The sequence below is a fragment of the Anabrus simplex genome, chromosome 11 (genome assembly GCF_040414725.1).
Source record: "Anabrus simplex isolate iqAnaSimp1 chromosome 11, ASM4041472v1, whole genome shotgun sequence".
NCBI lineage: Eukaryota > Metazoa > Arthropoda > Insecta > Orthoptera > Tettigoniidae > Anabrus > Anabrus simplex.
In genome coordinates this window covers 94,933,671-95,077,849 of record NC_090275.1, presented here as the reverse complement: position 1 = coordinate 95,077,849, position 144,179 = coordinate 94,933,671, and the positions used below count along the sequence as shown (strand labels likewise).

The 144,179-nt window shown below is 40.5% G+C and overlaps 2 protein-coding genes and 1 pseudogene across 10 annotated transcripts; 1 reads left to right on the top strand and 2 right to left on the bottom strand.

Annotated features, from left to right (window-relative positions):
* Positions 1-31,804: 31,804 nt before the first annotated feature.
* On the bottom strand, positions 31,805-108,637 carry LOC136883440 (uncharacterized). 9 transcript variants are annotated; one of them, XM_068229698.1, is made up of 5 exons: positions 93,693-94,645; positions 92,784-93,176; positions 92,559-92,613; positions 89,110-89,265; positions 85,492-86,364 (listed from the first exon to the last, which is right to left on the bottom strand). In XM_068229698.1, exons 3-5 carry the CDS (start codon positions 92,574-92,576, stop codon positions 86,134-86,136), a joined length of 405 nt encoding a protein of 134 aa, XP_068085799.1. In that variant the 5' UTR covers positions 92,577-92,613; positions 92,784-93,176; positions 93,693-94,645; the 3' UTR covers positions 85,492-86,133. The 9 variants fall into 9 exon arrangements, with proteins under 9 accessions (XP_068085797.1, XP_068085796.1, XP_068085798.1 ...); XM_068229696.1 differs by lacking the exons at positions 85,492-86,364; positions 89,110-89,265; positions 92,559-92,613; positions 92,784-93,176; positions 93,693-94,645 and adding exons at positions 31,805-32,587; positions 44,977-45,132; positions 55,336-55,398; positions 108,505-108,610; XM_068229695.1 differs by lacking the exons at positions 85,492-86,364; positions 89,110-89,265; positions 92,559-92,613; positions 92,784-93,176; positions 93,693-94,645 and adding exons at positions 31,805-32,587; positions 44,977-45,132; positions 55,336-55,398; positions 59,283-59,402.
* Positions 103,259-103,377, bottom strand: LOC136883617 (5S ribosomal RNA; annotated as a pseudogene).
* A 17,616-nt stretch (positions 108,638-126,253) lies between the features above and the next one.
* On the top strand, positions 126,254-143,387 carry mRpL14 (mitochondrial ribosomal protein L14). Its single transcript, XM_067155187.2, has 2 exons — positions 126,254-126,634; positions 143,068-143,387. The coding sequence occupies exons 1-2, from the start codon at positions 126,418-126,420 to the stop codon at positions 143,319-143,321; spliced, it is 471 nt and encodes a 156-aa protein (XP_067011288.2). The 5' UTR covers positions 126,254-126,417; the 3' UTR covers positions 143,322-143,387.
* The last annotated feature ends 792 nt before the right edge of the window (positions 143,388-144,179 follow it).

Here is a 144,179-nt window from a genome sequence, read left to right as displayed (position 1 = left end):
ATCTTGTACTCCTTACCCAAGACTTCATCCATAGCATTCAGCAACTTCTTGAGATTTTCTGCAGTCTCAGATAAAATAACAATATCATCGGTAAATCTCTAGGTTTTGATTTCCTCTCCTTGGACTGTGATTCCCTTTCCAAATTTCTCTTTGATTTCCTTTACTGCCTGTTCTATGTAAACATTGAAAAGGAGAGGGGACAAACTGCAGCCTTGCCTCACTCCTTTCTGGATTGCTGCTTCTTTTTCAAAGCCCTCGATTCTTATCACTGCAGACTGATTTTTATACAGATTGTAGATAATTCTTCGTTCTCGGTATCTAATCCCTATCATCTTCAGAATCATAAATAGCTTGGTCCAATCAACATTATCGAATGCCTTTTCTAGATCTACGAATGCCATGTACGTGGGCTTGTCTTTCTTGATTCGATCCTCTAAGATCAGACGTAAAGTCAGGATTGCTTCACGTGTTCCTACATTTCTTCTGAAGCCAAACTGATCTTCTCCCAACTCGGCTTCAACTTGTTTTTCCAATCTTCTGTAAATAATACGTGTTAAAATTTTGCAGGCATGGGATACTAAACTAACGGTGCGGTAGTTTTCACACCTGTCAGCGCCGGCTTTCTTGGGAATAGGTATAACAACATTCTTCCGAAAATCGGATGGGACTTCTCCTGTCTCATACATCTTGCACACTAAATGAAATAACCTTGCCATGCTGGTTTCTCCTAAGGCAGTCAGTAATTCAGAGGGAATGTCATCAATTCCAGGTGCCTTGTTCCTATTGAGGTCTGTCAAACTCTGACCTCAAAATTGGGTCTCCCATTTCATCAGCATTAACAGCCTCTTCATGTTCCAGAACCAAATTATCTACATCTTTACCTTCATACAACTGTTGTATATGCTCCTGCCATCTTTCTGGTTTGTCTTCTTTCCCTAGAAGTGGCTTTCCATCTGAGCTCTTAATATTCATACACCTAGATTTCCTTTCTCCAAAGGTTTCCTTGATTTTCCTGTATGCAGCATCTACCTTTCCCAGGACCATACAGCCTTCGACATCCTTGCACTTCTCCTTCAGCCATTCTTCCTTAGCTACCTTGCACTTTCTGTCCACTTCATTCTTTAATCGCCTGTATTCCTTTCTGCCCTCTTCATTTCTAGCATTCTTGTATTTTCGTCGTTCATCAATCAGGTCTAGTATCTCCTGAGTTATCCACTGATTCTTAGTTGTTCTTTTCTTCCTTCCTAACATTTCTTCAGCAGCCCTACTGACTTCATTTTTCATGACTCTCCACTCTTCCACTATAGTGTTTCCTTCAGCCTTTTCATTTAGTCCTTGTGCATCATGTTCCTTGAAACAATCCCTCACACTCTTTTCTTTCAACTTGTCTAGATCCCATCTTTTTGCATTCTTTCCTTTCTTCAATTTCTTCAACTTCAGATGGCTTTTCATGACCAACAAGTTGTGGTCAGAGTCCACGTCTGCTCCTGGGAAAGTTTTGCAATCCAACACCTGGTTTCTGATTCTCTGCCTAATCATCATGAAGTCTATTGATACCTTCCAGTGTCTCCAGGTCTCGTCCACGTATACAGCCGTCGTTTGTGGTGTTTGAACCAAGTATTGGCAAGGACTAAACTATGATCAGTGCAGAATTCAACCAGCCGACTTCCTCTTTCGTTCCTTTGTCGCAATCCAAATTCTCCTACTGTACTACCTTCTCTTCCTTGGCCTACCACTGCATTCCAGTCTCCCATCACAATTAGATTCTCGTCACCTTTTACATATTGTATTAAATCTTCTATCTCCTCATATATTCTTTCGATTTCTTCATCATCCGCTGAACTAGTAGGCATATAGACCTGCACTATTGTGGTGGGCATTGGTTTGGTGACTATCTTGACGACAATAATTCTTTCACTATGCTGGTCGTAGTAGCTTACCCGCTGCCCTATTTTCTTATTCATTATTAAACCAACTCCTGCACTTCCCCTGTTTGATTTTGTGTTGATAATTCGGTAGTCGCCTGACCAAAAATCTTGTTCTTCCTGCCAACGCAACGTACTTCACTTATACCAACTACATCTAACTTTAGCCTATCCATCTCCCTTTTCAGATTTTCTAACCTACCACAACGATTCAAACTTCTAACATTCCACGCTCCGACTCGCAGAATGTCAGTATCCATCTTCCTGATGATCGCCCCCTCTCGTGTAGTCCCCACCCGGAGATCCGAATGGGGGACTAGTTTACCTCCGGAATATTTTACCCGGAAGGAAGGCATCATCAGTACATCATTCATACAGAGAGAGCTGCATGTCCTCAGGAGTTAGTTACGGCTGTAGTTTCCCGTTGCTTTCAGCCGTATAGCAGTATCAACACAGCTAAGCCATGTTCAGTATTATTACAAGGCCGTATCAGTCAATCATCTAGACCGCCGCCCTTGCAACTACCGAAAGGCTGCTACCCCCCTTTCGATGAACCATTCGTTAGTCTGGACTCTCAACAGATACCCATCCGATATGGTTGCACCTGCGGCTCGGCTATCTGCATCATTGGGACACGCAAGCCTCCCCACCGCGGCAAGGTCATGTGGTTCGCAGAGGAGTGTGGGACTATGTGTAATTAAGGCCAGTATCGTCCTTCACAGAAATTTATCGAGCACGCTCAGAATGTTTTAAATAAGCCACTGACGTATAAGCATAAACGAGTCTCACTTCCATTCGACAGGTCGGGGACTCCTTGGAAACAATTTGGCGTTCGAAATGGAATTCGTTAGGAATGCTATCAATATTTATTGGGCTTGTGGAAGAAGGAAAGCAAGTAGAACTGGCAGATTTTCCGATGATATTGTTATTCTGTCTGCCAGTTCTATTTTCTTTCATCCATAAGCTCAATTAATATTGACTTGCTGATGATATTATTATTATATCTGCCAGTTCTACATTCTTTTTTTTGCGTGGGGCTGTCATCAGGAAAATCATAGCACGGGACGTCTGATGGGAAGTCGCGTGTATGCGGGGTAAGAGGTGCGACGGGTAAACATGGCTTCCACGCATTCGCTTATCTCAAGTCTCAAGACTTGATAATAAACGCCTGTTCCGTCCGCGGTGACTCTTGCGAATAGAGGTGCTTTCGTGAAGTTTCAGAGTGGTTATGCAATTGCGCCTCAGTTGCACATTTACTGTATGTACTGCGTAATGAACAGTTTGATAATGAATATGCATTGATTCAGAGAGCTCGCATTGTCTGTCAAGACCGATGTTTGTAGCTAAGAGTGTAGTATCTGTTATTCGTGTCGTACCTACAAGCTGTCGCTACTTGTCAGGCACAGATAGGCACGTTAATGAGCGAATGATGAGGGATTAGGACGAGAATTGTCTCAGTATATTCCAGCGGCAGTAATTCTGTATACTGTAGGATGTATGATCCTACACTTCGTAATTTATCGACATAAATGTTTATTGGCATTCATTGTCACAATAGAAAAGGAAATGACAAACCAGCGTTACTGAAAAGAGCGGTAATATTTTCAGCAGGTTTGTAACTGAAGGATGAGATCGCTTGGTTCTCAGCGTTGGCATGTAAAAAGGAGGAAAGATGGGTGGGGGAGAAATGGGAACTGAGGATGTGATCGCATGTCCAACAGCCTAGTTTTCTCTCCCAATTTGTAAAAGAGAATAGTTATTTGCACAGTTACACTCGCACACATTGTCCACGCTACGCTTTCATTGTCACCTCTCACCAACATTCTACACTTCCACCAATCCCTAAGACTATCGACTTCATTGACACAGTAGTTTTCATGGATCGTTTACTAAATGCTTTAAAATGGCAGGTGGGTGCTCTAAGTTGCAGAAATATCTTGCAGCTTGAAAAGAGACGTAGCAAGTAGGCTGGCGGAAAATGAAACCCGAACATCGCGAAAACATTAGTTTAGAGGAATGCAATTGTCTAGGTAACATATTTATTCGATTAAAGTTTTTAGGTCATAGTTTCAAGTAGGCGCGAGAAGACATGTGACATGGTTGTACATTAATAATCCATGTAGTCGCCACGATTTTGAATGCAAGAGCAAACGTGCATGCACTGTGCCGTATGTCACTTTGTGGAATGGAGTTCCACGTCTGTTGCACTTCGTCAGTCAAATCAGCAACGTTTAATGCTGGTATTGAATGATATGTCGCCCCATAATGTGCTCAATGGGTGAAAGGTCCGGTGATCTCGCAGGCCAAGGCAACTGGTCGACACACTATAGAGCACATTGTGTGATAGCAACGGTATGAGGACGAGCATTACCCTGCTGGAAAACAACCCTTGAATACTGTGAATGAATGGCAGCACCAGGTTGACTTACAGGCCTGCTGTCAAGGTTCTTGGGATAACGAGTGTGTTCCTGCTGTCAAGGGAAATCGCTCTGCAGACCATAACTCCTGATGTAGGTCCAGTGTGTCGACGCCGCAGACAGATTGGTTCCACGTGCTCACCTGGCCTCCTCCTTACCAACCTACGGCCATCACTGGCATCAAGACAGAAACAGCTCTCATCTAAGAACACAACAGATTTCCATTCCGCCCTCCAGTGAGCTGTAGCTTGACACCATTGAAGTCGCAGATGACAGTGATTCGGAGTTAGTGCAATGAACGTCACAGAATGTCTGGCTTGGAGATGTTTCCAAGTTGTCGATTTTTTACAGTTCCTTAAGGCACTCTGGAGCCAACTGAAGCTCAAATGGCTGCAGGAGGTGCAATGTGATCCAGCACAGATATGCGGCGAATACAGAGGTCTTCTCCGTAGTGGCCCAAGTGCGGCGGGACCCCTGTCTTTTTGAGACAGTGCTTTCCTATGACCATTGTTGCCAACTCCTATCAAGTATTTCTGCAATATCGCGGAAAGAAGATCCACCTGTTCGTGGCCCTATTACACAGCCTCGTTCAAACTAAGTAAACTGTTGATACTGCCTTCGTCTCCTTAAAGGCATGTTTGACTCATACCTATCTCACGTCAACACTGGACGATGACTAACGCTCATTAAGTATCAGTGGCGGCTCGTGGTGATAGAAATGGGTGGGGCACATTCAACAAATTAGGAACACTAGGAATCAATTAAATCAATTAAATTAATCTTAAAATAATCCGCCATTGAATATATTATTCATTGTACAATTCCTCTGTATGAGCCTTTGGCTCGTTGTAATTAATTATTGAAATAAATATCTATCTATCATCTACCTTCTTATTTCTTGTATATGAAACTGCGATTGTAGGTTCTATTTTTATCTTTGAACGATGTATGCTAAGCTCTGGTCTTGGTCGGCCCATTTCTTTAGCTAATAATCTGTTTTCGTAATTAAGAGATTTTGTTTGTAAGTAGCTCACTTGATTCAATTTAAAAACACTTATGCTCGTAGAGGAATACACTCAAATACATCACACTAATCTTCACACACTTTTCAGACTTACAATGAACATCGACACCGATGGACACGATTAATCTAACAGACGTACAAGGTAAGCACAGGTTTGCTACAAACACTACCTTTGCGCGCGTTAATAATAAATATGCCGACAAGAAAGTGTAGCTGGGTGCTATCTAGCAGGCTGTAGGAGAAGTAAGTTCAAAATACGAACTAGCGCTGAAGTGTCACGTCGTAGAAATACTGTGACCGGGTCAATGGAATTTGCCATTACCCCCTTCACCCCTCACAGCTCGCAGAATGAGGGGATAATGTTCAGGTATAAGAACGAGTCGGTCCAAGACCAACTACAATATATCAGACCTTAATGCAGCTATCGATAATAGCAAAAATGGCGGCCCGATCGGTTTGTTTAAATGTAAACATGAGCATGTGGGAAGCATTTGTTTAGTTCTTTCTGTTGGTTTTGTTTGATTAGGAAACGTTAGTTTAGAGATGTTTTTATTGAAATTTGGTTTTAAAACTATTTTGATATATTAGGACGTGTCGATCGTATTGCATGCCTGGATGTAATTCATATTACAGCAGATGCACTCACATTCAGATCAAGTGTTCTTAATGCATCGTGACGATTTCGTAGTTACAAGTATTTTATTAGTGCATTAAAACATTCGAGGATAAATTTGTCAATAGAGTGGATGCGTTCCGCGTGCTTGATGAGCTGTTTCTTCCGGATAAGTCCAAAACTCTGTGTTGGTGCCAATCCATTTTCAAAGTGAGGTTATCAAAAGGGATAAAGCTGTTTATTTTATCTGTGAATGAAGATTATATTCGCCTTGTTAAATTAGAGGACAAGGTATCAACTGATATACTGTCACTTACAGTACGTTATTACGTTGCCAACGATTTGGGTGTTAAAGTGCTTTATACGAAAATGCACATGCTACCAGAGAACTTCAAATAGATTCTCCTATTGATTATCTTAAGTGAAATTGATATAGCAGTTTCGTGGATCATTGTCAGAATCATTGTTATGAGATAATTGAAATTCGCCAAAGGTTATGTTTCTAACAAATTTCTTGAACGAGGTAGGCTATTATACTTAAAAGTATATGGTAACAGAAAGGTCATTCAAATAAATGTATTTCTAAAACAAGTATTGATTTATAGGAAGAATTTACCAAGGGTGCTCCCTACTGTATCTACACCAGTTCGATAAATTTCCAATTTCTTTGAAATCACTTAAGAAAATACTAAGTAGACAATTGATACGTAATCTGCCACTTGGATGACAGTTCTAAATTCAGATCATCGGTGAGTGATTAATTAATTGACTGAATTGAAACGCGTCAAATATTCCCCCAGGACTGTTATTTTAGAATGCAATCCTGCATTACATATTTTCTTTACCATAGTAGCTCGTAGAAAATATATATTTTTTAAATTATCCACATACTGCTTACCTAAATATAGGCCATTTCTAGTTAGTGTTGGTCTATTACCCAAAGTAAATTTTCTGTTCGTTATTATTGACAGCTTAGCAATTCAGTGCGATAATCCAAAGGTTATGTTTATGTATCACATGCGTGTTTTCATGGAACCGATGCGTCGGCCATGTTGTTTTTGTATTAAGGTCTGATATTATTGTAGATGGTCTTGGTCGGTCCCTTCCGGGATTAGACCTTTACTATGTTGCCTAGTTTAGTCCAGGACTGCTAGAACAAGAACAACCATGGTGAATCATAGCCTCTTGAACTCACTGAAGGTGGTCGTGACAGTAATTGTGCATAATGTTTTTCTGATTTTTATAATAGTTTTAATCGGTGGAGGGGCACGTGACCATGTGACCTAAAGGCAGAACCGCGCCTGTTAAGTATACAGCGCGTATTTAAATTATACTTGCTTTGCAAGGTCATAGTGGCGCTACTAGCACCACTCTTCGTCGACTAGCGCGCAAATTTGAATAGGCATAATCTTTCAGATGTGCAAACACGCTTCCCGAATTTAGTTTACCTAGCACAACTCTTCTTTATGTTGGGGCTTCATTTTCCGTCAGTGTAGTCTATATTAGGGGCAGCCTAATTTGCTGCGAAGGAAAACTCTACAAACGTAGACGCTGTATCAGCAAACGTCTGATGTATGGTCTGCTAAGTGGAAGAACGTTATAAACAGAGTTGCGCAAATGAAATTGAGACATGTGGTATTTTGTGATGGTCTGTACGTGAACATACAGGAAGTAGAGTGATCTATCTGTCTACCTACCAGGTGGTTCACCAGCCCCTTGCGATTTAGTCGTTGTTGGGAATGCACTTCGAAAACGATAAAACACGGGTACAATTCCACAATAATCGAACACATTTATTTTAATACACATATATACATGGAAGCCATCTTGCGAACTACAAAAATGATACCAAACTAAAACTTGAAGTGTGTTTCTTTGCTTATTTCAAAGCTCTCGTAAACAAATCTCAGGAGTAACAAGAATCAAAGAGGTTACACTAACTGATCTCACACAACATCCTCCCACCTAAATCAAATGAATGTTAACATGAATTGACTTACACCCTTTATGCACAAATTGCCACTTTCATAAAATAGTCCTGAAACAATTACAAAATGATAAAATTCAATAACATAAACACAAATAAATATGTTAATTGACACATATCACAAATTTAACTTTTCTGGCTTGTGAATCAATCGTCCTAGACGAGTTATTTTCACTGTCTGCTTTGAAACTTGAGGACCATCTTCAGCAGGAGTAGAAGAGTCACATGTTCCGGCCTCGTGATTATCCTTTATATTTTCCTCACTTGGAACAAAGTCTTTCCTTAGGTGGTTTCGGATTTCCTGGGTATCCTCATGTGGTTGAAACTCGAGTTCTAGTGGGTATATTCTTTGAACTGGCCTTATAAGCTCGCCTGAAGCAGTGATGACACGAACTACTCTAACATTGCCATCCTTTCCCTTAACAAGCTCGACAACTCGTCCCAATGGCCAATCCATTCTTCTAGTGTCATCATTGCCAACCAAAACAATTTCTCCCAGTTTGAGATCATGTGGCTTATCCTTGCTGGCGAATAACTTCAACTGACCTAAATACTCAGTACGAAATCTTTCTCTAAGATTCTTTTTCAACTGAAGGCGATACTGCAGTCTTTTCCGAAGATCAGTTGCTTCGAACAGGTCATACTCAGGTACTCCTACTTCTTCTATGTCGTGTAGAAACATGTTTGGAGTTAGAGCAGCCAGATCTGATGGGTTGTCAGACAAATAGGTTAATGGCCGAGAATTTATAACGGTTTCGCAGTCACAGAGGATTGTCTGCATCTCTTCATAGTTGACAGATGATCGACCAAGCACTCGACGGAGAAGAGTTTTGAGCATTCCTACTAGTCGTTCCCACCAACCTCCCCACCATGGTGAAGCTGGAGGATTAAAACGCCAATCTATCTTCCGCGCTGAACTGTATTGTGAGATTGCATTCCAGTCCAGTTGGTGACAGGAGTTCTTAAACCCAACAAAATTTGTTCCCTGGTCACTGTAGACAATGACAGGTCTTCCTTGTTTGCTGCAGAAACGTCTGAAAGCTTGTAGAAAGCTATCTGTTGATAACGAAGATACCAGTTCCAATCGAACTGCACGGTAAACTCCACAAGTGAATAAGCAAACCCATGCCTTCTTCGAGGTTCCATCATCGGCTTTGATGTAGAGAGGACCAGCAAAATCAACTCCAGTAACTTCAAAAATTCTTGCGTCACGCACTCTACTCTCAGGTAAAGGTGAAGGATGAGCTGCCAACTTCTTTGAACTATGACGTTTACAAATCATGCAGGAGTTAATGACAGCTCTAATTGTTTGTCTACCTCCTAGAATCCAATACTGTTGCCTCAGAATTGACAAAAGCATCTGCGTACCAGCATGACAGTTGCTAAGATGGGCATCCATAATCAGTCGCTGAACGACTGGGTGATCAGCCTTTGGGAGCACAATGGGATGACAAAAATCCCTGACATCATCCCGGTTTGATATCTTGGTCATCAAACGAATCAATCCCTGTTCGTCAACAAACGGAAGTAAGCTCTTTAGTTTGGAATTGAAAACATCTATGAACACTTCCTCCTGCACCCACCGTAAAATCTTCCTTTCTGCCGTGACAAATTCCTCACTTGTCAGGTCACAATGTATGCGTTGAGCTTTGCTGATGCGACAGTTGGTCAGAAAGCGGAACATCCAGCCTACCACCCTTACAATTTTCTTGTACTGAAAAAAGTGTTGGTAATACCAATCTTTACCGATGTCTTCTGAATTACTTGATATCAATGAAACGACATTCTTCCTTCTCTCCGAATTTATCTCTTCCTCATTATAAGAAAAGTCAGTTTGTGGCTAGCAGTCTGGATTTTCTCTCAACCAACCAGGGCCTTCCCACCAACGGCATTGTATCAACTTCTTCACAGAACATCCGCGTGATGGAAGATCTGATGGGTTTTCTTTTCCAGGAACATGTCGCCATTCGCAACCAACTGACAGTTCTCGTATCTCTTTAATCCGGTTCATGACAAAAGCATCCCATGCTTCACTTCGCTGAATCCAAGCGAGAACAGTTGAAGCATCTGTCCAAAAAATTGCCTTAATATCGGGAATACAATAATCCTTTACAATCGATGCATATAATCTCGTTGCTATTGAAGCTGCTAAAAGTTCTAACCTGGGAATGGTCAATCCCTTGCCTGATTTTCCAGTTGGTGCAACTCTTGACTTGGCAGCCACCAAGTGAACACTCACTTCACCCCCTTGCTCAACACGCAGGAATACAGCTGCTGCATATGATGTCTGACAGGCATCTGAAAAAATGTGAAGTGTCCAGGAGTCGTCTGGGCTGTTGCAGTTAGACAACCAACGAGGAATCTTGACTTGAGCTAAAAGAGGAACTTCTTCAAGCCAACTCAAGAATTTCATTTTGATCTCTTCATTGACTTCTTCATCCCATGTCAAACCTTCTCTCCAAGTCTGTTGAAGCAACAATTTTGGTATTAATGCTACACTACATGTGACACCCACCGGATCAAAAATTCTATGGGCAGCACTCAAAATAACTTTCTTTGTTATTTTCTCGAAGCTAATCGAAAGAAGGTTATCTATGTTGATTGCTAGGGAATCGTCGGACTTGTTCCATAGGAGTCCTAACACATTGGTAGGTCCGGAAACATCATTACTTCCGGTCAACTCCCACCCTCGAAGACAAAATTGCCGTTCCCTCATGACACCTGAAGCTACATCAATAAACTGTTTAGCTTGTTCTTCATCGTCCAAACTGGCAAGGCAATTATCAACATAGAAGCTATGGGTAAGAAGTTCCACAAATGACTTGGGTCATGGTGACTTCCCTTCCTCACACAGTACTAATGTATTTTCAAGGTGAAGTTTGATGCATGATTCTAATAGAAAAGGACTTGGAGAGACTCCAAATACAACACGACAATGTCTGTATGTCTTGAGACTTCCATTTCTGTCTAACCACAAGAATCTCAAAAAATTTCTGTCTCTCTCGCGAATGCTGATCTGGAGAAAAGCTCTTCTTATGTCTCCAACAACTCCCACCTTCTTCAATCGGAAACGAGCCAACACGGAAGGTATTTTCTCAATTAAATTAGGGCCTTTCTCAAGACATTGATTGAGGCTGGGCTGTTTATCTTCTTTAGACGAGGCATCGAACACGGGGCGCACTGGTGTTGTTGATCCAGGTTTCACAACGTGACAATGAGGCAAATAGTGGCAATGAACATCCATTTCCTGAGGAGGCACTTCTTCTATCACCCCTTCCCTCAGCCAATCATCTAGTACTTCCTGATAAGCATCATAGTAACCTTCAGTCTTCAATCTCTTAACAGTAGACATCAGTCTCTTCAATGATAATTGGTAATTATCAGGCAGTGGAGGATGGTTCTCAACCCATGGGAGGTGAACTTCAAACCGCTCTTCTTCATTGACTGATACTGTATCAAGGAAATGTTGCTGTGTAGTAGACTCAATCTCAGATCTGCTGCGTTTCTCAGATGGATCGCTAATCCCTAAAGTATCTAGAGTCCACAAATCTGTGATAGTGGCTTCTCTTGTTAGCATAGCAGTCACCACCATAGCCATACTTTCCTCATTCCTTTGTTCTGAAGGTACTTTGCCCATTAAAATCCATCCCAAACGAGTTTCCATGGCCACTAGTCCAGTACTTAGTATCTTGTGGCCTCCTGTTAACAATTTGCCTGCAACATCAGCTCAAATTAATATTTCTATTGGTCCATAAGATTTGATGTCACTCAAAACAATGTTCTGACTACTTAGTTCTTCAATCCAAGGACCTTGCTGTACTGAAGGTATGGCACCACAAATTCTTGTTTGGTCTAATGCTTCAAAGTGACAGTTGTAGCTACCATCCAGACTAGAGAGATAAATAGTGTACACACAATGATGGTATACTCCAGTGGTTGTACCTCCAAATAGCGAGTGTTGGATATTTTCCTGTCTGCCAGTTTGATATCCCATTTCCGTGGCTGTACTCTTCAAAATGTAGGAACGTTGTGATGCTGAATCAATTAATGCTCTTACAGTCCGCTCAACTCCTTGGCCCCGAACCATGACAACTAGTGTTTGCATCAGCACCCCACAATGGTTCGACAAACTAGCTAAAGCTTCATCTTTCTGGACTTGCGCACTAGAAGCCATCTTGTCTCCTGTTGAGTTCGGTCTCTCTACGGCTGAGTCTACCTGGGTTTGTGGCAACTTATCACACATAACCACAAAGTGTCCTCGACTACAAATGATGCACCTAGGCCTATTTCTACATTTCTTCGCTGGATGTCCGACCTTGAGACAAGAAAAACAGCATCTTTTAGTCTCAAGTGCAAGACGACGTTCTTGCAAAGTCATCTTCTGGGCCTTAATACAGTCTTGAGACTTGTGGTTAGACGAACAAAAGACACACCCTGCTGTTTCTCTACCAGATGCAGTAAGGAGACCTGCTGCTGTGGGAATGTTCTCATTCGGATTAGTGGTGTAATTCAAGCTCTTTTCCTTCTTCTTTGGACCTCCGTTGAGAGCTACCGAAGACAAAACACCAAACCCTGACATAGCCAAAGTAATCTTCTGTTCCTGTTCTACTTCACATCTAAGAAATTGCATCAAACTGTCTAAACGATTCTTGGAATTCACACTCTGGTCACCGACACTAGCCCCCCCCCCCTGGTTCAACAGCTGAATTTGAAGAAGACTGGCCAATGAGCGTGATTGAAGAAGTTCTCTCCCAAGTTCTTAGAATGTCCTCAGGCAAACATGACTCTACTAGTGGTAAAAGCATGGAATTACACTTGTCCGTTGTGACACCTAAGGTTCCTAGGGCTCCTATATGGCTCTGAAGCTTATCATAGAGGGATGATAAACACACCTTATTAGGGCTCACAGCATTCTGTAAGATTAAGCTTAACAACTCCCTAATGTACACTTCTACCAGCAAATCATCCTTCCCATAGCGTGCTTTGAGACTTGATATTGCTTTACAGTAATTTTCTCCGGTAGCAGGAAAGCTCTCAACTAAATCTCTTGCTCTGGATCCAGAAGTGGTGGCCTGTATGAGGTATTGGAATTTATCACTAGGGTCTAAAAGAGGGTCCTCATCAATTTTCTTAAATTGTGACCAGAAAGGAAGCCAATCTTTTAGTTCACCTCCGAACTTTTTCAATTCCAACAAAGGCAGTTTGTATGAACGCTTAACTTGGAGTGACGAGTTAGAATTAACTGATACTGCAGTAGCTTCTGAGTTCCGGTCTTCATTTAATAATTTCGTAACAACAGTCTTAACCTTATAAAATCTGAACTTATACTCGTCAGCCATACTGATTTCTTTGTCTAACTCGTCATCCCTAACCTCCACGTTCTCAATCATATTAGTGAAGATAAGAGTATCCATACCTGTTAATTCATGAAAGTTTGTTTCTAATAGATCCATATTGCACTAATACTTTCCGTATCTTTCTCCGGCATCTGTAGTAACGCGTCGAGCTCATTGTAGATCTTGGTTATTGATCGCCGTAATACCGCTCTTGATTTCTTTGTCACAGCTATATTCACTTCCATGCTTGAAATACTACGTATGAAACTGTTTATATGATTATATAACTGTCTAATGTCCTGTCACGGTCGCCAAATGTTGGGAATGCACTTCGAAAACGATAAAACACGGGTACAATTCCACAATAATCGAACACATTTATTTTAATACACATATATAGCCTACATGGAAGCCATCTTGCGAACTACAAAAATGATACCAAACTAAAACTTGAAGTGTGTTTCTTTGCTTATTTCAAAGCTCTCGTAAACAAATCTCATGAGTAACAAGAATCAAAGAGGTTACACTAACTGATCTCACACAACAGTCGTCGTGCTTACTACAGTTCTGAAATATATCTGTCCCTCTGCCTAAACCTTGATAATATAACGAGATGCGTGCTTACGGGCTAAAAACCAGCAGGAATCGTGAGCGTCTCTATTAATTCATTGCGAGTACTCCGAATGAGCCCGCGATTTTATCAAAGCGAGCACAGATAAGAAGAAAGTGCACCTTACAACATGAGATGTACACACAGACCAGGAACAGGTATCGTATACGCTGAAAACTGCGCGTTGCATGTCACGCCTTGCAATAGCTCCCTTGACAGAGACACAGTGGGAGTTGTGATAGTAGACAGTGCTTGAAGGTTCGATTCCCACGCAAGCATTCTTTTATTTGCCGACAATTGCCTGGTATGTGGTAAGGTTGCATATTTGATAGCTTCCACAGACTGATTTATTTATTTATTTATTTATTTATTTATTTATTTATTTATTTAATCCATTTACCCTACGGGGTTGGTTTTCCCCTCGAACTCTGTGAGGGATCCCACTCTACCGCCTGAAGGGCAGTGTCCTGGAGCGTGAGACATTTGGTCGAGAATACGACTGGAGAGGAAGACCAGTACCTCGCCCAGACGGCCTCACCTGCTATGGTAAGCAGGGCCCTTGTGGAGAATGAGAAGATTGGAAAGGATAGGCACGAAAGTGTTAAGGAAGCGGCCGTGGCCGTAAGTTGGTATCATCCTGGCGTTTGCCTGTAGAAGTAGAGAAACCAAAGAAAACCACATCGAGGATGGCTGAGATGGGATTCGAACTCCCTCTACTCACTTGACCCCTCAAGGCTGAGTGGACCCTGTTCCAGTCCTCGTACCACTCTTCAAATTTTCGTGCCGGGCTGACTGGCTCAGGCGGTTGAGGCGCTGATCTTCTGACCCGAACATGGCAGGTTCGATCCTTACTCAGTCCGGTGGTATTTAGAGGTGCTTAAATCCGTCAGCCTCGTGTCGGTAGATTTACTGGCACGTAAAAGAACTCCTGCGGGACTAAATTCCGGCACCTCGGCGTCTCCGTAAGCCGTAAAAGTAGTTAGTGAGATGGAAAGCCAATAACATTATTATTATTAAAATGTTCGTGGCAGAGCCGGGAATCGAACCCAAGCTTTCGGGAATGACAGTTAATCATACTAACCACTACATCACAGAGGAGGATCTGATTTGTTTCTTTGACCCTGTAAAGGGCCATACCAACATCCATACTCCGGGTTTAATTGTATGTAGGACATGACTTTGTTCAAGACATGGGAAGACCTAACAATCATTTTAGTAATTGCAAAACAAAGTCAGTTGGAAACAATACAAAATTCAAGGCTAAATTGCAACTACGCGAAGCAGATCCCGCGCATCGCTCCGAAGACCTCACTAAACGATTCAATCGGTAACAGCGACGGGCGGTGTGTGCAAAGGGCAGGGACGTAATCAACGCGAGCTTATGACTCGCGCTTACTGGGAATTCCTCGTTCATGGGGAACAATTGCAAGCCCCAATCCCTAGCACGAAGGAGGTTCAACGGGTTGCCCGGTCCTTTCGGACTAGGAGGACACGCTGATTCCCTCAGTGTAGCGCGCGTCCGGCCCAGAACATCTAAGGGCATCACAGACCTGTTATTGCTCAATCTCGTGCGGCTAGAAGCCGCCTGTCCCTCTAAGAAGATGTGTTGTCGCCGGCAGCACGAACGGATACCGGATGCGACTATTTAGCAGGCTAGAGTCTCGTTCGTTATCGGAATTAACCAGACAAATCGCTCCACCACTAAGAACGGCCATGCACCACCACCCACCGAATCAAGAAAGAAGTCTCAATCTGTCAATCCTTCCCGTGTTCGGGCCTTTTAATGAGTCAAATTAAGCCGCAGGCTCCACTCCTGGAGGTGCCGTTCCGTCAATTCCTTTAAGTTTCAGCTTTGCAACCATACTTCCCCCGGAACCCAAAAGCTTTGGTTTCCCGGGAGCTGCCCGCCGTCATCGGAGGAATTTCGGCTGGCGGTATCCGACCGCCTTCGAACCTCTAACTTTTGTTCTTGATTAATGAAAACATACACTGACTGACAGAGCAAATGCAACACCAAGAAGGAGTGGTCAGAACTTTATGCCAATTGCAGGGTAGACTGACGTCACTGAGGTATGCTCATGATGTAAAATGCGCCGCTGTGCTGCGCACATAGCGAACGATAAATGGGACACGGCGTTGGCGAATGGCCCACTTCGTACCGTGATTTCTCAGCCGACAGTCATTGTAGAACGTGTTGTCGTGTGCCACAGGACACGTGTATAGCTAAGAATGCCAGGCCGCCGTCAACGGAGGCATTTCCAGCAGACAGACGACTTTACGAGGGGTATGGTGATCGGGCTGAGAAGGGCAGGTTGGTCGCTTCGTCAAATCGCAGCCGATACCCATAGGGATGTGTCCACGGTGCAGCGCCTGTGGCGAAGATGGTTGGCGCAGGGACATGTGGCACGTGCGAGGGGTCCAGGCGCAGCCCGAGTGACGTCAGCACGCGAGGATCGGCGCATCCGCCGCCAAGCGGTGGCAGCCCCGCACGCCACGTCAACCGCCATTCTTCAGCATGTGCAAGACACCCTGGCTGTTCCGATATCGACCAGAACAATTTCCCGTCGATTGGTTGAAGGAGGCCTGCACTCCCGGCGTCCGCTCAGAAGACTACCATTGACTCCACAGCATAGACGTGCACGCCTGGCATGGTGCCGGGCTAGAGCCACTTGGATGAGGGAATGGCGGAACGTCGTGTTCTCCGATGAGTCACGCTTCTGTTCTGTCAGTGATAGTCACCGCAGACGAGTGTGGCGTCGGCGTGGAGAAAGGTCAAATCCGGCAATAACTGTGGAGCGCCCTACCGCTAGACAACGCGGCATCATGGTTTGGGGCACTATTGCGTATGATTCCACGTCACCTCTAGTGCGTATTCAAGGCACGTTAAATGCCCACCGCTACGTGCAGCATGTGCTGCGGCCGGTGGCACTCCCGTACCTTCAGGGGCTGCCCAATGCTCTGTTTCAGCAGGATAATGCCCGCCCACACACTGCTCGCATCTCCCAACAGGCTCTACGAGGTATACAGATGCTTCCGTGGCCAGCGTACTCTCCGGATCTCTCACCAATCGAACACGTGTGGGATCTCATTGGACGCCGTTTGCAAACTCTGCCCCAATTTCGTACGGACGACCAACTGTGGCAAATGGTTGACAGAGAATGGAGAACCATCCCTCAGGACACCATCCGCACTCTTATTGACTCTGTACCTCGACGTGTTTCTGCGTGCATCGCCGCTCGCGGTGGTCCTACATCCTACTGAGTCGATGCCGTGCGCATTGTGTAACCTGTATATCGGTTTGAAATAAACATCAATTATTCATCCGTGCGGTCTCTGTTTTTTCCCCAAATTTCATCCCTTTCGAACCACTCCTTCTTGGTGTTGCATTTGCTCTGTCAGTCAGTGTACTTGGCAAATGCTTTCGCTTCGGTCCGTCTTGCGACAATCCAAGAATTTCACCTCTAACGTCGCCATATGAATGCCCCCGACTGTCCCTATAAATCACTACCTCGAGTTCCGAAAACCAACAAAATAGAATCGAGGTCCTATTCCATTATTCCATGCACACAGTATTCAGGCGCAGCCGACCAGCTTTTAGCACTCTAATTTGTTAAAGTAAACGTGCCGGCCCACCTCGACACTCGATGAAGAGCACCGCGATAGGATTTCATCAGGGTCCGCCTACGGCGCGCAGGAACCGCACGCGGATTAACCACGGCGGCCGCGCGTTTTCGACTCGCCACCACCGGCAGGACGTTCCACGAACCATGCCAGTTAAACACCGACGAGGGATGAACCGACAGCGTGGGACACAAATCCAACTACGAGCTTTTAAACCGCAACAACTTTAATATACCCTATTGGAGCTGGAATACCGCGGCTGCTGGCGCCAGACTTACCCTCCAATGCATACTTATTAAAGGATTTAAAATGAACTCATTTCGATTATGGGGCTTCGGATGAGTCTCGTATCATTATTTTTCGTCACTACCTCCCCGTGTCGGGAGTGGGTAATTTGCGCGCCTGCTGCCTTGCTTGGATGTGGTAGCCGTTTCTCAGGCTCCCTCTCCAGAATTGAAAGATGCGTCGCCGGTACGAGCACCGTGCGATCAGCCCAAAGTTATTCAGAGTCACCAAGGACGAGCCGACTGATTGATTTTGATCTAATAAAAGCGTCCCTTCCACTTCTGGTCGGGACTCTATTTGCATGTATTAGCTCTAGAATTACCGGTACCACAGTTATCCAAGTAAAGTGGCACGATTTACGGATCGATAACTGATTTAATAAGTCATTCGCGGTTTCACCTTGATTTGGTATTTACAAATTCTTTCTTGATATGTTATCAGTCACTAGTAAAAGTTTGGTTGCAATATTTGTGAAACTTGGCTCGCAATAGAAAATATCAGTCGACATGTAAAGCGGGAAGTTAGGTTAGGTTACTCGAGTTTTCTGAGTGGATGTCTTTTCATTCTTCCTCTTCTTCCTTGATATGTTATCAGTCACTAGTAAAAGTTTGGTTGCAATATTTGTGAAACTTGGCTCGCAATAGAAAATATCAGTCGACATGTAAAGCGGGAAGTTAGGTTAGGTTACTCGAGTTTTCTGAGTGGATGTCTTTTTATTCTTCCTCTTCTTCCTTAGCAGGTTTCTTCCTCTTCAGTTCTCTAGGGCTTTAATAGTGTTCTAGTTGTCTCCAGTGTTGTAGGCCTGCCTCTTACATGCATTAGCAGCATTGAAGACGTACATTATCGTCGGAATCATGTACGAGATGACCATTTTCCGGCATTTGAGTCTGCTCTGGCTCAGTATCACTGTCATTACTGTCGGGCTGAGTGGCTCAGACAGTTGAGGCGCCCGCCTTCTGACCACAACTTGGTAGGTCCGATTCTGGCTCAGTCCGGTGTTATTGGAAGGTGCTCAAATATGCCCGCCTCGTGTCGGTAGATTTACTGGCATATAGAAGAACTCCTGTGGCATTAAATTCCGGTACCTCAGAAATGCTGTACCTTAATGAAGGCCACAGCCACTTCCTTCCCACTCCTAGGCCTTTCCTACCCCAGCGTCGCCATAAGACCTATCTGTGTCGGTGCGACATAAAGCAAATAGCAACAACAACAACGAGCGTTAGTAAGCGTATTTATACACCTGGAAGATGACGTTGATTCAAATTTCCTGCAAATCGCTTTAGCGTGGCGCTAGTAGCAGCCCTATGACGTTGCACATCAGGTTTGCTTTAAATATGGGCTGTACTGTGCAAGAACGTTAGTTACCTGTGTAACGGACTCTTCACTTCACCGGCAACTACTGTTATCAACCTCGCCACGCACATAACCTTTTTCTACAATTAATATGGACTTACCTTCATCTGGATACACACCGCATTTTCTCTTCAACTGGAACTTGCATACTTAGGTGGATTTGCACACATCATACCTTGCACGAACTTTGCTCTATCCACCTTTACGACCGACGATAAACTAACCTCCTTTTCGCTTCCTGACGTCATGTGACATCGCCCGCTTTGTCACGCATGCTCCACTAACTTCTGGAATATTCCAGACATATCTCTCATTATTCCACACTATAAATTCCCGGCCTTCCTCTGAATGTGTTGAGATGGACTTTGGCCTGTGTGGAGGGAAGAACCTTTAACGTCATCTCCGTCTTTAGCGACATGTGCCCTGGACTCTCCATTTTTTGGGCAGAACTACTTGGTTCAAGATGAGGTATGACAAACTAAAAATGTCCTTATTGTAAATAATGCTGTGTTGCATTTGGAGCTATTTTCTTTGCAAATTCTAACTGGGAGCAGTGCATTTCCAGCCCGAGATTTTGCTTGGATTTTCAATTTCTATGCCTCATTTGACTATCCAGTGACTATTTGCTTTCCAAATGTGCGTGTGGTATATCCGCAACTCTGCGACTCCTATACACACTTGTGGTTAATTAGTGCTTCTCCATTTATGTTTTGGTATACTTTGAGACTGTTTCATTATAGTATACAGTGACTTACGCCAGTATGACAACGTTTGTTTGTGTCGATTCGGGTGATAATTGTAGAGGTGGCAACTTTCATATGACATTAGACTTTGCTTAGTGACTTCATGTTGGTATACTTCAATCTGGTAACTGCGAACATTCTTTTCTTATTCTCGTTGTTCAACATTTTTCTTTAAACTGTATTCATCCCTTTCTTGTCCATCCCTTTCCTCTCCTGGCCCATTCTCTTATTTGCTTTCATTTTCTTCGATATTTTACTCTTGATGTAACTATTTGTATTACTTGTGGTTGGGAAAATTCCGTATTTGTACAGACTTCTATTCTTCTAATTTTGTAAGACCTTGATTAATTCTTCTAATATATGTATATTTCCAAATTTTATCTTGGTTTCTCATATTTTCACCTGTCATGTCCCTTATTTCTCCTGCCATTTTCTTTTAGTTTTTTTTTTAATATTATCTAGCATAGTTTCCACTGCGCTATCTGTGTTTATTCTGCAATGTTTATTTGGAGAACCCTGTTTACCACGGCCTCAACTTGGCATTTTTCTCATTGCGTAACTTTATTCCCTACCGTTTGAAAGCACTCGGTGTCATCGATACTTTGGATTTCCCTTGGCTGGATTTATGAATAAACATATATATATATATATATATGCATATACCCCCATAAAGGGGTTACACATGGTAGCAGAGTACAAAGTCGCAGTTTACTACTACTCTAAATCTTCACCCTGTTACGGCCTTAGTTCTTTTGTTTCTTTCTTCTGAGGTTTAGTGTTTTTCCTCGCTAGACTCTGCTTTTCTTTTTGTCATCTCTTTCAACATGGCTTATTTTTCTGATAATTTTTCTCCTTATACTTCAGACACTTCGGACATTTCGTTTGATCCCCATTTCAATTTTTCTGATCCAAATCCTTTTACTAATATGTCTTACAATCCTTTTCTCCCTTGTAATTCTGATCTTACTTCCACGTCTAGTACTCTTACTACTACTGTTTCTTCTAGTTCATCCTCTGAACCTTTACCAACCCTGCCTCAACCTAACACTCCTCTCTATCCTGATATTTCTCTTTTTACTGCTGAATCCAAACTTCCACTTAATCAAGCACCTCCGCCTTCTCCTAATAAAACTCAATCTGCACAGCATTACTCTCCCAATTTGCGCACTCCACCACCATCCCCTTCTCAGCAATATTTTTATGAATCTCCATATCATCACACCCCTTCTTCACATCAACCACTTAATTTCCATATTTTGACTAAATGTCTTGATCAGGTACCCCTCATTCAGTCTACTGATCCTGATACTTTGACACGGTGGCTTTTTTTAGTTCGCAAATTTCTACAGACTGACTTGGCTCCGTTTTCCCAATTGCTTTCGTTGCTTTATCCAAAAACCTCTGGTCATCTTAGTAATTTTTGGCTCCAGTATATGAAGTCTTCTCATGATTGGGCTCATTTTCGCTCGGTTTTACATACTTATTTTCTGCCTTATGAAATTAGACAACAGCTGAGTAACAAATATATCAGACGTCATCAACGTCCAGAGGAATCAGCTTACGATTATCTTGACTCCATTATCGGCTATTCTGATGTGTTAGCTATTGCTCAACATCCCCAGGAAATTATTTCTCTTATTCGATTTTATGCCTCTCCAGCTTTCCGCCAAATCATCAATCCCTTTACGCCACCCACTACTATTCCTCAGCTTTACCACATTGCTCAACTAGATATTCTAAATACCCGTAGTAATTTTTCCTATTATTCGTCTACCCCACCTCCCCAGTTTAACACATCAACACCTCGCATGCCCTCTACCACTCGTCCACCTTCTCAGAGTGATATTTCTCGCCTTCGCTGTTATCGGTGTCAGGCTATGGGGCACCTCGCACGAAATTGTACCAATTCTACCTTGGGAAACTTCAATTCCCGTCGTCAGTAGGCAGCTCACGACCTCTTGGGCAAAATCTGCCTTATGTTTCCTCAACTTTCTCGCCTGTTACTAAATCACAGTCGTATACTCTTGTACAGTTACTTAACATTCCCTCCTTAGCCTTCTTAGACTCAGGTTCTGCAATTTCCCTCATCAGTTTCTCCTTTTTTCAGCAACTTTTACAAACGCATCCGCATCTTCAATTGCGCCCTTCTACCCTCAGATGTCTTTCCATATCTCAGCACACTCTTGAAATCATGGGTTACCTAAAACTTAATGTTAAAATTTCTCAATTTTTTTGGCCGTTTGAATTTCAAGTGATTAATAATTGTTCACTTCCTGTTATTCTGGGATATGATTTTTTTGCTCATACTGGCCTTATTTATAATACTGCTATGGCCTCTATCTCTTTCTTTTTCAATCCGCACGTTAAAATTCCTTTGGTAGACCCCCTCGATTTCCCTATGAACCATGTATTCAGTCATCAGCATATTTATGCCACTGCTCCCCAACTAGATGCAATTGAGGCCTTGAAATCTGAATTTGCCGATGTTATTACAGATACTTTAGGCTCCGTTGTTAATTATCAGGCTCACATTGATTTACTTGATAAAACACCTGTTCGTTCGTCTCCTTACCATCTTAGCCCTCCTCGGATGGCCAAAATGGATGACATTATTGACAAAATGCTTCTGGATGGTACCATTGTCCCATCTTCTTCCAATTATGCCTCTCCGGCCTTTCTTGTCGACAAGCCTGATGGTTCTTCGCGCCTGGTAGTTGATTACCGTAAATTAAACTCCAAAATCCTCTATGACTCCTATCCTATTCCTAAAATGCAAAACGCTTTCCACTTTTTTTCTAAAGCTAAATATTTTTCTCTTTTAGATCTCAATTCTGCTTACTACCAAATCCCCTTGGACTCTCGGAGCAGTCGGCTTACCGCTTTCATCACCCCAAATGGCCTTTTTCAGTTCACAAAAGTTCCTTTTGGATTGAACTTGGGGTCACAAATCATGCAGAGATTAGTGGATTCCTTATTTTCTGATTGCAAGTACAAATTTCTCTATCCTTATATTGATGACCTTTTAATTTTTAGCCCTGATTTTGAGTCCCACATGTCGCATTTACACCATGTTCTTTCTAGATTACGTTCTATTGGTCTGACAGTTAACCCTTCTAAAATTTCTCTAGCTCAAACTTCTATAAAGTTCTTAGGTCACATTGTGTCATCTCAGGGAGTAGCTGTCGATCCCGAACGTACTTCGGCTATCTCTAATATTCCACCTCCCAAAAATCTCAAACAAACACGCACCTTTTTAGGCATGGTTTCTTTCTACCACCGGTTCATTCCTAACTTTTCTCACATTGCTGAGCCTCTCAATTATTTGAAACGTAAAAACGTCCCTTTCATTTGGACTCAATCTCAACAGGACGCCTTTCTTCAGCTTAAGTCTCTTTTGATGCATGCTCCCATTCTTCAATTTCCTGATTTCTCCCTACCTTTTGAAATACATACTGATGCTTCCAATCTTGCTGTTGCTGGTGTTCTAACTCAGGTTGTTAATGATGTTCCTCTACCTATCGCCTATTTCAGTCGACTTCTTTCTCCTACTGAGAGAAAATATTCTATCTTCGAGCGTGAAGCCTTGGCTTTATTAAATTCCATTGAACACTTTGCGGAGTATTTGGAACATAAAGAATTCCTTGTCAAGACTGATAATCAGGCTCTCTCATGGTTGTTACATAACGCACCTAAGATTGGTAGAACTGGCCCGCTGGCTCATGCGATTGTCCAGATTCAAGTTTTCCCTTAAATTTATTTCTAGCACTGAGAATTCTGTAGCTGACGCTCTTAGTCGCTTATTTGACACTTCCACTCCCCAGTTAAGTACTACTGACGATTTACCCCCGAATCTCTCTATGATGCCTTCACCTTCCTCCATTCATGCGGTTCTTTCGTTAACAGACTTTCCTCTTTCATTTCAATCCTGTCAGTCGCATCAGCTCACCGATCAGTTCTGCATCCAACTCAAACAATCCATCTCTGATCCCTCTTATCAGGGTCCCTTTACTATTTTTAAAGATCTCTTGGTTTACAAACCCACTAAGAAAGCTTCTCCTAAAGTGGTGCTTCCACAGGCTCTTCAACCCATGATTTTACAATATTATCATTCCTCCCCTGTGGGCGGGCATCTAGGCATCACTAAAACGTACAACCGTATAGCCTCTCTTTTCTTTTGGCCTCAAATGCGCAAATCTATTCGCAATTTTGTTCAAATTTGTGAATTGTGTCAAACATCTAAACCTTTAAACATAAAGTCTGCTGGTCTTCATTCTGCCCTTCCACCCACTCATCCTGCCCAAACCTTTTTCATTGATCTAGTTGGACCCATAGTTCGTTCTTCTCGTGGCAACTTGTACATTTTTACCTTGTTGGATGCCTTCTCAAAATTTCTAGTCCTTCGACCCTTACGGAAATTTTCTACTAAGATCATCATTAATTTACTCACTGAACAAATCTTTCCTATTACCGGTTGGCCTGCTAATATCGTTTCTGATAATGCTTCTATTTTTACTTCAAGTGTTTTTTTTAATATGTGCTTTCAACTGGGTATCAAACGTATCTTGACTTCTCCCTACCACCCTCAGTCCAACACCGTGGAAAGGTATCACCGTAATCTCAAAGTTGCTTTATCTATATTTCATCGTTCTTTCCAGAAAGACTGGGATTCTCATCTTTCTTCTTTGGCGTTAGCCTTTAATTCTAGTATCAATAGTTCTACTGCTCAAACTCCGGCTAAGCTCTTTCTTGGTCGTGATCTCCAAACTCCTCTTTCCCTAACCTGGGATCTGCACACCCTCCTTGAATCTTCTGATCAGCCATCCTCTTCATCACTCTGGAAAGACGCCTTTGATCAATTGTTAAAAGCTCAACAGGTCCACAAAAAAGCTTATAATGCTCGTCATAAGCCATCCACTTTTAAAATTGGTGATTTAGTCCTCGTTGCTAATCATCCACACAGCTCGGCAATTAATGCCACTTCTGCCAAACTTGCTCCTCGATGGCTTGGACCATACCGTATTTTGTCTTTCCCTACTCCTGTCACTGTATATTTGCAATCCACTACCGATTTGTTTGATACTAAAAAACTTCATCTAAATCAGCTCAAGCGCTTTCATTCTTAAAAACTTTCATATCTTGATCTTCTTTTCTTTTGCCCTGTGTTTTCCTTTTCTTGTTATTACCTCCTCTTCTTACTGATTTTTTTTCTCTCTCTTTTCTCCATCTGGTCTGGAAATGTCTATTGCTCCCAGTGTTATTTATTATTATTTTTTTTGGTTCCTTTCTTTTCTTTGTTTGTCTGCCTCATCCCTCCATTCTTTTTTTTTCCCTTTATTGAATTTCCTTTTTTTTTCTCCCTCCACACAGGTTTCTCCAGTCTCCCTCCCAGCCAATTGGCACAGGTTGTAATGGGAGTGTACATACAACTTCCCAACCATTTTATTTTTCTCTTTTGTAATTGTTCTTAAATTTTTTAAATCTTCTTGTCATTTGTGATATTTATATTTCTATGTTAATTTATCACTACCCTTTTCTCCTTACCCTTTCCCTTTGCTAACGCGTTAGCCCTTTTCTTGTTTCCTTTCCTCCTCTACCTTTTTGTATTTTCTATTCTCTATTTAGGCAGGTTTATTGTGTTTGGACATTCTTCTGCCGCCTCTTGTTTTGTTTTGCAGTATTTTCTCTCTTTGATATACCGTGGCGGCTGCTATCGACCCCCGCTCCAGCTCATGGAAGGGCCCTCCATTGCTGTTCCTGGGGCCGCCTCGCCGTCGCCATTCAACTGTATCTTCCGCTTCTCGTCTTCCACCAGCCGTCTTCATTTAACTCCAGCTGCTTCAACAACTACAAAAAAAAAATCCTTTTGGATTTTTTTTTTCTGGTGCCCGGCGGATGATGTAACGGACTCTTCACTTCACCGGCAACTACTGTTATCAACCTCGCCACGCACATAACCTTTTTCTACAATTAATATGGACTTACCTTCATCTGGATACACACCGCATTTTCTCTTCAACTGGAACTTGCATACTTAGGTGGATTTGCACACATCATACCTTGCACGAACTTTGCTCTATCCACCTTTACGACCGACGATAAACTAACCTCCTTTTCGCTTCCTGACGTCATGTGACATCGCCCGCTTTGTCACGCATGCTCCACTAACTTCTGGAATATTCCAGACATATCTCTCATTATTCCACACTATAAATTCCCGGCCTTCCTCTGAATGTGTTGAGATGGACTTTGGCCTGTGTGGAGGGAAGAACCTTTAACGTCATCTCCGTCTTTAGCGACATGTGCCCTGGACTCTCCATTTTTTGGGCAGAACTACTTGGTTCAAGATGAGGTATGACAAACTAAAAATGTCCTTATTGTAAATAATGCTGTGTTGCATTTGGAGCTATTTTCTTTGCAAATTCCAACTGGGAGCAGTGCATTTCCAGCCCGAGATTTTGCTTGGATTTTCAATTTCTATGCCTCATTTGACTATCCAGTGACTATTTGCTTTCCAAATGTGCGTGTGGTATATCCGCAACTCTGCGACTCCTATACACACTTGTGGTTAATTAGTGCTTCTCCATTTATGTTTTGGTATACTTTGAGACTGTTTCATTATAGTATACAGTGACTTACGCCAGTATGACAACGTTTGTTTGTGTCGATTCGGGTGATAATTGTAGAGGTGGCAACTTTCATATGACATTAGACTTTGCTTAGTGACTTCATGTTGGTATACTTCAATCTGGTAACTGCGAACATTCTTTTCTTATTCTCGTTGTTCAACATTTTTCTTCAAACTGTATTCATCCCTTTCTTGTCCATCCCTTTCCTCTCCTGGCCCATTCTCTTATTTCCTTTCATTTTCTTCGATATTTTACTCTTGATGTAACTATTTGTATTACTTGTGGTTGGGAAAATTCCGTATTTGTACAGACTTCTATTCTTCTAATTTTGTAAGACCTTGATTAATTCTTCTAATATATGTATATTTCCAAATTTTATCTTGGTTTCTCATATTTTCACCTGTCATGTCCCTTATTTCTCCTGCCATTTTCTTTTAGTTTTTTTTTTTTTTTGAATATTATCTAGCATAGTTTCCACTGCGCTATCTGTGTTTATTCTGCAATGTTTATTTGGAGAACCCTGTTTACCACGGCCTCAACTTGGCATTTTTCTCATTGCGTAACTTTATTCCCTACCGTTTGAAAGCACTCGGTGTCATCGATACTTTGGATTTCCCTTGGCTGGATTTATGAATAAACATATATATATATATATATATATATGCATATACCCCCATAAAGGGGTTACACCTGTGAGATTGGACGGAGTGACTGTGAGTGGGTCAATAATGCCTTTACGATGACGAAGAGGCCAGTATCAACAGTTCACTGTGGTTGAACGAGGCCGTATAATAGGGCTACGTGAACGCGGATTTTCCTTCCGCTCTATTGCAGAAAGACTTGGCAGGATTGTCTACACTGTGCATGCGTGCTGGCAGCAGTTGTCACGAGAAGGTACGCTCGCAAGAAGACCAGGCTCCGGACGTCCCCACGGCACCACCGAGAGGGAGGACCGCCGTATTCGACGAATGGCTGTGGCGCAGCGGAATGCGTCTGCAGCAGCAATTCGAGCGGCAGTTGGCACCAGTGACGCAACGAACTTTCAAAATCGGTTACTTGAAGGACAGCTCCGAGCCAGACGCCCTGCATTCCACTGCGAAGCAGGAGCTCATTGGAGGATGGAGTGGATGTCTGTTGTGTTTTCCGATCAAAGCTGGTTCTGCCTTGGTGCCAGTGATGGCCGTGTGTTGGTTAAGTGGAGGCCAGGTCAGCGCCTGCATTCCACCTGCCTGCGGTGTCGACACACTAGACTACACCGGAAGTTCTGGTCTGGGGAGCAATTTCCTATGACAGCAGGAGCACTCTCGTGGTTATCCCATGCACCCTGACTGCAGATGTGTACGCCGGTCTGGTGATTCGACCTGTTGTGCTGCCATTCATGAACACCATTTCCAGGGGTATTATCCAACATGATAATGCATGCCCCCATGCCGCTGTTGTAACCCAACGTGCTCTAGAGTGTCGACATGTTGCCTTGGTCTGCTCGATCCTCGATCTGTTCCCAATCGAGCACGTACAGGACGTATCATTGGACGATAACTTCAGCGTCATCCACAACCGGCATTAACCGTCCAAGTGCAAAAGGCACGGAACTCCATCCCTCAAGCTGACATCCGGCACCTGTACGACACAATGCATGCACGTTTGTATGCTTGCATTCAACAGTCAGGCGATTGTACCAGTTATTAATGGACCAGCATGTCATATTTGTCTTTGTCTTTTTATCTCGCGCGGATATTAACCTGTAGTTTTGTACCTTTAATCAATTAAATATGTTACCTCGACAAATATATTGCCAAAATTTCTGTATTCTACATTCCTTATTTCATGGTATTTGGATATCTTTTTTTCTGCTAGCGTATCACTGTCACTACTTGTATCAATACTATTAATGATGTTATTGGCTTTAAGACCCACTGGGGTTCTGAGACGTCGAGGTGCCGGAATTTGGTCTCGCAGGAGTTCTTTTACGTGCCAGTAAATCTACCGACACGAGGCTGACATATCTGAGCACTTTCAAATACCACCATACTGAGCTAGGTTCGAACCTGCCAAGTTGGGGTCAGAAGGCTAGCGCCTTAACCGCCTGAGCCACTCAGCCCGGCTATCAATACTATTAATTTCACAGTGTTCGACATCACTAAAATCATTTCCTTCATCTATTAATTCCACAATAAGGCCAACTTTGCCAGCAATGTTAACATCTCAAGTCGCCACCTTGACACAGCAAAGAGGATGGAATATTTACATCGAAACGGAACTCCTTATGGGAATAAAAATAAACTTTTAAATTATGCTTGACAACTTAGTATGTGTCTAATGTCAGTTAAAGTTTGTTTATCACAACTTTTATGAAAGTTGATATTTTCAGCACTGGTAATACAGACAGGTGCACAACTCTGAAAAAATCAACTATTGGCACGTCTGTGGTTCAGTTTTGTCTCTTTGGATGTGTGTGGGTGTGTACAATGGTAAGAGAATGTTATATATTTGATACTTCATATTTGCACCTGGTAGATGTGCAGAATCTGCAGATTTTTCTTTCTTATATAGAGCTTAAGTCCTATCAGGTGTTCTTGAAACAATGTCAAATCCTCTTCCAGTTTGTTCTATGTAAAAATGCTCACAATTTTTGCAAGTTAATTTATATACACCAGTCTGTTTGTTTTTACATGGTGTATCGACTGAGTGTGGTAGAATCTGACCCAGGCTGTTTATGGCTGAGAAGCTGATGAGTGTATTTTGCTCTTGAGGGCTCTGGCTATTTGGTATCATACTTTACCAATGAATGGTATGCCAAAGAAAGAACGAATGCATGGTATTGTATGTTCTTCACATTTTATTTTATTAGACTTAATTTCAATTACTATCAAAATATAATTCACCTTACATGTAGACACAAACCCTGTGGATATCCAAAACAAACACTATACAGGCTGTCTCAAACCTTTTGGGTCAAATTGAAACAGGTGATAGTGGGACCACTACCGATTATATTAAGATAGGGAATCAATGGTCCAAAATGCATAATCAGCGTGTTATGGACATACAAAGCTTACACCACATAACAACAACGTAACTCATAGTAATTGTTCAAAGTGATGACCGCCAGTCTAATGCATGTTTTGCAATGGCACAAGCAGTTCTGCCGCACTCTCACAAGATCCCGGGTGTCTGTTGTACACTGGAATAGGCAGCAGGATAAATAGCATACACCTCCAGGCATACTGTACACAACTTAGCTCATAGTACATGTGTCATGTGACAACCGCATACATCGCACTGCCACATTAACATGTGCCACACACACACCACTATCCCTTGTGTCAGTTGTCCATTGCATCAGACAGCTTGTGATGTGTTACTGTGTACAGTGCATGACGCGTAGTCAAAGATGAAATGTTACTCATCACAAGAGTTGGCAGACATGCATTTAATGTATTGTGCGGCAGGATATAGTGCCCGTAAAGCAGCACGAATGTACAGAAAATGTTTTTGCAACATCCTAATTGGAAGAAGTTTATCTCCGTGGATACCACCTTAAAAGAGATTGGGGTTGTTCAGCCACAGAGCGCCGACCAAGGATCCCGCCAAAGACATGTCTGAACACCAGACTTTGATGAGATAGTGTTGGATCCTGTGCCCGACTACCCAGAAATAAACTTCCATCAACTTGCCTATGAAACACACACTTCAAAGGATACAGTTTGGCAAGTACTGGTAGAATAGGTATTACACTATCTTAAAGAACATGTGCAAGCACTGGGACCAATGGATTTTGAGCCCTGCATTCGCTTCTGTCAATGGATTATTGACCGCAGTGCTGTAGTGCCAAACTTCTCTACAGTTTGTATTGTTCACAGATAAAGCCTCATTTACAGCCGCAACAGCCATGTCTGTAGTGAGGACAATCTCCACGCCACCCACCATCGGTGGCAACCAGCAACGATTTTCTGTCAACGTATGGGCGGGCGTTGTCCAAGATCACCTCATAGGACCTTATTTGCTGCCTCCCCATTTGACTGGTCCACGTTACCTGGTGTTCCTGAGAGATCTGCTGCCACAATTTCTGGAGACTGTACCCCTTGTTGTCCACAAAAGGATGTGTTTTTAACAAGACGGTGCACCAGCCCACTTCGATGTTAATGTCTGGGAGCACCTGAAAAACAGGTATCCTCATCATTGGATTGGAAGGGGAGGTCCCGTCCCATGGCCAGCGTGATCGCCGTGATCTTACAGATCTAACGCCTCTAGCGTTACGTCAAGCCATTGGTGTATGAAACTCCTGTAGAAACGGATGAAGACCTGCTTGCTATGGTCCAAGCTGCCTGTTTCCTGGTACAACAGACACCAGGGATCTTTCAGAGAGTACAGCAGAACTTCATGTCCCGTTGCCATGCATTGAGTCTGGCGGTCATCACTTAGAACAACTACTATGAGCTATGTTGTTGTTATGCAGTGTACACTGTGTATGTCCATAACACAATAAATATGTATTTTCGACCATTGGTTCCCTATCTAATATAATCGGTTATGGACCCACTATCAACTGTTTCAACTTGATCCGAAAGGTTTGAGACACCCTGTATCTATAAGTTCAGTTGTTTCTAAGAAAAGTGTAGCTGTGAGGAACTTATACGGTCTACCTTACACTTTTATTTAGCAACTCCACATAAGTATGTGTCCGGCTCCATGACTAAATGGTTAGCATGCTGGCCTTTGGCCCAGAGGGTCCCGGGTTCGATTCCCAGCCGGGTGGGGGATTTTAACCTGAATTGGTTAATTCAATGGCTCGGGGTCTGGGTGTGTGTGGTGTGTTCAGCATAGAAATCATCTTAGGTAGGCCCCTCATCTTCACAGACATGTAGGTTGCCTAATAGGCCGTTTACGAGAAAAAGACTCGCACCAGGCCTCTTCGGAGGCCATACGCCATTATTTGACAGAAATTTACTTGAAAAGACCTTCACACATTTGTTTTATATTGCATCAATACAGGCAGATCTTATAGCGACAATGGGATAGGAAAGGGAAGATGAGGACTGGGAAGGAAGCAACCGTGGCCCTAACGCCTTAGTGATGCAGAACATTTAAATGTTGTTTTACCCGGCAGATGGAGGTAATTTATGCGAGAGCGCTAAGAAAATGCAGTGATCTCTTGCAAAATTCACTGTTGCAACTATGAGGGTTGGGACAAAAGTTATGGAAACTATTTTTTCTTGCAGATATGTGAGCAGATCATAAATCATGCAGCCAACTCACTCGGGGACAGAAATTTAAAAATTGCGTTTCCTTTTTATTCTGGACATACAAATACCAATTTCTTAAAATTCTAGCCTAAGTACAGACAAAATTCTTAAATTTTTATAAAAATGTAAGACACAATAATAAGCTTTTGGTATTTTACCATGTCAGAAAAACAAGATACGGGTCATGAAAGCGACCACTCTAGATATAAAAATGCATTAGTTAGTTACTACCACAGCAATAAACAGGCATAATGCACAGGGGAAGAAGGTCTGAAAGAAAAGTTAAAATGTAAACAATCACTTGTACCTGCAAAGTCACAAGATAAACATGTTCTGGCTAGTTTATAGCATTCTCCACATCACTGCAAATACTTGCAGAGCACACTAAGAGGACAACATAACTGCACTATCTGTTTCTCCCATCTTTGTAATTACACTCTGTCTGTCAGTTATTTTTCTTCTGTACTCAGACTCTTAGGAGAGAACTTCTCTTGAAAAAAAAAAAAACTAAGATTTCCAGACATCAGCTACCATTCAATCAACAGAAGAACAGGAGGACAATTTGACCACTTGATGGATAGCATCTACATTTCCATTTTCCACTTCCTCCATGAGAGCTTTATTCAAGGTCACTCGCCGTTCCATGTTCTTCAATCGAGCCATGTTCATTTCCTCTTGACAGTGCCACTCCTTCAATTCAGAGAGTAGTAGCTTCAAATATTGTGACAGAGCTTGCAGTTTCTTCACATCGTCACTTGAAGTTTGTAACTGCTTCTGAAGTTGAACTGCAGTCTCCTCCTCCTAAAAGAAATCACAACATAAACACAAAAACACAAAATTAGTATTCTTTATTTATCTCCACAAATAAAACTTAACGTCCGACTGATGTCAGTGTTTCCCGGGCTTGTAGGCCGTAGTTCAGAATCATATGATAGTACCGACATTTCACCAAAGACTGCATTCAGCATTATCAAGGGTTCCGGCTGACTTCGATAGCTGTGAAGCTTACAATGGAATGGAGTGGTGTTGCAATTCCACCTCATTATATAGTGCACTTTACCGTCCGCTGCTCACCTATTGGTCTCAGAAAAAGTAATGGGTGATTAATTGCCTGTCTCTGCCAAGGCAGGTCGACGTGCCTCGGGCTTACAAATACTTCAGTCATTGGCCGAAGAACAGCCTATCAGCGACCGCCCCTCCAGCATGGCGGACCAATAGGCGTGCAGCGCACCGTAGCCTGCACTATATAATGAGATGGAATTGCAACACTACTACATTCAACTGTAAGCTTCACAGCTATCGAAGTCAGCTGGAACCCCTGATACTGTCGAACGCAGTCTTCGGTGAAACGTCGGGACCATCACATGATCCTGGACCATGGCCTACAAGCCCGGAAAACACAGACATGATTTGTAATGCTGGTTGTGAAAGCCTCAACTGCTATTTTACTGTCTGTCTGTATGTATCTGTGTTCAGTTATTAAATAGGGAAAGGATTTTAAGGTGAAAAGTATGGTCAGAAAAAGGAGGAAAAAAAAAGTTCTGAAATTCATACAAAAAGGTACAAGGAAGGTGTTGATGGAATCACTTTATTAGGGTTTAAACCAGTTAAAGTCGCTGGCGCAATGAGCTCAGTAATCCTTAAAGTATCCATAACGGGAGTACATCAGAGGATGCATTATATTTCACTCAGACTGGATATTGCCATGGCAAAATCCTCACTGAACTCATGCAATGACTGCTCCTTTTCAGATCCTAAAACGAAGGCATGTGTCAGAGTAGTTTGCTTAGGTTTCGACTTCAAACTTTAATGTTCTTTATATGTTTTCTGTATTGGATGTGCTCATTTACTGTTTATTTTTATACTTGTCACCGATTGCAATATTTACTTCGCGAACGGCACAATGAAGAATGATGCCATAAGTTTCAAACTGCATCTTGAATTCATCTGAAAGTGCATACAACTTCTCCTCCTATGTTGCTTATTCATAATATTCGTCATGGCCCCACACTGACCATGGCCAGAGAGAGTACTTCGTGACACGTGCATCCTTGCTGTATTGCACCCTGACTAACGGCTGGCAGTATGCACTACAACTGGACTCAGCGGTAGGGGATGATGTGTTGTGAGAAATACGTTCTTGTCTGGACTGGTAAAACACTAACACGGTCAACAACAGAGTACTGTAGATGAGTGGAACCATTAAATTCATGCCAGTACGAACTGAACTTTGTTTAAACTATTGTAGCATCATTGTTTAAATTTTAATTTGATATCACAGCTCCCGGTAGGCCATTGTTGCTGGAATATGAATTACTGATGATTTTTATAAATTATATTTTAATATGTATTTATTGACTATTGTTGACTTCTGATTAAACACAATTTTAAAAATCTGTTCAATAAGAGGACAAATCTGTATAATCTTTTAAAAACATGGATAAAAGCAGGGGAAAAGGTACTGTCTCATAAATAATTTTTTTCCTTTTTAATTTCTTTTCTGATTCATTCCTAATTCTGGCTATCATTTCCAGATTTACTTCTTTGCCTGAGGTCCTGAGTCAACTTAAAGACATCATATTATGACAAGATCATAACCATAATTTTTGTTATTATATGTATTGTAATATTATAATTATTCCTGCAACACTGTCTTTGTCTGGTATACATATGTTTTAGTTATCATATAATCTGCTTCATTTTTATTTGGCTGAAGATGGCTACTAAGTGGCTGAAACCAGTCCCAAGACTGAAGTATTATTATTTACTTGATATATTGTATTGAAAAGGTAGTCCCGTTGGTCGAAAAAATTTTCACCATCAGAATGTTGGCCGGCAGGGTAGGGGAGGTGGTGGTATACAATTTCTAATCACTAGACCGTCGGATGGGGACGTTAAGCCTTGAGCAGACCCCTTGGTGCTATTCGACAGGAGTACGCTATGTGCCGGCACCGGGTTTCACCCTCTCCCTACTATCATATATCACGTCATTCATTTCATCTCTCATTAACTCCTCTGATGAGGTTGACGTCAGGAAGGGCATCCGGTCATAAAAAACCGCCACGACAAATTCATCTCACCTCATACCCGACCCCGTAGGGAAACGGGACAAGGGTTGGACAAACAAACATTGTATTGAAAAGGTGGATCCTCTTGTCAATTTATTTCTTATAACTGCACTTCAATACAGAACAAAAATGAAATTTATAGCTTATAAAAATGTGTGTATTATGCAATTCTTGCTAATGGAAGAAAGAATACTGCATGATAGTGAGGGGATTTCCCTCATCAGTAGAGTTGGAGGAACATAATTTGCCATCTATGAGCATATTTGTGTACCTCCTCGGCTAGTGAAACCACAAAATTGGAACAGAACATACATGTACGCTTCCACCTGGAGAAAAACAAATGTAGTGTTGTGCATCTGTCAGTAATTTTTTAATATTAACCCGATACTTGGCTTCCTTCAAAACCAGAATGAAGAGATCAAATACCAGTAGATAAAATCAAGATTGGCAACAATAAAAGAAAAATTCTTAAAAAACCCCATGAAAATGCAAAGGGCTACAGAAAGCAATTAAGTGCCTCAGAATCTGGAGAACAATATGAGGGTAGGACAAAAATGTAATCATGTACATACCAAGTGACTGTCCTGTGAATGACAGCTAGTAATTACTAATGTTGCTTATTCATAATGTTCGTCATGGCCCCACATGGACTATGGCTAGAGGGAGTACTTCGTGACACGTGCATCCTTGCTGTACTGGGCCCTGACTAACGGCTGGCAGTACGCACTACAACTGGACTTGGCGGTAGGGTATGATATCCTTCCCCTCCCGCCCGGGTTCCAGTTCCAATAGCCCACCCGGGCACCTGCAGTCAACCGTGGCATGTCAACACGTGGCAGGGGCCGCACCGCTTGCGGAGCCCAGGCCACTGTAGCCACATAGTCGCGGTGACAGCTTATCCCTGCCAATGGCCAGAACATCACCCGTACTCCCTGATCTTCTGAATGACCTCTGTTTATCTGCATATTCTTGTTTGTCTTGGGACTATCAGCACTTATGGTTTTCTTTGCCAAGGTTCTCTTTCATTCATAGTGTTCTCTTTAATTAGTGTTTGTTTTATAGGCGCATATTGTTTGTATTTGTTAATGTTAATGCTTGGGAGTTGTGGCTGTATGTATACGAGTATATGAATAAAGCACTGAGGGTCTCTCCCGACTGGTGGGGACGGTGGGACAGGCACGGGATAGTGGCTTCCCTCTGTGCTCGTACGGCTGGCTCCTTCCTCAGGAGGGACTGCTCGCTGAGCCTCCTCGGCCATCGCAGCTCTCGCCAGTGCTATTTTTATGTACATGCGACCCCGGGTTTCCTATATAAGCCCAAGAATTCCGTGGCCTGGCAAGCCAGTCTGCAGGTGGTTGGGGAAGACAGCCTTCTTCCTCCTGGACGTCCTGCTGCATTTAACCTACACATGCTATTGTTCCTACAACAAAAATGCATATAGCACCCATCAGTTAACTTTTCTGTTCCAATCAGAACAGGGTCATTAGTTTTTTAAATAGGAAAACAACCTGTGCAAGCTGTGTTGATGATTATACACCAAAATAATGTAGAAAATCAACCCAATATAATGCAAAAATAAGCTCACTTAGTAACTGTAAAGAGAGATTGGTGCAGATTTCAAAGACCAGACCAGAATAAGACTAGCCAATTATAATGTATACCTGTGAAACTAACACACTCAAATAAACCCTTGACAATACTCCTCTTGAGGTTACACACATTCTTATGTACAGCATCTTACTACTTCAGACAGTACAGAACTATGAGTTCGACACAGTGACAATCCAAGAATAACTCGTTTAACAAGTACTTCAACGTTCTACGGTCAGTCTGCCCTGAACCATGGAATTTGCAGGGATATGCACCCCTAGATGTTTCAACCTTGTTTGAATGCTAGTGAAATGTAATATTTTCCAGATGTTGCTTTGGACTTGTCCTTGTTCTATGCTGTGGATTTCATCAAAATTTTTATCCACAACTCTGTGACTGTCTATCATAAGCCAAACAATATTAGGTTCACGGTCGCTAAGGCATTGAAGTCTATATGGTCCGGTGCTGTGGTTAGCCAGTTCGAGTCCTGTTGGTCAAAATATTTTTCACCATCAGAATGCTGGCCAGCAAGGGAGGGGAGGTGGTGGTATACAATTTCTAATCACTAGATTACGTGCCAAATTCCTGGATTAAATTCCAAACCTCTTCGCAGTGTTCATAGGCAGCGAGGGAATATGATGCTGTTGATGGTAATTTGTCTGTCAGATGGTGCTATGTGCTAGGAGTAGGCTATGTACCGGTACTGGGTTTCACCCTCTCCCTACCTCATTATCATCATCCCACATCCACACGCGCAGGTTGCCTATTGGCGTCAAATAGAAAGACCTGCATCAGGCAAACCGAACATGTCCTCAGACACTCCCGGCACTAAAAGCCATACGATAGATAGACTTCTCGTACCACTTCCCTTTCTTCTGCTGACACCTCTCGTGTTTCACCAAGCAAGTGGCTGTGTGGTTTGGGTCACGCTTGCATTTGAACTCCACTGTCATCAGCTGTGAAGACGGTTTTCCATCGTCTCCATTTTCACACCAGGCAAATGCTCGGGCTGTACCTTAATTAAGGCCACGATTGCTTCCTTCCCAATCCCAGCCCTTTCCGATCTCATCGCCTCCATAAGAACTATCCGTGTCGATGCGACATCAAGCAAACTGTCTTCATGTTTCTCCCATCATTAATGTTGCTCCTAGATCGAACCACACTCCATTTTTGGACAGAATACAATTGCTTGTTCTGAGGAGTAGCAAGCATGTGTTCCGTGCACTTTGTTTTCCTGTTTGTTCCTACAATGGCATCACAGCGTCTGGATTCTCTGAGCAACAGTGCACTAAAAATCTTCATAAACTGGAAGTCAGGATCTGAACTGGATGCCAAAGTAACTGAAAGAGACTGAAAAGCAATCAAGGAACATGAAGGTACTGTTAAAGCTGCAATATGCCTTTCTGTTTGCCCAAATGTTCTGAACTTCATCAGGTACGTATTGTGGTAGGTTCGCTATTCTGAGGAGCAAAGCTGGTGGGAGAGCTTCGGATTATGGCCCTACCCCGCGTGACGTCATCATGCCAGAACCTCGATACCCGCTGAACAACCAGCCTGATGGGGCAGGACAGGTGCACATTGGCACTGCCTTCGTAATGTCCAGGCCGTACTGTACCTCTGATGACGTCACGCTTTGGGGGGAACTTGAAGGCGATACGCATACGCTCCGCTTGAATAACACACTCGTTTAAATTACTTAAAGAACTGTTAACACCTTATAAAACCAAAACCTATCGTCAAATATTTGTTAATTCTGACATACAATGCATATTCTTCTCCGTAACGTTCTATTTCTCGCGTATATACGTTCGTTTGCGTGAGTACAGCCTAACATTTTGAGACATATTCTTGCGATTTTATCCATTTTCTGGTCAACTGGAACATTCACATCATACACACTGACAGAAAACATGCAGCCAATTACCATACTATTTATTACAAATATAAATTATTTCTGTACCTCACTGTTTCCACTTCATGAACACTGCAGCTTTCCTGGACCTCTTACAGGAAGTTACACCAGTAAGGAGTAGGTCTGCTCTCTTTGAAGCACTTTGTTGAATACACAAGTCGGTGTGAATTTTGGAAAAATTATTTAAAAACATATTCACCCAAATATATATACACTGTCCGGCCAGGTCTTCCAATTTCTTCCCGCAGTCACAAATGACTAGGGAATCTGCCAACTGCATTGACTCCAAAGCCAAGGATTTTGTGACACACTTAGGATTGTCTGAATTTAGAAATACCATCTTATATGTATCTGACACTAACACACAAAATACTTTGTACACCTCAGTTCTAAGTTCTATTGACATGTCTGATGGATACTTTAAGCCCCCTCGATTTAGGAAATTCAGATATCTTACTTCTGGAGATAATTCATATATAAGATCTGAATCTGTCAGGAGATAAAATTTACATAAATCACACTGCTGTTTGATACTTTTTTTTTTGTTGATATTTGCTTCTCGTCGCGCCGACACAGATAGGTCTTACGGCGACGATAGGACAGGAAAGGTCTAGAAATGGGAAGGAAGTGGCCGTGGCCTTAATTAAGGTACATCCCCAGCATTTGCCTGGCGTGAAAATGGGGAACCACGGAAAACCATCTTCAGGGCTGCCGACAGTGGGGTTCGAACCCACTGTCTCCCGAATAATGGATTCTGACCGCACTTAAGCGACTGCAGCTATCGAGCTCGGTGATACTCATAAATAAGACTTGCATTTTCAAATACAAATTCAGATAAGCCATAGGTCTGATTACATAAAAATACAGGACCTACCTAATGGGACCCATGTTTATGACATAATAAAAAAATTTACCTCACCATCTGGATGTGACACTCTTATTTCTCTCAGGATGTGATTTTCAGGAAAGTGCTTGATACACACAACTGTGTTTTGATTAACTATTAAATTCTCCCTGGGAATAGCCTTCTTCCATAACTAAACTAGTTCTTCATCAAAAGGAAACACAAATACCGGAGTGTACTCTCCTTGTTTATAATTGGCTTTGCAGCCAGGCACACAGCAACTCTAAGGCATGGTGATTTCCCTCACTGATCATCTTAATTCAAGTATATACAATTCGTGGTTAATAATAAAACACAGAATGCAGAAACTCAATTAATTTTACACTATAAATATAACTTTACACAAATAAACTACAAAATTAAAACACCGAAGAATGATCTTCTTAACCTATAGCTTCACATAAATACACGCTCACACTAAGTTTTCTTCACTAATTAACGACTTTCCACTTAATAATGCAGTCGATGACGACTCATTCTCACATATGTCTGAGTGAACATGCAGCCATCGTTAAAAGTTTCAAAAAAACTGTGAAAAACTATGTTTAGCTCTAATAACTCATGTGCTAAACTTCCCCCCTAACGATCAGCTGATTGCTTTCACGCGCTAGTTACAATACGGCCTGGACATCACGAAGGCAGTGACATTGGCCAGACCCTGCTACAATGACAGTCTCTGGCCGCTACAATGCTAGAAGCCTCAAGGGGTACAGAAGCAACAAAGCCTGCGGATTGAGAGCCTTCGATATCTGGAGGTTTCCACAGGCTTCGAGTGACTGATGTAACATGTGTGACTAGCTGATAAACCACTTGTTAAGGGTTATAAATTCCATTCTGGTGGTCCATATTGAACTGAGATTACATATGATTTATTCAGGTAAAAAAAATTCCACCTATCCAATACAGTAAGCTTTTTGCAATGCAGTTTTTACATTACATTATAAAGTTCAGTACTAGATCGACCCTACTCAGGGTCATCATCAGCCGTAATTATTCAATTACACAATTTAGTCGAAGTATCCTAAAACAATACATTTTAGTTAAAATAAGCAATGTTACATTAACCAACTTAAAAGTTAATGGTGAAGAAATACAAAGATAATAAAACAAATATAAACTATTGTAAATTGACTACATCTTGGAACCAACTACTATGATTCTAAATGTGTTGTTTTTGCATAACGCTGAGTAAAATGAGCACAATCGTGATGAAGGTTCATCAAATAAATGCTTCAGAATGTGTATTTATAATCTAAGTACTAGTAGTCTAAAATGATGTTAGGCCCCTTAAAACAACAAGCATCAACAAGCAGTAGTCTAAAAGCGAGTCTGTCTGGTAGATTCTATTGGTAATATGGCCTATGTTTTGGCGCTATTGAATTACACACTATTTTAAAATGTTGGCATATCTGTGTCATTGGAGTAAAATTTGTCACTTTGGTATTGAAAGTTTTTCATTAGAGTTCTAATAGTAAAATGGCTTTGCTGATATTGAAGTGAGGAGAATAATTCAGTGTGTGAAGCGTGGCTGATAGTGTATAACAGTTATACATGAGAGATACACCTTTAGAACCATAGTACTTGGTTCCAAGATGTAGCCAGTTTGTGCATTTGTTTTATTATCTTTGTATTTCTTCACCATTAATTTTTAAGCTGGATAATGTAATATTGCTTATTTTAACTAAAATGTATTATTTTAGGATACTTTGACTAAATTGTGTAATTGAATAATTTATGGCTGATGATAACCCCGAGTAGGGTCGAAACTAGTACCGAACTTTATAATGTAATGTAAAAACTGCATTGCAAAAAGCTTACTGTATTGAACAGGTGGAAAAAAATTTACCTGAATAAATCATTTGATAAACCACTTTTAAAATACTAAGTTATCGCGGCCAAAATAAAAGAGAAATATACTAATGTAACTAACTTCATGAAGCCCTATTTTACTGAGATTTTAATGAAGCACAATAAGAACAAATTAAATAACTGGCTACTAGATTTAAAGAGTGCATTTTTAAAATGTCTGAGAAGAGTGTTTTGAGGAAACACAATTATATTATCCCTATGGTCTTATGGTTCCTCATTCACCAGATACAGATATGCCAGTGAAATGAAACAGATGTTTTATTAGATCTTAAGACTGAAATATGAAAATAACTCAAAGAAAATAGTTTCTAATGATTGTGAATGTACTACTTTAATTGTTAGTGTAAGCAACTGAGGATGATCCATGGATCGAAACTAGTATTGCAATTTAAATGTAAATAAATACATTTTACAACATATATAGTATTGATTGGGTGGGAACATCAGAAAATTCTGCAATTGTGACCGATGTATCTCAAAGCGACGGTCCCCTTATATAAAGGTGGCTAACAAGTGTGAGGAGTTCAGTTCAGTGTGACATCAGCCAGTGAACGAAGGAGAGTAATGAATTCTACAGTCATGGATTCAGTACGAGTGAGTTACAGCCCGAGCTGTGTACCAGTCTGTTGGAAAATTAAATGACGTATGGCTTTTAGTGCTGGGAGTGTCCGAGGACATGTTTGGCTCGCCAGGTGCAGGTCTTTCTTTTATTTGACTCCCGTAGGTGACCTGCGCATCCTGATGAGGATGAAATGATGATGAAGACAACACATACACCCAGCCCCCATGCCGGCGAAATTAACCAATGATGGTTAAAATTCCCGACCCTGCCGGGAATCGAACCCAGGACCCCTGTGACCAAAGGCCAGCACGCTAACCGTTTAGCCATGGAGCCGGACAGTCTGTTGGAGTGTCTGCATGTTGGAGCTGAGGACTCGTTCTGTATGCCTGTTGTGTGCCTCTTGTGCTGGCTGCTGTAGAAAAACGCTGTGTGTTCTGGTGCAGCATGGAAGAGGACACTGGAAACTTGCACGGTGCTGTGAGCAGAATTCTACCAAACTGTGTGGACAGCGGATACCATCCTGAACTGCGAGACTGACATGTGCAGGCTGGGAACTGTGACAGCGGCAATGAAGTAGCTGTATAGCAATCTTCTTTATTCGTGTCAGAAGTATGAACTTTACTTACAGATATTTAACAAAGACTGAGTGAATTAGTGTGAATTAACAGTGAGAACTGAGAGAGCGCAAACTGTGTAAATGTACGTCCTGTACTCGGGTGTAAGCTGTGTTCTTGATAAGCCTGTGAATGTTAACGTACCCACATCGTGAGGCAACTGGTATTCAACGTTTCCCAGCATCGTTGTCAACATGATGTAGACAATCTAGGGGACAACTCTGATGGTTTATCCAGGCCCCGTGACAAGATTCGGGTACACCCCTTCCCCTCACTTAATTTAGACCAGAACTGCGAACTTGCAGGTTATTTTATATCCAAGACTTACCTGACTGACAGCCCCTAGCGACAGAATTTGCACAAAAAATTGGTGTAATAATGGTGTAAAATTAGTGCAAAATTCTTACCGGTGCAAATGTGGTGTGTTTGTGGTGCTTATTTGGTGCAAAAGCGATGAAGGATGCATCAATTTAACAACAATGAAAAATGTGCAAAAACTGCACCATAATTACACCACATATTTTTTTGCACATTAATTTACACCAACAAAGTTGGTGCAAGAGAAGTGACATTTTACACCATAGTTAAACCAAAAGTGAAATACATTAATTTTTTTTTTTGCTAGTTGCTTTTCGTCGCGCCAACACAGATAGGTCATATGGCGACGATGGGATAGAGAAGGGCTAGGAGTTGGAAAGAAGCGGCCATGGCCTTAATTAAGGTACAGCCCCAGCATTTGCCTGGTGTGAAAATGGGAAACCACGGAAAACCATTTTCAGGGCTGCCGACACTGGGATTCGAACCCACTATCTCCCGGATGCAAGCACACAGCCGCGCTCCTAACCGCACGGCCGACTCGCCCGGTGAAATACATTAATCAGACAATTTCTGCTCCAAGTTTGTGCCACAAATACACCAAAGTTTTTCTTTCAACCTTCTTTATTTGACAACACTACTACTGAACCAAATTTGCTTCAAAAATGCTCCAAAGTTACACCAAGGATTTGGATGCATTTGTGGAATCACCTTGGTGTCATTTTAATGCAAAATTTGTGCAATTTTCTTCATATTTAACCCACAAATATAATGGTTCGAAATTGGTGTAATCTTGGCGTAAAGTTGGTTATTTTTAGATGTATCGTTTGATGGAAACATTGTGGTACATTTGTGGAGTAACCTTTGTGCCACTTTGTTGCAAAATTAGTAGATAGGTATTCTTTCACATTTACTGCAAAAAATATAGTACAAAATTGATATAATCTTGGTGCAAATTTGGTGTATCATTCAAAACGAGCATTGTGGTGCATATTCTTTCGTATTTACCCCAAAAAATGTGTTACAAAATTGGTGTAATGTTGCTGTAAAGTTGGTGTATTTTTGGTGTAACCTTCAAAGTGAGGATTGTGGGATATTTATGGAGTAACCTTCCACTCTTTTCACTTTTTAAACAACAAAAGTTTGTAATCTTATTGGTATTATATTTATTTAAATTTTAATTTTGAATTGATTTTTTGGGCCCGGGTCCCTGGGCATTTCCCCTCTGCCCCCCTTGTTGCCAGAGTTAACACGTCCTCACGAGACTCGTATGATCGGTGACATCTGTCGAAACTTCTGAAACTAGCTGACGGTCAAGGTTACTAGAATCTCGGCGTTGAAGCTTTTGTGTTATTCCATGATAGCTTTGCGTTACGTTCTTCTTCTGTTCTATGATTCATTTGCTAAGTTTTCCACCTCAAGTTTACATCATTCAAGGAGCCATGTGGTGGGTAAGATGGCGCTTTCCAGACTGAACACGAGCTTAGATGCAGACGAACTTTTTAATGAATAATATGCGAATAAGTAACTGGATTGCTCCACTAATAGTGACTATTGGGAGTTCGATGTTGAAAGCTATTCTATCAAAAGTGTTTCGGTTGATCATGATGTATGCTCTCCCACACAACGTGATGCAGAGGTGGTCGAGAATAAGACTGAAAGTGATACTGTGAGTGCAAATGGAAGTATATGTTTATTTATTCTGATGAATGGGTAGAAAATAATAGTTCACCGACTTTAGAGGATTTCCCAGGAGTTCTTGGCATAACGGTAAGACTTAATTAACCTCAAAATATTGCGTAGTAGGGCTTATTTCTTGTGATGATTTCTCTGAACTTGTTGCCAAGCAGACGAAATTGTATCACCAGCAAACTGCTTCAGTACACAAAATATCCCCTAAAAGCTTGAAGTGGACTGATGTAATGATATGATACAATAAATTTTTGCTTTGTTTATATTGATGAGGCAGGCAAAAAACGTCATATTGGGAAGACTACTGGTCAACTGATCTACTCATTGAAACCACCATATACAATGAGTAGAAATAGATTTGAGCAGATACCACACCAGGAAAAGTTATAACGACTCTTACCAAAGGTCTCCTGTAAATTCCACCATAATCAGTACAAGGTTAGTGAAGCTTGACTCATTTGTTGATGTGCATGCGGTGTAGCAATACGTTACACAGAAAATGGCCCGGCACAGGGGTTGAGCAGTGTGATGATCACCCGGTCCGCAATATGTTAAGAGAAACCAATCATCCTATAATTTTGACCCTTAACTGACAGACCAACATTCCTGTCATTAGAAAAGAACATTGCTGGGGAAGAGAAACTTAATAAGAAATAAACCTCACCTGCCTGCATTTAAATTGAAGTGTTTCAACTTGGTTGATGAGTGTACCAATCTGATCAAAGAGTTGAAACCCAGACTTAATTCTGCAAAGGTGAGAGTACTCCAGTTTATCAAAGGCAGTCTTGATGTTCTTGAAGTCATCCAAAGCTGATGGTACCTTGAAAACCAAAATAAAAATTTATCAACTCTAAAAAACTAACTTAACCCATGGCTATGACATCTTGTTTAGGGCCTTGCAGCAATGTTATTTATTCTCTGACTGTTGGAGCCCAGAAACTGTACATTGTTGTACCAAATAGGTAACAAAGATAATAGCAGAAACTCTCTCAAACTGCGTAGCTTTACATGTTACAAATTTCATATTTGTCCGTATTGAAATGTACGTCAATTTAAGATATTACTAAAATTTATTAGGATCAACCTATTCAATACAATAGAATTTACAAAATTAGGACTTACATCCTATTAAATTAAAATTTGAAGGGACATGTTTCGCCCTTTAAAAGGGCATCATCAGCCTTTTTACACTCATACTTAAAGATAAAAATCAGGATCCTGATTGTCATGGTAAAAAATATAAAATGAGAATATAAGATGAGAGTGAAATTATACAATGTGAGAAATTGTTATGAGTTCTTAAATAATAATTTACAATTAAAACTTCATTTAAAATGTTTGTGAAGAAAAAATATTTGAAGTTGGTATGATATTACACTCGTGATTTAAAAAATGATTTTATAAATTAGACAAACTGGGCCTTAACCACATAATAACAAGAAGGTCTATGGCTAAAGTTGCCGTATCAAAGTTCGAGTGAAATTCGGCTGGAAGCAACTTGATTTACATGTTGAAGAGAAAGTTAATGGAACTTAGTAGCCGCTTGAGATGACATTGAAATTTTCTTGTTGAAAAGTCGTGGTGTTTAACTGTAGTATGGCGCTATGTAGATTATAAAGTTGGATCCAACTAATCCATTAGTCTCGTTATTTACGTAGTGGGTTTGCGGTCTCCGTAATCTTGTTGAAGGAGTTATAAAGAGTTCATAGTTGAATGTTGCCGTATAGATCTTTGTTAACTTGTATACTGATAGTTAAATGGGAACATTCTTACTTGTTGTTGGCTGTAGTTTTGAATATAGACTAACTATTGAAGAATATATGGTGAAGAATATTTTCGATTTTTGCAGTGTGAACTGGTTGTCTGTATAATCTTGGAACGAGTAAGATCAAATATTCTTCACCATATATTCTTCAATAGTTAGTCTATATTCAAAACTACAGCCAACAACAAGTAAGAATGTTCCCATTTAACTATCAGTATACAAGTTAACAAAGATCTATACGGCAACATTCAACTATGAACTCTTTATAACTCCTTCAACAAGATTACGGAGACCGCAAACCCACTACGTAAATAACGAGACTAATGGATTAGTTGGATCCAACTTTATAATCTACATAACGCCATACTACAGTTAAACACCACGACTTTTCAACAAGAAAATTTCAATGTCATCTCAAGCGGCTACTAAGTTCCATTAACTTTCTCTTCAACATGTAAATCAAGTTGCTTCCAGCCGAATTTCACTCGAACTTTGATACGGCAACTTTAGCCATAGACCTTCTTGTTATTATGTGGTTAAGGCCTAGTTTGTCTAATTTATAAAATCATTTTTTAAATCACGAGTGTAATATCATACCAACTTCAAATATTTTTTCTTCACAAACATTTTAAATGAAGTTTTAATTGTAAATTATTAATTAAGAACTCATAACAATTTCTCACATTGTATAATTTCACTCTAATCTTATATTCTCATTTTATATTTTTTACCATGACAATCAGGATCCTGATTTTTATCTTTAAGTATGAGTGTAAAAAGGCTGATGATGCCCTTTTAAAGGGCAAAACATGTCCCTTCAAATTTTAATTTAATAGGATGTAAGTCCTAATTTTGTAAATTCTATTGTATTGAATAGGTTGATCCTAATAAATTTTAGTAATATCTTAAATTGACTGTGTAGCTTTCTGATGAGACAGCACCACTAATGCTATCTAGCGGCTGGTAGTTATAACTACTTTACAGCTGCCATCTGCTCCTCTTGGCTGTTATGAGATAGTAACTGAACCTGGGATCTCAAAATTTCTCTTGTACATGAAAACATACTGTCTTTACGTTTTAAAGGAATTATTGAACAGGTTTTCAAGTACAAAATGTTTGATCTGGGGTTCTATTAATCACAAAGTAAGGCATGAAAAGAGACAACTGTTTCAGGCCTACAGCTAGACCAAATTCTCTTAGACTTACATGTGATCATGTCTGCAATTTTCAGATAAGGCATCAAAAGTGACAACTATATACATTCAAAAATAAGTTAGCCCACTGTTCATTCAGGGTGTATCTGTGAGGATGTTACAGACTTTCAGGGATCATGGAGGATGGCAAATGGATCAATTTGAGATAAGGAACCGTAGTCCGGAAACGTTCGAGTCAAACATTATTAATAATCCAAGTTGTTTAATGTCCTTCCATTCTTAACAGACACCGGGGTGTTGGAATTTCATCCCACAGTAGTTCTTTAACGTGCCGGAAGCTAACGACATAGGGTTGGTCACCTTTAAACACCCTTAAAAGCCACCGACCTCAGCTGGGTTTGAACCCATCAACTTGGGATTAGTAGACCAACGCCATATCCACCGGGGATATTTGAACGTGTACGACAGAACTTTGTGAGACGATGCCATGCCTGCATTGACGCAGGGGGGGCTATTTTGATAATTTGTTGTAAATGGAGCAGCTTGTGAAACTTGTGCAGGTAAACAGACTTAAATGAGTAGAATTTTGCTTAACTTTTGACTCAATTTTTTCTGGAATATGGTTTCTTATCTCAAATTGATCCATCTGCTGTCATCTGTATCATCATGATACACCTTTTAGTTATTTTCTGCAAATTAAAGTTTAGAAATAAAAAAAAATACTGTAATAATTGACAATATGCACCCATTTTATAATAAATTCACTTAGGCATACATTCTATTTACTTGTAAATAGAGATTAGGCATGTGCAGCGACAATCATGCAAACACCACAATTATACAAATGCTGTATTACACAGATCCACATGCACATTAATTTGAAATCACATGTGTTACTTTCTGTAATTTGGCATGATCCTATTTCTGTTCATATGTATAGGAATCATTTGTGTTATTTACTAATGCTGCAACGTATTTATGGGCCAAGAAATAAGAACTGTCCCACATACAACCTATACTAACATATTCACTCATTCAGAATTTCACATTAGAACACTTCTACATTCATATTTCTTTATTTTTTGGAAATCTGTAGAAAGACTCTGATGCACTTTGCTGTCTTATTATTACAGCCATATACAGTGCAAGTACTGCCTCTTCCAGCCATTTTCCTTTAAAATAATTAAATATTATTCACACTCGACATTATGTTACTTCACAGCTGCTGATGCCCAGTTTTTGGTGTGCACTTCGAGCCACCAGTGTGAGACATAGTTTTCATGCCTGCTTTTTCCTATTATCTTAGTAACCTATTTGGTTGTACTTCCCTGAGTAGCAACCCTGCACATTCAGCTCATATTGCCAGTCATGGAAAAGTGTTCAATGTTATACAATCCCAGAGACTAGCCAAATATTCTTTTATTAAACATACATACATCACCATTATAGACCGTTATGCCTTTCAGCGTTCAGTCTGCAAGCCTCTGGGAATTTACTAAACGTCGCCACAATCCTCGATTTGCAACAAGTGCTGTGGTCTCATTTAGTTCTATACCTCTTATCTTTATATCGTTAGAAACTGAGTCTAACCATAGTCGTCTTGGTCTCCCTCTACTTCTCTTACCCTGCATCAATGAGTCCATTATTCTCCTAGGTAAAACCTATCCTCCTCCATTCGCCTCACACGACCCCACCACCAAAGCCGGTTTATGCGTATAGCTTCATCCTTCAAGTTCATTCCTAACTTAGCCTTTATCTCCTCATTCCAAGTACCCTCCTGTGATTGTTCCCACCCATACAACCTCTGGAAGTGGAAATCTTGTTTCTTAAATGTTTTAACTTCCTGACTGGGAATCAAACCCACGTCCTTCCGGGTGAACCAAGCACGTCTTTACCACCTCGGCCAGGCAGCCCCTAAATATTTGTTTCTTCTTCTTCTTCTTCTTTTATGACCACATAGGATCACTTTAGTCAGTCCGTCGTTCAGGTCTCTTTGAAGGGATTGTTCGGGCTTTGCGGTCCTCCCAGTACTTCTTCAGACGCTCCGATCTTCGTGTCCTTTCCTCAGTTGAAAATGTGCGTGTTGTTGGTTTGTTTTGTGTAAGGGTAAAGCGGAGGTTTGTATTCTTGAGTTTTGTATTCAATTTTATCTTATTTTTGGTGTCTTCTGTTGTAAGGCCTATTTCCTTCAGATCCTCTCTTACTTCTCTGATCCATTTACATCCTGTTGTGGTATTTTTTGAGACGAGATTGTGTTGTACTAGTTGTTTCAGAAGTCTCGAGTCCTGCATCCTCATGATATGTCCAAAGAATCCCAGTCTCCTCTTACGCATAGTATCTGTAATGGGTTCTAGCTCTTTGTACACGACTTTGTTAGGTATTAACCGCCACTGTCCATCTTTCTGATATTTTTTGTTGATACAGGTTCTTCCAATCCTCCTTTCAATTTTCTGAAGTCTGTCAGTCTTTGATTGTTTATTCAGGTAAAAGAGTGTTTCTGCTGCATATGTAGCTTCCGGTTTTATAACTGTGTTGTAGTGTTTTATTTTTGTATTTATTGATAGACATTTCTTTTTGTAGATATCCCATGTTAATTTTTGTGCTTTAGCTAATCTATTTGTTCTTACTTGGATTGAGATTTTTTCATTTAAGTTATGTGTTATTACTTCTCCAAGATATTTAAACTGAGTTACTATTTTGATTTTATTACCATTTATGGTGACTTCTTTTAGCTGTGTTGGTTTTTGGGGCATAATTTCTGTTTTTTCAAATGATATTTTGAGGCCAATTTTATTTGCAATGTTTTGAAGTTCTGATATCTGGGTTTTTGCTTCTTTTATGTCCACTGCTAGTAATGCTAAATCGTCAGCAAAACCCAGGCAATTTGTTTTGATTTTTCGGCCAATCTTTATTTTGGGGGGACATTTTCTAAACCATTCCCTCATTACCATTTCTAGAGCACAGTTAAATAATAGTGGTGAGAGCCCATCTCCCTGCCGTAGTCCAGTTTTAATTTCAAATGTCTCTGATGTTTCACCCCTAAACTTCACTTTTGACTTGGTATTGGTGAGAGTCAATTTTATCATGTTTAATAATTTGGGGTGTAGTCCAAGGTGTCTTAAAATTTTAAACAGAGATTCTCTATGGATGCAATCATAAGCTTTCTTGAAATCTACAAATGTTATCACCATATCTCTGTTTCTTCTCCTGTTATAGTCCATTATCAACTTAAGACTCAGAGGAATTAGAGACTGCAATAATTTAGCAAGGGACACGTCCACCTCTATAATATAATGTTTGACACTATTATTTGTAGTACTCGGAAGACCCGGTTTGATTCCTGGAACTGCCAGAGATCTAAGAATTCAGACAGTTCAGGCACTGGCCTTCTGACCCCAACCTGGCAGGTTCGATCCTGGCTCAGTCCGGTGGTATTTAAAGGTGCTCAAATATGTCACCCTCATGTCGGTAGATTTACTGCCACGTAAAACAACTCCTGCGGGACAAAGTTCCCGCACCTTGGTGTCTTCAAAAACTGAGGGGTTTGAATTTCCATGGAAATGTTCAAAAAAGTTCTGTATGGCAAGTGTGTGTTTTTTGCGTGTTTTGAAAATGATCTGCTGTTATTTCGGCTTCGTTGGAGTAAAACATCTTTCCCACTATTGAGTAGCCATCATGGAATCTTGAGATATACATTAATCTCATTGACGAAGAAATTGAATGTTTCCTCATAGATAGTGATTCTGGAGAGCTATATTTTGATAAGAAAGATGGAGAATATATAGGGTACGATAGTGAACTACAAGAAAGTGTCAAAGAGGAAATGATGAACCTAATGCAGAAACGTCACCACCTCCTCGGGTATGTTTCTTCTTCCTCAAATGTTCATGATTTTGACAAAACCAGTTCTGGAATCACCAATTTTATATTATATTTCAGTATCACCAAGCGGAACAGCCAAGCATGTTAACAGGCTATGGCTACGGAGCCAAAATCCACATTCGGGAGGCGAGTGGGTTCGAACCCCACCGTCGGCGGTCCTGAGAATGGTTTTCTGTTGTTTTCCATTTTCACTTGCAGGCAAATGCCAGGACAGTTCCTATCCATAGGCCACAGCCGATTCCTTCCACTTCATCACCCAGTTTCATTCACCATCATTCATTATCTTCTGAACTGAGGTTGGCATCAGGAGGGGCATTTGGCCGTAAAAACATGGTGTAAAATATCAACTCATCTCATTCCCGACCTTGCATCATGAAACAGGACTAAGGGGTATCAGTAAAATTTAATCTGTAAAAGTGCTTCTTCCTTTAAAATAACTTGGCCCAGAGAGTTTGCCTGGTTATAAAAACAAGGCACCCTGAGACGTGGTGCAGGTCTTTTCAATTGACACCCATGGGCAACCTGCATTCTTTGTTTAACAGCACGTCCTTTTATAAATATGTTATATACCGAGCTCGATAGCTGCAGTCGCTTAAGTGCGGCCAGTATCCAGTATTCGGGAGATAATAGGTTCGAACCCCACTGTCGGCAGCCCTGAAAATGGTTTTACGTGGTTTCCCATTTTCACATCAGGCAAATGCTGGAGCTGTACCTTAATTAAGGCCACGGCTGCTTCCTTCCCACTCCTAGCCCTTCACTGTCCCATCGTCGCCATAAGACCTATCTGTGTCGGTACGACGTAAAGCAACTAGCAAAAAAAAAAAAAAAAAAAGTTATAGCTTTATATTAAGTGTTCAAACAACAGGCTGAGAAGCTTTGAAGTTACACTGAGTCGACACTAAAAGGTGCGGCTTCCTTCGTAACAACTTACATATAAAAAGTATTTCTGTTCACAACTAACACTAAAATATGTCTTAATTTTTTCATTTATCCTTTAAAAAATGTCAACATTTCCCTCTTCTATTTCCACAGCAATTTACATGTACAACTAATTAACATATATTAAATTGTTTTTTTGATTAGTACTGACAATACCAATATAATTGGTCCGTTATTGGACATCACAAATTTCCCAGCTAACTCATTCCTGGTTGCCAGCGTTTCACCCCAGTGTGCTAAGTTGGGCTCATCAGTTGGTATTTATAGTATATAGTTTGTATTTATAGTACTGACACTGCCTTCGTGATATACAAGCCGTACTGTAGCTCTGATGACGTCACGCTTTGGGTGGGACTTGGAAGCAATACGCATCCGCTCCGCTTGGATAACACACTCGTTTAAATTACTTAAGAAACTGTTAACACTTTATAAAACCAAAAACTATTCATAAATATCTGTTAGATCTGACATACAATGCATATCGTTCCCCGGAACGTTCTATTTCTCGCGTATATCAGTTCGTTTCCGTGAGCATAGGCTAACATTTTGAGACATATTCTTGCGATTTCTATCCATTTACTAGTCAACTGGAACACTCACATCATACATACTGATAGAAAACAAGCAACCAATTACCAATACAATATACTACAAATGTAAATTATTCCTTTACCACCAATTCAGTACCTACAAGAAAGATTACGAGTAACCTAACATCCAACAATAATAAACATTTACTGTCATTGTCATGAAATTCAGTTATTGTTTAAAAAATGTATATCTTTTTTAAACAGCAAATAATAATTATACAATTATTTTCATATTGTATTCAATTTTCATGGAATAACCCTGTTCCATTGCCTATGATATGAAATTTGCTATGAAATATCTCAGCACTCTTATTTCACAATACATTTCTATCTAAAATAGTAAAATGCACAAATTGGACTTGAATTTTCAAATACACCAAATTCCAATAAGCCGTAAGTCTGGTTACATAAAAATATATCTAATGTTACCCACGTTTTTGACGTAATAAGAAATTGTAACTCACCATCTGGACGAGATACTCTTATTTCCCTCAGGATTTAGTCTTCAGGAAAGTGGTTGTAGGCTACACACAACTGTGCGGGGATTAACTCTTAATTTCTACCTAGGAATAGCCTTCTTCCATTACTAACTCTTTCTTCATTAGAAAGAAACACAAATACTGGAGTGTATTCTCCTCGTTTATAATTGGCTTTGCAGCCAGGCACACAGCAACTCTTAGCATGGTGATTTCTCTCAGTGATAACCTTAATTCAATTATATGCACATCATGGTTGATAATAAACGCTGAATGCACAAACTCAATTCATTTTACACTATGGATATAATATTACACAAATAAACTACAAAATTAAAACACTGCAGAGAGATATTCTTAACCTATAGCCTCACATGAATACACGCTCACACTAGGTTTTCTTCACTAATTGAGAACTTTTCACTTAATAATGTAGTCGATGACGACTCAGTCTGATGTATATCTGAGTAAACATGTGTCCAACGTAAAAAATTTCAAAAAAACAGCGAAGAATTCACATGTAACTAGACTAACTCACGTGCTAAACTTCCCCCTAACGATCATCTGATTGCTTTCCTGCGCTCGCTACAGTACGGCTTGTACATCACGAAGGCAGTGGTACTGACAAGGCGAATTCTTTATCCCCTGTTTATTCAGTGCAGCAAGTTTATCACTATAAGTAGTCAATACGGAACTATAAAGACATCAATATGGTCAAATTTATAGGTTTGTACCCTACACACACCAGCATTAACACAATTCAAACACAACACAGCTGATGTGGTTATTAATTATTGTTATTAGTTTCTTAAAATTAGTAATTTATATTTTCATGATTACATTTTATTCTGTATTATGTATAAGTGTAAGTACTGTTATTCTCAAAATTTATAAGAATTAGGCTATTTATTAATATATTTGCCATTTGAAATTTCTCTCTTTACACTTTGCTTTACGTCGCACCAACACAGATAGGTTTTTTGGCGACGATGGGATAGGAAAGGGCTAGGAGTGGGAAGGAAGCAGCCGTAAGCTTAATTAAGGTACAGCCTGGTGTAAATATGGGAAATTATGGAAAACCATCTTCTGGGCTACCGACAGTGGGATCTGAACCCACTATCTCCCAAATGCAAGCTGATAGCTACGCAACTTAAACTGCGCGACCACCTGCTTGGTCCATTTAGAGTATCTGACTCCAGGTTGACCTTTCCTTCTTCTTCTTCTTTTTTTACTGCACTACTTTCCACTGTCGAGAACAAGCGTGATACAGTGGATGGTTAGCCCATTGTTAATATTACAGAAAAAGCATTTTGAGAAACACAATATTTTCTACTTGCTGAATATAAAATAAACGAGGGCTTAGTTCAATTAAAAACTGCTTGTTCTCATCACAGACGAGAGACAGCAGCAGTTATCTTGAAAAAATTAATTCTGGGGGCTAACCCATTTTTTTTTTCAGGCATAACTTCTCTATACAAGGACACTTTTTCATCTATGACGGGGACTGTCACTCAGCTGGTCGCCAGCGCAGCGATCTTGTCTCCCACCAAGTCACCCCCCCCCCCAAAAAAAAACAGTCCCGTGGTGCAACAGTCCTGAAGGGCTATGGCCTACCAAGCAAATGCTGCTCAGCCTAAAGGCCTGCAGATTATGAGGTGCCATGTGGTCAGCATGAAGAATCCTCTCTGCCATTATTCTTGGCTTTTTAGACCAGGGCCGCCATTTCACAGTCAGATAACTCTTCAATTGTAATCACACAGGCTGAGTGAACCTCGAACCAGCCCTCTGATTGAGGTAAAAATCCCTGACCTGGCCAGGAATCAAACCCGGGGCCTCCAGGTAAGAGTCTGACAGGGCCAGCGTCTCCTGCCAAGCACTTTGCCATAACGCGCTTCTTGGCGCCACAAGTTCTTGTCCTTCGCAATCTGCTGAGAGCTTTATCAGCATAAGGTTCAGTTTAGTCAAGTGTTCACGTACTGTATTCGGTGCTCAGTGTGTTGTTCCAATGCCATCTTCATTATGTGAGCATTTGTATACACATAATACCTTCTTAAGTACCAGAAATCTTGTTCGAAAACACTCTATGAATCCGTGCTGGTCGAGTGCTGGCTGCATTATCGCAAAGTGCTTGGCGGGAGACCGACAATTCCCGCCATAGATGAAACAATGTCCCTGTAGAATACTATTTACCACAGCAAAGAAAAGATAGTTACTAACTGAAGATCCGTTTCCCATTGTGTCAGTAGAAGAGATTCAATTCAACCAGACTGCTATGTTTATCTGCAACAAAGAAAGATAACACGAACTGATGAAATGTAGTTCTCTTTATCAGAATGGTGGTGGTGGTGGTGGTGGTGGTGGTGGTGGTGGTGGTGGTGGTGGGGTTACATCTTTTACCAAATTAAATTCAGCAACATACAAATTTTTATAGCTCAACAAGAACACAGACTACTTCATCAACCTTAACAAACATATATACATCTGTACATACATTACAATTCATGAAATAAGGTTCAGATTTTTAAGAAGCATAGTAATTACAGTAAGCTTGCAAACCTTGGCCCAATGTTTCGGTAGCCAGGCTCTGCCTGCCACAAGCCAAGACAAAGAGTGAGTGGTAAAAGAGTAACACCTCTCTATAAAACCTTGGTCCAGCTGGTCTGCCTGGTAGTACCACATACAGGACAAGATGGTCAACGGTTTAGATGGACGGCAGAAGAGGACTTACCGCCCCAGCGGCAGACAAAGCGGAAGAACGATCTTTACCTAGCAGCGTCTGTACTCTAGGGGAGCAACCTTGTTTAACACCTGGCAGTAGGTACAAAATACACCTACTGCTGTGTAAACAGAGTAGGGCGGACCAACAAATGACAACTCCTTGGAGGGTAAAGTTAACTCAGGGAATGATAAAAGATGTAAAACCCATGATCCATATCAATCCGTATCAATGTGCAGCATATTTTAACAAGTTGACGGTAATTATTGTTCTGCCTTATCGATACAATATGTTGTGTGCCTTAAGAAAGTTCACAAATTAGTAGCAGTAAATGTTTCATTTTATTATAAATATCATCAGCTACAGATGTCTATCTTTAGGTAAAAACATTAAATGTGCAAAGACATACAACATATTGTATCGATAATATGGAACAATAATTACTGACAATTTGTTAAATTAAACCTAGATTAGACAAAAAAAAGGTTTGCTAGTGGTTTCACGTCACACTAGCACATAAAGGTTTTTGGTGACTGGAGGATGGTAAAGGGCTAGGATTGGGAAGGTAGCAGTGGTGGTCTAATTAAGATAGGGGTGCCTGGTGTGAAAATGAGAAACCACGGAAAACCATCTTCAGGGCTGCTGAATGCAAGCTCACATATCTTCACAATCCTAACCGCACGACCAACTCGCTCTGTAGACGAAATTAAAAATGTGTTTCAAGACTGAGGACTGGAACACTAAATATAGAAACACTGACTTGGAAGGTAGAAGAGATGTGATGGAAAGAAGGAAAATGTATTTGCTTACACTGGCAGAAACAAGATGGAAAGGGACTGGATTGGAAATGAGGAAGGAAGGAAGGACAAATGAAGAGGGAATAGTGGTGGGAAATGATTTACAGGAGGAAATACAATGGTATATGTGACAGAATAATAAAAATTAAAATAGCACTAGCAGACTGTATAGGCTATTACAAGAAGGAGACTACTGGGTGAGTAGGCCGTGCGGTTAGGGGCGCGCAGCTGTGAGCTTGCATCCGGGAGATAGTGGGTTCGAATCCAACTGTCGGCAGCCCTGAAGATGGTTTTACATGGTTTCCTATTTTCACACCAGGCAAATGCTGGGGCTGTACCTTAAGGCCATGGCCGCTTCCTTCCCGGTCCTAGGCCTTTTCTATCCCATAGTCGCCATAAGACGGTGTGTCAGTGCGATGTGAAACAAATTGTCAAAAAAAAAAGAACGAAGCTATGAAGAAGAAATGCAGAAGCAGCTGGAAGGAAAGAACATGATAGTAATGGAACATTTGAATGGAAGTTGGCAAAGAAAGGCGAGGATACAAAAATGTGCTGAGAATGGAAGGTTGGGGGAGTCAAAATCAGGAAGATGAGAAGTCGCTGGATTTTTGCAAATGGAATGGGTTGTTGGTTGGAAACTCTTAGTTTAAGAACAAAGAAAGCCACAAAATAAACTGGTACAGCAGAGACTGGTTAAGTGATATGTTCCGAGCTGTCAGTGGAGAGATGGCGTGGGAGGACATCAGTAGACGAATAAATTTGAGTGGTGTCTTTAAAAGTAGGAAAGATCACAAAAAATATGAAGATAAAAGTTGGAATTCAAGAGGACAAATTAGGGCAAATATTTGTTTATAGGAAGGGGAGTTAGGGACTAGAATAACTAAGCAAGGCAGATGTTCAATAATTTTCCAATTTCTTTGCGATCATTTAAGAAAAGGCTAGGAAAACAACAGATAGGGAATCTGCCACCTGGGCGACTGCCCTAAATGCAGATCAGTAGTGACTGACTGATTGATTGATTGATTGATTGATTGATTGATTGATTGATTGATTGATTGAGGTGGACTACTTGCTCTGAGGGGCATTACGGAGATTAAGGTAATAGCATTGGAGGCCTTGGGCAGTGACCAATGACTGCTGGTAATGAACCTGATAGGGCCAAGGACAAGAAGGGGACAGAAAATCAAAGAATAACAAGCCATTCACAGATTTTCATTTCCATAGAATTTAGTGAGAAATTGAGAGCAGGGCTAAGAGAGGAGTATGGCATTGGAACTAGGCTAGTTACACAGAATTTATTAGACAAATAGCTAAGGTGATAACAAGTGACTAAATTTCTGAGTTGCAAGATGTGTTAGTTTACTCCTGGATGGATCAGCCGACAGTGGATCTGTTAGCGCCTACTTTACCATTTTTATCATTAACATAGCTAACATGTTTTCTTATATATATAAATGATATGAGTAAAGAAGTGGAATCAGAGATAAGGCTTTCTGCGAATGATGTTATTCATATAGAGTAATAAATAAGTTACAAGTATGTGAGCAACTGAAAATGACCTCAATAATGTTGTGAGATGGACATCAGGCAATGGTATGATGATAAATGGGGTTAAAAGTGTCAGGTTGTGAGTTTCACAAATAGGAAAAGTCCTCTCAGTTTTAATTACTGTGTTGATGGGGTGAAAGTTCCTTACGGGAATCAATGTACTTACCTAGGTGTTAATGTAAGGAAAGATCTTCACTGGGATAAGCACGTAAATGGGATTGTAAATAAAGGGTATAGATCTCTGCACATGTTTATGAGAGTATTTAGGGGTTGTAGTAAGAATGTAAAGGAGAGGGCATATATGCTAAGTCTCTGGTTAGTGATTGGAATAACTTACCAAGGGAGATGTTCTGTAAATTTCCAATTTCTTTGATATCATTTAAGAAAAGGCTAGGAAAAAACAGGTACGGAATCTGCCACCGGGGCGACTGCTCTAAATGCAGATCAGTAGTGACTGATTGATTGAACATACCATTATTTCCTTAGCTACACTTCGAAAATATGATAAATTGCTTATTCCATAGAAACTGAAAAAATCATGATTTTGGCGTTTTTTTTTTTTTTTTTTTTTTTGACACGATAAAATTCGCCCAATACCGCACGTTCCTTTACGGAACCCCGATTTACGTACAGGTAAGTCACCCGCCGACAGATTTATTTCGAGCCAAGCCTCAGACAAAAATCCCCTTTTTTTTCTTTTTGCTTTACGTCGCACCGACACAGATAGGTCTTACGGCGACGATGGGACAGGGAAGGCGTAGGAATGGGAAGGAACAAGGTAAAACCCAGCATTTGCCACGGAAAACCATCTTCAGGGCTGCCGACAGTGGGATTCGAACCCACTATCTCCCGCATGCGACCTCACAGCTGCGCGCCCCTAACCGTACGGCAAACTCGCCCGGTAGACCGAAATCCTGCCACACACGGTCCGTCTTACCTGTCACCTTAGAACTGTGTCCATACCGCTTCGTTATGAACTCCGAAATTGAGATACCGTATTACAAAATGCATTTTCCAGGAATGGTACACTTGACGAGAACTTCTATTTACACACCACTGCACTCCTCAGCATGGATATAAAACAATGCGTTTCAATTTCTTACCAATGGAATTTCTCGAAACAAGTAAAGCTGCGACCTTCGCGACGAAAGGACAGCTCCACACAAAAGCATAAAACACGCATCAGCAGAACACTGACTCAAAGTAAACAGCAAAGAGAATAAGTAGTAAACAGTGGCAGAAAGAGAATAATAGGCACAATAGCCAGGAGGAGGCAGCTGGGACCAGTGTTGCCAAACTAGTGGGGTTCCCTCTTCCAATCACATGACCCAGCATGAAAGGAGGAATTTTATTGATTTCGTAATGTGTAGAAATTATCAACAAATAACTCTTCATTCCTACATCACATTAATTATTACATCATCAAGGAGTATGTTATTACGTCGTTAATATTAATAACATTAATGAGCCCGTCGAGTTCCTGCTTGACCTTGTTGTTATGACCTAGGTATTCTATATATATTGGTAGTGCGCACAAATGTATTCTATCATCTTTGGTTATGACTTATGACGCTCTTATCTTCCCCTCCCCCTTCAAGCCAGCTTGACGGTTGAACACGGGCAGCTTATTCGTGTCTCGTGTCATCGTGTGGTGACCTATGGCAGAAAGCCTACATATTCTCTTTGGCAGAAGCCAGTTGCGGCGATTAGGGGAGCCACTACGTGGCTCCATTTCCGGAGATGCAAATGGCCCTGAGGTCCACTTAGCCTACACCAAAAATGAGTACCAGGTTAATTCCTGAGGGCAAAGGCGGCCGGGCGTAAAGCTAACCGCTCTACCCCATCACGTGCCGACGTTAACAATATGGTGGAAGCTTTTACCTTCCACTCCTCCAATACATTTGTATTCCATTTTAGTTGGCTGAAACAAGGAATTATTAAAACAAGTAATTTGCACAAGCCCTGTTGTCTATCAGCTACCGTAATTATTTCCTTTATTTTCTTTAATTATATGCATAAAATGTCGTTCGTTGTGGTTGACCTATTTGTATAGCGCCACAGTACCTACCTAAGTAGTGGAGTGGGCACTTAGCATTCTTCCGTGAGGAAGGGTAGTAGGGGATTTTTTTTTTTGGCCTAGTCAGGGTTGCCACCCTTAGTACTTTCGTACTAGATCTAGTAGCCTACTTCGTGGACATTTTTAGTACGTTAGTTCTTTTTATGGAAATCTAGTACCTTTTACGGAGGTAGAGCAGAAGCTCTTCTACTGCAGCAGAAGAACAAGAAAGAAATTGATAAGAAGTTTCAGAGACAAGTGCCTATCTTTTCATGTTGAATTCTGCGAACAGATTTTTAAGAGGATTGATTTTGTGATCCTATTTGAAAAATCTGTCCATGTCGAACCCAGAAAATTGCAAATGAGATGGCAGCTTCATCAGCACAATTCCATTAGCTATATATTTCCTTAATGTAATTACAGGAAGTGTTTATGAAGTTAGATATACAAAATGGTGGTTAGCCAAATCCACAGAAATATAAAAGCCTTTCAGTCTGTCGAACACACAAACTCAATATAAATATTATACTATAACATACATGTAAAAACACACACACTATTAAACAATAGTGTTCAACAGACTGAAAAGTCTTAAAGTCACATTTAACTGAGTAGACAGTGGAAAGTTCCTTCTTAATAAACAAGTCCACATATAATCGCTGAAAGAAAACTAAGAATATATGAAATTTTGCTTTTGAAGTGAAAAATCCTGTAGGCGACTACATCTTTCCAAATTTGACGAAATTTGTGTTTAGGGGCTCGGTTCGCCCGGAAGGACGAGGGTTCGAATCCCCGTCAGGAAGTCGTAAAATTTAAGAAACGAGATTTTCACTTCCGGAGATGCAAATGGCCCTGAGGTCCACTCAGCCTACACCAAAAATGAGTACCAGGTTAATTCCTGAGGGGAAAGGCGGCCGGGCGTAAAGCTAACCGCTCTACCCCATCACGTGCCGAGGTTAACAATATGGTGGAAGCTTTTACCTTCCACTCCTCCAAGGGCCTGTACGCTTTTTAGTGCTCTGTTTACCACATTTTTCTGCTGTTACTATAAATAAGACCAAACTGAGAAACAAAATCGAATCCTGCATGTTGAATGGGCTCCTTCTAACAAAGGAGAAACTAAAACATTCATCTGCCCAAAATTTTCACATTTCTAAACAGTTTATTGCTTTGGCAAGGTTTTCCAAGTATTAAGAGAACAATAGCGGCGATTGGGAATTAAAAGTGCAGGGGCAAAGAAAATGTATATAGACGACAAAATGTATCCGGGTTTGGGGTATATATCGGACCGGGGGGGGGGGGCATATACATCAAAACTAAAATAGATAAAAACGCTACAAAATAATACTCTCTGAGCAAATTTTCACAGAGGAGTAAAGGTTGACACTTTACCAACTTAAGTGCGGTAATACAGTAATCGTTTTTCTTTGAGATTTTGATTCAATACTAGACAATAAAACTTTCACCAAAGGAACAATATTACACACGTGTTACAATTAAATGGAAGTAGGCCTACGCCTGATTATACAACTAAAAATCATTTAGTATTTGACTACACACTAAGAAACTAACAGACATTAAAGAGACTGCCAGAATTACGAAATCGCGACAAACGGGTGAATCATACCTCATTGTTCATGACCTTGGCAAATATATTGTATATATACCTTTGCCACGCTTCCAGACGGCAAATGCAATGTCTCCACTACTTGCTGCGGTGCTGTACAAATCGGTTAGCCGGGACGAACGATATTTTGTACGCATTTCTGCTAATAATTTTGTAAATAATTAGAGGAAATAAAGGAAAGAATTAGCTGAAAGACAAGAGGGCTTGTATAAATTGTTTTTTTTAAACCTCATATAACTCTCAGTTTCATCCGGCCGAAACGGAATAAAATGCAATGTTTTCTCCACAAAGTGGGGGGCAACTGCCCCCCTCGCCCCCCCCCACCCCCCTAATCGCCGCTACTGTAAGAGAAGAGCAAAATGTGAAATGCATGTGAATATATTCTAAAAGACAGCCAACTTTTGGGTATTGTATGAAGACAAAAGGCGCGCGCGCGTGTGTGTGTGTGTTGAACTGAAATGCGTGAGAATATTCAGTGTGTGCATATTCTAAACACAAATAAATGACTATAAATTCGTACTCAGCTTGGAACTGGATGTGTTATGATGGTGTTGATTGAAACTGAAACATTGCTGCTTCCCATAATAGATATCAAAACCAGTAAGTTCTGATTATTACAAATTTCTCATATAATAAATATGTATTTTTAATAAGTATACTTTATTTTCTATACTGCCTTTATAAATAATCCTACTACATTAAAAAAAAACAGATTTAGTACTTTTTCCCATAATCTAGTACCTTTTCAGGGGAAAATTTAGTACGAAACTTTTTTGCCCGGTGGCAACCCTGGGCCTAGTTGACGGACTCTGAGGTACGATTCACCCGCTTGCCGTGCGCATTCGTCAGTCTGGCAGTCTTTTTAGAGTCTGTTGGATTCTTTTAGTTTCTTAGTGTGAAGTCAAATACTTAATGATTTTTAATTATATAATCACGCCGTACTTCTATTTAATTGTAATACATTATTTTGTAATTGTTTTTACTTTGGTGAAAGTTTTATTGCCAAAAATCTATTACCGTACAACCTTTACCTTTCTGTCGAATTTCGCCCAGTGAGTATAAAAATGTACAATTTTGTAGCCCCCCCCCCCCCTACCTTTTTCTCTTGAGTGTTGATGTATAAACCCCACACTATCCCACAAACCCGGCTACTTTGTCTGTAAATATTTTTTCCCCCTTACTTTTAATTTCCAATCGCCGCTACTGGCAGAAGCAGTCAATCTAAAAGGATATTAAGTTATGTCCTTTGATGGAAGGATTATCTGGTATCTCTCTGTCTCCTTCATATACATGCGCCGAACTTCTGAAGTTCTAAAGATAATAAGGAAGAGACATCTTAAATTTTAACTACTAGGTACTGTACCCATGGCCCCCACATCCCCACATGAAATTATGGGCCCGAAACCCAGAATCTGAGGCGGGCCCCTTCTTTTCAAAATGTTTCCGTATTTATTTATTTTTTTAGGGAGAAGAGGAAGTTGATATGTATGTGTAACCCATATCCCTTTTGTCTACACGGTCGGGTATGAAGTGACATGAATCTTCGTAGCAAGTTTTTATGACCAGATGCCTTTCCTGACGTCAACCTCATCAGAGGAATTAATGAGATGAAATGAATGACATCGAATAGCACAAAGGGGTCTGCTCAAGGCTTAACCAGAGGTGGATCCAGGATTCCCTGAGTGGGAGAGGGGGTATTTTTTAAAAGATGCCACAAAGCCAAAACGTGTTTATATCTTGTAGTAAAGCGAGCAAGAGAGAACCGTACTGAGAGGCAACATATCCCCTTCAACAAATCAAAATTTTATAGTTCCATACATTTTCATGAATTTTAAAGCATTAATAGAGTTCTCATTGTCATATCAGAATTGCAGGAAGCATTCAGTATGAAACATTTTCATACATAAATACAATATGAAAGAGAATTCTTCAAAGAATTTAGCGAGTTCCTAATATATATTATAGATTACTGTTAACAAAGAAGATGAACCAAGCATGCAAAATCTTGCAAGCCACCACTACCAAACGTTATTCCCTGTTTTTGTCATGTGTGCAGTTTGTTATGAATTAATAATAATAATGAGGGTTAGGATTTTTAGGTGCAAATTTCAGATGACAAAAGAAAGGGAAAAGGTGCTCAAACAAGGTTAAAAAAGGGACAAAAAGGTGCTGGTTTATTCAACTAATTCAGCAATTTCTCTTTTCTAGTTTATTAAATTATAAACAAGTACATCAAATTATCACTCATCAAAAGAAGGAAAAAACATGAAGCTGTTGTACTTCCAAGACATTAAGCACATTTTTAAAAGTAAGTCTGTTCCTGTTAGGAGATAGAATGTCTTTGTAGATGCTAAAGCTTCTTTCGACATCCACAGAAACCAGTGGGGCAAATCTTGCATTGACTTGGAATGGCAACTCTACAGATGTGGCAAATTCCTCAATGTCTGGATTCTTCTGAAGACTAGACTCAAGTTTGTCTTTGGCAAAGCCATCTAACTGCTCCCTCACGGAAGTAAAAATATCCCATTGTTTTTCCTTTTTCAGACCTTGTTTTTCTAATCGTTTAATAACTGTAGTCAGGTACTTGTAACTATGGACACAATATAGTTCTGTCTGCAAATGATGTATTTTCTCCGGTAACAGAAGTTGCTGTGCCTTGGAAATTGTACTTGCGTCGGCTGGATCCAAAGAAAGCACAACTCTATAATTTTGCCACGATCCCCAGCGAGTAATGACCGGGAAATTTGGAAGGGGCAGGCCAGTTGTTTCCCTGTAGGTAGCAACACGACTCGGAACTTACAGTAGAATCTTCTTCAGGGCAGAGATGAATTGATTTGCAAAGTCATATTCGTTCCTTATGGATTCACAAACCCTGTGAAGGGCATGAACCAAGCATGTCACATGCTTCAACTTAGAAAATAAACGTTTCAATTGGTTAACAGCTGAAACCATGTATGTAGCTTGGTCTGTAACCGCAAGAAGAAGTTTTTCAAACTCGATACCAGTAGAGCAGAATTTTTGGCAGAAGTCCATAATTGATTGCATTACTGTACTGGCATTGGCTTTCTGTAGCTCATACATTTTTAGCAACAAAGGCTTAACGTTCTCCCTTGCTAAGGGAAAAACTAAAATGTTCAAAACATATCGTTCCATTGAGTCTATGGTTTCATCCACAATGATTTCCACATTGCAATCAGACACTTTCTCCTTGATTCTTTGTATTGTTTCTTGGTAAACAGGCTCCATGTAGTTTTTCTTCAAGTACTCTCATCAGGCATTGACATCTTTGTGTATTTTTCAAGAAATCCCTTGAAGGCTGGATGGTTCACCTTATTGAGTGGAATTCCTGCTTGTGTAAGAGCTGTACACAAATCAGTGTTTAATTCCTTCAAATTTTTGGCTTTTTGAAGAACTCTGTTGAAACACATTTCGTAATAGAGGTTGCCGCGATTTGTTTGCTTGAAGAGTCTTATTCATTTAATGGTTAATGCTGGAAATGTGTTGTTTGATGCAATCTCGCTAGTGTTTTTCATCTAACAAAATTCTTGAATCACAAATAGTACATCGCATAACAGTTCCATCAGTGCCTATGAAATCTTGTTTGAATTCCTGAGCCAGAGCAATAAATCGGGCACTGGGCACCTTTGGCATGGCAAAATTTAGTTGTACACTCAATTAATAATGTAATAAAGTGCTAACGCCAGTTCACTTGCTAACTCAATGCGATTATCACACAACTCACTCTTGCGCTCACTTGCTGTTCACACTCTCTTATAACACCGCGACAGTTACCAGAATGTTCTCATTCATGCTGGAACTGATGTCTCAGTGATTTCTAGTAGCTTCGAGCAGAAACCCAGTCTCAATTCTTGGAACTACGCGGGTGGGGTTGCTGACATCTCTGTGTCAACAGCCTCCGCCTCCATGCAAACAGATGACGTCTCTCACAGTAACAAACTCACATTCATGAACAGCAGGCTACTGATACTGGTGGGATAGAATCACTCGTTGTCAACTGCATTATAGCGATAAAGCAAGAGAAAGAGGTTTTGTGGAACACACAATTATTTTCCATTGTTGTAGGTGTGCTTTCAACTCCCGCGTGGTGTTTACTGAAAGAGGTAGGCTTACTTTTCGCATGTACGCAGCAAACTGAACAGACGTTAATTGAAAGTTAAATATTTTATATTGATTAGAAATCTTTTAGAATAAATTGAAATTAAACTTAAAAGAAAAAAAGGGGATTATGGGCATGGTTTGGGGAAAAAAGGGATAAAGATCCCCCTCCAAAAAAGGGGAAATAAGGTGCATGAAAAATGCTTCCTTTTGCAATTAGAAACAATTTTCACACTGTCATATCTTTCTGAACAGCTTTAATTTACCCTAACAAAAAGGTGCACACCTAAAAATACCAACCCTGATAATAATAATATTAATATTTATTTTTACAATTTGTTTTATGTCGCACCGACACAGATAGGTCTTATGGCGACGATGGGATAGGAAAGGCCTAGGAGTGGGAAGGAAGTGGCCATGGCCTTAATTAAGGTGCAGCCCCAGCATTTTGCCTGGTGTGAAAATGGGAAACCATGGAAAACCATCTTCAGGGCTGCTGACAGTGGGGCTCGAACCCACTGTCTCCCGGATGCAAGCTCACAGCTGTGCGCCTCTAATCGCATGGCCAACTCGCCCGGTATAATAATAATGGCATGTGGTCTCCGAAGAGGCCTGGTGCAGGTCTTTCAAGTTGACGCCATATAGGCGACCTGCGCGTCTGTGAGTATGGGATCCTACCCGTGATGAATTCTAATGATGAAGACGCGACACACACACCCAGCCCCCGAGCCATCGGAATTAATCAATAAAAGTTAAAATCCCCGACCTTGCCGGAATCGAACCCGCGACCCACTGGACCAAAGGCCAGCACGCTAACCATTTAGCCAGGGAGCCGGACATGAACTAATAACAACAACAATAACATGAGTCTTTTAAAAGTCGCACTTGAGTAACTGTATTAACTTTATAGCAAGCTTTGATCATCACTGACAAACTGCTTAGCACTAATTGAAAAGTTATTTACTAGTAAACATAGCCCCTATTTAATTTCACCTCCCTGTTTTCATGTGACAATCTCAACAACATTTGAGATGTTAGCTAATTCCACTGAAGTACTAGGGGGACTTACCCTTACGTCATCATCTGCAGATCCCAGTGGCGTATGCTGGGATTAAGACATGGGCTACCACTAGACTTAGGTTACTGGTACCCATTTCCAGTAGTTGGTATAGTGAACGTCAAGCCTTAAATATTTTGAGCTGCAGCTAATAGCCATCGGAGTAGCCTGCTATGTTAAGGCTGGTTCACAAGCTACTTTGTACTACCCTGGCCTCTGCTACTGCCAATACTCAACACCTGATCAATGGAGGTGGTAGTTAAAGAATCAACCTACTCGTACTCATAATTCCCCTGGCTCGGGGACTGGATGCTTATGACAACTTCACCATTCATTTCATCAGGTCGCCACCAAGCCTTTCCAGAGGCCATGCATTATTATTATGATAATTTCTTTCTTAATCCGTGATTCCTCCAGAGTTGGTTTTTCCCTCGGACTCAGTGAGAGATCCCACCTCTACCGCCTCAAGGGCAGTGTTCTGAAGCGTGAGACTTTGGGTTGGGGGATACAACTAGGAAGGAGGGCCAGTACCTCTCCCAGACGGTCTCGCCTACTATGCTGAACAGGGACCTTGTGGGGGAATGGGAAGATCGGAAGGGGTAGACAAGAAAGAGGGAAGGAAGCGGCCGTGGCCTTAAGTTAGTTACCAACCCAGCATTTGCCCGGAGGAAAAGTGGGAAACCATGGTAAACCACTTCGAGGATGGCTGAGGTAGGAATCCAATCCTCCTCTATTTAGTTCACCTCCCGAGAATAAGTGGATCCCATTCCAGCCCTCGTACCACTTTTCAGATTTCGTTGCAGAGTGGGGAATCGAACTCGGGGGAGGTGGTGGCAGCTAATCACACTAACCACTACACCACAAAGGCGGACATTATTATTATCATCAAATTAAAAATAGACTTTTACCAAGCGAGTTGGTCGTTAGGGGCATGCTCCTGTGAGCTTGCATTCGGGAGATAATGGGTTCGAATCCCACTGCTGAAAGCCCTGAAGATAGTTTACCATTTTCACGCCAGGAAAATGCTGGGGCTGTACCGTAATTAAGGCTACGCCTGCTTCCTTCCCACTGCTAGCCCTTTCCTATCCCATCGTTGCCGTAAAACCTGTCTGTGTCGGTACGACATAAAGCGAATAGACTTTTACAGTATTTTCAGCGGTCGTACTCGTTGTTCACTGATTTTTAGCTTCCTCAGCTGATCAGTGGTGGTGTCCGACCCATGATCACAGATTCCATTACGAACAACAAAAGAGAACGCTAAACAATAAGCATGGCCAACAATAAAGTTTGTTAAGTTCGCATGAGCCACATAACCATAAATACTTTTCATAATTATTTACGTTGAAATACCTTTTGTATGGATTCTTGTTTTTCTCCTTATGATCACACTGTAACTGAGGAGGAGGTGGGGTAGGTTTACCATTTTTAACTATCAGCAATTTATCTTCATATTTCAGTTGCGAGAATGATTATCCAGCAACTGTTTTATTACACACGGTTCAGCCATTTCACAAAAGTAACGTCCCATGGTCACAGTCACGTTATACACTGTAACTTCAGATAAACTAAAATTATTGTCTGATCAATAATACTACTGAAATACACCTATAATTTTCAACTATTAGAAATCCGTAAGATGTCTTGCACCTGCAAAAACAAACTTGTGATACTGTATTACATGGGTGAATCCCATCGATTCGGACACTTCCAGAAAACTTTGAGTCTTTGGGCCTCCTCTTTCTACAGCTGTCTCTCTCGTTAGCGGTGGCGATTTGACGGACCGAAGCCTAGCACACTTAAGCCCAGTTCACACTAGATGTTCATTCCCATAGGGAACCTGAAATATTTGTCCAGAATGAGTAAATTTATAATACCAATATAAATGGTCCGTTATTGGACATTATAAATTTTCCAGCTAACTCATTCCTTTATAAATTTACTCATTCAGGACAAATATTTCAGGTTCCCTATGGGAATCAACATCCGTATCATCTGATGGCCAGGCAGGCATCAGTTTTTGGTAATGAGACAAAGTCTCTCATAGTGTATTGGCACTGCCGGTGGTTCCAAGTAGCCTATGCAGTGGCTTCCATGGAGCCATGCGTCTTGGTAGGTGTGCTATTTGCCAACTAATGACCCCAACTTACCACACTGGGGTGAAATGCTAGCAACCAGGAATGAGTTAGCTGGAAAATTTATAATGTCCAATAACGAACCATTTATATTGTTATCACACTAGATGTACAGGGCTGTTCTGAGCAAGTCATGATGCAGGCGTGGATCGATCAGGCCGATTCACACTATATGTGCTGTGGTCAAGCTGATCTACACTCGATCTCCCTGTTCTGTTCAGTCTATCCCAGTAGGTCTGCTAGTAAACAGTAGTGCCAAAAATTAAAATGCCTTTTTCAAGCAAATCATTTGTTAAAATTGCCTTGATTTTGAACGAAGATGAGGAGAATAGGCCCACTTGGAGGATCTAGGTGTATCAAATGCTGACAAAGCGAAAAAGAGAAGGAGAATTTTGTTACCTTATTTCCAGAGTTAGTTGACGAAGAATCAAAATTCTACCATTACTTCCATATGTCGCAGTATGATTCATTGAAGCAGATATTCAACAGATGAATACTTTGTTCCGAGAATGCATCACGCCAGCTGAAAAACTTGGTGTATGTTTGAGGTTAATCAAATTTTTGTTTTTTGTACAAGGATGGTTAGGGATTATCGTATGGTTATACAAGTACACAGAAGTTTACAAATAATCAAATGGAAATATCCAAATTTGACAACCATTCCAGAGCACATGGTGTCACTTGGTGTAGAGTCATCAGACCACCGTCAAATGCATGAAGTGGGCACTCTTGAACAATGTATTGTATGGTTTGGTCCTCCACTCCACAGTCACAGGCAGCAGATGTACAGAAACCCCGTTTCTTTAAGGTGTGACCACACCTCCCTTGACCCATTCTAATGCGGTTCAGCTTTGACCAGGTTTAACTTTATAAAAATATATTAATGAATACATTACAGGAAAATACAGTTCTTTATTGTAGCCATCATTCTTAGCTATTGTGTGAATTGTGTTTATTTCTGTTTTAAGGTTTTCAGCAGACAGCAGAATATTAAATATTATAGATCATACTGTAGTAGGCATCTCCATTTTGGGCGATGGGGTGGATGGAGCTTTGTTTTATAGTGTTTGAGGTTTGGGTTGGTTTCCGGTAAATGTTATATGATAAATGGTTGTCATGCCTGGTAACAGTTACATCAAAGTAGTTTAGTGTGTGATTGGTTTCTATTTCTATTGTGAATTTTATGGGTTGATCTATGTTGTTTAGTTGTTCCAGGATGGTGTTGCCATTAGTGAAGCATTCGCCTGTTGACGTAAATATGGCATCCACAAAGCTAGACCAAAAGAATATATTGTCAATTTTGTCAGTTTTGTCAATTTTGGAGTGTTTCAAATGATCTAAGTAGATTTCTGCTAATATCCCCAAGGCCAGCGATCCCATAGGAAGTCTACCATAGTTATGAACATCAGCATTATTGGTTAATTTAAAGTTTATACGAGTTCTACCTGTGTACCAGTTTCAAATGAAGAGTAAAGCATTACACAGGGTGTTTCATAATGAATATCAGGGTTTTAAGACTCTGTAGTGTTTATTCCATTGAACTTACATTTGTAAATCACACATCAAGTGAAAGAGCAACTCAATCACTTTGTTCTGCAAGTGTTCAATGTGAGCACCATTCGTCATAGGCACATATTGAGTCGATAGCTGAGTTTGTCCCACACCTTGCTCAGTGTGTCTGAAGCAATTGTTGCAACAGCTACTTCAATCCTGTTTCTAAAATCGGTTAGGTGGGCTGGCAGCGGAGGTACAAACACATGATCCTTGACGAGTCCCCAAAGGTAAAATACACATGGCATCAGATCGGGTGAACATGGAGACGATGTGAAACAAGCTCTATCATCTGGCCCCTTGTGGCCATCCGGTACAATGTCATTTAACCAATCGTGTACTGAGTTATACCAATGAGGCGGCACACCATCTTGCTGCCAAATAAAGTTCTCTGGTTCCGCTTCTCGTAATTGAGGAAAGAGCCATTATTTAAGCACATCAGATATGAAACTCCAGTTACAGTGGCTTCAGCATAAAAGAAAGGCACATAAACTTCCTGCTGGGATATTGTTGTTTGAGTCATCAGTCCATAGACTGGTTTCATACAGCTCTCCATGCCACCCTGTCATGTGCTAACCTTTTCATTTCTACATAACTACTACATCCTATATCTTCTCTAATCTGCTTGTCATATTTATACCTTGGTCTACCCCTACCATTCTTACCACCTACACTCCCTCAAAAACCAACTGTACAAGACCTGGGTGTCTTAAGATGTGCCCTATCATTCTATTTCTTCTTCTGGTCAAATTTAGCTAAATCGATCTCCTCTCACCAATTCGATTCAGTATCTCTTCATTCGTGATTCTATCTACCCATCTCACCTTCAACATTCTTCTGTAACACTACATTTCAAAAGCTTCTATTCTCTTTCTTTATGAGCTAGTTATTGTCCATGTTTCACTTCCATACAATGCCATGCTCCAGACGAAAGTCTTCAAAAACATCTTTCTAATTCCTATTTCAATGTTCGAGGTGAACATTTCTTAAGAAAGGCCTTCCTTGCTTGTGCTAGTCTGCATTTTATGTCCTTCTTACTTCTGCCATCATTAGTTTTTTTTTTTTTTTTACTACCCAAGTAACAATAGTCATCTACTTCCTTTAAGACTTCATTTCCTAATCTAACATTTCCTCCATCACCTGACTTTGTTCGACCGCACTGCTCGGATATGGCTCAAAAAACATTCAATATAGGGGAGTTATGTTGTAACTGCACCGTCTCATGGGGATTTGCTGAACCCCAGTTGCGCACATTATGAGTGTTCACACATCCACTTAGGTGAAATGTAGATTCATCACTGAACACAATACGATCCAGATAATCTTTATACTGGGCGAGTTGGCCGTGCGGTTGGGAGCGCGCAGCTGTCAGCCCACATCTGGGAGATAGTGGGTTCGAACCCCACCCTCGGCAGCCTTGAAGATGGTTTTCCGTGGTTTCCCATTTTTACACCAGGCAAATGCTGGGGCTGTACTTTAATTAAGGCCATGGCTGCTTCCTTCCCATTCCTAGGCCTTTTCTGTCCCATCGTTGCCATAAGACCTGTCTGTATCGGCGCGACATAAAGCAGCTAGCAGAAAAAAAAATCTTTATCGTAAAGCAGCAACATATCCTTTACAAAGTTGGCACGTAAATCATAGTCTGTATGTGTTAGAGCTTGTACCAACAGTAAACGATATGGACATAGTTTTAAGTGCCTCCTTGAAACTCTCCACAATGATGTCACCGGAAATGCTAGTTCACGACTAGCACTGCAAACTGTTTTCTTGGGATTGTGCATAAAGTATTCTCTCACCCGTTCAGCACATGCTTCCTTTATTGGTCGTCCGGTACTCTTCCCTTTGCAAAGACAGTCGGTGTCTTCAAACTTATTATACCATCTATGGTCCGGCTCCATGGCTAAATGGTTATCGTGCTGGCCTTTGGTCCAGTGAGTCCCGGGTTCGATTGCCGGTTGAGTGGGAGATTTTAACCTTCATTGCTTAATTCCGATGGCTCGGGGGCTGGGTGTGTGTGTGTGTGTTGTCTGAAGCATTAGAAATTATCATAGGCAGGGCCCCATCCTCACAGACAGGCAGGTCGCCTATACGCGTCAAATCGAAAGACATGCACCAGGCCTCTCCAGAAGCCACACGTCATTAACACGTTCCCTGCGGCAGTGAATTTCGATGACTTAATGTTACGCCGTATCGGCCCACCGGTGACCCGATGCTGCCTTTAATTATTATCGGTTCGGGTCACCGGTGACCTGACGAATTTGACTTTGTTTACTCCCTAGTATGACATCCTAAACAATGCATGTGCACTTGTTGTGTGTGTTATTGTTGAGGAGACATTCCAGCGTATTTACCTGTGCTACAGTGTTCCAATTCAACAATTGCGTGAAACAGAAATGACCCCGGAAATAATTGTTAGATTCTCGTTCATTGATCTGTTTTTATGGGAATATGAGAGGCCTATGTTAATTATTTTCATATTATGTCTAGTAAAAAAAGTAATATCACAAAAGAGAAAGGATATAAATTCAGAACAATATTTACTAGACACGAAAACAATCCCAGCTATTTACAGTAAAAACGGAACAAAAATATAACATTATTTGCCACAAACACTGTCACCATTGCGTTTTACACGTTCATTGGCACTTTTTCACGTGAGTTTCATTGAAGCACTCGATACACATTTTTGGTGCTCCTGGACACTCTGCATAGAATGTCACCACCTTCTTTGTTTTGTTGTCGGCAGTTTTCTTACCATGCTGTGCAAATATCTTCTTGTAGCACACTGTGCAATGTCGCCGCATTTTTCTGGCTGGTCCTTCCAGTTTACCCAGTGTGTGCGCCCTGTTCCTTGTTGGAGGTGTACAAGATGTAGCAGTGCTGTACCGACATAGAGAGAAGGCAAGAGATTCCTTGAAATGATGAAAAGGTTTTTTTTCCAGAACTGTGCTTGCATTGTAGGATCCAGGCATTTACAACTGCAGTACCCAGGAGAAGTTCAATGGCAACTTTCCTCCACCATTTTACACCCTTCCTCAATGGGGTTTAATATGACGACATTTGATTACCAAGATCAACACCCTTTTTGATCTTGTTGTAGTGCAAGACAGATTTCGGCTTCAAAATTGGATTTCCTTTCCTGTTCCTTTTTCCAGTATCTTCCAGAATATTACCATGATCTGGTACAGTGGATATCATCAAAACTCTCCTCTTGTCCATCCAGTAAATTATCTTGACCTCCTTTTCATTCTCTGCTCCACAAATTTCCCCCCTTTGAAGACGCTTATTAACCACATCTTTGGGGAGACCGCTCTTATTAGGTTGAATTGTACCACAGAGAAGTGTTTGCTTGTCCAATAGATTCTGTGCAAATTGAACACTTGTATAAAAAATTGTCGGCGAACAAGATGCGACCTTTTTCCCAAGAATGGCTCACACATGTTCATGGCGACCGCTTTAGCGTGATCTATCCCTTGCAGCTCATCATCTTTCCCTTGATAAACTCTTACTGTAAATGTATACCCATCTTCCGTGCACACTTTATATAGTTTAATTCCATACTTATGTGATTTGTTCGGAATATATTGCCTGAAAAGCAATCTTCCCCTTCACGGCACCATAGACTCATCTATTACAATATATAAGTAATAATAATAATAACGTAAACGTTTCCACCTTTTCAATACTACAATATATTCACAAAATTACAAATTATACGGTACTAGTTTCGACCCATCTAGGGGTAATCATCAGCCGTATTGGAGCAAAGATCATTTGTGGCGAAATCCTAAGACAATGTTATTTTAAAGAATAACAAGTGAAATGAGATGTTATGGTAATAGTTAATAATACAAGGAATATACATACTAAGAGGTTTTTAACAAAGAATAAAGTATAAATGGGAATAAAGTATAAAAACCTCTTAGTATGTATATTCCTTGTATTATTAACTACAGTAGAGTCTCGCTCATCCGACCTTCGCTTATCCGACATTCCGTGTTATCCGACATTGGTAGACTTAATTTGAACTTTTGGTGGAGACTAAATTCAGGCACACCCGCTGTGGAGGGTGCGACCATGGTACAAGCACTGGCCTGACCGCTGGCGGTAGGACAGTTTTTTCTTCTTAAGGACAGGTGCAGTGAGTCTTTAGTCATTGTTCATTGTAGTATTGGTTGGGTGCGGATGTTTTAGTTTTCATATCCTCTGTGAGTATAGCAAGTAAATGGAAGAAAGTGATTGTTTCTATGGAAGACAAGTTGAGTGCATTAAAGAGACTGGACAAAGGGGAAATTCTTCAAAATGTGGCTTCAGATTATAGTGTTGGATGTGTTACAGTGGGAGACTTGAAAAAAACAGAGGGAAGAAATTGAAAAGTGGTGCTCTACCAGAGCAGAGAAAAAAATGAAAAATTTGAGTACGAAAAAAGTAAGTGAAGCACTATTTCTTTGGTTATCTCAACGCCGGGAAAAGGGCCTGCCAATATCTGGCCCTATTCTGCAGGAAAAGGCTGTGTATTTCCAGAAGGAGTTTAATGAAGGGGACCCTAATTTTCCTGCCAGTGCTGGGTGGCTTGATCGGTGGCAAAAACGGTACGGCATTAGGCAGCTTAATATCTGTGGAGAAAAGTTTCTTTTCGTAAGACATCTGGAATGTTTTCGTTCAGTACTGCATGTACTGTACAATTGAATTGATAATTCAATACACAGAGTACCGTAAAACATGTCATTGTTTTAGTACTAGAGTATAGCCTTCCTGTTTGTATCAGTTCAATTTCAAAGTTATTCTGTATTATCCGACATTTTCGGTGATCCGACGTACTCCAGGTCCCGTTTAGGTCGGATAATCGAGACTCTACTGTATTACCATAACATCTCATTTCACTTGTTATTCTTTAAAATAACATTGTCTTAGGATTTCGCCACAAATGATCTTTGCTCCAATACGGCTGATGATGACCCCTAGATGGGTCGAAACTAGTACCGTATAATTTGTAATTTTGTGAATATATTGTAGTATTGAAAAGGTGGAAACGTTTACGTTATTATTATTATTACTTATATATTATTCTCAGTTCAATACGGACCAAAAACATGAAATTCATAACCATCAATCATCTATTACAGCCTTTTTCCCAGGGGTTAAGGCATTCTGAAAATATTCCTGAAGCTGGTCTACTACAGGTTTCACTTTATACACTCGTCATTTCTCTCCCTAGGGGCTTCATTATCACACAAATGCCAACAGGAAAGCTAATCTAAGAAGCGATCACGAGTCATAGTGGCTTTTATTACCTTATTCTCATATAAAGAGTTCTTTGACCAATAAAGTGCCATTTCAGGGACATAATTTAACCCCGTAATAAGTAATATCCCCAAAAACTAGGCCATTTCTTCCTCAGTGGTATCAATCCATTTGGATAACCGCCTCCCTTTCTTTGGTGGACACTTTTCTAACTTTTGTGCAGCAAGCCTGTTTGTTTCAGTTACCATAGTATGCATAATTTGCTGTGTTACAAACATGTTATAAATATCAGAAGGGCTATCAAAATTAGTCACAATGTTCACTTCTGTGTCATCACAGAAAATGGGTATGCCAATGTCATGTCCCCCTACTGGATCCCACATTGGCACATCGTCATCACTTAAATCGCCATTACCAACAATCTGACTTGGAGAGTTATCACTTAGCGTTTCGTCCCCATAAATAGCTGACCCACATGCTTCAGAGTCACTGTCTGTACCAGAAGACGAGTCACTATCTTGGAGGTTGTACGTAGGGTCATCATCAGATACAGGAGGGAAATCACTGTCACTGTCATCACTTTGTTCCAAATAATGAACATTTCGTCCGGGATCCAGTGCTGTCCTAACCCTCTTTCTTTTCCGTGCCACCGGTGTGTCAGAATGTGAAGGCTCCATGCCTAAAATAAGAACGTGAAATTGCTTGTAAATATTATCTACAGAAAATAATAAATATGTCAATAACTACTCCAATAACCTCTATTCGCTTACCTAAGAGCAATGTAGAAAGCAGATATCAGAAGGGTGGTACTCCTTAAACAACAATTTACCATCTGCGGGCAGCAACGCTTTAGGCTTCATTCACCGTAACCGCGCTAAGCGATTCCCGCGTAAAAATATAGGTCAGACAACAATCGGGACTCAGGGTGACCCGAAGTGACATGAATGGAAGATGAAAAAACTTCCTTCGGGTCACTGGTGGGTCGATCAAAACTAGCAGTATGCCTCGATCCTTTACTTCAATTGGAACACTATGTTGCCATTAGTTAACGGAAATTCGTAGCTAGGACGTAGTTACTTACTTCGCAATTTTGGGAAGTTCGCACCGACGGATAAGAATAACAGGTTTCGGGGCACACGGTGACCCGAACCGCACGGAACGTGTTAATTAATACCACCTACAGATGTTCTTATCACTTGGGGGATTACAATAGAACTTAATGCAGAATACACGTTGCACTGCAACTACAGATTCAGTCCATGCAAACTGCAAAACACTAAAAGCTTTCTGTTCCCCAGTTGCCATCTTTGCTACTAACTACTAGACACAGGAACCAGTGCATGTGCACAGGTACGAACACTTGTAGAACAAACTGTTTTGAGTTCCTCTCTTGTTTGATGTATTATTTATAATTGTAAGTTCAATGTAATAAGTAATACTGTCCCCGTCAAAATTGGCGATATTACGAATATTTTAACAAGTGGAAAGTGAAAATTTTATTGTCTGCTTGTAACTGCAGTATATCATTTGGGGAGTTGTGGCGAGCTGAGAACTAGTTTTTTTCGTCGTTCAGAGGGGAGACACACCGGCAAGACTGTGCCAAGGTCAGAGCAAACCACGTGACTGCCTTCGCACGCGCGCAACCCAGCTTGTTTCTGGAATAGTCTGCGCCAATTAAAGGAGACCATCAGCCAATTACCGTCCTCGCTGAAGATCACACCCCCTGGCTAATTAGATAAAAGGCCTTGTTTCGAGTAAATCGCTCTCTTAATGCTCTTCGTGCTCTTAATGCTCTTAATGTTCGTGAAGCTCTTACTCTGGATATCCTTCGTCGTGTTGTGCTACACCACATTCTCAGACCACGTGGAGAAGTAACTTCAATTCAAGTCGACGCCGTTCTGCTAGAATCTAGAGAAACCATTAGTGAATTATATGGAATAAAGACGCCTAGGAGCCAAGTTAAGTGTGACAGTGTAGACGAGCTATTTATATTCGGCGTGTGCTTGTGCAAAGTACTTAATTTTGTCATCTCAGTTACAGCTTGTGACCGGCATTCTACGGAAGTCGTCGTAGAATTGAACGTCTCAAGATGGATAATTCCGCAACCACCGACAACATCATTTCATCGAGGGACACCTGTTGCAGAGCCTCCATGGAGCTGTAAAATGTGAGGCGTATCTGGTAATTGGAAGGAGACTGACCGGAGGAGTATGCTGAAATAACTGACTGTCGACGAGAATCGAACCCCATCAAAAACTTGAGTACCTTTTTAAGTTAATTTATCTGTCTTACCTTTTGTACAACTAGAGGTCTTTCTTCTTAAGTCGTAGATCTATTAGTTTGTTGTAGTTAGAAATATTTCATTTTTCCACTTCTTAAGGTGTCGTGGTAGACTAGGTACGTGTGAATGAAATTTTGGAATCTATTAGAGTAGACATGTAGGTTGTCTTTGAATGATTTCCCATGCTTAAGGAGCTTTATATTTAATAATCACTGACCACACGATAAATGTATTTTCCTTGTAATGTTGAAAGTTACTGGATGGAAATTTGCGTGTACATTTTGAGTGAATAGGGTCGAACCTAGTGTCTTTCAAGATCACTTGTTGCATTTATGATGAAGTCATCTAATTTTACGATACTCCATGAGGATCAGTAGATGTAATAATCACTTAAATAATAATAATATTAACTAAAGATCGGGTAAAACAGAAGTAAACGCTCGTGAGCCATAAAACTACTGTAGAGTCCTTATATGTGAGATTGAATGTGCTCTGTTCATGAAGGGTCTGGAATATGACCAATCCTGAGGGATACTTGTTGTATAATTATGCAGTTGATGATTTAATGATGATATTTGACTTATTCTTGTGTATTGGGAGCGCAAGATAGAGTATAATTATTGGAGCACGTGTTGCGAGTGTATTTCACAGGTAGGAAATAAAAGTAATACAAGTAAGGCTCACGCTTGCGGTAATTTCAACCTGTAGCCCAAATGATGGTAGTGCTTATGGATTTTACTAGAATCTTCCATTATAATTTCATGAGTTCGATGCACTTACGTTGATATGTGAAATGTGTTTCTACCAAGTGATACCCATGACTTCGATCACTAGCCACTATAAATGAAGGATAATTTCAATACACGGATTATTTCTGCTAGACATTACGCGTCCCGACCACCAACTCTAAAAATCATGCATAAACTTGCCAAAACAGGATTCGATGTAAATAATGTACATAAAACGTGTTTCCCTAGTGTGAATGTGTGTGTGTATGTAAATATGTATATTTCTCTTGTGTCATGTTGGTTTCATTTAATTTTGATCTGGTCACGCACTCGCTGTGACGCGGATTACACTCATCGTTGTGTGTTGCCTTAAGAAATAATTTTCATGCCCTTAAGGGAAAGTTTGATTAAGTTAAGTCGAGGAAGACTAGGAAGAATTTATTTTCTTAATTAGCGAGATTTAAAAGGAAAGATCATCTCGTTACTTTATGAAGGCACTCGATTTGTAAATAAAATTTATTTAACTAGCTCACACGTTGGTAATGTAAATTTCTAAAATTGGAAAATATTAAGATTAATTTGAATAGAAATGAAATACAAAGATCAGAGGTAGAAATTTGTTAGCCGCATGATTAATTGGAGTTATGGTGAAAATAAGTCATTAATAATTAATTCAAAATAATTATTCTGAAATGCTAATGACGATCATTAGGTAAATAATGCAGTGGAAAATTAATAAGAACACGATCGTGTGACAATGAAACATGGGCTAATTAAATGATGAGAAAATAATAATAATAATAATAATAATAATAATAATAATAATAATAATAATAATAATAATAATAATAATAATAATAATAATAATCAGAATAATAATTAATTAATTTTGAGAATTTTGAAATCAATCTTCATTTTCTACTGAAGTTCATGTTGATGTCATTGACTATTATTAAATACTGTAAATGACAAATTCAGTTGAGTACATCTTAAAACCACGTGTTGAGACTACTTTGAGTTGGTAAAGCTTTGAACACATTTATTGTAAAACCCTCGTTAGCAAGACAGCTGTTTATGATTTTATGAACTTCTGTGTTAATTTATTTAATTCTTTCAGTCAAATATTTTGATTTGAAAAGGCAAGAGGCCTAATTTTTCTTTGGTTTCATTACAGCACAGTAAGGCTGGAGATTAAGAACACGTGTCACTCTAAATCGAGGAAGAAATGCAATATTATGAAAGTTCTATTTTTGTAAAAAGAAATCAGCAAGAATATTTTATTTGTTTGTTTGCTTATGTGAATAAATGTCAGAGTGTTGTTTTAACATTTCTTTTTATCCTGCTTGGTCATCAATCCCTAACATCCCTTAAATGCCTCTAGAAAGTGATAGCCAACGATCGAACGGTCCACCTTGGGATCTCTCGCTCGATGGCTGGGCTTAGCTCGGGAAAAATGGGGGCAATACAGAGCCTTAAAACCCTGACATTCATTTTGAAACTCCTTGTATTGTATGGCATGAATAGTTTTGAATATTTTAGTATCCTTTAAATGTTAGTTCTAACAGAATAGTCAAGGTCATAAAGTTTTGTAACTGCTCTATTTTGCACCAATCCCAAATGACACACATGTATTGAAAACTGACAATGTATCATTGAATGATAGATACTTTTCTTGAGAGAAGTCGAAGTGGGATAGCGTAATTCGTGAATGACACAAACAAGTGAAGAGATTTTCTTTATGATTTAATGTGAGCATCGTACACCAACTGAGAGTCAATTATCAATCTCAAATATTTAAATTAATTCACCTTGGTAAGTTGTATATTTTTAAACTCTATTACCTCACACCTGTCAATGTGAACAGACTGCTTCTGAAAAATCATATACGGAGGTAGAGTCATAAGTCATGGCAACTATTTTTTTTTCTCGCGAACAGGAGACAACACGGAAAATCTAACAAATGCATTTGGAAACGTACGGTACGTACATGCGTATGATGCCATTAGATGATGAATGTAAACAACAGTGTGGGTCTAAGCATGCCCCCACGTTCAAAATGGAAGTCAACAATCAGGAGCAGCAAAATAGCAGTTCTCCGCAGCAGAAATGCACGCCAATGCTATGCAGAGCTGCGGGAAGCATTAGGAGTGCATGCCATGCCCTATAGAACAGTGGCAAGATGGGTGGAGACGTTCAAACGGGGTAGAGTATTAACTGCCGACTTGCCTCGCCCAGGCCGTCCAGTGTCCATGGGGATGGGAGGTTCTTCCACACCCGTCTTATTCGCTTGATCTGAGCCCATGTGACTATGATCTAATCCCCAAAGTCAAGAAGCCATTACGTGGACAACGGTTTGCTAACAAAGAGGACATTGCAACAGCATTTCGGAGAGAGGTGTCACATGTTAGCGATACACATACAGCGAATGGTATTCAGTGCCTGCCCCACTGCTGGCAACGCACAGTGGAAAACTTCTTCTCGTCAAATGTAGCCAAATCGATCTCCTCTCACCAATTCGATTCAGTATCTCTTCATTCGTGATTCGATCTATCCATCTCACCTTCAGCATTCTTCTGTAACACCACATTTCAAAAGCTTCTATTCTCTTTCTTTCTGAGCTAGTTATCGTCCATGTTTCACTTCCATACAATGCCACGCTCCACACAAAAGTCTTCAAAAACATCTTTCTAATTCCGATATCAATGTTTGAAGTGAGCAAATTTCTTTTCTTAAGAAAGCTCTTCCTTGCTTGTGCTAGTCTGTATTTTATGTCCTCCTTACTTCTGCCATCGTTGGTTATTTTACTACCCAAGTAACAATATTCATCTACTTCCCTTAAGACTTCGTTTCCTAATCTAATATTTCCTACATCACCTGCCTTTGTTCGACTGCACTCCATTACTTTTGTTTTGGACTTATTTATTTTCATCTTGTACTCCTTACCTAAGACTTCATCCATACCATTCAGCAACTTCTCGAGATCTTCTGCAGTCTCAAATAAAATAACAATATCATCGGCAAATCTCAAGGTTTTGATTTCCTCTCCTTGGACTGTGATTCCCTTTCCAAATTTCTCTTTGATTTCCTTTACTGCCTGTTCTATGTAAACATTGAAAAGGAGAGGGGACAAACTGCAGCCTTGCCTCACTCCTTTCTGGATTGCTGCTTCTTTTTCAAAGCCCTCGATTCTTATCACTGCAGACTGATTTTTATACAGGTTGTAGATAATTCTTCGTTCTCGGTATCTGATCCCTATCATCTTCAGGATCATAAATAGCCTGGTCCAATCAACATTATCGAATGCCTTCTCTAGATCTACGAATGCCATGTACGTGAGCTTGTCCTTCTTGATTCGATCCTCTAAGATCAGACGTAAAGTCAGGATTGCTTCACGTGTTCCTATATTTCTTCTGAAGCCAAATTGATCTTCCCCCAACTCAGCTTCCACTTGTTTTTCCATTCTTCTGTAAATAATACGTGTTAAAATTTTGCAGGCATGAGATACTAAACTAATAGTGCGGTAGTTTTCACACCTGTCAGCACCGGCTTTCTTGGGAATAGGTATAACAACATTCTGCTGAAAATCGGATGGGACTTCTCCTGTCTCATACATCTTGCACACTAAATGAAATAACCTTACCATGCTGGTTTCTCCTAAGGCAGTCAGTAATTCAGAGGGAATATCATCAATTCCAGGTGTCTTGTTCCTATTTAGGTCACTCACAGCTCTGTCAAACTCTGACCTCAAAATTGGGTCTCCCATTTCATCAGCATCAACAGCCTCTTTATGTTCCAGAACGAAATTATCTACATCGTTACCTTGATACAACTGTTGGATATGCTTCTGCCATCTTTCTGCTTTGTCTTCTTTCCCTAGAAGTGGCTTTCCATCTGAGCTCTTAATATTCATGCACCTAGATTTCCTTTCTCCAAAGGTTTCCTTGATTTTCCTGTATGCAGCATCTACCTTTCCCAGGACCATACAGCCTTCGACATCCTTGCACTTCTCCTTCAGCCATTCTTCCTTAGCTACCTTGCACTTTCTATCTACTTCATTCTTTAATCGCCTGTATTCTTTTCTGCCCTCTTCATTTCTAGCATTCTTGTATTTTCGTCGTTCATCAATCAGGTCTAGTATCTCCCGAGTTATCCACTGATTCTTAGTTGATCTTTTCTTCCTTCCTAACATTTCTTCAGCAGCCCTACTGACTTCATTTTTCATGACTCTCCACTCTTCCTCTACTGTGTTTCCTTCGGCCTTTTCATTTAGTCCTTGTGCAACATGTTCCTTGAAACAATCCATCACACTCTTTTCTTTCAACTTGTCTAGATCCCATCTTTTTGCATTCTTTCCTTTCTTCAATTTCAACTTCAGATGGCATTTCATGACCAACAAGTTGTGGTCAGAGTCCACGTCTGCTCCTGGGAAAGTTTTGCAATCCAACACCTGGTTTCTGAATCTCTGCCTAATCATAATGAAGTCTATTTGATACCTTCCAGTGTCTCCAGGTCTCGTCCACGTATACAGCCGTCGTTTGTGGTGTTTGAACCAAGTATTGGCGAGGACTAAATTATGGTCAGTGCAGAATTCAACCAGCCGACTTCCTCTTTCATTCCTTTGTCCCAATCCAAATTCTCCTACTGTGCTACCTTCTCTTCCTTGGCCTACCACTGCGTTCCAGTCTCCCATCACAATTAGATTCTCGTCACCTTTGACATATTGTATTAAATCTTCTATCTCCTCATATATTCTTTCAATTTCTTCATCATCCGCTGAACTAGTAGGCATATAGACCTGCACTATTGTGGTGGGCATTGGTTTGGTGTCTATCTTGGCGACAATAATTCTTTCACTATGCTGGTCGTAGTAGCTTATCCGCTGCCCTATTTTCTTATTCATTATTAAACCAACTCCTGCATTACCCCTGTTTGATTTCGTGTTGATAATTCGGTAGTCGCCTGACCAAAAATCCTGTTCTTCCTGCCAACGCAACGTACTTCACTTATACCAACTACATCTAACTTTAGCCTATCCATCTCCCTTTTCAGATTCTCTAACCTACCACAACGATTCAAACTTCTAACATTCCACGCTCCGACTCGCAGAATGTCAGTATCCATCTTCCTGATGATCGCCCCCTCTCGTGTAGTCCCCACCCGGAGATCCGAATGGGGGACTAGTTTACCTCCGGAATATTTTACCCGGGAGGAAGCCATCATCAGTACATCATTCATACAGAGAGAGCTGCATGTCCTCGGGAGGTGGTTACGGCTGTAGTTTCCCGTTGCTTTCAGCCGTGTAGCAGTATCAACACAGCTAAGCCATGTTGAGTATTATTACAAGGCCGTATCAGTCAATCATCTAGACTGCCGCCCTTGCAACTACCGAAAGGCTGCTACCTCCCTTTCGATGAACCATTCGTTAGTCTGGTCTCTCAACAGATACCCATCCGATATGGTTGCACCTGCGGATCGGCTATCTGCATCATTGGGACACGCAAGCCTCCCCACCGCGGCAAGGTCACATGGTTCGCAGAGGAGGTTTACGGTATCAAAAGCTTTTTGTATGTCTATGAACATACAATCTTTATATAATCTTTATATATAACAAATTCCAACTTGAACGGTCTTCCACCTTTCCACCACTTTAAGATCTTACGATTTTTCTTAGATTAAAATAACAATAATTTATTTTAAAATTAATTGGTACATGTTTCATTTTTCATAGAAAACATCTTCAGCTGTGATCTTGATTGACAGTTATAATGTGCACAAAAACACAGGTTACATAAGTAAAATAATTAACCACTCATATTAAAAACAAATTGTCCTTGACAAGATAAAAGGTCTAAATGCCTAGAGTCTTCGGCTTTATCTTCATTGTCACTATATGACATCTCTTGATGTAAAAGATATGTTATTCATGAAATACCACTTGGAATCTTTAATTTTCTTGATTAACATGAACAGTAGTGTACAACCATGCAAATTTTTGTAACATTCAGCACTTAATGTGAATGGAAAGGGTGAATTTTCTTGTTAGATGAAATGGATTGATTGTGTTTGAGATGGAAAGGAGCTCCCTATGATATTGTTGTGCCCAAATCTGGAAAGGAGACAAAATTTTTGAAGCTCGATAACGAAAGTGATCTGGTTGTCGTGTTTAATGATATCTGATGTTTATTCACCACTTGACACCCCTCACAGCTGACTCACACCGGGCCTCCTGCTGCGCTCAGAGCTGCTTTCCTCCTAGTGTTGTATCTGTGTGTGCTCGCAAGGTCTGCATGTTTGGTGGAGGGAGGAGAAACAACAGCTGCAGAAGGTGGAGGGGAAAATTCTTCCTTTTGTTGCCTATTTTGTTATTGATGCCGAGTGTATCATCACTTGTGATTACTTGTAATAATCTTTATCTAAGGCATCCTGCATCCGAGTTTAAATATAAATTGTTGCATTCAAAGTATTTCTATTGTTTAGAAAGCCATACTGATAGTTATAAAATAATTCATTATGATTTAAATATTGTATAATTCTGTTTTTAATAATTTTTTCAAGAATTTTAGAAATGTTTCTCAATGTTGGATTTGGCAAATTTTTCACCTAACAGCTTCACATCTGTCTTTTTATTTTCTACAGTTACATTCTCATATTTTGATAACACATTTACAATTATTTCCATCTAGTGAGGTTATTGTCCCTAACACACTTTCTTCCGCCAACTGCCAATTGGCTGCCAAGATTAGTTTTGTCTGCTTCAGTACCATATCAGGGCACCCAGAAGATCTATTTCCAATGGGACCTCTTATTCCACACAAATAAGAGGATATATACAGTTGACAAATAAATAACATTCTGCTAGTCACTGTTCAGAAGACTGAAAAACTAGCTAATGCTAACCACTGATTACTTATTATTATTATCATCATCATCATCATCATCCTCATATAATAGTTCATCTTTCTAAATATTTTGAATCCCAAGAATTAATTAGAAATAGATGGAAATAGTAATCTTGCTACTTTTTCTGAAAGAACCATCTCTTCCTCCTATAGTGCAGGCCTGAGAGGAGATTACCTTACTTGCCCCACCCTCTTTGACATGCCTGACTTACAATAATATCACATTCTCGTCTTCTTCCCTATATACAACAATTCTAATTCATTCAAGATGACGACTGAGAAAATTTAAGTACAGCATCCACGTTCCCATTCTCAACCTCTTCTATCAGCTTTTTATTCGACTCCATTCGGTCCCGTACTTTATTGAGGCGGTCCAAGTTATCTTGTTCTTCTTGGCGCCATGTTCTCAGATCTGCGAGTACAATATCCAAGTATATTGATAGAGCTTTCAACTTCTTACTTTTCTCAACAGAAATGTGTACATCACGCTGCTCCTGGAACATGAAGAAAATATATTATTCCTGACTGAATTTAGTGCATTGGTGTGTATTGTTTTAACAGGAAGTACAGCTAGTCAACCATCCCATATAAATGCTAATCAGAGGGGAAGGAGGCAGGGGAAGAAGAAAAAGAAAAGAAAAGTTCCAACCATCTGAAGAATGAAGGGATGGACCCACAATGGGCATTAAACTTAAAAATTTCCAAAGGGCTTGTAAAACTAATACTGTTGGGTTTCGAAAGGTGGTGTGGTGGTGGTGGTGGTGGAGATAATATTTTCAAGAGGAAATACAACTGGGCAACCATCCACAATTAACACTATTCAGAAGAGAAAATGTACAATGTACAACAAAATATGTGAAGCAAAGCGACAAAGGCCTCACTCTTTGCAGACGACATAGTAATATGGGGAGAACTTGAAATGGAAGTACAAGAACAAGTTACTGTTTGGAATTGGGAAATACAAGAATATGGAATGAAGAGTAAGGCCCCATTCACAATGCAAACGTAACCATAAACTTAACGACGTAACGTAACCGTAAAATTAACGTAAAATTTGTGGTATTCACAATGGAGGAACGTAACATTAACGTAAAGAGTACACAGCAGCCAATCAAAACACTGCCATGTTATTTAGCACGGAAGTCGGGTTTCGGACTATCTCGCAGTTTTATATTTCAATACCTCGATGGAATCAAACAACGTGGTAGCGGAATTCATATTACTCCAAACGTCTGTTGCTTTGCTCCTGGGAAAAGACGAAAAGGTGATCTAAACAACGATGCAGAAAATGGGTTCATCCCTTGAATCAAAGAAGGTTACCTCAATGCAATTTTGGTAATCTACTGTAAGAAATGACCCTCATCAGTTCGTTTTGGACATGTGGATGAAACCTGAACTGTTTGCCTTTCTTACGATTTACTTCCCCTTTTCTAATAAAAAGGATTGTAAGGTCTCCTTTACCAACATCTACGAGTATGCCCCTATCTATCACACCCCGATGAGATGTTTGGATCTGTTTGTTTACATGATATCGTTTTCGTAAACTAGTAGTCTGTATAATGTTAAAAAATATACAAGGACACTGTTTTATTTATGACAGGGTTTGTCTCTCGTCCGTTTGCCAGCACTGCGAGCTTGTCTCCCGCCATTTACCGTCAGATTTCATTGCTACAGGATATTTATTTCCACCTATAATTTTTTGGTACAACGTCTTTGTAATTCTTTCTCCAAAGATTGTTTTGAAAGAGAATTACAAGTGTTTCGTCGAAAGTAGTCATTATATCATGCACAAAATACAATGTTTACCTCTGTTCTGATTGGCTGGTTCTTAAAGTTAACGTAAAATTAACCGTAAGAGCTTGGAGTTTGCAATCCCTTAATTTTACGGACTCGCAGTTAAGTTTACGTCGGCGCATTGTGAATGGTTCCATTAGATAAGATGGCCGCTAACTTCTGAGTTAACGTTAATTTTAAGTTTACGTTACGTTACCTTTGCATTGTGAATGAGGCTTAAGACAGTAGATAAGGAGAGGTAATAGAGAAGGAAGAGGTAATACTGAAGTCAACAGAAGACAATTAGAAGCTGTGAAAAGCTTTGCTTTAAATATTTGAGGAGCATACTTGCAGAAGATGGGAAAATAAATTAGGAAATTCATCTGGGAGCTAGTGGGTTCGAACCCCCACTGCTGGCAGCCCTGAAGATGGTTTTCCATGGTTTCCCATTTTCACACCAGGCAAATGCTGGAGCTGTACCTTAATTAAGGCCATGGCCACTTGCTTCCCACTCCTAGGCTTTTCCTATCCCATTGTTGCCATAAGACCTATCTGTGTCGGTGCAACGTAAAGCAAACAAAAAACAAATGAAGAAATAGGATAAAGAATCCAACAAGCCAATGGGTTTTACCAATGTGTGTGGGAGTTATAGTGTGGAACCAGGACGTCCCAGAGAAATGCAAGAATAATATGTGCTCAGTGTATTACACACCAATTCTGATACACACGGCAGGCACATGGACAACAAAAAAAAAATGTGATGAAAGCAGAATCCAAGCAGCTGAGATCAAATTAGAGGAATAATTGGGAAGACATGAAGGGATAAAATCAGAAACATAGAAGTCAGAGAGAGCATTGGATTCCCTAAACTGCAAGACAAGACAGAGACCAGTAAGCTGAAATAGTATGGACACATGATGAGAATGGATGAGGATAGAGTTTCAGAGTGAGTATTTATGCAGAAAATAATAGGAGGAAGACAATGGGAAAGGCCCAGAAAGTGGTAGACGGATATGGTGAAGAAGAGTGTAGAGAAGTGAGGAGTAAAAGTAGAAGAAATATTGGAGGAAGGAAGGGAGTGGTGAAGAGATAGAAAACAGTGGAGGTCCTTGATTCACAACCCGACCCAGAAGACTGGAAACACAAATAAAAAAGAAAATAAGAAGAGAAAATTGAAGAAGTTTTGATTCTTAGCAGAATGAAAGTATCGGCTAAAGAAAGGGGGAGCTGTGAAATTTAAAGACTTCCTAGGTCTTGCAAGATTAACACTGCCAGCAATGGAAGAGAACAAGAGCTGACCAAGGAAGGTCAGATAGAAAAGATAAAAGTAAATGGAAGTAGTGACAGATTTTACTGGATGACCTCTGGTCAGCAACCCATGCTCTCAATTTGACAGCCCCTGAGATCCACCAGTGATAGATATTACAGCTTTGGTGGAATAATAATTGATTGAAATAATGACTCACCTGAGAGCATTTGATCTGAAGAGTTTCCACTTGGTTCATGAATGCACCTAGTTGTTCAATCAAAGCAAATCCATCCTTAATTCTGTACTTGTGGTAGTATTCTTGGTTAGCAAATTCTTTCTTGACATAGTAAAAATCATCAAGAGCAGAGGGTACCTTGAAAACAAAAATGAACAACTTGTGTTATGTAAACATTTACCTGAACAACAACATCACCATCAACGACAACAACAACGTTTGTTTCTCTTATTCACTAACCATGGTATGCACTTAAACAGTAAAGGTAAAGAAAAATTGGCTATAGAAATTATATTTGTCTTGAAGAATTCCCCTCTTAATTATTACAGGGTCAGATGAAGCTTCACCTATCTCATTCTCTGAGTTCTATTTTCTAGAAATATAGCTACCCATTCTACCACTGTAAACTATGTGTTGGCCCAAATGCAGTGGCGGCCCGTGGCCAAATTATCCGGCGGGGCACAACTTATAAAATAATATGGACAGTCAAGTAGATATTTAAGGTATCGGTTGCAAAATATAACAATAATGCGCATGTGAATAAATACACTAACAACTGACTTGTAAATCAGCTTATTCCGTTTACAGTTGGTGCCAGTTAGATATTAACACCAAGGAAAAAGACAGTGAAAGGTGGGGTCAAAGGAAACGAACCCGTGACCTCTCCATTTCCGGTCAAGTGTTATTTCACTGAGCTAAATGGCAGGGGATAAGTTGATCCACATTTCGTTTATAACCTGTTCCCCTACAAGTCAAGTAATAATGAATATACTAACCTTCTCATTTTTAGATGAAGTCTATTCTTCGATCCTTTGCTTGAGCAAATATTTCGATAACTCGCTGGTTGAAGTCGGGAATCGAACGTAGGCTACTATTTTACTTTCAATTGAAAGCATCTCCAGGGCCGTTAGTCTGTCTTGGCTCATCGTATTCCTCAAGAAGGTCTTTATTCGATTTAGAGTAGAGAAAAACTTTTTACTTTCCACTGTCGACATCGGGTTTGTAACAATGATGCTCAGTAACCTAACGCATTCATTGAAAGTGTCTTGCATATTGTTGCGCAGGAAAAGTTGCAAAAGCGCCGCAGCACCATCTGCCGCACGCACGTCTACCCTGGAATATAACACTTCAAGTTCGGTCCTGAGCCTGGCTTTGTTCACTTTCGGGTACTTGTTTACGGTTGACGCGGAATTTTTTCCGGAAAGAGAGTACAAAATTCTCCAAAACTTGATACCCGAATAAGGTTGGCAGCTGCTAAATGGCCTATTAGAAACACGGTAACCTCATTTAAGATAACTTATTTTAATAATGAAAACATCTGAAAGCAACTAAATCCCTGCATGAGCGATATGAACACATTTTTAAATAAACAAGACTAAAATATTATTGGATTTACTGTAGTTACAGAATTGGTGAATTGACTACACTGATGTTTGTAAAGCGCGGATATTTCTTGTGATCTGTTATTTGCTCTATGCGCATGCGCTGCAGAAGGCCTCAAGGATCTGAGTGCCCAACCAGAAGTACTCCCCGTCGCCCGCTCACCCACACAAGCCCACAGCTGTCATGGACTTTCACCATCTTCAAATACTGTGTTCTAATGCGCAGGCGCGTCGTTTGGGCACAAGACGGTCTAGTGCCCAGAGCTGCACATTTCGCCTGCCACTCGCTTCGCAAGACTCCTGCAGTCATTATTGTCGCACTGACAGCAACAGCTTGTCTCTTTAAATACGAGTACAAAAGGTATCCTCTCTTCGTGCTTAAAGACATGGTTGTTTTAAATACCCACCAAAATCCGTAATCCAGTTAAGAATATAACATTTTGTCGTGATAATATGTGTAGAAATAATTCTGTTGTTCGGCTGTAGCCCAACTAAATTATAAATTATTTCCTGAAATTCTGAGTGCTAAAACTTGACAGGGCACGTGCCCCTGTGCCCCTAAGGGCCCACCGCCACTGCCCAAATGTAAGACGACGTTGAAGTGTACTAAAATAAACTGTAGTCATCTTATGTGTGTGGCCTGACATTTAAAGACTCAATTTTGTGTCAATCCCCTACTGTACTGGCTTGTAGGGCAGAAAACACCACATGCATCGCAGCTGAGCTCGAGGTCATGAATAAACTGAAATGTCTCTAGCTTAGACGAAATTTTCCAGTTTGTGGCATATGATCTACCATTACCTGGGTGGCGTCTTTATGTTAATGTGACCGAGCTCGATAGCTGCAGTCGCTTAAGTGCGGCCAGTATCCAGTATTCAGGAGATAGTAGGTTCAAACCCCACTGTCGGCAGCCCTGAAAATGGTTTTCCGTGGTTTCCCATTTTCACACCAGGCAAATGCTGGGGCTGTACCTTAATTAAGGCCACGGCTGCTTCCTTCCCATTCCTAGCCCTTCCCTACCCCTTGGTCGCCATAAGACCTATCTGTGTCGGTGCGACGTAAAGCAACTAGCAAAAAAAAAAAAAAAAAAAAAAAATGTTAATGTGTTCAGTTTTTAACACTATTCCAGTCATGGTGGATCATGTGAAAAGGAGAGTGCATCTTATTTGTCACTTCAGTTAAATAAAAGAGAGAAAGGTTATGATAAAAATTTAAAATTGCGGGGTTTACACTAGGCAGATCACTAATAAAGGAGACTGCCAAAAGTTTGATGTTTCCGAGTGCAAGATATGATGTTGGTGGAAAGACAAAGAAAAGTTAAGAATGCTGGCTCATAAAGAGAAGCATTCAGAGGTTCATGCAGGAGAAATAAAACCGGGGTTATTGCAAATTAATAAAATGAATATGGCACAAGATTTAAAAGTTTCGGTAATTGAATTTAATGATATAGATGTCGATTTCCATAGGCAATCTGAAATATTTGTCTCAAATGAGTAAATTTATAATACCAATATAGTTGGTCCATTATTAGACATTATAAATTTTCCGGCTAACTCATTCCTGGTTGCCAGTATTTCGTCCCAGTGTGCTAAGTTGGGCTCAACAGTTGGGAAATAGCAACCTACCAAGACACATGGCTAGTGCATACCATGGAGGCCACTGCATAGGCTACTTGGAGCCATCGGCAGTGCCAATGCACTATGAGAGACTTTGTCCAATAATGGACCAAATATATTGGTATCATAAATTTATTCATTTGGGACAAATATTTCAGGTTACCTACGGGAATCAACATCTATATCAACTGAATGCCAGGCAGGCATCAATTTTTGAAAATGTAAATTAAGATTTACTTTAATATTAGTTATAGCACCTGCAGTTTGAAAAAAACAACCTGTTTTTGGCATTTCAGGCTGATAAGAAAATCTGAAACTTTAAAAGACTTGATTTCCCTCTCTCCAAAGATAAAAGAAAGAGCTTTGCCACTATTAAGAGAAGAAGGCATTTCATCATTTAAGAGTTTAAAAATTGATATCAATGTCTACTAACCGAAGAGCTGCTTCCCATTGTGTAATGAGATTATCTGCCAGATGTTAGCAGTTACCTAGAACAAAAACAGGCAAAAAAATGTAGAAACATAGTTCTGATTATACTGTAAAATGCTGCAACTATGTCAAGACACAAGTAGGTCATATAAAACAAAATGGTTTGAAACTGAAACCAGATGGCAAGAAATGAACTGACTCTTGATGATTTTGTGTGGCTGTTGCTTGCCTGATGATGTCCTTGTAGGCAGCACCCCAACCCCGCTCCTGAAGTGGGTGCCTGTGCTGGTGGTGGTTACTGTTTTACGAGAAAGTACAACCTGGCAACCATCCTATATTAATACTGATCAGAAGGAAAAAGGAAGAGGTAAATCCTTTGAAGTAAACAGCAAAAGTAAGGGGAAAAACTGCCAATTTCTCCTCAGCATCACCTTACTACCCAATTATTGAGTTTCAACTGGCAGTACTAATGTGGAAATTCATGATTGTGGGAATGCTGGAATTCTGATAGATGCACTTCCACAGACTCAACTAATGAAAGGATGAATTTGACATTCATCAATCTACTATTTTATCCAATGTGAATGTCATTAGAAGTAATTTTAATTTTAATAATTTATACCTATAGTGATGTCAAGCCCGCCTGGTGGCCATGATCGTTAAGGCGCTGAAGTCTAAAACGGTCTAACACCGAGGTTAGCCGGTTCGAGTCCCGTTGGTCGAAAAAATTTTCACCATCAGAATGTTGGCCGGCAGGGTAGGGGAGGTGGTGGTATACAATTTCTAATCACTAGATTGCGTGCCAAAAGCCTGGATTAAATTCCAAACCTCTCCGCAGTGCTCATATGGAGTGAGGGCATATGACGCTGTTGATGGTGATTCGTCCGTCGGATGGGGACGTTAAGCGTTGAGCAGACCCCTTGGTGCTATTCGACAGGAGTAGGCTATGTGCCGGCACCGGGTTTCACCCTCTCCCTACTATCATATATCACGTCATTCATTTCATCTCTCATTAACTCCTCTGATGAGGTTGACGTCAGGAAGGGCATCCGGTCATAAAAAACCGCCACGACAAATTCATCTCACCTCATACCCGACCCCGTAGGGAAACGGGACAAGGGTTGGACAAACAACATACCTATAGTGATGTCACCAACAAAAATATTACTTTTTAAGACACATCAAACATCACAACACAACTCATGAGCACATCAACCAATTTTCAATATGATTTATAAGTTTTGTCATTGTTTTATGTATACATACAGTCTAATGCTTTGACAAGTTTTTAGTTGTAAGTTGCTGAAGATGATCATTGTATGATTGAAACTAGTCCCACAATGTGATATATATATACACGTATGTATGTTCAGTCTTCAGCCCTGAGGTTGGTTGGATACTTAAAAAGCTCTGCCATCAGCTGTCATAGATGGCCTAGGCATCACTGAAGAGGAGTACTAGGGAAATGACGAGTGAGATAGATTCCCATTGCTTTCCTCACTGAGCCAGAAGTTGCTATTACATATCAGTCTGCAAAGCCCACTTAAATGCATGCATCAACTGACCCTATGACCAACAATTTTCACACCATTCATAGCATGGACTGGCTGCATAAGGAATGGCATTACTAGCATCGCTCATACCTCAGTCACTTTCATATTGTCAAAGCCAAGGATAAGACCGAGTCAGGGCAGTGAAAGTAACGAAATTGCTCTAGCCTATAACAGAAGACATAGTGCATTGTGGTCCCGCCAGCAAAGGCATATATATATAGTCACATACTGATTAGGTGGAAACCTTATGTCTATCTATTGTAATTCTCACAGATTGTTAGAAAACACAAAGGGAGTTACACTGTTTAATTCCAGTTGTCATTTCCCCAAAATTAACATATTTTGACACAGGTACTTCCTGCACCAAGCCACAGATATATAACAAACGGAAGTACAACAACTAAGTACACGAACGAACATCAAAACATGAGAAATGAAGGAGAATAGGAACATTCAAACATATCCAAGCTAATAAAAACATTTTCAATCAATGAAATTAAATTATGGTTTCTCTCTGGAAACTTAATGTTTGGAATAATGAAAAGTACTTGCACATTAACACAAATCAACTTCTTACCACATCATAGTGATTCCCCAGATGATGTGATAGTGTTAGCTAGCCTAGTGTTATCATTTTCTTACTGATAAGTAAATAGAGATAATATTCTTTAAAAATTATCCCATTTCTTATCACCAAGTGCTAGAAAGAAAAGATAAAGAACTCCATACTTTTAGATAGGAACACTGGAAACAGTGCAGTAACAAGGCCTAGAATGTTGTGATTCCCCTCTCAGCAATCACTGGATCTCTTCATTAACTCTGTAGAAATGTGCATGGAGATCACTGTTTTGAGAGGAAGTATGCTACAAATGGAACCATCCTCTGTTAACACTGATCTAAGGAAAAAAAGGGAAGAGGGCTGACCATTCAGGGACTGAAAGTATCGGCAAAACAAAGACAAGGGCCATAAAGGGCATGAAAATGGAAGACTCCTTATGCCCCATGAACCTAATACCATCAGAGTTGGAAGAGAACAAGAGTTGACCAAGTGAGTGCTCATAGGAATGATGGAGGTGAGGAGTCTGACAGAAGTAAGTGGAAATAATTATCATCATCCTTTCCCCTTATCCAGCTCCTGCCGAGTTGGGGCATTTATAACACTTCTCCACCTTCCTCTCTCCTTCTGTTACTCCTCTTCCATCATTTTGTCCCAGTCCAGGTTTCTTCTCCTTGTACTACTCTTTACTGAATTGATCCACCTTGTTCCAGGTCTCCTTCTCACTCTCTTTCCCTCAAACTTAACTTAATCATCTGTTTTGATATTCTTTCCTCCTTGTAACGTGCTCCCTAAAATCGCAAGAAAAAAATTCTTTCCCTGCTCAACACTCTTGTGCAACCGCCATCTTCCCAGCTTCTCTGACAGGTCACTAGTGACGTCATCAACTTTCTTGAAGCTGCTCCATGCTTCAACTGTTCGAGGACATTCCATCTGTCCTCCCATAAATATGCCAATTGTTTCCCTCTCAAGTCAGTCCAGCTTTGATAGTGGTCTGGTGTGGAGGGCCTTCGGCAGACGTGCGTGTCTTGAGCATGTTCTTTGTAATTCCGACCTACTGGAATTGTGCATCGTGTGATGCTGAGTGAGCCAAGTGTTATGTTTATTTGAAGTATTGAACATTGGGAGCTTGTCTCCCATTTTGTGATGCTGAGTGAGCCAATTGTTATGTTTATTTGAAGTATTGAACATTGGGAGCTTATCTCCTGTTTTGCCCTTCAGGCTTTAACAAGAACTCTTTTTCCTTTCTTTATCTAATAATACGTTCATTCTTCTATAGTGAGAAAATCTTCAATCATTTAAAAATTATATCTGTGGAAGACATAGTATAAAAACATGTGGACAAGGACTTGTTTTCTATATTACTATACCAAATCCTAAACATTGAACTGTGTTCCATTGCTTCTCTTTTGCTTTAATTCAATAAATACTGATGCAGGATCGACCTCCTTCCCCGCACTTGCCCTCTCCCTGTTCCCTACTTGTTGTTTTTAGGTAATTCTTTTTTATGTGCATCTCCGCTGGTAGGAAATGCTTTAATTAACATGCTTGCATTTTATTCAGTTGTAATTCTCTGTAGCTGATTTGATCAGTTGTGTAACCTCCTTTATAAGCATCAATTTCTTTCTTTGATAAATGTTGTTCTTTTGATTTCAATGCTATTGATTTTGTTACTGCCTGTTGTCTTTTAAATACATGTTATCTTTTGTCATTGAGATTCTTGTGTATTTCCTCATTTCCTTTACATTGACACATTTCTGTACCTACCACGCACTCCTCTGGGTTCACAGAGAATTACAATAATTGAAAATCTTCCACCTGGGTTTCCAGCACTTTCCTGATACTCTGCTGTTTAATACTGGTTTGGCTCTTTGAATGACAGAGCATGGCACGGTCATGGGTCTTCGACTTGCGTGTTTGAAAATACAATCTCAGATGATCTTCTGAAGTTAATTTTACTTCCATCCTCCATCCTCTTTACATGTCAAAGCCATCTTTTTTCTGCTTCTATCAATTCTTTCATTTAAACTTTCCATTCTGACCTCCTTTCACACATCTTTGTTTCTCAATCTGTCTTTCCTTGTCTTTCACATCATACTTCTTAGGTATTTCATTTCATTGGTTTGAATTTTACTCTCCTCCTTACTTGTCACTGTCCACATAAGTCAATATGGGTACATGATATATTTTGTTCATTATCTCTTTACACTTCCTTGGTACTTTCTTATTCCAGACAAGGTTTCTTATTCTTGGTAGAATGCACTGTCCTGTTGCACCCTCTCACTAATCTCCATGTCTAACTTTGTATTCTGCATTAATTCACTCCCTAGGTATTGAAACTGTCAACAATTTCAAGGCTTTGACCACCAATTTTCACTGTGTCTTTCCCTTGTCTTTTTCGTCTTGAAATCACTGTATATCACTTACTTTTCTCTGTGCCGATTTTCATACCATACTTTTCAATTTTCTCATTCAGTGCAACAGGTTGATCTGGCACTTCCTTTCTGTTTGTTCCCCAGACCACAACATCATCTGCAAATAGTAATAATTTCATCTCCTTATTCTCACACGCTTCCTTTGTCTCCTTTACAATTTAGTCTATAACCATTAGAAATAAAAAAATTAAAAGGCAACAGCACACTCCCCTGTCTTAATCCAGTTTCATTTCTAACCCATTCTGTCTTTCCAGACAGAGTCTATATGCTGCTGTCACAGTTGCTTGCACCATTTCTACAGTTGGTGTAACCAGTCTCTCTTTGACAACAGTTTCCGACACATTCTCCCTGGGAACACTATCACGTGCCTTTATCAGATCTATGAATGTCATGTTATCCATCCTGTTGCTCTCTACGGCACTGAGTGTTGGCCAGCTACAAAGGAGGTAGAACGTTGTCTAAGCATCATGGAGATGAAGATGCTTACGTGGACAGCTGGAATCACTAGACTGGATCATATTTCAAACGACGATGTTAGGAAACGTTTTGGCGTTGCACCGATCCAGAAGAAAATGCAGGAAAACTGCCTGCGCTGGTTTGGACATGTGTTGTGTGCAAAAGACAATATATTGGCAAAGTCAGCGTATACATTGGAAGTCACTGGAAAGAGGCCCAAGAGACGACCAAGACAGCGATGGACTGATACAGTGCACAACGACCTGAAAACTGTAAGACTACAACCAGATATGATTTGAGACAGAATTAAATGGAGACAATGAATCCACACAGCGGACCCTGCCACCAGGTGGGACAAACGCTAAAGAAGAAGAAGAATAAGAACAAGAAAAAGATGAATGCCATGACCAGATCCTTCCTGTATTCCCAACTCTTTTCCATTAATTGCCTCAGGCTGAAGATTGGGTCCACTGTAGATCTACTTCTAAAGACATACTGTTCATCCTGTAACTCTCCTTCTACATTTCATCTCATTCTCCTCTCTGGTATTCTTTCCACTATTCTTACCACTTGTGGTAGCTCAGATAGAATAGATGAAGGTGAGGAGTCTGACACGAGTAAGTGGAAGTAAAACCAGACTCAGCTCCCTCCCAGATTGAGAGACTCTGGTTCCCCTTTTAGTCACAAAGACTGACCCGTCAACGGCAGCTATACAACTATACAAACAAGCTCCAGGATGCCTTGGTTTGACAAGCGACTGCTGCTCAGCCCAAAGGCCTGCAGATTGTGAGGTGAAACGAGGCAGGGGATACTGTGGGTGTATTCTACCACCCCCACCCACTGGAGGTAGAAAACCATGTGGTTGTAAGCAAATTTTGATCAGGAAGATGAGAAGAAAACTTAAGGCATTAGTTCCTAATTAGCGTCGAACTCTAAGATCTTTTGCTACCATGTTTTTCCTTCATTCCCACCTGCTCCCTTCACAAAGCTGCAGGTTGTTCTTATTGGGTCTTCTTGGATTTTTCTCTCTCTTCATCTGGTAGTCCTAGGGTGGAGTTTCTGATTCTACCCAGTGCCTCACATTCGAAAAGTATGTGTTCAGCTGATTCCTCTGCTTCATTGCATTTCCTACATATGTTGTCTCTTATTACTCCAATTCTATGTAGGTGTTTTTTCAGATGGCAGTGTCCTGTCAACAGTCCTACTACCCATCTTATATTTTCTCTGCTGAGTTTCAACAGTTCTTTACCATGCTTCTTGTTTGGTCCTTTTATCAGTTCCTTTGCAAGCCTGCATCCTGGAGTATTTTTCCAGTTCTCTATTTGTTTCTTTTGTTCCCATTTTCCTATGTAGTGTCGGGCTTGTCCGTGGATCCTGCATACAGGTTCTCAGCCTACAAAATACATTTCTGCCCCTTTTCTGGCCAGTTTATCTACCTTTTCATTTGCTTCTATATCTGCATACCCTGGTACCCATATTATTTTGACAATGTTGTACTTTGAGAGCTTCAGGAGAAGTGAATAGCAATACCAGACTATTCTGGATATTATCTGGACTGCTTCTAGTGCCTTAATGGCTGCTTGGCTGTCCGTAAAAATGAAAATGTTCTAATTCATATAGTTCATTTTCAGATTTTTTTCAAAACATGTTGTGATAGCTATCACTTCAGCTTGAAAGACTGTAGTATGGTTGCTCAGGCTCATCTGGATTGATCTCTCAGGTCTTCCCCCATTGATCCCTCCTCCTGTGCCATCCACAGTCTTTGAGCCATCAGTCCATCACACTATATCTTCTTTTTCAGTATTTCATTTGTTGATATCCCAGGCTTATTTTTTTTATTATCTGGGTCTCAAATGGTTTTTCAAAGTTATACTTTGGTATCATATGATCAGAAGACATGTGTAGAACTTCCTCTGTTATTACTCTGTTAATTTTACAGTGTCCTAGATTGGGTCTTTGTGCATTCCAACACTCTGATTGTGCCAATCTATATGAACTCATTCTAGCCTGTCCTTTCATGAAATTGCATAGTGATTGGAGGTCTAGTAAAGTATTCAAAGCTTCTGTTGGCGAAGTTCTCATAGCCCCAGTTATGGCTATGCATGCCATTCTCTGTAGGCTATCCAATCTACCGCTGACTTTTCTTTGACTTACTTTCTGCCACCAGATGATTGCAGCATAGGCCATCAACGGTCTAATGATCATTGTGTATATCCACATTACCATTGATGGTCTTAGGCCCCATGTCTTCCCGACGGCTCTTTTACATGCATACAGCAAGTTCTTTCTATATGTGGATTCCAGGTTAGATTTTTATTTAACACTACACCTAGGTGCAGTGCCTGTTCTTCCATATATATGTCTTGTCCAAATAGCTTCAATGATCTCTTTCCCTCTAATTTTCTCCTTGTAAAAGGGACCAGAGTTATCTTGTTCAGGTTGACTGATAGTTGTTCTTCTCGACACCAGTTCTCCACAAAGTTAAGTGATCTTTGCATGAAGTCCTGGATAACACTCATTACCTTACCTTGTACCACAATCACTAGGTCATCTGCGTATCCTTGTGTATAAAAACCCTGTTCGTTGAGCATAGCTATGATTTTGTTCACCACGAAGTTCCACAGCAGAGGTGAAAGAACTCCTCCCTGAGCACATCCTCGGGTGGCCCTAACCATCAGCATTTCTTCAAACAGGGTTGCTAACAATAACATTAAACTGACTTACTATTGTTGTTAGTTGAGATATGCTTTTTCTCTTCAGCCATCTCTCAATCCCGTTAGATGACATTATTGCTGTAATTACAAAGACTGATCTGTCACGACAGGTATACAACAACTAACAAACCAAACAAGCTCCAGGATGCCTTGGTTTAACAAGCAACTGCTGCTCAGCCCAAAGGCCTGCAGATTGTGAGGTGAAGCGAGGTCAGTGCGACGAATCCTCTTGACCTTTTATCTTGTATTTGGCTTCTTGAACTGGACCTGCTATCTCTCCATCACATAGCTCCTCAACTGCTCTCATGTAGGCTGAGTGAACCTCGAACCAGCATTCAGAAGTGGTGGTGGTGATTATTGTTTTAAGAGCAAATACAACTAGGCAACCATCCTCCATATAACACTAATCACAGAGAAAAAATGGAAGGGATCCCACACTTCGGAAAATGAAGGTCTCGGCCAAAGAAAGACAAGGGCCACGAAGAACATGAAATGAAAGACTCCCTAGGCCTCGAGTGCTCTAATACCATCGGGGTCAGAACAGAACAAGGGTTGATCAATGGAGGTCGGATATGACAGTGAGGAGCCTGCCACAAGTAAGTGGAAGCAATGCCAGGACTCAGCTGAGGGCCCCATGGCCACCAACCCACGCTCCCAAGTTGAGAGCCCCTGGGGAACCAACATTGAGAACCAGGCAAAAAATCCCTAAACTGGCCATAAATCGAACCTGGGTCCTACAAGGGGTAGTGAGGTGTCGATTAATATTGTAAGAGGAACTACAACTAGGCAACAATCCTCCCTTAACACTAATCAGAGGAAAAACAAAATGAAGGTATTGGCAAAAGGAAGGGACAGGCCATGAAGAGCATTGAAATGAAAGACCCCTAGGCCTTGCAAACCTAATACCATCAGAGTTGTAAGTGTAAGCAAGTTGACCAAAGGAATTTTTTATAATAATAATTTTATTTGCTTTACGTCCCACTAACTACTTTTATGGTTTTCAGAGACACCCAGGAGCCAGAATTTAGTACCGCAGGAGTTCTTTTACGTGCAGGTAAATCTACCAACATGAGGCTGACGTATTTAAGCGCCTTCAAATACCACCAGACTGAGCCAGGAATGAACCTGCCAAGTTGGCCAAGTTGAGGTCAGAAGGCCAGTGCCTCAACCATCTGAGCCACTCAGACCGGCAAAGGAATTTTAAAGGAAATTATGAAAGTGAAGAAGTTGAGACAGTTAAATGGAAGCAACACCACACTCTACAAGGGCTCCTGTAAACCCCTGGGATTCACCCTTTTAGTCGCCACACATGATAGGTGGGAGATACTTTGGATGCATTCTACTGCCAACACTTACTTGGGATTATAAATAGAATCAATCATAAATCAGTCAATGAATCAATGTCCGGCTCCTTGGCTGAATGGTCAGCACAGTGCTCTTCGGTTCAGAGGGCCCCGGGTTCGATTCCCGGCCGGGTCGGAGATTTTAACCTTAAATGGTCAATTCCCTTTGCTTGGGGACTGGGTGTTTGTGCTGTCCCCAACATCCCTGCAACTCACACACCACACATAACACTATCCTTCACCACAATAATACGCAGTTGCCTACACATGGCAGATGTCGCCCACCCTCATCGGAGGGTCTGAAAGAAAATGATTAATGAATCAGTCACCAGTGATCTGCATTTAAGGCTGTCGCTCAGGTGCCAGATTCCCTATCAGTTGTTTATGTAGTCTTTTCATAATTATTTAAAGACGTATCAAAAATCTCGCTTGGTAAATTATTCCTAACCCTTAAATTATTCCTAATCCTAATCCCTCTTCTTATAAACAAGTATTTGCCCCAAACTGTCCTCTTGAATTCCAACTTGATATTCATGTTATAATCCTTCCTACTTTAAGAAACTCCATTCCATCTTATTCATCTATTAATGTCATTCCACACCACCTCTCTACTGATAGTTCGGAACATACCAATCTTTAGTCCAGCAGCTCGCCTCCCTGCTCCCATACCAAAAGTCATGGGATCATATAAGTCCTCTTCTAGCTCAGTTGAGTACAGTAACTTCTTGTGGAGTGATTCTGACCAATGTCATTTGGATAGCTACCTAGAACTATCTACTACTTTCAGATTCAGGGTCTTGGGTGTGAATGGACCTCATATCGGGCGAACCAGATGACTACAGCAGTTGTTGACACTCTATGGAGCACCCCTTGAACCAGTTTTGGACAACTTGGGCCCGATGATACATTGCGTTATTTCTCTGGAATATCTGATCTTTGTAGGGGTCCGTGATGTCCATGAAGGGCTGCTCGTGGTCGCCAAACAGTTCAACATAGTAGTCACTAGTCAGCGACATGTTCAGGTGGATCAGTGGATCCAGCTCATGTCACTTGAACAAACCCCACAGCATGACGGAGCTACAGGAGTGTATTAAATGCGATACAGGCCCACCTGCCAAAATAAAAATTTGGATGCTCAAATAAAATGTAAAAACGTATAACTAATATAAATTTGATTTGCAAGTAGAAGTAATACATTGCCAGGTTATATAAACAAAGGGATTATTCATCATCTTTATTAAAAAATAATATTTAATAGGTTTTATTTGACAGCCTCCGTGGTTTAACGGCTGAGTGCTGAACTGCCAACCACGCACCACTTAGATGTTTGAGCAAAGCAAAGTCATCTCTGTACAGGCCATGAAGGCTCTTGGAGTGGCGGAAGGTAAAGGCTTCCACTATTCGTAACCTCGGCACTTGATGGGGTAGAGAGGTTACCTCTACGCCCCGTTGCCTTTGCCCCCAGGAATTAACTTGGTACTCATTTTTGGTGTAGAATGGATGAACCTCAGGGCCATGTGCACCTCTGGAAGTGGAAATCTTGTTTCTTATATTTTACGACTTCCTAACGGGGATTCGAACCCACATCCTTCCGGGTGAACCAAGCACGCCTTTACCGCCTTGGCCAGGCAGCCGCTAAGGGAATTGACCCAACGGTATGTGGTGTTCCCAAGCGGTCACCCATCCGAGTACTGATAACGCCCAATGTTACTTAACTGTGGTAATCGGACGAGAACCGGTGTATTCAACGTGGTATGGCCATTGGCTTAGATGTTTGAACTTAACTTTAAATGGTTTCATTTTTCAGTAACTACAGAATACTCTGGAACTGATATGAAAATCTCGCTTATAATAATTTATTTGATTACAAACTAACAAAAAAAATCAAGAAGTATTTAAATAAAGTTTGAAAAATATCAACCTCCCAACCAATAAGCCTAATTTATTATTAACTTTGTGCATAGAGAGCTCTTTCGAAACTCAGTTAACTGACTGCTACTTTGCCAACTTCTTCCTGGCATTATACATTTTTCTACAATAAATGTGTGACAAAAGTTAAATGTCCAGCAAAATTTGTGCATAATATGATCTCAGATGCACTACATGTCACCAAAGTATCATTTTCTAACTGAAATATGATATTTTGGTGTCAATTTTCATTGCTGTCATTATTTTTCAATAATTTGGTGCAGGTAATTTGTAAGGAGCGTGTCACGGTGTTGCGAGAGATAGCAAGGGCAAGTACTGTTTACAGCTGTACTGTGTTACACTCAGTACAATGAACTGCTGCTAGGTGCAACAAAGTAGCAATTCCTTAACTACATTAAAAAAAAAAAAAGTAGACTGATTCTACAAAACTGCCGTGCTAGACTGATTCTACAAAACTGCCCTGATCATTTCTGTGCAGAGTGACATTGGACTAGATACATATTATTTTTACTTATTTGCGAGGAGTCTGTGGGGCCCCTTAAAGGCCTGGGCCCATCTGCATTGCATATCCTGACATTACGCCCCTGTGAAGCTACCACCAGCCTGTATCGTGCTTTGTTGACAACTAGTGTCCAGGGCTTCATGGAGCTTACTCATATCTGGACCCTACCATCAGCTCAAAACAACTGGAACAGTGACTCTTTGGATCAATCTACATATTGCCAGTTCTCCACGATCCAATCGGCCGCGTCACATGCCCACATGCGATGCTGTGCCCAGTGTCATGAAGTTAACAAATGCACTCTCGTAGGTCTTCCCGCTCCCATATCCTACTGACATTAAAGAATGCTTCACTTTCCTGTTGGATATGCATCTGGTACCTCCTGCATTGCAAGTGGATGTGATTTGAACCATTGTGGCTTGTTTGTTGCCACGGACAGTTCTAACCATATGTCGCTAATTGCTATCAATAAACATCTGTGGTCGGCCAGTGTGCTGTTCAGTGGGTGTTTCTTATTTTATGTCGCACAGATCCACTTATCTAGGCTCCTTACTTTCCTCTATCCAATCCGATCTCCCTTGGTCAATTCTTCTTCTTTTTTCTGACCCCGATGGTATTAGATTTGCGAGGCCTAGGAAATCTATCAATTTTACGCCCTTTGTGGCCCTTCATTTTTCAAAGTGTCGGACCCCTTTCATTCCTTTCCCCTGATTAGTGTTAACAGAGGATGGTTGCCCTGTTACTGGTATACTTCCTCTTAAAACAATAATTACCACCACCTGTATAAGGTAATAAAGATCCAATGATACTGTCTTGCGGAACCGCCTTCTTAATCATGTCAGGATCAGATACCGGTAATGTTTCACCTTCTCCAAAGCCTGCCCAGTAGCAGTGATAGTTAACGCTCAAAGAGTCGCGCGGGGTGTTGACTACACCCCATGTTCATTTTTTAGGCTAAATCTTGCGATCAAGTTCATTTAGCTTGCTGTAATCTCTTATACCTCTCTAACTGACCTTGACCATGAAGTGGTGAGCGAGTACTTATAATTAGAATTGCTGTCACAGGTGTTAGCACTCTTTTTTCACATGTGGGGTGTCGTCATACCCCCGCGCAACTACTATCATAACATTTCTGGCTCAGTACTCAGTTACAAGTACAAGTATGAAGGATGAATTCTCCTGGAGAACTCATCCTTCATACTTGTACTTGAACTATCAATACGAACCATGAAGCTAATAGATTATAGTATCAGTACTCAGTTCTCGCTTGAGTGGTAAAAGTCTCATTTTCTGTGAAAATGTGTAGCTCTGAATGACAGGAGGCTAGAATAAACGAACTTTTAGAAGAAGATGAAAGTTGCGAGGAAGATTTTGATGAGTCAGATCCAGAAGAAAGCGACTAGTGTGAGGAACTTATCCAAGACAGTGATACAGAGGCCGATAGTAAAGAAGATAATGACGGACAGAGTGATAATGACTCAGTTCACCGTGAAGGAGGAAATCACTACTTGGGTAAAGATAAACAGGCCAAGTAGAAGAAAGATCCCCCTCCAAGGAACATTAGGACGTGTCAACAAAACATAGTATTACATCTCCCTGGTATCAATGCCTGTGCTAAAAGTGCTAAGTCAGTGTTCGAGTGTTTTTCGCTATTTGTGGATGATGTAATGATCAGAACTATTACTAGCCTAATTGCACAAACATTTACATAGACGCTACTGCTGGAAATTATTCAAGAGATCGGGATACTAAGCATACTGATGAATCCAAAATAAAGTGTGTGATTAGTATTCTGATACTAGCAGGTGTTTATCGCTCTGGACATGTAAATCACAATGACTTATGGGATCAGACTGGTTTCGGAGTAGGTATACACGATCAGTCTACTCAGATTCCTGTTCTTATTGCATGCTCTTCGGTTTCATGACATCAGGGACTGACGGCAGAGAAGGGAACTTGATAAATTAGCCCCAATTAGGGAGATTTTGGAACTTCTTCTCTCCAACTCTGAGAATAATTATACATTTTCCAAATATTCAACTGTTGACAAGCAACTTGTTCCTTTTAGAGGTAGAGGTAGTTTTCAGGTGTACATCCAAAGCAAACCATCTAAATATGGTTTGAAAATTAAGACACTCTCCGATGCTAAGATGTGGTACACTCGTTCAATGGAAATTTTCGTTGGCAAACAACTAGAGGGGGCCATACGTAGTAAATAACTCGCCGACAGAAGTTGTAAAGAGGTTACTTCGACCTATTGAAGGGAATGGGCGTAACATAACAACTGATAATTGGTTTCACAGCATTCCTCTAGCAAGAGAACTTCATGAAAAGAAACTGACTCTAGTTGGTACACTTCGTAAGAATGAAATTGCGTATGGCTTTTAGTGCCGGGAATGTCCGAGGACTAGTTCAGCTCGCCAGATGCAGGTCTTTTGATTTGACACCCATGGGCGACCTGCGCGTCATGATGAGGATGAAATGATTAAGATGAAACATACACCCAGTCTCTGTGCCAGAAAAATTAACCATTTATGGTTACAATTCCCGACCCTGCTGAAAATCGAACCCGGGACCCCTGTGACCAAAGGCCAGCACGCTAACCATTTAGCCATGGAGCAGGACTTCGTAAGAATAAGAGGAAGTTATCAGTGGAGTTCAGGTGTGCGAACAAAGATGTAAAAAGTAGCCCATTTTGGTTTCAGGTAAACATGACTTATGTCTCGAAGAATAGACTAACAAATGCGTTGTTCTTCTATCATCAGTGCATTTTGATGATTAAATTGATACTTATACAGGAGATGAAAACAAACCTGCAATTGCAATAATGTACAATATGACTAAAACAGGAGTGGACACAGTAGATCAAATGTCTGGCACATATTCGACATCACGGAAATGCAGACGCTGGCCAGTAACAGCATTCTTCAGAATTCTTGACATTGCTATAATTTTTTTTTTTTTTTTTTTTTTTTTTTGCTAGGGGCTTTACGTCGCACCGACACAGTTAGGTCTTATGGCGACGATGGGATGGGAAAGGCCTAGGAGTTGGAAGGAAGCGGCCGTGGCCTTAATTAAGGTACAGCCCCAGCATTTGCCTGGTGTGAAAATGGGAAACCACGGAAAACCATCTTCAGGGCTGCCGATAGTGGGATTCGAACCTACTATCTCCCGGATGCAAGCTCACAGCCGCGCGCCTCTACGCGCACGGCCAACTCGCCCGGTGACATTGCTATAATTAACGCTCAGATCGTATTTTATTCAAACAACCCTGAGAAGAAATTTGTACGCCGAATGTTCCTGCGTGAACTTGGGTAGGAATTAGTGAATCCCACAATGCGTAAAAGAGTCTATACCGAAAGACTACCGAAGACCATTCGGGAAAAAGCCGCAAAACTAACTGATGCTGATGACCCCAGTAAGACGACAAACGTTCGATAACGAGCTCCGAAACAATCACGGTGTACAGTATGCCCTAGAAACAAAGATGTAATGATAAATCGTACCTGTCGGTAGCTCTGAAGATGGTTTTCCGTGGTTTCCCATTTTCACACCAGGCAAATGCTGGGGCTGTACCTTAATTAATTAAGGCCAAGGCCGCTTCCTTCCAACTCCTAGGCCTTTCCTATCCCACCGTCGCCATAAGACCTATATGTGTCGGTGCGACGTAAAGAAAAAAAAAAACCGTACTGTGACCGCTGTTGTAGAGTGATGTGTCCGAAACATATGAGGAATGTGTGCGAAAAATGTTACCAAGAAGTGATAAAGACTAAGTTTCTTTATTGTATTCTTACAAGTCTTTTCATCAGTCTGAAAACAGAAACATTGATTGCAATTCAAAAATATGCATTTATTAATTTGTTTTGTACTGAAATGCAGAAGAAATTGAGCAATAATTTCAATATTTTCGTATGCTTATGATTTTCACGTTTCAAATGAGTAAGCGACTCCGTGAGGGTTAAGGCGTCAAGCCTGTGTATGGTTAGAACCGCGGTTACCCGATTCAAGTCTAATTGGTGGAAAAAATTAAAACTGTCAAATTGTTGGCCGGCAGGGTAGAAGAGGTGGTGGTAGACAATTTCTAATCACTAGATTGCGTGCTAAAAGCCTCTCCGCAGTGAGGGCATATGATACTGCTGACGGCAATTCATCCGTCGGATGGGGACTTTAAAGCCTTGAGCAAACCCCTTGGTGTTATTCGTCAGGAATAGGCTGTGTCCACACCGGGTTTCACCCTCACCCTGTCTCATTATCGCCAGCATCCCACGTCCATGAGCGTCTAATAGACACACCTGCACCGTGCCAGTCGAGCATGTCCTTGAACACTAAAATAAACTTATTAGCCGAACGTATCTTTGGACACTAAAAGCCATACGATAAATAAATGAATCAGAACAATAAGTTGTATAAACACTATACTATCATACAGAGCTCAACTATTCCAGGCTAAAGACGTCTTCACCTTATTCTCTCTCTCCTCTTCTGCTGCTTTGCCGCCCTTTGCGAAATATTTGACCTCGCTTTTTTAGCGCTGCAAACCTGTTACTATTTGCTTTTGCTGTTACGATGTCTGTTACGTTATTTGCAAGTCATTTAAGAGAAAGTGACTAGATCAAAGAATAAAAGTAGGCTGAAGTTCTTATCAGTTCTTAGTGTTGCCAACTTAGCGGATTTTCCGCTAAATTTGGCGGATTAGAAGACTGACGGCGGAGAAATATATCATTTAGCGGACAGCGGACTTTTTAGCGGAATTCTAGACTTATTATAGCGGAATTTAGTGTTTTATCCATTTTACTTTTTTAAAAGTTGTACTTCAGTCTGTCTCCGAGCTATTCCGTATTTCTTGTCAGGAGCTAGCACTCACATGAGGAAAACATGTTATATGGATTTGATGTTATGAGATCATGGTATCATAAATTTGTAATGCGTGGGGAAAGAATACTTATCTCTTAGCTGACGAATGACGACAGATAATGAAACTTTGAGAGAGTAGCATTTATATTTATGCTATGAAGGAAGACCGTTTAATGAAATGGCCTGTTCTGTGTGTGGCCCTTGAGGTAGGGGATTCACCTAGTTTGCACCTGGCAGTGAAACGCCTACAAGTTTTAGCTCGCCGGCTCGCAGGCAGGGGTTAATCCCAGTGAAACTCACAGATCAGATGAGCGCAGACATTTACTTTTATTATTATTATTATTATTATTATTATTATTATTATTATTATTATTATTATTATTATTATTATTATTATTATTCCCGGCTCCATGGCTGAATGGTTAGCGTGCTGGCCTTTGGTCACAGGGGTTCCGGGTTCGATTCACGGCAGGGTCGAGAATTTTAACCATCATTGGTTAATTTCGCTGGGGCTGGGTGTATGTGTCGTCTTCATCGTCATTTCATCTTCATCACGACGCGTAGGTCGCCTACGAGAGTCAAATCAAAAGACCTGCACCTGGCGAGCTGAACATGTCCTCGGACACTCCCGGCACTAAAAGCCATACGCCATTTCATTTTATTATTATTATTATTATTATTATTATTATTATTATTATTATTATTATTATTATTATTTATTATTATTATTATTATTATTATTATTATTATTATTATTATTATTATTTATTTGAGATCGAATTTCTTGGCGGAATTTTAGCGGATTTTTGGTAGTATTTAGCGGATCTTGAAAATATAAGTTGGCAACACTGCTCATACTTATCATTTAGGATACAATTTGGATGAAACTACAGCTTGTGCTGTTAATCAGATATAACTTAACGAAGGAATATCACAGGGATATGAAGTAGGTAGGTACCGGTCAGTGGCGTATCCTGGAATCTCCACTGAGTCATGCAATAGTAACACAATGCATTAAGTAAATTTCAATTCTACTCACCCTAATTACATGTAGGTGAACTCGACCCTGCGATTCTTTTTGCGAAATTCCACGGCGACGTCACTGTATAAGTCCTCACGTGTTTTCATCTTAACAAGAAGATCTTTCTCTACAGACACCATTCCTAACGCAGAGAGACGACTTTGACTTTGAGAATTACGAACGAAAGATTTTATTCGCTTTAGGGCCGAGAAAGAGCGTTCTACAGATGATGTAGCGGGAATAGTAGTAATCAATTTGCACAACTTATAAAGCTCGGGAAGACCGCTGAGAAGACCAGTGGTCAATAGGAATGTCTGGATTTGAGCCACAGTCTTATCTTTGAAGTGTTCAGAAACGAGCATTGCCCTCAATTCGGATTTAAGTCGTACTATATCAAAATATTTTCCATAAACTTCAATCGATTTACTGAATTGCTCTTCAGGAAAATCGCCAGAAAAAATGAAAGTGTCTTACAATAAAGCATTTCAATGAAGGACAGATCTCCTAATGAACAGAAGCGATATTGTAACTGTGCTAGAATAATATCATGTATTTCCAGGTAAACCCTCATATACTCATCTTTAACCGAAAATGAAGTCTCATCTTTTATTCTCTTCCTTAGTGGATCAAATTTCTCTTCTGTTCTATCCCACATGTTACCAAATCCACTGTTTCGCATTACAGATACTTTAGTTTCTAAGGAATTCACTTCTCCGGTGCAATATGCAATGTCTAGGGCAGGGCCGAACTAGGAGATTTGTCAGGGGGGTGAGGGCAAAGATCAGTTTGCCGCCCTCCGTCCCCCGATCCCCCTCCCCCTACTACTAAAATATAGCCTAATACCTCCGTAAGCTTTTTTTTAGATGCGGCAGTTGAAATTACACACCATATGTATACTATTAAGAAGTTTCTTTTTACCGGGCGAGTTGGCCGTGCGCGGAGAGGCGCGCGGCTGTGAGCTTGCATCCGGGAGATAGTAGGTTCGAATCCCACTATCGGCAGCCCTGAAGATGGTTTTCCGTGGTTTCCCATTTTCACACCAGGCACATGCTGGGGCTGTACCTTAATTAAGGCCACGGCCGCTTCCTTCCCACTCCTAGCCCTTCCCTATCTCATCGTCGCCATAAGACCTATCTGTGTCGGTGCGACGTAAAGCCCCTAGCAAAAAAAAAAAGAAGTTTTATTTATGAAAAACACTTATATGAATACACTTAGGCCTGTACATGATTATTACAAAAAATTTGCTTGTAGTGTTACTCGATGGTAACTATGAAAAAGTTTGTTATGTATTGTACATCAGAATTGAATTCTTTGAGCCTTCTTAGCTGCAAATGTACTGATGATGTCGTCAAAGTTCATAAGGGATGCTCGTTTGTATTCGATTGATATTAGATTAGATCCTGTCCCATTGTACTTCTCATGTAGTTTTTGATGATTTTGAGTTTGCTAAAACTTCGTTCTCCAGATGGCACTGTAACTGACAACGTGCAAAACATTCTCAGTGCAGTAGTAATATTAGAGTAGCCTTCATCTAGTTTATTTTTATAAATAAGATTTAACATTTCTCTTGATTTGGCTTCCTTTAAATTTCCATCAACTGATAAAGCGTGGTGCTTGAAACTTTCTATTTCAAATTGAAATTCTTCATTGTTGAGATAAGCAATGTAGATTTTTGCCAATTATTCTGCTTTCATTTTTAGATCTTTTGTTTGCATCTCTTTAATTCGAACTCCATTCAAAAATCCAAACTTGCTGTTTATGTTGTCCAAAGCCTTAAACCTGTCACTGAGTTCCGTAATCATCTGGTCAATAACCTCTAACTTAGCCACTTGGTACACATTCTCAGTACTTGTCGGAGCTTCATCGCCACACAGCTCACCATACATTTTTTCTTTTTTCTTTGTCATTTTTCTGAGAACTCAGATGGTAGATCACTCATGCTTGCTAAGAATTTACCCTCAGTAATGGCATCAGATGGAGCAAACTCTCTGCAAGACTTCAAGAGCGTTAAAAGGCCTTGAAGGTTCCGGGCAGCCAAATCTACTGTTACATCTTTTCTTTGCAAAAACTTATTGACATGATTGATCTTCTTGAACAAAGCATGCCAAAAACATGTGAAAACGATGAATTCAAGTTTCCCAATATTTTTCAAAAGAGAGCTGGCCTCACTCTTAGTTTGAGGTGTTGAGAGATCATGGTTTTTAAGATCCTCTAGAGCAGGGATGGCGAACCTTTTCCAACTAGTGTGCCATTTTAAGTATGGTTTATTACTATCATCTGTAGACTGTGTCACTTGTTATTTTCCACTAAGGGATGTCTACAACCTACAACCCCCTCGCCCCCCCCCCGTGACTTCCTTTATAAATTCCCGATTATGTTTCATAATATCTCATTTATTTATTAATTTACAGATTCATTTATTTATTTATTATACATATATCTGGTAAATACATTTGATTGCATGTTCCGTGGGGCTGTGCCTCAATTATGGCCACGGCGGTTTCCTTCCCACTTGTACGCCAATCCCATTGTCGCCACAAGACTTATCTATGTCGGTGCGACGTAAAACAAATTGTAAAAAAATAGTTATTAGATACAAAATTCAACAGTACTAATATTGCGAATGGACTTAACTTCCTCCATTAGCTTCATCATCATTCCATGTTGTAGTTTGTATGCTCAACAATTAAACTAATTTCTCCCTCATCACATTTCCATAACGAAATCTAAAATTAAAAAAACAGCTATCCTTTTTTGTAAGGTCACTTTTTGCTTTCATCAAAACATACTGCATACATGTGGGAGTTATCCAAATTAGCTTTCAACTCCTCCGAAACTTCTTCACTCATTTTTAATATTCTATCCTTGACAGCAGCTCAGCTGACTGGCATTCCTTTAATGTGCCGGACGTCAATAAGAAACTTTGTTTCAACAACTCACCGTCAGAAATCAGTTTCCCATGCATGCTGTACTGTGCAGTGAGACAGATGGAAACAGCCGCACTGAAATTATTCCTTGGCCGAAAAGATGATACAAAAGAATTAGTTTGTTTTGTGTAATGTTCGATATTTTGTTAAACGAACTCTCTTCTTTCTTAATTTGAAATGGAACAAATATTCGAATGATCAGTCTCGAAGTTGCGCTTTACATTAAATGTGGGGGATACAATTGTTTTCGAACACAGGCAACACATCTTTTTATCAGTCCGAATTCCCTTGGCCAGAGTTCTTGAAAAATACGGTCACCACCTTTTTTAAGTTTCTGTTCTTTTCGGCACCCAAAACATGTTTGCGATGTCCGTATACAAAACCACCAGAAAACGACACTACCTCACTTGACTTTCGGACCGATCAGTGTAGCAGTGTTGCCATATTGCACGTCCGAATGGAACTGGTATTTAGATTTTCGATATTTATTTCTTACACGTGGAACTTTATATGTATTGTCTGCAGTGCAAGACGTATATATAAAATATTATGTTCATGTGGTGTGCCACCGAAATCGTGTTCGCGTGTCACCTGGTGACACGCGTGGCATAGGTTCGCCATCCCTGCTCTAGAGCCTGCACAACTTTACCGTGATGTTTATACACAGCTTCGACCGCATCTAATTTTGCAGACCATCTTGTATTGCTTTCAGGTTTCAATGTCAGTGGCACATACTTTCGGAGAACTTCCCAGCGTGAAGTTGAAGCCGCAAAGAAAGAATACATACTGTTCAAAGTTCCGAAAAAATTCTGAGCCTCAATAGTAGCACTGGCCGCATTAGCACCAACTAAACTGAGGGAGTGAGCAGCACATGGGACAAAATATGATAGCTCGTTCTCATGAAGTAGTCTGAACTGAACTCCTTTATACTTCCCGGCCATATTTGCCCCATTGTCGTAGGATTGGCCTCCACAGTTCTCTAAGTTTAGTCCATCTTTGTCTATTTTTTTTAGGATTTCTTGGCTGAGACCTTCGCCTGTTTTGTCACTAACTGGGAAAAAATCAATAAAATTTTCTTCTACCTCCGATGCATTTGTTTTGACGTAACGAACTACTTGAGTCATTTGCTCACTGTGGCTGATATCCGGAGTGCAATCAAATATTAAAGAATAGTATTTCACATCCAAAATGTCTTGTATTATCTTTTGCCTTATGTTATTGGCAATAATTTCAAGGAACTCATCTTGTATTTTATGTGAGAAATACGAGATTTGCCCTTTCTTATGCCGCTCAATATGTTGTAGAAGAGGGACATTGTAATGCAATATAAGTTCTATTGTATTCAATAACTTTCCACTGGATGGGTCGCTGAAATCAGTCTTCTTTAGTTCCTCAGAATGGACTCCCTTGCTTTGCTAGGAATAGAATAAAATCGATAATGCAGCGCAATACCACCTTCCAGTGAGACTCTTCTTGATGGATCTGGTTTTGGAGTTCTGCATCAATACCTCTCTTTCCTAAACAAGATTCCAGAGCTTTCCACGAACAAAAGCAAAGTTTGTGGTTGGATGAATTTTCATGTTCAGGCAATTTTTCACTGAGTTTTCTCCAATTAGTAAGTCCTCTTCCTTTAGCTAAGGAAGGCACTTGATTTGATGCTAAGTGTGAAAACAGCCTGCAGGGAAAACACAATATAGAGCTTTCTTACTTTCACTATAGCTTATCCATGATCTCTCTACTTTTTCTTCATTTTAAGAACTTTATAAAACCAATCTTTGGTTAAGTTACGTCCTTCTCTGCTGCTATTACTTAAATTTGGCTCAATCATATTTTCAAAGCTCATTTTTGTTATGTAACACCTTTCAGAATCTGAAAAACTCTGTGGCCATGAACCAGGGTCCCTAAAATCAAAGGAAAACTCGAACGTTTCTTGGAGACCAGTTGTAGGTTCTGGACGAGATGATAATTCAACTTGATTCGCTTCACCAGTAGGACTGAGTTTCTTCCAAAGGTCGACATGTTGTGTGCTTTCCTCTCCAGCTTCAACGTCATCTAAAATATTAAAAGCCGGGATTAAAATTCAATCAGTAATATGATATGTTACAAAATGAAGTATTGAAAAATTGTCGTAAAGTCCGATAAGACACAATTAATTCATCTCTTCCCTAATGTGCTATAATTTAATTATTGAAATAAAAATTAATATTTACTTACCTGATTTTTCTTTTCAGCCTTCATCTTCATTAAGATTAGGTGTTTAAAAAAATGCTCCTAATTTTGGTGTTTGTGACAGCACATCGCTTTCTTTCTTCCTTCTTTCTTTGGCAAGTTTTCTATACTCGGCTCCACTGAATCGTTTTCTACCATCCATAATTTGGAAGCTGATAAAAACGCAGCTCAAAGTGTACTAAACAATTCCGTTTTCCAAACGCTGATACACGGTAACACGAATAACTAACCAACACTCCGAACATTAATAACTAAACAGTAAATGCAAATAAAATAAAACAACTGTCGGTTCGTATCAACACACGCAGACAACAGTCTACGCAGGCTACATGTGTAGCCGTCGATAACGACAACGATGACTGCAGGTGTCTGTTTAGTTTATTGTTTATTGGAAGCAGAGAGGAGCATAGTGAAAAAGGTGGTGAGGTAGATGAGGTGGTCGCGCATCGCGTCAAGTTCAGACTGTTTTTGAGTCCCTGACCCCGCTGCCGAGCTCTCAGGCTACTAATGATTAATTTCAGTAGTAGGCATAACAGTATAAGACTCACTCCAGACGCATGAATTACGTTAATTCTTGTGTCGTGTCTTATAATGAAGAAAATAACTTGGTATACAGTGTCAGTGTAATAAAGTTGATGAATTGGGCAACAGAATTAAATACAATTCAACAATATTAATTGTGGTATCATTATTTTGAAAAATTGAATAACTTATTATTTTTAATAAACTTTTCAAATGTTGCCGCCCCCTGAAATCTGCCGCCCGGAGCACGTGCTCCCCCTGCCCCGCCCTAGTTCCGGGTCTGGTCTAGGGTCTTAGATTGAAGGATGATATATGTAACATCAGTCAATGAAAATATTTCATTTAAAACGTTCAGAAGAAAATTGAACTGAAATTCTGTTAACTCGCTTGCCTCATTAATTGTATTGTTATCCCAGTTCCCAGGTTCCTCCAAAATACTTTCGAAAAGCTCTTGGAGAGGAGCACAATATTCCGCGATGGTCTGTGCTAAACGGCTGGAATAGTTCCACCTTGTTGGAGCAAGTTTAGGAAACCTTTTCTTGAGGATACTGTCCAGCAGGTTAGTTCTCTTAGAAGAATTGCTAAAAAAAAATGTCGCAAAGCCACTCACCGTTGCGAAGAATATACGACATTCTTTTGTCATGAAACGGCTTGAGAGAAGACTAAATGAGGCGAGGAGCATATTTCCAAAACGTCCTTTCTCCACATTTTGAGGAAATTGACTTATGGATACATCGATAATGTCCATCTCTTTCTCCGTGGAATGGTGAAGAAATTTTTAGGCAGAATGTCGTTTTTATAAGCACAAAACACGGTTAAATATGAGTTATGTTTCCAAAAAGTCTCCTCTCCACAGCAATATGGCTGACTGTAGTGCATCATAATTATGTTTACAAAATGTCTCTTCTTCTCTGTACTGTATAACAAGGACTGCCATTTTTGTTTCAAAGTTGTCTCTTATCCTCCAATACAACTAAATATAAAGGCAATGGAAAACGAGCATTTTATGCAATTTCTGTGCAAATATGTTGATAATTGTGTAGTGGTAACATTGTTTCATGACTATGAGATTAGGAAAACAATTGAACTACAGGTTATGGTCAACGAGCTCTAGCTTATGGTGTAATAATACATTCGAGTCTTTGTACTTTCTGGACGATAACACATGAGTCCAACCACACCTTTCAAGAAGAAGAAGAAGAAGAAGAAGAAGAAGAAGAGTCTTTGTACTTCGTGTGCGCTTTTTGCTAAATTATTGTACTTTTACGCATATTGTTTGGTATGTTTAATAAGGTTGGACATACTTTTTGTCAGGTGTTTACTGTTACATTCGTTTCCACGCAAATAATGGTAGAAATACAGTCAAATGAAGATAGTGTGAAAAACAGTGTAGAAAAGGGAGAAAACGTACGGTACTAGGAATGAGGAGGAGTGGAGGAAAAATGTTAAGAAACGAAAACTCTATGCTCAGAAGAGACTACCACAGATTCCGAAGTGTACGCAAGTCAGCAGTGTTTTGAAAGTGTAAAGAGTTATCTATGCAGGATATTCAAATGTATTTCCAAAACGTCTCTTATCCTTTTTATATTTCCAAAATGTCCCTTCTCCAACTCATTTTCATTAATATCTAATTAACGGTATGGTATTAAATGCATTTTTTTGATTGTGGGAAATTATGGAATGTATAACAATTAGCTAGAATATTGTTTGACAGAGTCAAACTCAAAATTACATTTTCTATTCGTTTTTTCTCCTTTCTGTAAACTAGAAGCTGCTGGAGAAAGGACGTTTTGGAAATATGCTCCCCAAATTAAGCTTATGAGCGTAGCAGTGGGTGAATACAGCCTCAGGAACTACTTTTAATTTAGCTTGCATACCATTCAGCTGACCTGCAAGCACCACCGCTCCATCGATATAGTCTGCGCAGCTAATTTTTCGCGGCAGTTAAAAGTTATCCGGTCACTCAATCGCAAGTCTCACCAATGCATTCGCTGTCCTATCAGAACTCACGTTATAGAAACCAACAAATCTTTCAACATCATCACCATTATGAACGTATCTGAGGACAATAGATAACTGTGAAAAGTTCGAAACATCAGAAGTCTCATCAATCATAATTCCTACGAATTTAGCTTCCCCAACCTGAATCTTTATTTCAGCGGTCATTACGATGCAGATGCTTTGAATTAAATCGTTCTGAAATGAAATGGCGTATGGCTTTTAGTACCGGGAGTGTCCGAGGACAAGTTTGGTTCGCCAGGTGCAGGTCTTTTGAATTGACACCCGTGGGTGACCTGCGCATCGTGATGAGAATGAAATACACCCAGCCCTCGTGCCAGCGAAATTCACCATTTATGGTTAAAATTCTCGACCTTGCCGGGAATCGAACCCGGGACCCCTGTGACCAAAGGCCAGCACGCTAACCATTTAGCCATGGAGCCGGACAAATCGTTCTGAATGAGTGGAAGCAGTCCTGTAAATGCACTCGCTTTTGTGAAGTGACTAATTTTTCATCAAACTCGGCTAGCAATTTAATTAGTTCTATGTAATTCCCTCTGTTGTTGGATTCACTAGCCTCATTGTGCCCACGGAATGGTAACTGTTGCTTCCCCAAAAAGCATGTCACCTCAATCAGCCGTTTCAGAATTTTCCTGATTTTCTTAACGGCTTCGTTGTGCCTTAAACCATTTTCCTGCTTCTGCTTATCCAACTGCAAATCTATCCTAGTTTTACCAAAGGTACCTAAGGATATCCATGCGTGGATATGACAATCGTTTCTTTATGTTCCAAGGGGAATTTTCAGTAACAAACAATAAGCGAGGCCAACAGAATAATTTGTATAGTGACTCAGAGCCAGAGAGCCAAACAGTTTTACTGTAAGTTTCTGGATTGAACGTGCGAACACAATTCTTGAAAATGAAAACCTACAACCTGCTTTCCAGTCATTGACCGGGTCAGGGATGTAATAAAAAGTAAACTCGTGTCCTCATCCCGAGGCGATACACTAACCGTTACGCTACAGAGGCGGACAGGGATGTAATGAATGAAACATATATAGGCTGTTATTACAATGGGGTCGCCACTACCAAGGTGATTTATTAATGAGTGATAAATGCTATGAAATGATAATGGAGAGTGTTGCTGGAATGAAAGATGACAGGCAAAACCGGAGTACCCGGAGAAAAACCTGTCCCGCCTCCGCTTTGTCCAGCACAAATCTCACATGGAGTCACCGGGATTGGAACCACGGTATCCAGCGGTGAGAGGCCGACGCGCTGCCGTCTGAACCACGGAGGCTACTGCAGTTCTTGTTTTCTGTTTTTAAATTTTTTATTTAAATTTATTTAAATTTTGCGGGGGAAGTATTGGAATCTTTTCATCAAACGAACGGCCAGTAAATGGCTTTTCAAACAGATTTACAATTACGGTATATCCGTTTTAGACTCATCCATCGTTAATACCGCACATGCAGAGGATATAAAAAACGCCAAAAACGACGAATAGCACAGGGACAGCACACATATAATGAACTCACTAATCAGCAAAATACAATGAATGAACTCACTAGTCAGCCACAACTCAAGCACTGGAGGTAAGTCACCCCAGTGGCATTTGTCAGTTTCGTCAGGTTGGGTTCTCGCTAGGGGGTAATCCGTTCGCAGTAAACTTGGACATTCCGACTTTCTCCAAATTGCTAACAGATGGCACTTGTATGGGGTGACAAAGTGTGACCAAGTTTCAATTGCAGCGACATCATTCGGAGGGTTTCAGAACTATGCCACCGAATGCGATTTTAAGATTGAATGCCTTACATCCTTAACTCCTCCGTTTGCTGTCTCTTTCTTTCAAGAATGGAATAGATGGTGAGACTACACCAGTACCACACGTAGTCAAGCAACGGAACTAGTACAGTTACGCGGAACTTTCGAACTTCTGACAGATGAAATCGTTAATATTTGACTTGAAACAATCTAAAATCATACTTCAGACAGTTCTTTGCGTTATCGTAACGCATGCAATGAATGCCTTGCATTCAAGGAGAATACGCCCCTGGTACCGGTACTATGATTGTCTTTCCGCCTGAGAAATACTCCACAACTTTTCTACCACAACATACACGACCGGATCACACATACAGTTAGGGTTAGAGGGCAGGACGAATAGAAATGTAACCCATTTCAGTTCGTCCTGGTGTGATCTTTATGGTTAATAAACTTTTAAAAACATATCAGATGTAAGGCTTTTCAGGCGTTGTTAACTAACTTCCTTCAACATTGTGTCCGCACCAAAATAGCTGTCTTGTGAGGTTACAATGGATAGGGTCAGGAAGAAGAAAATTGTTACTTAGTGTGGCATAGAAAAATATCGGGAAGGCGTTTAGAATTATGTTTGAAGAGAACACTTATGTCGGAACTTTTAATTCATGATGCAGCAGGCTTTCAAAATTTTCTTGAGAATGCCCCCACATGACTTTCAGTTCTTGTTGACAGTAATGGGGCCTGAAATTGCAAGAAATGATACCGTACAGGTTATCGGAAAGCCGGCTCCAATAACGACAGGCTATTTTTTTAAAAATAGGTATAACTTAAGATTCCTATTCTAGTGATGTGCTTGAGCCCGGCTCGAGCTGCTCGAACAGATGACGTCAGAGTTCGAGCAAGTTCGAGCTTTGCTCGAGCTTTTGTACGTGCCGCATTCTAGCGCCTTGCTGTTACTAACACCCAGCAAACTTGAGAAGGATATATAAGAGTATTATGATGGACAGTACCGGTTCGCCCTCTTTACTGTTACTTCCGTGTCTTTTGTACATAATATAATTTCGACCCATACCTACATATTGGAGACAATAAAAATGCGTGTTTGTGCGATGATTTGTTACAAATGTCTCCATCCGAATAAACCAACTGTCTACTAAAATGAGTTGTTTGGGCCGTATAAATACAGAAAAAGGAAACCATTAAACGTGTCGTAATAGTTACATACTTGAATGGTTATAAGACTTAAAATGACCGGGCGAGTTGGCCGTGCGCGTAGAGGCGCGCGGCTGTGAGCTTGCATCCGGGAGATAGTAGGTTCGAATCCCACTATCGGCAGCCCTGAAGATGGTTTTCCGTGGTTTCCCATTTTCACACCAGGCAAATGCTGGGGCTGTACCTTAATTAAGGCCACGGCCGCTTCCTTCCAACTCCTAGGCCTTTCCTTTCCCATCGTCGCCATAAGACCTATCTGTGTCGGTGCGACGTAAAGCCCCTAGCAAAAGAAAAAAAAAAGACTTAAAATGTATGATATTTTATCTTCAGTTGTTGACACATTTCTCGCTCGGCTGCATGGCTCAATGGCTAGCGTGTTGGCTTTTGGTCACAAGGGTCCCGGGTTCGATACCCGGCAGGGTCAGGGTTTTTAACACCATAAGATGTTGTCTTGTTTTATTTGTTCCAGATGGGCTCCAAAACTACTGGACCGATTGACCTGAATTATGGTAAAGGATACAGCTTGAAATCTCGAGTCACTTTTGATTTTCATATATACTTCAGCCAATCAGACAGTAACATTGCTGCATAATAATATTTATACATGTATTTGTGTACACGATTGATGAGATGTCAATCCACCGAGCTCGATAGCTGCAGTTGCTTAAGTGCGGCCAGTATCCAGTATTCCGGAGATAGTAGGTTCGAACCCCACTGTCGGCTGCCCTGAAAATGGTTTTCCGTGATTTCCCATTTTCACACCAGGCCAATTCTGGGGCTGTACCTTCATTAAAGCCACGGACGCTTCCTTCCCACTCCTAGCCCTTTACTGTCCCATCGTCGGTGCGACGTAAAGCAACTAGCAAAAAAGAGAAATGTCAATCCTTTCTTACTCAAATTCTTCTATACGAGCAAAAAAAAGGTGATTCTCTCCCAAGGAGTGGATTCAAACCACCGAACATTGAGGACAGAAGGAGAATATCGCCTGCCGCGCTGCACAGCTGTCTTAGCCGCCCAAAGCATGACATTGTAACAATAATATTACTGTATTCATAATTTTGCACGGCCTAGAAAGCCAAGAATAACAGCCGAGAGGATCTGTAGTGCTGACCGCACGACACCTCGTAATCTGCAGACATTCGGCCTGAGCAGCGGTCGCTTGGTAGGCCATGGCCTTTCGGGGCTGTTGCGCCATGGGGTTTGGTTCGGTTTTTATTCATAATGTTGCGCCAAACGTACAGTTGTTACAAGGCATACAAGTACTGCCTTGGGAGGAAATACTTCTGTTAATACGCGTGGAATATTACGGATACATGCTTTGTCCTTTTCGTTGCATATTATCATAATCTAAGCCTTCTAATTTTGTGGGCAATCTTTATTCCCCATAAGATATACGTCTATGACTGAACGTAGTAATATGTGAAAGCACGCACCTTCGTTATCAGTAGTGATGGGCAAACGATACCCGTGTTCGAGTAGGATCGAGCCGACCCGATTATCGCCGAGGTTCGAGCCTGTTCGAAGCAAGCTCGTGCAGTTACGTGACCGAAGGCGCAGTTGACTCGGGCTACAGCTAGTGATGGGCGAACGATACCCGTGTTCGAGCAGGATCGAGCCGACCCGATATGCGCCGAGGTTCGAGCCTGTTCGAAACAAGCTCGTGCAGTCATGTGACCGAAGGTGCAGTTGACTCGGGCTACAGCTAGTGATGGGCGAACGATACCCGGGTTCGAGCCTGTTCGAAGCAAGCTCGAGCAGCCATCACGTGACCGAAGGTGCAGTTGACTCGGGCTACAGCTAGTGATGGGCGAACGATATCCGGGTTCGAGCCTGTTCGAAGCAAGCTCGTGCAGTGACGTGATCGAAGGCGCAGTTGACTCGGGCTACAGCTAGTGATGGGCGAACGATACCCGTGTTCGAGCAGGATCAAGCTGACCAGATACGCGCCGAGGTTCGAGCAGCCATCACGTGACCGAAGGCGCAGTTGACTCGGGCTACAGCTGGTGATGGGCGAACGATACCCGTGTTCGAGCAGACCCGATCCGCGCCGAGGTTCGAGCCTGTTCGAAGCAAGCTCGTGCAGTCACGTGACCGAAGGTGCAGTTGACTCGGGCTACAGCTAGTGATGGGTGAACGATACCCGTGTTCGAGCAGGATCGAGCCGACCCGATCCGCGCCGAGGTTCGAGCCTGTTCGAAGCAAGCTCGAGCAGCCATCACGTGACCGAAGGCGCAGTTGACTCCGGCTACAGCTAGTGATGGGCGAACGATACCCGTGTTCGAGCAGGTTCGAACCGACCCGATCCGCGCCGAGGTTCGAGCCTGTTCGAAGCAAGCTCGAGCAGCCATCACGTGACCGAAGGCGCAGTTGACTCGGGCTACAGCTAGTGATGAGCGAACGATATCCGTGTTCGAGCAGGATCGAGCCGACCCGATCCGCGCCGAGGTTCGAGCCTGTTCGAAGCAAGCTCGAGCAGCCATCACGTGACCGAAGGCGCAGTTGACTCGGGCTACAGCTAGTAATGGGCGAACGATACCCGTGTTCGAGCAGGATCGAGCCGACCCGATACGCGTCGAGGTTCGAGCCTGTTCGAAGCAAGCTCGTGCAGTCACGTGACCGAAGGTGCAGTTGACTCGGGCTACAGCTAGTGATGGGCAAACGATACCCGTGTTCGAACAGGATCGAGCCGACCCAATACGCGCCGAGGTTCGAGCCTGTTCGGTCACGTGACTGCTCGAGCTGCTTCGAACAGGCTCGAACCTCGGCGCGTATCGGGTCGGCCTGATCCCGCTCGAACGCGGGTATCGTTTGCCCATCACTAGCTCAAATACGTCAACCTCGTGTCGGTAGATTCAATGGTACGCAAAAGAACTCCTGCGGGACTAACTTCCGGCACCTTGGCGTGTCCGAAAACCGTAAAAGTTGTTACTGGGACGTAAAGCCAAGAAAATTATTATTCTTTCTTGGCCCTTATATTTTTCTAGCCCGATATCCCCAGCGCTTTAAAGCGAGGATGTAAGGGGTGTTTATTTCCCTTTTGGGGCCATGACCATAGAAGTAAAGAACTCCATTGTTCGTTATTGGCTTTATAGCCCACTCGCTATTTTTTCGGTTTTCGGCATCGTTTTCTTTAATTGCCCATCTTCTTCTTCGTCTTAATCTGTTTACCGTCCAAAGTCCGTTGTTCCCTCGGATTCGGCGAGGGATCCTACCTCCACAGCCTCAAGGGCAGTGTCCTGGAGCTTCAGACTCTGGGTCGGGGGATACAACTGGGGAGGATGACCACTACCTTGCCCAGGCGGCCTCTCCTGTTATGCTGAACAGGGACTCTGTGGGAGGATAGGAAGATTGGAAGGGATAGACAAGGAGGAGGGAAGGAAGCGGCCGTGCCCGTAAGTTAGGTACCAGCACGGCAATAGCCTGGGGGAGAAGTGGGAAACCACGGAAAACCACTTCGAGGATGACTGAGGTGGGAATCCAACCCACCTCTACTCAGTTGACATTCAGAGGCTGAGTGGACCCCGTTCCAGCCCTCGCACCACTTTTCAAATTTCATGGCAGAGCCGGGAATCGAACCCGGGCCTCCGGGGGTGGCAGCTAATCACACTAACCACTACACCACAGAGGCGGACATAATAATGTATTACTGGAAGATAGTGGGTTCGAGCCCCACTGTCGGCAGCCCTGAAGATGTTTTTCCGTGGTTTCCCATTTTCACACCAGGCAAATGCTGGGGCTGTACCTTAATTAATGCCACGGCCGCTTCCTTCCCAGTCCTAGCCCTTTCCTGTCCCATCGTCGCCATAAGCCCTATCTGTGTCGGTGCGACGTAAAGCCAATGGCAAAAAAATGTTATTACTAATTATTAATGAGAAAATAATAGCTCGTAGCATACGATAAACAGTTAACTATCGGTACTTGAAAGTAATGATTAACGACATTAAGCCTGCAAAACACGGCAAAGTTATACAGAAACGCATTTCTGGAGAGCGGACAAAATGTAAAATGCAAAGGTATACATATTATCGAAATAAATATTACCAATCTGTTGTTCGTACTGCCAGAAAGACTTAAACAAATGCTCTTTCCGTTCACTGAGAACGTTATGTTCACCACCCCCCCACGCATAAATATACTGAGTGTACCTAGTAGTAATCTAATACGACGAATGATCCGTCCGCGCTCCGCTTAGTCGATGTGTGGTGTCGCCTGACAGTTCGAACAGGTTCGATACGGCATCGAGCCTAAGTAGCGTGTCGGGCCGACTCGAGCCTGCTCGAACTTCCGTATCATTCGCCCATCACTACGTATTAACTGGTAATAATAATAGCGTATGACCTCCGGAGAGGCCTGGTGCGGGTCTTTTTCTCGTAGACGGCCTATTAGGCGACCTGCATGTCTGTGAATATGAGGGCCCTATCTAGGATGATTTCTAATGCTGAATACGTCACACACACCCAGCCCCCGAGCCATTGGAATTAATCAGTTAAAGTTAAAATCCCCGACCCGGCCGAATCGAATCCGGGACCCTCTGGTCCAAAGGCCGGCACGTTAACCATTTAGCCATTAGTAACTGGTCACTCAGACATTTCACTTAATAAATAGGCCCTACCTATTTGTCTAATACAGAGTACCGTATTAAAACAAGCAATTTCAGTTATTGCGCCTGAGGTGTTTGAAGCTTTATACGGTTCAACAATATCAAGGAACTGGGAAAGGCACGAAATAAAGAAAAATCTTCATATAACCTTGTTAGGATAGTATTATTTTGATGATATACAAGCGATTATGGGAAGTTGGTTATTCAGCGAGGAGCGAGCTGGAAATGAAACTACATTACAGTAGAACACAGCTAAAGGAATATCATACAGAATCACAGGTACTGTATATTAGAACTTTCGCTTGCGATTTGATAGAAGAAATAACAAATCATCGTAGGCCTATTCCATGCTACGAATTTGCGTGCTCTAATTGAACGTGCGAACCGAAATGTTAACGAAAACACGAGCATTTAATGAAAAGTTTCATTCACAAAAGTTAAAGATATTTTGTTTATCAACATGCTCGAAAAGTTAATGAACACGCTATTTACATCCAAAACTGTTCATCTTGCACATAGCCTATGTGTTTGTTCGTCCAACCCTTGTCCCGTTTCTCAACGGGGTCGGGTGTGAGGTGAGATGAATCTGTCTTAGCGGGTTTTTCTTTATGACCGGATGCCTTTCCTGACCTGAGTTAATGGAGAGAATAAGTGAAGTAGGCTTTTCTCTAATTCTAGTCCTTTCGAATAGCACCAATAGCGTCACTCTATGATATGACCACTGCGGAGAGGTTTTGGATTTAATCCAGGCTTTTGGCTCGCAATCTAGTGATTAGAAATTATGTACCACCACCTCCTCTACCCTGTCGGCCAACACGGTGTCAGCTCATGGCCACCAGGCGGACTTAATAAGGTTAATCTCGTATACAACTTCAAAAACTGATGAGTTATATAACTTAGGAGGTATTGGTTGTCAGCTTATGTTATTAATAAAATGTTTACTGATACTAGTATTTAATTGAAGATGTACCTTATTGAAAATCATTTCATTGTTTTAGAACAATCCATGCAAAATATGTCGAACTACGAGAAATTTTATTGGCGCGAGGATTTTATTGTCATAGTGTTGGCGACGCTGTATAAGTTCCAATGGCGCAGGCAATGTTGTGAGATGGTGAGACGTATTTATGTGCGTGAGTGGTACACGAAGCAATATTTCACCAAGAATTGGCAGTTTTGGTTCGATAGAGTTGCTGCTGAATGGGCGATGAATTAAGAAGTGTATAACAGAACAGGTTTCATTGGAAAGACAATGTTGTCAGTAGTTAGAGGCCGGAGATTGACTTCATCTATTGTACCGTTCAATAACCTATTTCGTGATTTGCACTTAAGCCCAGTTTGTAGTCACATAATTAAATTGACGAGACTTCGCGTTGTCGATAATAGCGAAATTGGCAAGAAGGCTATGGCTGAAGGAAAACCGCCTAGATGCATTCACATTTACAACAAGAAAGGAGTTGGCGGAATAGGTTAGTATTCTCTTGTGTTATGCTCAGTTTTCAAGAAACTATTGAGAAAATATATTGCTTTGCAGAAAAAACACATGTTGAAAAGTACAGGAGCACTTCGTGTTATTCGGAAAGGTAGTATACAGTCTCATATGAAATCTTACCTTATAAATGATGCTGGAAGTGTCGTCCTTCCTGGGTTATACAGGCATTGTATCTCGTAATCACATTCTGGCTGATGCGAGTGAGTTCTGCCATTGTAATGTTTCTGTTTTCATTCGTAATGTTTTCTTTCAGTTCGTCGAATGTATGAGGATGTGTTCGATACACTTTTTCTTGCAGTTTGTCCCAGAAGGAAAAATCACTCACTGTTAGATCTGGAGAACGAGGGGGAAATAGACCAGCACTGATTACTCTGTCTGCAGACAATTCCAAGATTGTAAGAAGGGAATCTTCTGCTGTATGAGCAGGGGATCTTGTTGAAACCACCCACACGATTCTTCTTCTTCTGTTAACTGATGGAAGAGCGGCGTCAAAATGTCATCTTGGTACCTCTCTGCAGTTACTGTCGTCTTGAAAAAAAAAGCCCATTTATTCATCTTGCACTAATAGCACACCAAACTCCAATCTTCCTATCATAAAGAGGGACTTCATGAACACCATGAGAATTTTCTGATCACCGATAGTGAGAGTTATGACTGTTCCACACGACCATTAAGATGAAACCAGGCCTCACCTAAAAAGAACACAAGCTGTGGGTCGAATAAACGATCATTCAATGATGCAAAATACCACTCGCAGTATCTCACTCTTGTGGCTGGATCAGCAGGTTTTGAACAATGGGTCCCTGTAAATCTGTATGGTTTGATGTGTAACAGCTTTGTAGCTCTGTGTGTAGAAGAAACCAAAACCCCTACTTGTTGTGCTAATTTTTGTAAGTGATTTATTTGGTGATCGTTCAAGATTCACAACAATTTCATCTACAGTAGGTTTTCCTCTGTTAAAGCTGTTCGTGTGCGTGTTTTCTTTTTTTTTTTTTTTTTTTAGCACTGAGCTAGTAGTTTCAAATTTTAATCACAATTATGTGAATCTGTGCTCGTAAGGGTGGCTCTTCACTAGGAAATTGCTGAACAAACTCGTTGAGCCGACTCATACTTAAAATAACTTTTACAAACAGAAATACGGTGTTGCAGTGATAACTATCTCACCATGTTAATAGCTGAGATTGAAACTGGCGACTGATGCTTCTTGTGAGGTCGAACACATGCAGGGTGCTTGCAAGGTCAAGAAATATCCGCGCGCCTCCCATACTGCAGCTGCTGTAGCGCAGAGTACGAACACGGTGCGTTCAGTCTGGGTTTACATGAGAGATCCTGTACTTGAATTGGCCATGTACACATTGGCATCCGGTTGTCTGGAAAATCAGTTTTGTGATAAATTACACCTTCTAAAGTAGGGTGGTAGGCTACATCGGAATGGGTAAAACTTTTCTAACTAGTTTCGTACATGGGAGGTTAAGAATCCAACGTGGCTCAGCTCATACGATGTCACAGAGTGCTACACAAGGCTGCTAACATAGGAACTTAAGTCAAGCTAGTGACAAGAACATGACAGAATATGAGATGCTGTATGTGTGGTTAAGGACAAGACCATTGGTCTGGTTGGTTATGTCCAGCTTATGGAGAGGCCTTTGGTCTGGGTTGGTAAAATCTGGTTAGTGACAAGACCATTGGGCTGGGGACAAACAAAGGGGGTCTAGGAGCATTTGCCTCCAGGTTAGAGCCGTGAAGTCACCCACAGGCCTCTAGTATATCCTGTTGCCAGTATTACCTAGAGACAAGACCATTGGATATTTATGTTACAGATATTGCAACTACTGTACGTTTGGCACATGCCGTACATAACATGCCACTTTCATACTCCATGGTTTCATTATTTTTCATGGAATGTGGTAGCAGTGGGCCACATGTGATGCGAGCTTTATCAGAAGTACTAAGAGCTGCCCTGCAGGCAATAGGAACACGGGAAATGGCTGCATTTCAGATACTGACATTGTGTTTGGTTTTAATTTTTCTCTAGAAGTAAGAATATGTATAGTGGTGAGTCCCTGACAAGCATAAAGGAAGGATCTTTTCCCCTCATCTATTTTTGGTTTCGTTTCACATTAATTCTTGCATGATTTCACCTTTTAAAAATGTGGACGAGATAGTAAATTGCAAGTGGTCAAATGCTTTTGTACAATACTGGTTCAAATTTTGAAAGGTCTCTGTTAACAATAAACACTTTTATAAGGTCTGAGATTCTACCTGATGGATTGTATTATATTGCACATAATGAACTTCATATCTGCTACCTAGAACATATTAAAGCTAAAAAGTATAATATATATATTCCACCAAGAGCGTTCACATTGTGGATTATAGCCATTCATTTTCTCGTATAAACTTTGATCTTGTCTTTAGGCTCATAGAAAATATAGGCCCCTACTCAACATATATGAAAATATCTTTATTCATCCTGATCAAAGAAACAATCCCAATGACAATCTTAACAAAATTTCAGAAAAAATAAATATTCTCTCCAATGAAATGATTAGATTATATTGTAAGCAGCAAGACAATTCAGCTATTACATGTAATATGCAAGCTTGTTTCTCCGCTCCAGTCCCCCTCCCCTCTTCACCGGCACCTCCCCTCAATAGAGGCAGATTTCAGCAGCCACCGAACAGCAATCAGTCCAGTGTAAGTTCATTCAGTGAGCAGAACCAAGTTGACAGGGCCGGTTGAGAGTAAGCTGTATTTTCATGCACCAGACTTGATATTGTTCTTTAGTTTATTTCTTTTATGTTTTTGGCATACTGATAATTCTTTTTAATTTTAGACTCCTCTATTAAGTCCAGGAGTCACATTCATACAGACTACATTATGTTTTAACTTCACTGTTCCGAATTGACTACGTACATACAAATATCCTGCACTCGCTGTAAGAAATACTGTACACTGCCTGACAAAAAGAAGTTAAGCACCCAGAAGGAGTGGTTGAAAGTGAATGAAACGACATATGCTGAAAAACCCTGTGCCTTTAGTGAACTGATTACAATATGGCAGTTACAGGTAGAATGTTGGCTGCAGATCAGTAGGGAGTTGCATCCACCCTGGCTCCAGTGCAGTTTAGAATGGTGTTAAACAGCCTTTGGATCCTCTCCTAAGGCAAATTCTTTCACAGTTGTTGCAGCTGTCCCTCCAGATCCCACAGGTTGGTGCTGGGAAGGAGTCCCCTTCCAATGTCACCCCACACGTGTTCAATGATGGAGAGGTCCGGGAATCTTGCTGGCCATGGGAGGACCTGAACATGCTGTAGGCAGTCCATATACACATTTACTGTGTGTGGATATGCATTGTTTTGTTGGAACGCTGCCCCAGGGTGCTCTGCCATAAGGGGTAGGACGTGCGGATGCAGAATGTCTGTGACATTTCACTGTGCTATGAAAGTCTGCCGAAGCACTATTAGAGGTGACCTGAATGCATATCCTAAGGCTCCCCACACCATGATGTCAGGGATTATTCCTGTGTGTGTTTCCACAATATGGGTAGGATCTGCTTTCAGCCCTCAACGCCGCCAAACCTGCACATTAAAAACATTAAAAATTAAATAATTGAAGTTCAACCAATTCAATACATAAAAGAAAGAAATGTAGTAATTACATTCTTATTTAAATGGGACCGGTTTCGACCCTAGTCCAGGTCATCGTCAGCCATAAAAACAAGTAGGCGAAATCACACAATGTTTATGAATATTGGAGAAATGGGTCAGTTTCACACTCTGTCAGGCACAAAGTCACAACACTATCAAATAATATATGAAGATTATAAATAAACTTGAAGTCGCAGACGAATCTGGACTAGGGTCGAAACCGGTCCCATTTAAATAAGAATGTAATTACTACATTTCTTTCTTTTATGTATTGAATTGGTTGAACTTCAATTATTTAATTTTTAATGTTAATAATTTCAATACGGAACAATGAAATTTTTATCTTTAAACCTGCACATGTTGGTCATTGGAGGTTATGGAGAAGCAAGACTCATCACTGAACATGATGCGATGCCAGTCGTCCTCTGTCCATGGCTCCTAGGCAAGGCACCACTCCAAACACAGGCGTTGGTGTTCTGGTGTCGGTGGGATCCCAATCCGGCAGATGCGAGTCGTCGAGACACTTGCGGGAATTCATAGGATGTTGTAGAGTCTCCAGCACATGTTTGCAGGTGGTGGGTGCTGAAGTTATGGGATTCCCCAATGCTTGGTGCACCATACAACAGTCCTCCCTTAGGGTGGTGTTTCTTGGTCGACCCAAACCTGCACAATGTGATTGGGTGCCCTCGTACCCGTTGAGTCCAACATCGGGCCACTGTGACATCTGAATGGCCCACATGCCTGGCAATTGCACGATACGACCAACCAGTTTCATGCAGTCCCACAACGTGGCGTCTGTCAAATGCTGTCAGTTGGTGGATAGGCTAATGCATCTGCGAGGCATCGTGGGTGCTTCATATTGTACGTAGTCCTCTCTGCACGTCTTGCTTAACTGTGTGACTCACAGCAGTTGACTGGTAACAACTTGTCAACAACACGATGCAGCCATCACAAATGCACTCTGGTGGGCATTCTACACTTTAGGGTCGCAGCACTTGCCTGGCGTGTTCCCCAGTCTATCAGTATTTAGTCAAATGTCCCATATATACAGTAAACAACAAACAGGACTGATAACTACAATTACCCATATTACAATTTGGTTTTTCCAAACTGCCCATAGATACATTCTTACGACGTCACATATTGTCACAGTTTTAATGTGTATTCAGTACCTTGTATGAATGTTGATTTCATGACAGCGGTAGGGAATTTTACCAAAATGCTGCTATTTTATTAATAGTTTATTCATACCAAGAAGGTCAAATGACAAGACAAGAAAACACATCGGCATGTTGGGTTTCAATTTTAAGTGTTAATTGTTCTTGTTTGTAAATATTTTGGTGATTATTGTTTTAAGAGGAAGTATGATGGGGCAACCATCCTCGGTTAACAGTAATTGAGAGAAAAAATGGAAGGGGTCCGACACTTTGAAGAATGAAGGCATCGGCCGAAAAAAGACGAGGGCCACAAAGGTCATGAAAATAAGACTCCTAAGGATTTGTAAACCTAATACAGTTGGGGCCAGAAAAGAAAAAAAAGAGTTGACCAAGAGAGGTCAGATAGGAAAAATGAAAGTGATGAGCCTGGCACAAATAAGTGGAAACAATGCCAGGAGTCAGCCAAGGGCCCTGTGGTTGCCAACCTACGCTCTGAAGTCAAGAGCCTCTGGGGCCCCTGTTAGTTGCCTCTTATGATGGGCAGGAGATACAGTGGGCGTTGTTCTACCATCCTCTCACAGGGAGACAGTTTATATTCGGACTTGTTGATCAATAGTTGGATTGATCTTTTGTAATTTCTTTATAAGGAATTTTGTCTAACTATATTGTAAGTTGATATGGATCAGATCGTGAAGTTTATCACATGTTATTCAGTAGTTGTATCAAGGGAAAGAAGTAGACGATACAGTTCTGGAACAAGCAAACAAACAAATAAGAGGCTGTTGATCCTGATGAAATGGGAGACCCAATTCTGAGGTCAGAATTTGACAGAGCTTTCAGAGAACTAAATAGTAACAAAGCACTTGGCATTGATGATACCCTCAGAATTACTGACTGTCTTAGTAGAAACCAGCATGGCAAGGTTATTCCATTTAGTGTGTAAGATTTATGATACAGGAGTAGTGCCATCCAACTTTAGATAGAATGTTGTTAGACCTATTCCAAAGAAAGCGGGTGCTAATAGGGGTGAAAACTACCACACCCATTGGTTTAGTATCTCACACTTGCAAAATTTTGACTTGTATTATTTACAGAAAAATGGAAATGCTACCTATTTGGGAGAACATCAGTTTGGCTTCAGAAGAAATATAGGAACACTTTGCATCTGATCTTATAGGATCTATTTAAGAGGGACAAGCCCAAGCACATGGCATTCATAGATCTAGAAAAGGTATTCAATAATCAAATAAAAAATCAAAATCTCTTTATTTGCAAATGAGGTGTCTACCTCGGTGGCAAATGGTACACTAAAATACATTATTGTCAAGCATTAAATTTTAAATTAACAAGAGAAGAAGAAAATTTTCCTAGAATACAGTATTATACAGTTTACGCTAACAATTTTTCCTATTAAACACTCACCTCATCCTTAATAAATTTATATTGTTTACAGAATTCTACTTATAATATCTCCTGTACTTACAAACATAGTCAACTCATATACAGTATGTGAAATTACTTCTAATAGTACTATACAACTGGTATAAGATTAAAATTAACATTGCATTTATTTACTTATTTATTTTTTACCCATTTTGGAACTTAAGTACCGGTACCATAACGACCTGCTGCGTCTTAACCAGAGCCCCTTTTGCCACCACATTTCAGAGTTCCCGAAGGGCCTTCACAGCTACCGTAGCGGTCTCAGGGCCCTCGAAGTCCCCACTGTACTTCACCCCTACAGGCAATCCTCTACTTCGGCTGTCCAAACTCCATAGACCAGGGGATGGAATTAATTTATTCACACACATTTTTTATTTACAATAACATGCACTGGTCGAATGCTCTCTAACATTTCATTTATTTTCTCTGTTGCTGTTTATTCTCTTCTTGAATTTCTGTACAGATTTTGAAAAAGGATCAAACACTACCCCTGGTAAACTGTTCCACTCCTTCACGCCCTTCCCAATGAATGAAAACTTACCCCAATCGCTTCTGCTAAAATTCCTTCTAATTTTATACTTGTGGTCAGTTCTGCCGAAATAATTATTTTCCACCTGAAGCCTCTCACGGATTTCTTCCCAGGCTGCTTCTCCTGTATAGGCTCTATATAATCCTATAAGTCTAGTTTTCTCCCTTCTCTTACTTAAAGTTTCCCACCCAAGTTCCTCTAACATTTCTGATACACTAAGTTACTTTTTCTCCTGAAATCCCCTGTTACAAATCTTGCTGCTTTCCTCTGCACACTATCTATAATGTTGATTGGACCAAGGAATTTGAGGTCCTGAAGGTGATCAGGATCAGATACTGAGAAAGGAGGATTATCTACAATCTGTACAAAAATCCGTCTGCAATGATAAGAGTCGAGGGCTATGAAAGAGAAGCAGCAATCGGGAAAGGAGTAAGGAAAGGCTGCAGTTTGTCCTCTCTCCTTTTCACTGTTTATATAGAACAGTTGGTGAAGAAAATAAAAGAAGAATTTGAAATTAAAATCACAATCCAAAGAAAGGAAATCAAAACTCTGAGACTTCACTATGCTATTGTTATTTTATCTGATTCTGAAGAAATTGCTGAATGGTATGGACACAATCTGGGAGAAGTACAAGATGAAAATAAATACATCTAAAACTAAAGTAATAGAGTGCAGTCAGTCAGTCAGGTGATGCAGAAAATATTAATTAGGAAATGAAGTCTTAAAGTTTGTAAATGAATATTGTTACTTGGGTAGTAAAATAACTAATGATGGCAGAAGTAAGAACAACATAAAATTATTAGCACATGCAAGGAAGGTCTTTCTTAAGGAAAGAAAATTGCTCACTTCAAACATTGATATAGGTATTAGAAAGATGTTTTTGGAAACTTTTGTCTGGAGTTTAGCATTTTTAGGAAGTGAAACATAGACGATAACTAGCACAGGGAGGAGAATAGAACCTTTTGAAATGTTGTGTTGCAGAATAATGCTGGAAGTGAGATGGGTAGATCGAGTCACAAAGGACAAACTATTGAATCAAATCGGTGAGAGGAGAACGATTTGCCAAAATTTGACGAGAAGAAATAAAATGATAGGACACATTTTAAGACACCCAGGACTTTTTCAGTTAGTTTTTGAGAGATACGAGGGTAATCCCAAAAATGTCTCCTATTCTTTTATAAATACAGAACTCTGTTCGGGTGGCTGTTGGTCACAATATTGTGAAGAGTGTTTCCCGCGCTCGCATATAAACATGCACACGCTGTGCTGAGGCACTCAGTCTTGGCTTGGCAGCTGTTGAGATTGGAGCTCCTGTTGGATGTTACTGCCAAGTACGAAGTGCGCGCAGTTATTCGGTTTTTGAACGCAAAAGGTACTGAACTGATTGAAATCCATCGCCAGTTGACGGAAGTGTATGGTGATGATAAAGATGTTGTTTCCCATAGGGAACAGGAAATATTTGTTCCGAATGAGTAAATTTATAATACCAGTATAGTTGGTCCATTATTGGACATGATAAATTTTCCAGCTAACTCATTCCTGGTTGCCAGCGTTTCGCCCCAGTGTGCCAAATTGGGCTCATCAGTTGGTAAATGGCACGCACACCAAGACGCATGCGCAAGATGGGTGCCACGTATGCTGACCGAAGACCACATGCGGTCACGAGTTGATTCTTCCTGCGCATTTCTTCAACGCTTCGCAGCCAACAGGACAAATTTTTGGACTCGGTTGTCATGGGTGACGAAACCTGTGCGTTCCACTTTACACCTGAGACCAAGCAACAATCATGCCAGTGGCGGTCTTCCTCTTCGCCAAAGCCACGGAAATTGAAGCAAGCACAGTCTGTCAGTAAAGTCATGAAAACTGTATTTTGGGATCAGAAAGGGGTATTGTTGGTCGACTTTATGCCCGCTGGGACCACAATTAACGCTGACAGGTACTGTGAGACCCTGGAAAAACTCGACGGGCAATTCAAAACCGGAGAAGAGGAATGTTGAGCAGGGGCGTAAATATTCTCCATGACAACGCTCGCCCGCACGCCGCCCGGCAAACCGTTGCTCTCCTGCAACAGTTTCAGTGGAACATCACACATGGCACATGAAGATATGGTTAAAACTGACACATTCTTAATTTATGGCTGGTGAATTTTATCTATCATTTATTCAGGTTAACTTCATGGACACTGCAATGAATTGCAAATTTATACCAGCCACAAATTGAGAATGTGTCAGTTTTAACCATGTCTTCGTGTGCCATCCTGACAATGCCCGACAGTATTTCAGCACAATTTTAACAAGCACATACGGGAACAATTCATTTTGTTTCGATGTAGAAACACCATCTAGCAGTTCTTCATCAGCTGGTGGTTATTTACAGTGGCATCCAGTGGCTTGCATACTGCTAACACCACTCAAGTAGATTTGGTGATTGATGATCTGATTACAAAATCGACATTTACCAGTTCCTGTTTTGCAATTGAAATTGTAATGATTAGCAGTGATGGAACTAACATTTCTATGAATATTAATGCAAGAAAGAGTCTGGATGATGAGCATACTCCAGATGCTAAGAATTTAGAGCCTAATTTATTTTTCAGATTTTACACTTAGTTCATTCCAGATTTTAATGTTAATTGTGTGTTTTTATAATTGTTTAGTTATTAGATGCATTACATTAAGGCTGAAGATGGCCAGCAAAGGCCGAAACTAGTCACTAGTTTAGTAATGTAATTCAATAATATTGCATAATATAGTATTGAAAAAGGTGGACCATACAACATTAATTTAATAATATTATTATTGTGATCACAATTCAATACAGATCAAAACCATGAAGTTTATATCCTATGACCATAAGACCTATATGTGTCGGTGTGACGTAAAACAAGTTCTTAAAAAACACTAAATAGAACAAAACTTTTTTTCTGGCATTTATAAGTTTTTCTCATGAAAGGGTACAGGGCAAGGTATTGGTCAGCTGTGTCTGTTTCATGCATTTGGTGATTGTTATCTACTATGGATATTGGCTTTATTGTTTTTCTGCCGAACTTTGATGTGATTTCAACCATTCACATAGGGTTTTTGCAAGAACAACACTGTTGTAGTAGTAAAGAAGTAAATTTGTGTCCTCATCTCGAGGTTGTGCAGTTATTTTCTGGTTCACCCCCAATGGAAGTGAGCTGCATGTTGCATGTACTATTTTAATCATGTACCAGCCCTCCTGCCATTCTAAACATCTGACAGTACCGGGAATCTAACACGGGTTTTCGAGGATGGAGCTAATAGTGCTAACTGTTTTGCGACGGAGGTGGACATTGAAGTAGTTATCCATGTAAATGGAATACCCTAGACCTAAATATGGACTAAGAAATTTGAGGACAGTACTGCACCATTTCATGGCTATAGGGTATCCTAACTCTCTTCTGCTTAGCCCACATAGGTGTTCAAGAAAATTCGCAGCTAACATCGGAGAACATCTGAGGGATTATGTTATACAGGATTTTTTTTATGTGACTTAGACTGAGAATTACTCTTCATCTTTCCTTGACTCGCGATATATAAATTTAACGGATCATTATGCCATACAGAACCAACTGTAAATTCATTTACTCATTATCAGATACGAGATTACCTTAAATCAATCCTATAATCTATAAATGATGATAATGAATTAGAATCTTAATTACTAATATTTATTCAGAATAAAATATAGTATGCTTCAGATAAGTTAAATCCATTTTTGCCTATGTTTTACTATTTATATTGATATTTCTTTGAAGGAATTGTTTCATAATTGTTCTCTTGATCTTGCCTTTTTGGTTGTCAATCATTAAAATATTCTGTCATCTTCCAAGGTCTTGACTTAGTGAATAAAAAAATATGTAATTTCTCTCCATGAAATCTATTTGGATTGAAATTACTTAACGAAAATTATCCTGACCTCGCATAAATTACAATTCATATCTCCTATGCCTCTTATTGAAAGATAAAATTTAAAAAATCTTTATGATGACATTAAGAAAATAAACAAGTCAATTATCGTGCTTGAAAGTATAGAAATTATACAATAAAAATAAAATAAAATTCTTTAGGATAATAAAATTCTTTGGGATTATAAAATTCTTAAGGACAACAAAGAATGTTACTTTTTAAGAGAAAATATTTAATTCGTCTTTAATATATGCGATTAAATTTTTTTTCTTTAAACATATGCAGATAGAGAACTGTTTCACCTCTGTAACTTCCAAAGGCTACTAATCCAAAGGCTATTAATCATGACTAGGTATATTCAAAATATTTCCTAAGAAATATGTAAAATTTTCGTAGATAGCTTCGACAAGTTTGTTAATAGGTTGAATTTAAGTCATGTCACTTCATAAAATTCAATCATATGATTGTAAGTCGACAAGGAATACTATAGATGAAACTTCCTAATTCTCTAATAGTGATAGGCTAACATAATGAAGACACTAAGATCATATCTGCCATCAATGATATGCTATGTCAGTTTAAACCAGCTTAAATCTTAAATAAAATATGAAATTCTCTTTGAAATTGCCATCAGAGTCTTAATTATAGGTTACTTGAAATTATTTTTGATGACCATAATCTATTATTAATGTGTAAGTCAATTACCACATTGCCATAAATTCATATTATAGATTATTTCATATTTCACATCATTACTAGCATCCATTATAAATTTGGTCCATATTTGTGTTACTTAATCTTTCATTAATCAACCTAACATTCTTTCCTCATACGTCATCATTTTAATTATAATTCCTCAACTACATTAACCAAGAATATTTATTACTCATTAATCTCACATTCCTTACCTCATATTTTTATCATATCTTTATAACGCCGCATATGCAAATATTATTTAATCAATTCAATGTAACACTCAACTCACATAACTTCTCAACTCAGTATGATTAATATTTTATGGATCAACAACTACCATATTCCTAGCAGTATGTACTTCACTTGTCAAGATATTCCTTTATTTAACCTATATTGACTTATGTTTGGCAATAAGTTGTCGATATTTATGACCATGGTAACATCTAGTTTGACATGCACCAATATCGTACTTCATATTCATCAAAACATACTATCTTTGGCATAGCTCTTTGAGAATACACTGAAATACTGTTAGCATAATACTTCATTGACGTATGCATCTTTCCCTACACTTGGATGTGTTTACATATTTCGGAAGACTACCTATAACCTTCATTAAAGCATCGCTATTAATACACTCACGTTGAAACTACATATTTAAAACACTTTTCGAAGATATAACGACCTATTCCTTATAAACAACACAATCAACAACTCACTACAAGACAATAAAGACATAATTAATTTTAAATATATACTTCATAAAACTTATCTTATTCTGCGTGTGTTTCTGGGCTGGGATAGTTGTTGCATCGTCCTTCCTCAGGAACGTTCATCTCTGGACTATGGCTCTGTCATCTCCGAGTTTCGGCTGTTGGATTAGCATTCACGGGAAGAGTCGGATGGATTCCATCAGTCGCCAACCCCATCTCCAGTTTAGCAGGCCATCTTGACGTTTTCAGACATATGCATGAAAAACATATCCAAAGATAACGTTAATTTCATCATCTTCTTAGTTACGAAGCCTTCTTGTACTATTACTATGTTTTGAAAGGTAGAATATGACGTCAAAAGATTTGCTATAGTAATCTCAATGATATTAATGGTGGCTTAAAATCGTCTTATTTAACGTTAATATGCTTTAAATGTTAGCGTTTTCTTAATGTCTTTCCTAGGAAACTTTCGTTAATCTTCAGTGCAATCCTAGTATGCGCTCAGTTATTTTTCTATCTCTTTCTGAATATCTTGCTTGAGATCTTGTATATTTGAGATGCGCAGCGTTAAGACTTCGTATTATGATTAGTTTTATCAATAAATTTTTTGAATTTCTTCTTAAAATCTGTTATTTCCTTCTCGTAAATTGACACTTGTAATTCACCGTGGCTTATTTTAATGCAGTGTTTGATTGTTATCTCCGTTAATTTTAACAATTTGAAATTAACAGATTCATCTCTGTCATGGCCACTTTGATTCCGCTTGTCTGTATCTTTTAACTCGTATTTTCTGCCGTTTGGTGTACAAAACTTTTAGCATTATTCACGCCAAATGACGACTTTAACATTCCGTTTTAAGTAATCAGGACAATGAAATGGTACAGTACTATTGAAGGCCATTCCACTTGCATCATAAATAAGCAATTTACAAATGTATCCAGTTTTAGATTCACACACCATCCTAACCATAATTCCATACTTGGTTATTTTAGATGGATTGTACACTCGAAAACACAACCGGCCTCTCCAAGCAAGCATGGCCTCATCTAAAGTGATCTTTCAGTTGGGACTGTAAACGACTGAAAACTTATCCGAAGGTTTTTCTAATATTGGCTGGATTTTATAGAGCTTGTCTACACTGTTTCCATAATTACTACTGTCACTGAAATGCAGTAACATTGTCTTGGAAAATACTGGTATTGAAAACACAGGATCTTCTGTCCAGTGCATTTTTAGTTCTATACCGGGCGAGTTGGCCATGCAGTTAGGGGCGTGCAGCTGTGAGCTTGCATCCGGGAGATAGTGGGTTTGAGCCCCACTGTTGCAGCCCTGAAGATGGATTTCCATGGTTTCCCATTTTCACACCAGGCAAATGTTGGGGCTGTACCTTAATTAAGGCCACAGCTGCTTCCTTCCCACTCCCAAGCCTTTCCTATCCCATCATCGCCATAAGACCTATCTGTGTTGGTGCGACGTAAAGTCCGTTCTTCATTTTTAGATCTGTCTTCTGTATAATTCTGGTAACTAACATCTAACTGATAAACTAAATAATAATAATAAATGATGATGTTATTTGGTTTATGTGCCATTAACTACTTTTATGGTTTTTGGAGACCCAGTGGTGCCATAATTTAGTCCCGCAGGAGTTCTTTAACGTGCCAGTAAATCTACCAACATAAGGTTGACGTATTTGAGCACCTTTAAATACCACCGGACTGAGCCAGAATCGAACCTGCCAAGTTGGGGTCAGAAGGCTAGCGCCTCAACCGTCTGAGCCACTCAGCCCAGCATCTGATAAACTGTTTCATTTCAGTCACTGATGCAGGTTTCCTTGGTAGGTTGAATATTTTGTGAATGGATGTGGTGCACTACCAATAACCTGCTGTGTGTATAAGTTAGTCTGCTCACAGATATATTAAAAAAATGGCACTGATAATTATATTTACAAAAGACATTTCTTCACTCTTCATTTAGGCCTACATTTTCTAAAAAAATCAGGTAATGTGGGAGAAGAGTTCAGATGGGTGTCATACTGAGGAGCACTGTCTGGTATTTCACCATTATCGCACACTGTTGTTTTATCCTTCTCTGTCTAAATCTGGGATGAGTTAATTTCCAGAATCATTATAAATCATTTCAACAGCTTCTTCAACAGATATAAACTTACTGTTTGTCAATACTCTGTCTTGTTTGTAGCACTAAAACAACAACACTGGAGTCAAGACTGTGGGCTTGGATTGTGCCAGGAAAGAAAAATATTTATGCTAGATGAGCCAAGGTGGGAATTCGTGTTTTACAAGTTATAAATCTCATTGTTATGATCTGTATTGAAAATTGCTTTGTATAAGCAAGTGCAGTTGGAGGGTCAACCTGTTGAATACAGACAATAATCCATTGATTATAGTCTCATTATCCTTTTATTCGTGGAACATGTTTTGTCCGATATTTGGACATCATCTGCCGCTACTTACTGACTAAGATTGAAGTTGAAACTAAATTAATACACAGGTTTTTTAAGGAGTACTCCTGATGCTTAAGCTATCCTGTCTAGTATACAATGATTAAAACATTAAGTCAATAAAACCTATTACTCCTTTCTTATAAGAGTTCTTATAAAAATACACTTATTAAAAAACACCTGTAAAAATAGAATCTTGACTCGATCTTGATTTGGAGAGATTATATATCTTGTAGAATTCTATAGACTGCTGGTTGTCAAGTGTTATTAAAACAGGGCTTTAACACTTTGAAGACGAACTCCGTACACCATATGGTGTTGAGTTCTAGTGATTATATATGCGCTTCAACGTACTACAAACGTTAGCAGAGTGCTGGAACACATTCCGCAGTGCTTGTAGTTCATTAAAAAATACCAGGTAGGAGCACATGATTGGAACCTAATTCTATTATGATACTAAGTTGGTACTACTGAGGCAACTTCAATGCCACATGGTCTCGCGCAGCCAACTGCTAGAGCCAATTTCCACAATTAATGTATTTTTTCATTTCTTAGTGATCAGTATGTTTGTTGTGTTTCATTAATGTACCATGGCGTGTGTGAATATGTAAGTAACTTTTCATGTTTTAAATATCCATTGTGACCGAGCTCGATAGCTACAGTCGCTTAAGTGCGGCCAGTATCCAGTATTTGGGAGATAGTGGGTTCGAATCCCACTGTCGGCAGCCCTGAAGATGGTTTTCCGTTGTTTCCCATTTTCACACCAGGCAAATGCTTGGGCTGTACCTTAATTAAGGCCACGGCTGCTTCCTTTCCACTCCTAGCCCTTTCCTATCCCATCGTCGCCAGAAGACCTATCTGTGTCGGTGCAACGTAAGGCAAATAGCAAAAAAAAACAAAACAAAAAACAACTATTGTGAAAATTTTAAAAAATTGAAAGTAGAAAAAGGGTTTTATTAATTTATATTTATATAAGTTAGTGGTTTTGCTCCAATTTTGAAAAACAAGGTATGCATGTGAAGCTCCAATGTTGCTGAATTCAAAATAAGTTTGTGACTATAAGTCAGGTTATCAGTTATTTTTGTATAAAAATCTGAAAACGCACTAAAATGCTCAGTCCACAGTGTAAGATCTGAATTCACCTACTCAGTCTTCAGTGTGTTAGATAAATTGTGTAGGAAAGGGGACTTCTCAAGCTGTTATTAATAAAACGGACCATGTACTGTATATTCTTATAAATGTACCTCTGTGGAAATACGGTACGTGCAGTTTTTTAAGTGTTCTTTAACTTATATTGTTTCCTCCCTGCAGCTGACTCAAGTGTGCCCTGGTTATGACTAACAATAATGTTCCTACCCACCATAGTTAGTGCACTATACATTCATTACGTTGGCAGCCGTGTAAAACTGTTGGCCATCAGCACGCCAGGCAGAAAGCGGTGGAGTTACAAGAGAGTGGGAAGAAAATTGGTGTGATGTCAATATTGTTCGGTGATCTGTTTTTAGTAATAGATGCGAGTTATGCTGCAATTAATCTGTACTTGTATTACATCATTTTGTCATACCTTTTACTTTCCTATGAAGACCTTAGTAATGCATTAGTCGAGACCTTTCACATGATATGTCTCTTTTATAGTAGTATACAATAACACATTTTTTGAGCTACTAGTAAATTCCAGTTAACTCATAGAATTGGTTATCCGGCACTAGTCTGGTCACGTTTTTGCCAGATAAGACTGATTCTGCTGTAATGAATTTTTCATTCAACCAAGGTAATTTAGCTTTACTGAAGATTCCACCTTCCGATGTGTTGATAAGATTAATTTTCTTTTAACAGGTGATAAAGTGCTTGTTGCCATCAAAGGACAGAAGAAGAAGGGTATCCTGGTGGGTTGTAAGCAGAACCAGAAGCCTAACGTGCCTAAATTTGACAGTAACAATCTTGTCCTAATTGATGATAATGGAACACCTTTGGGCACCCGTATTCATGTGCCTATACCCACAATTCTTAGGACTATTCTGAAAGAGAAGACAATTGCAAAAGGAGCAGATTACACAAAGCTGCTCGCGATTGCTACAAGGTTTGTTTAGTTTGACATGAAGTTGTGGTTTAAATATTGTCATAGTATTGTTTATAATAAATATTTATAAATATTATGCAGAAGTATTTTTTTTTTCCTAATTAACAAGGGAGGCTGCAGCTATGGTGTTACAGATTTCTTTCAAACTTTGGGAGGTTGATCTGTATTAAAAAAATAAAAACAAACTCAGTTAATTTATAACTGTAAGGCTGTTCACTCTGTTGAAACTAACTTTGAGTAATTAAATGTTGGAGTAGAGACAAAGGAGGACATCATTAAGATAAGTTCCAGATTTCAAGTTCCTAAATATTAAAACAGAAATAAATATTTATTCTTGTATATTTGAGTGTGATTTGATAGAATCTGATGATTTTCTTTCAAGAACGAAACATGTCGTTCTATTTTAATTATGTTGTTTCTTTTTCAGGTGTAATACTGTTACCACATCTTTCCTTTTTCGGGTCAGATCTCCCTAGGCCCTGCCGTTTTTACAGACCGCCCAGCTAACGTAACCTAAATACATGCTAGTTACATCAATTATATTGGAGTTTAAATGTTTAGCTTACCGAGCTCAATAGCTGCAGTCGCTTAAGTGCGGCCAGTATCCAGTATTCGGGGGATAGTAGGTTCGAATCTCACTGTCGGCAGCCCTGAAAATGGTTTTCCGTGGTTTCCCATTTTCACACCAGGCAAATGCTGGGGCTGTACCTTAATTAAGGCCACGGCCGCTTCCTTCTCTCCCCTAGCCCTTCCCTGTCCCATCGTCGCCATAAGACCTATCTGTGTCGGTGCGACGTAAAACAACTAGCTAAATGTTTAGCTTGATTATACCACAACATAGTGTAGTGCGCGAGCGGTATCGAGATTA

Bases quoted from the DNA above. Each gene is read 5' to 3' on its own strand.
- LOC136883440 (XM_068229696.1), bottom strand. The intron at 32,588-44,976 runs GTGAGGTTTATT...GATTTCTTTTAG, and splicing joins TTCAATTTAAATGCAGGCAG to GAGGAGGAGACTGCAGTTCA.
- mRpL14 (XM_067155187.2), top strand. From the start codon at position 126,418: ATGTTGTCAGTAGTTAGAGGCCGGAGATTGACTTCATCTATTGTACCG. The intron at 126,635-143,067 runs GTTAGTATTCTC...TTCTTTTAACAG, and splicing joins GAAAGGAGTTGGCGGAATAG to GTGATAAAGTGCTTGTTGCC.